At 36.5% G+C, this 121,896-nt stretch overlaps 7 protein-coding genes across 16 annotated transcripts; 3 read left to right on the forward strand and 4 right to left on the reverse strand.

Annotated features, from left to right (window-relative positions):
* Positions 1-27,009: 27,009 nt before the first annotated feature.
* Positions 27,010-28,163, reverse strand: LOC128856109 (uncharacterized). The gene is made up of 2 exons (XM_054091503.1): positions 28,133-28,163; positions 27,010-28,060 (listed from the first exon to the last, which is right to left on the reverse strand). Exons 1-2 carry the CDS (start codon positions 28,133-28,135, stop codon positions 27,110-27,112), a joined length of 954 nt encoding a protein of 317 aa, XP_053947478.1. The 5' UTR covers positions 28,136-28,163; the 3' UTR covers positions 27,010-27,109.
* Positions 28,164-41,781: 13,618 nt separating this feature from the next.
* LOC128861306 (glycogen [starch] synthase) lies at positions 41,782-51,930 on the forward strand. 7 transcript variants are annotated; one of them, XM_054099375.1, is made up of 9 exons: positions 41,782-42,059; positions 42,216-42,527; positions 48,945-49,371; positions 49,442-49,515; positions 49,583-50,055; positions 50,117-50,519; positions 50,599-51,063; positions 51,121-51,256; positions 51,318-51,930. In XM_054099375.1, the coding sequence occupies exons 3-9, from the start codon at positions 48,945-48,947 to the stop codon at positions 51,407-51,409; spliced, it is 2,070 nt and encodes a 689-aa protein (XP_053955350.1). In that variant the 5' UTR covers positions 41,782-42,059; positions 42,216-42,527; the 3' UTR covers positions 51,410-51,930. The 7 variants fall into 7 exon arrangements, with proteins under 7 accessions (XP_053955350.1, XP_053955374.1, XP_053955334.1 ...); XM_054099399.1 differs by having other exon boundaries at positions 42,252-42,527; XM_054099359.1 differs by having other exon boundaries at positions 42,050-42,141.
* Positions 51,931-52,394: 464 nt separating this feature from the next.
* LOC128861357 (uncharacterized) lies at positions 52,395-54,482 on the reverse strand. The gene is made up of 2 exons (XM_054099451.1): positions 54,380-54,482; positions 52,395-54,256 (listed from the first exon to the last, which is right to left on the reverse strand). The coding sequence occupies exons 1-2, from the start codon at positions 54,392-54,394 to the stop codon at positions 53,087-53,089; spliced, it is 1,185 nt and encodes a 394-aa protein (XP_053955426.1). The 5' UTR covers positions 54,395-54,482; the 3' UTR covers positions 52,395-53,086.
* Positions 54,483-54,518: 36 nt separating this feature from the next.
* LOC128861363 (uncharacterized) lies at positions 54,519-55,991 on the reverse strand. Its single transcript, XM_054099464.1, has 3 exons — positions 55,886-55,991; positions 54,919-55,830; positions 54,519-54,847 (listed from the first exon to the last, which is right to left on the reverse strand). Exons 1-3 carry the CDS (start codon positions 55,929-55,931, stop codon positions 54,648-54,650), a joined length of 1,158 nt encoding a protein of 385 aa, XP_053955439.1. The 5' UTR covers positions 55,932-55,991; the 3' UTR covers positions 54,519-54,647.
* Positions 55,992-58,023: 2,032 nt separating this feature from the next.
* Positions 58,024-60,401, forward strand: LOC128861339 (uncharacterized). 4 transcript variants are annotated; one of them, XM_054099413.1, is made up of 4 exons: positions 58,024-58,269; positions 59,144-59,330; positions 59,383-60,075; positions 60,181-60,401. In XM_054099413.1, the coding sequence occupies exons 1-4, from the start codon at positions 58,177-58,179 to the stop codon at positions 60,396-60,398; spliced, it is 1,191 nt and encodes a 396-aa protein (XP_053955388.1). In that variant the 5' UTR covers positions 58,024-58,176; the 3' UTR covers positions 60,399-60,401. The 4 variants fall into 4 exon arrangements, with proteins under 4 accessions (XP_053955388.1, XP_053955396.1, XP_053955405.1 ...); XM_054099421.1 differs by having other exon boundaries at positions 59,153-59,330; XM_054099430.1 differs by having other exon boundaries at positions 58,027-58,119; positions 59,135-59,330.
* Positions 60,402-60,703: 302 nt separating this feature from the next.
* On the forward strand, positions 60,704-119,981 carry LOC128861298 (uncharacterized). Its single transcript, XM_054099339.1, has 12 exons — positions 60,704-60,789; positions 112,161-112,622; positions 113,240-113,356; positions 113,418-113,598; positions 113,688-113,939; positions 114,024-114,140; positions 114,247-114,378; positions 114,449-114,708; positions 114,765-114,909; positions 114,975-115,124; positions 116,314-116,491; positions 116,565-119,981. Exons 2-12 carry the CDS (start codon positions 112,177-112,179, stop codon positions 119,501-119,503), a joined length of 4,917 nt encoding a protein of 1,638 aa, XP_053955314.1. The 5' UTR covers positions 60,704-60,789; positions 112,161-112,176; the 3' UTR covers positions 119,504-119,981.
* LOC128861061 (uncharacterized) lies at positions 88,507-89,397 on the reverse strand. Its single transcript, XM_054098954.1, has one exon. The coding sequence runs from the start codon at positions 89,395-89,397 to the stop codon at positions 88,507-88,509; it is 891 nt and encodes a 296-aa protein (XP_053954929.1).
* Positions 119,982-121,896: the final 1,915 nt, after the last annotated feature.

Consider the following 121,896-nt stretch of genomic DNA (forward strand, 5'->3'; position numbering starts at 1 on the left):
GTAGTTACAAAGTTAGAGTTCATGGATTCGCAATAAAATAAAACTTAAGATGGACTGAAATTCAGCATTTTTTCTTTTTAAATACTTTAAATATGAAGAAAGATTGTGGCATGTCCCAAATTTATGGCTAAAAGTATTGTTCGAGCTCCTCACATCGACCAACAGACTTCTTCAATTTTAATAAGTCAAAAAGTAGAGAATATCACTTCAAATAGTTCGATACCTAAAAGTATCTGCCTATAAGAATGTGCACTAAGCCATGAGAAATCAAGAAGTGTACATTTTTATTTGTTTTTAAATTAACAATAAGCAAACAAATGATCACGAGTGTGGCAAAATACTGTATTCTGCGAACATATTTTAAGCAAATAAAAAATAAATAAAACCTAAAAAAATCTAAATATCAGGACGCATTTCAATGCTCATAACAAGGGCCGACAAACTTTGCCACAAGAATAAATAGTGCTTGTTTATGTGATTTGAATAAAGTATTATAAGTGGTGTGCATTCGTTGTAAAAAGTTTTTTCCACAGGTTTTACTTATTGCTACAACGTTTCTTGCTTCTAAACATTAAAGTTTCGATTTTTCTTAACATTTAATTGTCGGTTTTTCTCTAAAATATTTCCTAATTTAAAAAAAAAAAACAAAAAAAAAATCGATCGATTATCATTAAAAAACTGATTTCTCTTGTCCGATTGATTTTAGATGAATCTCCAATGACTTGTCACCACAATTATTAATTTTTTTTTTTTGTTTGAATTTTGCTAAACTCCAGTGAAACATGATGTATTAATCTTATGTTTTTACTTTTGTAAAATAAAGCTAGTCAATGGCAAAAAATTTTATTGAAAATCATAATTTTCGGGCCTCTGATTACCCCTAACCCCTTACTTCACATTCCGGCTATTAAAAAAGAAACAAAAAGCTAGATATTTTTGAACAGCTAAATTCATTACATAGTATCTGTTTTGTTATTTTTATGCTGTCTCTCGAGCTCGGAAATTCGAAGGCTTTAATTATCCGTTAAAGATACCTCTACCAGGAATATGAGTCGTACACAAAATAAAAATAATGCGAACCAAAAACAATAAAAAACGAAAACATTAATAAAAATACTAGAAATATGTAGCGTGAAAACAAATCAAACTAAAATTCCACTTTGTAAAAGTATAGCAGACGTTTCCCGAACCAGGCAGCTTAAATACCCTGATCTCCACATCAGTTTCCTGATTTTTCGACCGTCTGCCCGACTAGCTTCCGTTCATGTTGTAAGCCACTGTGTCTTCCATACTTATATGTACCTCGCTGACCACATCAATAAGTATTTTTCATTATACAAGGATTTGAAAGCGATGTTTTATAGTTGCGCAGAATGGAAATATGTAGGTATGATATTCGATTACGTGCACAGATAATAGCCAATGGCGTTCCAATGTAAAGGCAGTACCAAATTTGCGCTTTACCCGCGCACACATTAACAATGCCAGTGAAGCCCAAAAAGATGATAGATTTTTCATTTAGATATGGCATATTAAAGAAATAGCAGCAGTAGAATGTAGTAGAAAACGAATGTTTTCTTTTTGCTTTTGCTATTTATTATTTACTAGCAACCCGTCCGGCTTCGCACGGTTATAAAATATATACCCTATGACACTTCCTGAAAAAATGATTAAAATCGATCCAGGAGTTTTGGCTTCTTCATTACTGCCCGTGGCCCGCACGCGTTAAATTTGGAGTAAAACAGTTCCCCTTTCATTATAGCATGAAGATTTCCTGCTATCTTTGGAATATCTAAATTCATACCCTACACTTTTACATATTTACTTTTTGCATTATTATATATGTATTTATTTTATTTTTACAACAATTAATATATTACAGAATGTCTTTATATACAACGTTCATAGCTTTCTTGTCATTAGACAATACAAACATGTTTTCTCTAGAGGTTACTCTTGAAAGAGCGACATACAGTTGACCATGTGAAAAACAATCAACGTTCAAATCTAAGCCTGCAACGTTGAAGGTTTGACCCTGAGATTTATTAATGGTCATTGCAAAAATGTCTTTACCGGAAATTGTAAGCGCTTAAATTGGAATGGTAGATCCGATGGTATCAGAGGGATTCGGGGAATCAATACATCTTCTCCGGTACCACATCCTGTGAGTATTGTGCACTCTATTATGAAAGTTGTCAGTGATTTTACCAGCAAACGCGTGTCATTGCAAAGTTTAGGTGGATTTAGGTTTCTTAATAAAATAACAGGACAACCTATTTTCAGCTCCATTTTGTGAGGAAGGAGTCCAGACGGGTTCAAAGAATTTAGAAATTATGTAGGAAAATGAACAGCTTCTTCCAAATCGAGAACAGTATCGACCGAGTAGTATATTTTCGTCGGTGCATCAATCTTTGAAATAATCAAGTTATTTACTTTATCTACTTGTTCGTTGGTTGGTGACAGAATAGCTCTTTCTTTAAACCAAGATATTGTCTTATAACTTATGTTATCAATGTCAGGATATACATTGTTGACTAACTCTTGGATGTTGTTTATCAAAACACAAAGGTTTTCTAGGTTAATCCGTCCCTCTCTTTGTGTTAATTCTCCATTGCCAGCTTTTAGCTGAAGATGACGAAACCCTCATATTAGTTTTAAGCTCTAATTTATTGACATGCGACCGAAGGTGTGATCTTTTTAGCGAAGCACTTATTTTCCTGTATTGCTCTGTTTAGAAACACTACAGACGCTGTTATCATCATCGGTGGCGATTTTCAGCGGCAGCTTGATTGTAGAGTGTGCGGTTCGGCCTCCTTTCAAAAGAGTAGCGGCAATGCCGGATGACGCAACAGCTAACGCAATTTTTCCGGTAAACCTCAATTACTAATTACTGATGTAATATTATATCTTGAAAAATATTATTTTTAATTATATGCTGTAAAGAGCCATATACATAGATCTATATTAAAACAAAAATGTATTTAAGGTATTTAATTGGATAAGGATTAATGCTGTACCTATTTGTTGAAATCGCTTCGAAAATAAGCTATTAGTTGTCGTAAAATGTAAATGACAAAAAATGTTATTGTATGGAATCGATAGCAAACTTAACGCGCTCCGAATCAATTATTCAAACTATTCAAAAACTGTATTTTAATTATGTGCGATTTACTAATATAGAACGTGAAAATAGCGGTTTATTTCGCTGTAAAATTGTATGTGCATGTAATTACATGGAATTCGGTATATACATACATACATATGTACATACGTCCGAAATGAAATAATGCGAGCGATTCGTAAATACATACATACATACGTCACCATACGATGTAATTCAACATTAATGAGGTGTGCTGAGATTATCGCTTAACGCCTGTTGCTTCATTCGGTTGACAGCGAACAAACACACAAACAGCTTTTTTTGGAAAAAGAGCTGCTTTTGTTTAACCCTAGAACACACACCCAGAAAATACCACGTAAACACACACCCGGGATACGTCTGTACCCGGGACCTTATTTTGCGGTTTTTTAATGATTATTCAACCGATTTCTATGATTTTTTTTTTTGAAATGTATATTTTAATATATAACAAATATTTTGTCTTTTGTTTCATTCGAATATTCCTACTGGTTCCAGCGATATGGGCAAATAAAGTCAGGACATGCAACAGTGGATTTTTGTTTTTGTTGTTGTCCTGATAAATGCAAAACAAAATAATATAATTTATAATAATATACTTGTAGAGTAAAAACGAATACACATTTTGGTTTTTATTTCATTGAAATATTCTACCTGGTTCGAAAGATATGTGCAAAAAGGTCGCGCAAGGTATGGGTACGTAGGTATCAAATACACTGGTATAACAAAATACACTGGTATAATTTGTGACGATGACGCTCCCTATGACTTTGACTCAGAAGATGAAGAAGAAATTCAATTCAATGACATTGAAATTGCTGATGACGATGCTGAAGTTTCGCAAAGTGGCGCAGGAGTATTACCTGATTATGCGGACTATGAGGATGATGAAGAAGAAGAAGTAGAAGAAAATAATGAATTACCTGCTAGTGGCGAAAAATTTGTTGCACGTGATGGTACATGTGGATGAAAGAACCAAATGTAAGTCGTCAGGTACTCAGACAAAATATTATAAGAGAACGTTCTGGACCAGCTAGATGCACTGAAATGTTGTCAATAGAGCAAACATTAAAATGTTTCATGAACGTTGAAATGGCTGATATAATTATGCGCCACACAAATAAGTTAGCAAAAGAAACTTATAATGCTTACAACAATGCGCATCCAAACACAACTCCTAAGTCATGGACGCCTGTGTCAATAACAGAGCTGTATGCATTTTTTGGCATACTTATTATGACTGGTGCGAACCATAGCAATGGAGAACATGTTCGAGATTTATGGAGCGTCAAAAACTATCCTTTATATCGCGCCACAATGGGAGTCAACCGTTTCTGTTCGATATTGCGGTTCCTAAGATTTGACGATAAAAACACTCGTGCAACACGCTTACTAACTGATAAAGCAGCACCGATCAGTGAGTTGTGGACGATGATGAACAATAATCTTGCTGCACATTACAAGCCCAGCTCATGCTTGACGATTGATGAACAATTATTTCCTTACCGTGAACGCACACGGTTTACGCAGTACATACCGTCAAAACCTGCTAAATATGGTGTCAAGGTTTGGTGGATTTGCGATGCCACAAATGCATATCCACTGCATGGACAAATATATACTGGCCAAGCAGAAACTGGTAGGGAAACGAACCAAGGCGAACGAGTGGTGAAGGATTTGTCTGCCAAATACCAAGGAAGTGGCCGAAACATTACAATGGACAATTTTTTTACGACCTTGCCAGTTGCAGAACTGCTTCTCACCTGGAAACTCACGATCGTTGGAACTTTGCGCAAAAACAAATCATATATTCCTCAAGAAATGAAGCAGAACAAAAACAGGACAATTGGTTCAACGACATTTGGCTTCAAAAATAATGTGACAATGTGCTCTTATGTTCCCAAAAAAAATAAAGCAGTAATTTTGCTTTCGACCATGCATAATGATGCTGAAATAGCTGACAGTGGGAAACCTGAAATAATTGAATATTATAATCGTACCAAAGGTGGTGTTGATCGAATGGATCAAATGTTTGCGGAATATCCAACACAAAGACAAACAAAACGATGGCCACTAGCGATGTTCTTCAACATGTTGGACATTACAGCTCTTGCAGCCTACATTGTCTACGATTTGAATAACCCTATGTTGCCTTGGAGAACAAACAACAAGCGTAAGCAGATCCTGCGCAGCTTGGCTGAAGCATTGTGTATGCCCATTATTGAAGCCAGAGCCATAAATCGTCAAGTGACACGAAATTTTTCGACTAAAATTGCTATTGAAGCATATTTCAACCGACCGCTGGAATCAATGGTGTCAACAGCAGCATCAACATCTGCCGCAGCGCGCATGCCAAAACCTGTGTCCGGATCTTGCTATTTATGTTACGCACAAGAGGAAAAACGCCGTAGAAAAACCAGAAAGCTGTGCGCCAAATGTAAGAAGCCAATGTGTCTTGAACATTCGGTCACATCAACAAATTGCTCTATTTGCCATGATTTTCCTTAGATATAAGATGCATTTTTATAATTTTTATAATAAAAGTCAATAATATAATGTGTGAAATGAATATTTTTAATTTTTCAAATAAAAAAATAATATAAAAAATGTTTTTTTTTTATTATTATGAGGATTTTTACTATTGGGGTACAAACGTATCCCGGGTGTGTGTTTACGTATATAATGTGTTTGGAAGGCTGTAGCTCCTGAACCAATGGTCCGATCTGGTTCAAATTTCGAATTTGAACTTAAAACTAAATAATCTTCCTACATCCGAAGTTAGCGGTATAGAGGTATAGCAGTTCAAAAGTTACAACACTTCAAAGTTGAAGTGGATACATTTGTACCCGGGTGTGTGTTCTAGGGTTAAACAATGTTAGTTAAATAACAAATAAATCAATTATTTTTTTTGATGCAGAACGAAAGTAAATATTTCAAAGTTAAACTTCAAGAAAGTTTCATTTTAATTGGTTGATTCGTTATGATTTATGGCCGTGAAAACAAAAAATTATGTTTTTTTGCCACATTTTGACTGATTGCCACGCCCCCTTTATATATTTCTTCACATTATATTGATATAAACCTTCCTCTTCAATCAATCTATCTTTAAAAAAAAACCGCATCAAAATCCGTTGCGTAGTTTTAAAGATTTAAGCATTCAAGGGGACATAGGGACAGAAAAAGCGACTTTGTTTTATAATATGTAGTGATTAATAATTTCAATATTTACATTTTTTTCTGAAACAATTTTTGGTCAGGGCATATTTTGCAAACGAATGGGGAGAAAGAGAAACAGTGTTCGTTGAATCGACGAATATTGCCCATTAAGAGCTAAAAGTGCCAGCCTTACACCATTCTTATTTTGTTGCGAATTTATTTTAGTTCCTGATCGATGAACAAGCAGATCTCGACTTTTGGTATATAGGCTGGAAGTGCTCTCGCAAACGTTTTGGTGCCTTGAATACACCCTAATAGTCCTTTGTGGGCATTGTAGTAGGTTGTGTACAGTTTGAAGACTTTTCCGATCCCATCACAAGCCTTTTTGTCATGTCCTTAACCGGAAAATATGACTAAGTTTATCAGTAAGATGAACTTAACCCTAGAGTACTAACACCATCCCACTCGGTTAACATAGTTTTTATTTCGTGGCACAATTTTTTCTCACTTTGACGAGCGCTTTAAAATTTCGTAGAACTAATCTCAGTTGCAGATATTATTTCGTTGTCAGTGGTCATAGCATTGCATAAAATGTTGTTTTGATATTTGTTTTAATATATGCATATAAATACGTAATTGTGAAGACATTTTTTTAATATTAGTGTTGAGCTGTCAAAATATTTTGACGGGTTGGGTGTGTTGGGATTTAAGCATTATACCATTTGATGAACAACCGTTCGCTAAATAAGGAAATTTTGAGAGATGCATGTAAATGCACAACGTTAAAAACATGTCAGCATTTTTATTTTGATCCTTTATTCGTATTATACTGGATGATGCAATAGTACGTCCTATGGAAACAATAAATATGTAAAAACCGGTAAAATTGGTGGGTGCGTGTAATAACTGCAGTGTTTGATTAAAAAGCTTGGAATAACACACAGGAAGATATAGGTATATTTGCTTTCGCATACCTTATCTGTGTGCCATATACACAAACGTGATATACCGTTACATACCAACTGACTTAAATTAAAAAAAATCATAGGAGTTATATTAATACTAGCATCACCCAGTGGGCTTCGCACCACCATACATAAAATGTTTTTTTTATATCGCAAGAAATTTTTCATATTAAGTTTTTTTTATAGAACTCGTAAAATGTTTAAACAGTTGAATTAGTTGATTTTTTTCATTCAACATACTTTCTAAAGATGTCACAATAGCCTTTTCTGTACTTTTTTAAAATTTGATTGTGGTGGTCACCTATATACAGGTAAGGTGAAAGAGCCGATAAAAACTTGTAATTAAACTTTGATTCTTTAATTTCCATTTCAATTTTTTACGCTAAATAAATTATGCTAAAGTAAATAAAGTTAAAAATGTTTTTCCAGTTCCTTGAATGCTCCAGTTTTTATTATATTTTCGCCCAAAATTAATATTAACATAATACACTTACAACCACAACCGTACAACAGAAACGCTCATAAGCGGCTGTGTATTTGTTATTGTTTTTCCCATACAGGCATTTCGTATGAGAGGAAACCATTACTCACATAAAATATCATAACTCAGGAACGGCTTTACCGATTTCAATCAAACTTCACACAAACCACCTCCTTAAAGATAGAAAAGAACTCTAAAATTTTTGTGTCAATCGGTTCTGCGGTTCTTGAGTTATAAGATTACCAAGGAAATGTAATATATAACGACAACTTGAAATAACCCAGGATCAGCAGTGTGGTTAAGAATTTCAGCTGATATAAGGCTTTCGATTTGATCCGGAGTTATTTTATGTACCAGCCAATTAGTTTATGTGCGTGCGGCAATCCCCTTTTCTGCCATTCGATGGAGTACATATGGCAACGCACCTCCCCAAATACATATAATTTCACAATTAAATCCATAAGTGCTTTACATTTTTGCCGAAATGGATACTCATGTGGTTCAAACACATCCTAGGGTTATCCAGGTCCACGTTTTGGTCTATATCTCGAGACCCTAGTTACGGAGGGGCATTAAAAATACTCTATACTATAAAATCATCAGCAGCTTCCATTTCCTACCCATATTGTACAAACACATCCTAGGGTTATCCAGGTCCACGTTTTGGTCTATATCTCGAGACCCTAGTTACGGAGGGGCATTAAAAATACTCTATACTATAGAATCATCAGCAGCTTCCATTTGCTACCCATATTGTACAAACACATCCTAGGGTTACCCGGGTCCACGTTTTGGATTATATCTCGAGACCCTAGTCACGGAACGGTATGAAAAATACTCTATACTATAGAAATCATCAACAGCTTCCATTTGCTACCCATATTGTACAAACACATCCTAGGGTTACCCGGGTTCACGGTTTGGCCTATTTCTCGAGACCCTGGTATCCGATTCTTAAAATTTTAAAACACAAACCATCTACTGAATAGTCCAAACAAAGCCTAAAAATTTGGTTTGGATAGGTGAGCCCGTTCTTGAGTTATAAGATTACCAAGGAAATGTAACTTCTTTTTATATAATATATATAGATAATGAATTTGGGTTAATGGTTGTATATAACAATACATTGAAATTCTAATAAATGATTAGTAAAACTACAAAGTACACTACACATACCTAAAAGCAAACATCAAACTTTAAAACACTCTCATGACGCGCTTTATGTTGCCTTATATGCCGTCATACCATAAAAAGCAACCCTTGTGACAAATCTCATTCCTATGCTCATTTTAACTTGACGCGTGCGAAATAATAAACAGATTTCCAAGTTATCAAAAAACCCGCGTAAAATCTTATTATTTTTATGATTCACGGTTCACATCGACTACACATTTCCTTGACGTGAGCTACTGAATGAGACAACCGATCGAAAATACTGCACACACTACTTCCATTTTTCAAGCACTCCCATTCTTTGCTTGCTGCTTTCAATTTCGGCTGCTTTACATTTTAAAATTACACTCATTTCCGTACGTATGTACATTTCCTTCCGACTTGCCGTATCTTTTATGCTGTCGTTGACATATGTTGCACACACATACACAAAAGCGGCATAAAAAATCACTCCTCCTTAAGGTCGACTATACTTATACTATGCAACTAACCCCACGCGCCCATTGACCAAACACAATTTTCACACCTCCTCTATATTTTTCATCCACACATTCATCAGTCACCAAAATCACCTGAATAAAATAAATGTATAAGTACACAGATTCAAATAAACCTGTAAAAGCTCCTCAAAATTGCAAGGCAGGGACCTAAATTAAATTTGGATATTGCACAAATTACTGGCAATCAATTATCCTTGCGCGGGACTTCACTTTGTTATGCAGCGTGCGCTGCTTGCTTTACTTTGTTAGCTTTTCACAATACTAAGCAACAACCCTGACTCTTGCTGTAGGCACCAGCGGCAGTCAGTGGCGAAATTTTATATAAACCACATGAAGTCTATGGAGGAGAAAGTAATAATGTTGCTTTATGATTGGCAAATGATTAATTTTACGAACTTCCCAGCATCGTATTATGTATAACTATCATCGCCAGTGCTACAAGTATTTCACTTGGCCTCACCATTGTTGCTACTCAGTACCGCTTCACTTTCTATTCGCCTTCTTATGACCCATGATAACAACTCGATCAAGGAATGGGCGGTATTTCATTCGGCAATTCAATAATACCTGCACAGTTTAAAAATATATTTTTGTAGGGCCGTCGATTGGGAAAGTAATTTGCTTAGAAGAACAAGAAATATGCCGCCTAGTTAAATTATATGTATATAACTTATGCCCTGACCGACAGGGGCTTCAAAAAAATTAAAGATGCGGCGAACCAACTGTTCACCGATAACATTAAAAACACGATTTTAATTAGTCACTTATTAATTTATTCCGCGTTCATTGCGGTTCCGATTCTGGCTGAATCTTACAAAATATTATTCTTACCAACTAACTTCTTAACCTAAGCTAATTCGCCAACGTTGCAGTTCCCACCACTTGCTGGTATTTCGCAATCGTTGGGTTGCGCGTGTTGGCCAATGTGCTGGGCTTGCAATTCCCAAACATTGGATATTGTAATTGATCGCTTGCGCGTGAGTTATGGTTTCTATAGACTCCCCAGTTATGGTTTCCGTCTATTTTTTGAAACCTCGAGTTGCGGCCATAACCCCTTTTAATATCCTTCCTCTAAATAATAAATACTTTTTATTAAGTTTATGGAAACTTTTATTACAAATTTAGATTACGGAGTTTCTGCGACTTTTGCCAGTCGCCCTTCGCGGTTCAGCCACAACTGGCTTTTCTTAGATCTTTAGGTCTTAAATATAGCCTTAGTATATACATATTTAGATTGTAAATATGTGTGTTTGTGATGTTACTCAGCACCATCCAAATAGTCTACTTTTTGTTTAGACTTGCAGCAATTGTTTTACTGTGTCCTCTTATTTCACTCAAGTATGTTTTGCATACTTGAGTGTTGACACCAGTATGTTTGTTATCTGCATATACGTATGACTTCACGTCATTCGTATATGCAATGAGCGAATTATACTTAAGCATATACATATTTATGTATATTTATATTTCTAACTCTAAAGTGCTGAGTGGCATTCCTAAGGTTCATTTTACAATCATACATTTTATTGGAATATGATTGTTTTCTTTTTCACTAATACTCATTTTACAATTAAAATATGGTTCTTTTCTTTTTGATAATTTTATGTGTGGGAGCGGGGCCATTCCACATAACTCCCCCACCGTTAGAGTTAGAACTCTCCTGAGTTCTTTCATTAATAAGTACATTTTGTTTGGGGTTGGTTTCCATTAACATAATTCCCCCTTCATTATAATTCTTTTTATTAACAACTTTTACTTTTATATTCTTCCTTTTCCAATATACAATTATTATAATCAATAAGAGCAATAAACATATTGCTACTGTTACATTCATACCATATGAAACATTTTTATGGTATTTTAATTCTTTAATTTCTTTAATGTTTTCCATATTTTTTTCTTCAATCATTTTAAACTTTAATTCCTGTTCGTAACTTTGGTTTAACATTTTTACTGGGTAGTGGAATTTTTCTGCAAATTCCACTTTATTATTTTCAAACATTTCATTATTTAATTCGATTTACAATTTGTAAACGTAATCAGGAAATTATTTTTTAATACGATATTTCTATTGTCACAATTTTGTTTTAAGATTGTTTCGTATGCATTGACGATCAATATCGTATCGTCATCAATGTTTAATATTTTAGTTTTATTATTTATTTCAAAAGAACAATCATTTTCAAATATACAATTTCTACTTCGTTTTAGATCTTTCAAGGCAATGTCTTTCTTATAACTTAGATTTATTTCATTAATTGTAATTAAATACTCATTTTCTGTTTTTATTTGTAATTTATTTCTGTTCGGTAATGGAGTGATCATCTTTAGATCAGTTATAACATAACTTCTTGGTATCTTTATTGCTATTACAAGTGATTGATTTTTATATGCTAATACTCCCATTTTTGCCATTTTCAATTTGTAAAAATCTATTTGGAAGTGATCAATTTCTTCCTTAGTTAGAATTCCTGGATGGACCATATTGTATTTAGCCGCAGCAATATTGTGCTGTATATCATTGACCCTACTTTCCAAATATCTCAATTTATTTATCAAATTATTGAATAGGATGTGCTCGTAAAAATTTTTGTTCTGTTCATTCATACTTTTTACAAATTCCTTTATTTCCTCCCTATCTTCATTTATTGTTTTTCTAATCAAATCTATACTATCATTAAAATGATTATTTATTGCTATTTGCTTATTAACTGTTTCAATAATATTATGGTCATTTTCTTTCTGTACTTCTAAATATCCTAAAATCTCTTGTCTATCTTCATCATCCATTAACCCGAACAACCAATTATATGTTCTTCCTGCTGCGTTCAATAATCCCCTCCTGTATCTACCGTTCTTTTGGGGTCGAATTGTTCTTATCTTTGCCTTCAATGCCTCAATTTCATTTAGCAAAAACTTCTTTTCTGTCATATTAATGTTTCTGACTTCCTTTCCTAATTCCTCCACAACTTCTAAAATTTCTTGTGGCTGGATAATATGCAATATGGTTGTGGTCTCGTTAACTACTTCCACCTGTCCTATTCGTACAATGGTGTACCCTGCCTCGTCCAGTATCGGGGTCACCTGCAAAAATCCCCTCGCTGATGCCATGCTCACTAGCATGATATAAAATATTATACGCCACATAGTCTGAAAGCAAAATAATAAAAAAAACTTACAAGTGGAAACGGCAATAAAAAAAAAAATTAACCAGTATCTCCATTATGGACTATGATACTAAACCTATCATCATCGTAATTATTTTCTGTGTCCAAATTAGGTATGTTCGCAAATTTTTGTGGTCTTTTTATATTAGATGGATGGACGTTTTGCAATGGATTAATTCGGAAATATGGTTGGTCCTTATGTCTTACTCTTTTGTAATTTTTTATGGGTCCTGATTCTCTGTATTCTGTATACTCTTCTCTATTGCTATTATGTTTTGCTATTATTTTTCTTTTTGTCAAATTAATTCTATCTTGTAATATGGATGGGCCAATGCTATCTTTGGCGAACCTTGGAGAACATTTGATGGTTGAGTGATATCGATCATTATAGTTCGCTATAACGATCTGCATCCTCATTTCCGTTGAAAGACTTGTATCATCAATTCCTGTTAATTTCTCCAACAGGGTTGAGTGAAGTCTCTCAATGTCTGCGTTACCAGTGTGATTATTGGGTTTTGTTAAATGGACCTCAATATTTTCAGTATTTAAATATTGTATCAATTGTTCTGCTCTAAACTCATTATCCATTATTACTTTCTTCGGTTTTCCGAATTTTGCGAACTGTTCTAGCAATATAGTTTTCTTTGACCTCCAATTCCTATCAGTTATTATATATGCTGCTGCAAATTTGGTCAATTTATCTATTGTCGTAACAAACGAATGTTTGTTGAAATGAAATATATCAATATGGATAACTTCGTTTTTATCCGTAGGGGTTTCTGTCAAATTGAACTTAGGTTTTATAGGTTTTCTATCATATTTTATTTGTTGGCATTTTTCACAGTTATTTATTATTAACTGAATATGCTCCCTGAGTTTCGGATAAAATATTTTGTCTTTCAATGTATTAATTGTTTCTGCAATGCCACTGTGCATCGACTCCTTACTGTGATACAAAGAGATTTGTCTATGCAGTTCTTCTTAATGCGATATCTCTGTTGCTCTTTTTGTACATTTTATGAATTCCAGTTTGCTATTACAGGAGAACATGGACATCAACAACAGTTGAATTTTATGATAATCTTGCTCTTCAACTTCAGAAAATATTCCTACCTTACCTTTCCTAATGTGCCTTTCAAATATAGTTCTTAATATGTTTTCACTATTCAGTGGGTCAACCTCGATTATTTTCCTACCATGTGATATCTTAATTTCAGCTTCAGGGCTATATGTTATTATAATTTGCGTCTTATATTTATTAACAATCTCCTCTTTTATAGCAAAGTGCTCCAATAACTCTTCCTCTGCGGAATGTATCGTATCGGACATTTCAAAATTCGATTCTTTATCATTATTTTCGTTTATTTTCGGAGCATTCTCGATTCTACTCAAAAAATCTGCGACCACATTATTTTTTCCTTTCACATATTCTATTTCATAATTATATTCTTGTAATTTTAACAGCCACCTCTGGTGACGTTGTGAAAATTCTTTACCCTTGTATTTATTATTTAAATACACAATTGGGCAGTGGTCAGTGACTATTTTAAATTTATTTCCATATATGTATGGTCTGAAGTATGTGATTGCATAAATAATAGCTAGAAGCTCTTTATCGATGGTAGCATAATTTTGCTCATGCTTGTTAAGAGTTCTAGAAATATAGCATATCGGCTGTCCTTGCTGTGACAGCACTGCGCCAATAGCATAGTCACTTGCATCCGTTGTAATTGAAAATTCTTTATCATACTCTGGATACTTAAGAATCGGATGGGAAGAAATGAGAGCTTTGAGATTTTCAAAACTCGAAATATATTGCGGGTCATTGGGGTTTATTTTACCCCCTTTCTTTAAATATTTAATCATTGGGTACGCTATTTTTGAGTAATCTTTTATGAATTTTCTGTAATACCCTGTGGCTCCTAAAAAGCTTTTTAATTGCCTTTCGGTCCTTGGTACCTTTAAATTCAAAATTACTGCAATTTTCCCTTTGTTAGGTTTTATTCCTTCTTTGGTCAACGTATGACCTAAGAATTGTGTTTCTTTCTTTAAGAAACTGCACTTATCCGCTTGAATTTTTAAATTGTGTTCTTGTAGTTTTGAAAAAATTTTTTCTAAAGAAATCAAATGCTCTTCCAATGAAGTGGAAAATATTAAAATGTCGTCTAAATAAACAACACAAATTTTATTTATGTAGTCTCTCAATATGTCATTCATTAGCCTTTGAAAGGTAGCCGGGGCGTTTTTCAACCCAAATGGCATTCTGACATATTCATACAAACCTAGTGGGGAAACAAAAGCTGTTTTTTCAATATCCTTAGATGCCATTAAAATTTGATGGTAACCTTTTGCAAGATCTATAGTGCTAAAGTACTGTGCTTTGCCCAACTTGTCTAAGATTCCATGAATATTTGGCAAGGGATATTTATCGTCAATGGTTATTTGATTAAGCCTACGATAATCAACCACTAAACGAAACTTTTTATTTCCGGACTTATCTTCTTTTTTCGGAACTATTATAATAGGAGAGCTATACCTACTCCTGCTTTTTTGAATTATACCCTGCTTTTCCAATTCTTTAATTTGCCTGACCGCCTCCTCTTCATGTTTCGGAGGTAACCTATAAATTTTTGAATTTATTTGTTGGTTTGTGATCGTCTTTACTTCATGGACCACTGATTTTGTATTAGTCAGTGTGTCCCCATCTTTAAAAATTAATTTTTTATATTTTTTTAGCAATTTTTCAACTCCTTTACGTTCATCTGATTTTAGATGATCAAGTTGAATATTTTGCAATTTCCCAGACTCCAATGCATAAACCTGCTCTTGGATCGTCTTTGAGAGGAATGGTATTTTTACACCATTAAGGAGTTCAATTTCCTCCTTTTCTATATCAATTACCTTGACATTTTTAAATATAAAGTCATTTCCCAACAACAAATCGTATGGTTTATCAAAATCCATCTTCACCCACTTTATTCTAGCCTTGGCAACATATTGAAACTCTGATGGGCACGGAGAACTAACTCTTTCATTTGTGCCCTTAATATTACCATTTAAGGTACTCACTATTATGTTATTTCCTTTAATAACCGGTAGATTATATTCATCGAAGGTTTTCTTCTTCATAATACTAATTGTAGATCCTGGATCCAGCAAAGTTAAAAAATTTTTATTGAATAACGTCAATGTTATTAGAATTTTATTCTGACCACCCGAGGCTAGTTTGTAAAAAACTCTTCGTTTATGTTTACAGCCTCCCCTTGACTCGCAGCATCGACGTCCATGGATTGAGGCCCATTTGAACGCCTTGTTTGCTGAGATGTATTAAGTCTATTTGGAGTGTTTTGTGGTCGATTGTTTAATTGTTGGCTACCTTGCCTATAATATTGGCCTTGTTCATATACAGGACGGCCATTTACCTGTTGCGAAATACTTTGTCTATTATTTTGTCGTGAAAAATTGGGTGCACGGTAATTGTTTTGAGCAGTGCTATTTTGCGAACGGCTGCTATACCTGCCTGAATTATTGGCTTGCGAATTGTTGCCGTTATTATGCCTAAAATTGGCATTCTGTCTAATATTATTATTATTATAAACAGGGCGAGGATTAAAATTTCCAGACTGTCTGTTTATATTTTTGGATATGAGCATTGGATTCAGGTTTCCAGCATCCAAGCCAATAAAATTGTATATACAAGCCGACATCTGCGGCCATGACACTATGTTTCTTATGGTGCAAGCAAACGTACCTGCCGCCAATTGTTTTATTCTTTGAATGAGCATTCCCGTGAATATCTCCTTCATCGCATCACCATTTTCACTTAAAACACTAAATTCGGTGATATTATCAATTAAATCCCTAGCTTTTTTATTAAGTTCACTTATACTCCCTATTTTTAAATGTGTAATGTCGTTCGTTATCGACATTTGGTCTTTAGTTGACCGAAAATGTTGCTTTAACTTTGTTTTACACTCCTCCCAATTTTCTGGTGGGGTCAGAGAAAGAAAATTTTTTGCTGATCCTGATATCTTAAGATCGAAAACTATTCTATACACTAGGTCCTGTTGCTCTGGGTAGTCCCCCAAAATCCTATCAATTGTTTGAATAAAATAGGGCAACTTCTTTGTGTTGCCTTCAAAAGGATGTAGATATTTTAAGTCTTTCTCCACCTTTTGTCTTAAGGTGGTTCTTTGATATATAGCATTTTGCTGCAATAGTTGCGTTATCGCTACTAAACAAGCCTCCATATTTTGGGCCATTTACTTTTCGAATCAACAAAGGAGTAGAAAAAATATATATTTTATAATTCAATTTTTTTTATTATTATTGATTTGCTTTTACCGAACTGGCATACGTCACATGCCTGATTATTAGTTTTTGCATACTTGCTTCGAGAAAATTTCTTAATTGATTTAACGTGCCCAAGCATTAAGTACGCTTGCTCTATTTTTTTTCTGCACTGGGGCTCTTTCCACAATATTAAACATATTAAACCTGTTTCTATTAGTGCGAAGATTATTGCCCGCAAATCGATTAACCATCCTCCTGAATCTTGTGGCACTAGGATCTACCTCCGTGAGGGTTGGCCATTCAATCATATTCTTATCCTGGCGTAAATTACTGTACGTCATTTTTTTTTTTTTTTTTTTTTTTTTTAACTAATTATAAACCTCTTTAAATTTGACACATTTTCTATATTTTTTTTTTTTTTGTTTCTTTTCCTTTTACTTCGTATTTCTTCTATGTTTCATATTTTCTCTTTACATTAACAATTTTTCACAAAAAAAAAAAATTTTTTTTCACTGTCGTTTTCAAGTATCATAACTTTTCGCAAAATGTTAAAAAATATATGTATCACTAGCTACTTACATAGACTCCTTTCGTCAATGGATGGATCAAAATTTTCAGGATCTCTGCTCTGCTTGGTCTTCACTTATTTGCTGTGGTTTGGTTGATGTTTCCGGAGTGCTCACTGGTACTTGTTGAAATTGTTATTCTGCTGCTGTTATTTTGCTGCTGTTGTTTTGCTGCTGATGTTACTGCTGTTGTTTTGCTGCTGATGTTGCTGCTGTTGTTTTGCTGCTGATGTTGCTTTTGCGTTTGATAGCGATCAAGGAAACAAGCGACCTCTTTGATGACAGAGATATCTGTTGCTGCTGCTTCTTTCACTGCTATTTTATAGTGCAGTTTTTAAATTTTTATGTGTAAATGCTTTCCTTCTTTAAAGATCCCTTAATAAGCAACCACCGTAGCCGAATGGGGTGGTGCCATTCGTATCGCGACTGCGCCAGTTATGGTTTCTATAGACTCCCCAGTTATGGTTTCCGTCTATTTTTTGAAACCTCGAGTTGCGGCCATAACCCCTTCCTCTAAATAATAAATACTTTTTATTAAGTTTATGGAAACTTTTATTGCAAATTTAGATTACGGAGTTTCTGCGACTTTTGCCAGTCGCCCTTCGCGGTTCAGCCACAACTGGCTTTTCTTAGATCTTTAGGTCTTAAATATAGCCTTAGTATATACATATTTAGATTGTAAATATGTGTGTTTGTGATGTTACTCAGCACCATCCAAATAGTCTACTTTTTGTTTAGACTTGCAGCAATTGTTTTACTGTGTCCTCTTATTTCACTCAAGTATGTTTTGCATACTTGAGTGTTGACACCAGTATGTTTGTTATCTGCATATACGTATGACTTCACGTCATTCGTATATGCAATGAGCGGATTATACTTAAGCATATACATATTTATGTATATTTATATTTCTAACTCTAAAGTGCTGAGTGGCATTCCTAGGGTTCATTTTACAATCATAAATTTTATTGGAATATGATTGTTTTCTTTTTCACTAATACTCATTTTACAATTAAAATATGGTTCTTTTCTTTTTGATAATTTTATGTGTGGGAGCGGGGCCATTCCACATAACTCGTGTGTCGCGTCAGCGAAAGTTCTTCTGTGAACTTTAATTGGAGCAATCAACTCACGTGTAGTGCAATGTGATCACAGAGTGCGACATTGGGAAGTATAGTGGTATATGGCAATATAACTTATATAATGGGTGGAGTGGAGGCTGAAACATTAAAAAGTAAGTTTGATTTCAGTAGGTAATTTGGATTTGAACTTAAGCACGTTATAAGAAAGATGACACCAATGAGCCCCTAAATTAAATAAGGAAAAAAATATATTTGATACAAATAATAATAGGAAATTAAAATAAACACTTTTCGAGAGAAATGGTCCGTTGAGGAGGTGCCCAAATAGTACAAAATTAAAATTACTTTTACGTATGAGTTTTTAATAAAAAGTGAAGTAGTATTTAGTTAGTCAAGAAACTATTAATACTAAAATAACAATGATGCTATTAAGCACTTATTTTACATTTCTTACTTGGGAGTTATAAAATAAAGTTAGTTGTTTTCGTGTTGCAAGTTCGTAGCATTATTTTGGCAATCCTATGGGAGGTCAAGGCTTTCCATATAGACTATGCTTCCAGAGTTAGTTCCACGTCTAGTTTCGTCTTCAAAACTGAGAGTGAGAGATTTATGTTCGTCGTACTCATCCTAGGCAAGACGGTGAATGCCTTAGCAATCTCGTTTTATTTATTTAAAAAAATCTTAAATTGCAATTCTCAAACTGCTCCGAAATGTGAAAACAATTAATGTCATTGCGAACGGGCTAGGCAAACTAGCATGGCATCCAGTCTTTCTTGCTCTTTTCTTTAAAATTTTCATTATTTTTTATTCACAATAGTTATTAATTGTCATTTTTCGGAAATGTTGCCATCGAAAATTATGAAAATGAAGTCTAGTTGTCAATCCGCATTAGTTGCAATTTAGCTTTTTTCGAGCGACATAATATCTTCACTTTCTCCCTACGACTGCAAATCTTTTCGGTTTTGATCCAAGTCCCAAAGCCTTGAACATTTTTTTTTACGAATGAGTTTATTAAATCATATTACATCTTATACTGTATGTACTTATTTTATTTTTTGTTAAATGCAGTGTAAAGAGTTTGACCATGCTTTTGTCACTATATTTTTTGATATTTATTGTATTGACATTTTTAGTCACCGTTCTTGTTATAGTTCATATAAGCATAAGCATTAAGATAAAATAAATATTAAGGATATTTATTGCGACACACCTCTAAGTCGTACACCACCGGATATTAAAGAAACTTTATGGTTTTATTAACACAAGGAAACGTGCATAATATCACCGAGCAAGCATTTTTTAATGCATATCAGTGTGCATGCCAAGGTGGCATTATAACCCCGTAACTACAGTTTTTAATCACTACAACAATTAAAATAGCTGGAAACTTACCTGCATGATAGCTCAATAACTATCAGCCGTACCATTGCATTGGTTCACCACCCGACCAATCAATTGACACCATGACACGAACCACAATTATTTAACATTTCATATTCTCTTCCCTTATATGTACATATTATGCTTGTTTGTAATTCGACCTCCCTTTTTTTTAATCCTCTAAAGTATGCAGAAAACAACCGAATATCCAGGCACTAGGCCACACTAAATTCCAAGCTGGTGCAGGTTTTTCGTAGTGTGAGGTACATTTAGGAAATTAGCAGAACATTAAATTACATGATCAACCGTCCGGTAGCGGCTGTTTACATATGTACATACGTAAGTGGCACAACGATAAATTTATGGCAGTCGTTTTAATGGAGGTAGATATCTGCACGAACACATGCATATGTAGGTGTGCCATGCTACTACTAAATGAAAAACTCCTACACTGAATTCTGCTCCTTGTCCTACTAAGTGGACATTCGAGGATAGATTTACTTACAAACGTGCATATCTATATCTTGAATGACTTTATATATACATATATATTTATTTATTTACAAGATCCTTGAGTGTATTGAATCTATTAGGAGCGCAAGATCGCACCCTGCTAATTTGGCGAGAATGGGAATTGGGAATGCTCACGAGCATTTCCACAGGCCACTGCAGACTGCGCAGTCATCTACACATGATCGGGATATATATATATATATATATATAATTGGCGCGTACTCCCTTTTTGGGTGTTCGGCCGAGCTTCTCCTCCTATTTGTGGCGTGCACCTTGATGTTGTTCCACAAATGGAGGAACCTACAGTTTCAAGCCGACTCCGAACGGCAGATATTTTTTATGAGGAGCTTTTTCATGGCAAAAACACACTCGGAGGGGCGACCGCTATTAGAAAAATGTTTTTCTTAATTTTGGTGTTTCACCGAGATTCGAACCTACGTTCTCTCTATGAATTCGGAATGGTAACTAGTCAAACACCAACCCATTCGGTTACGGCAGCCGCGAATAAGAAATACAATTATTAATAACTACTTTACAGAACGTTATTAAACACAAATAAAGCCAACAAAAATTCAAACCATCTTCTCTGGATTTTGTAGGTTCTCCGATAAAAAAAGAGCTAAGAGAGAAAAATACAGGGTCCAACCAACTTCAGACCGCTTGTAAGCAACTGTTGACCGCTTTGCCTTCGGAGTGCGTCCCTCAAAGAAGGTTTATACATAAATATGGAGATATTTGAAAAATTATTTCCATGTCTTTAGGCAATAAATTCATTCTCAGTGGCTTCATCTGCGCACTGGCTTCACAACTATCTTTCGTGGTAATTGAACGTGAAACTCCACGCAATTCTGCACTTCTTATAATGTTGCATGCTTTTCGGATACCTGACGTATGTTTTGTGTATACAGATATGCATGGGTCCAGAACTCGAAGTGTAACCAATTAAAAAGGCCATTCACTTAGTTTGGAAAATTACTTTTATTCAACTCAAAGTAAAACATTTGTGAAAATAATACAAAATTAATCAATTTACTTTTGCTCGATATGACCACCTTTTACCTTGACTATGGCCTTGAAGGCGGTCCAACAACGAATCGCAAGCTTCCCGAATGTGGTTCCTTCAGCGCCTCGAGACTGGTGAATCTTTTAGTCCGGACCTTGACCTACAAAATTCCCCAAAGAGAATAATCCATCGAATTCGCGTCTGGTAAATTTGAGAGCCATTGTGTGGACGTTATGAAGTTCGGTGCCGAGTCCTGTTGAAACGTCCATGGTCTGCCACCGATAATTTTGTCTGCCCACGGCTTCCATTACTGATTTTATTTTTCGCTTTACCCTCGGCAAAATGCTTCCGCGTGCTTGTAAACAATACCACTCTGGACTATCTTATAGCCAGCTATCAGACAGCTGACGCACGGGCATTTATGTATAAACCTTCTTTGAGGGACGCACTCCAAAGGCAAATGTCTTTAGTGTCTACTCTATCGAAAAGCAAAGTAGATCTTTTTCATATATTACATCACATGAAATATGTTAAATCTCTTGCTAGCAAATATTTTATTTGGAACTCGGAAAAATATCTCATCTCTCTATCTCATTTAGGAGTCTATAAGCTTCAAATAAACTTCCCCATTTTACATACATATGTACATATCTAAGATCATAGGAAAGCAAAATAGTAGAGAACAGATTTTTCTTAAACTTTTTAGTTTGGTAACCCGCGGCCTCGCTCGCGTAGGAGTAGTTTTAAGGGATTTAGGATATGTATATAAAAGAATTACAAACAATAATTTCATAGAAAATAATTTTTTATTAATAACCATAATGTGACAATACCCAGCATCCGTTGCTATGCCTCGTTGAATAAAATCAAAATATCAAGCAAAATTAGTTTTATTAATTTTCTATCTCAAACCGTTTTTGAACTTTGCATTTGGGTCAGAGTTGAAGAGCTTATGCGGATTATGAAGCCTAGAGTGTGCTATAAATAGTGGGAAATAGGAAAAACTAAGATTTTTTAGATTAAATTTAAGCAAATATTCGATTATTAGTGACGAATGAGAGTGGTGGCGCGGCCTGGGGCTGTGGAAAGGGTTCCATCATAAAAACATGCCTATAATCTTCATTGGGTGAAAATATGAATGTATAAAAATCTTTACGTCATTTGGTGTTGTCGTTTCGTAGTGATGCGCGGACAACGTACAGACATTCACCTTTATAGTATAGATGTTAATAAAAAAACAAGCAAAAGTAATAATACAATAATGAAAATGTACTGCAATTGATTTTTGCGTTGTAATACGTTCACATATATGTAAGTAGATGATCTACTTTTTCGTGCTCAAGCGCGATTTCCCATACAAAATTTCTCTCCCATAATCGGAGGTTATAAAATAGTCCTAGATAATAACCATACTTTTTGACAAACAGCCCTGTGTTTTCTGTGTAATAGATCATTATTTTTATGCGTGTAAAGAAAAACGTCAAAGTAAAAACTAAATAAATGGATGCCGGCAAAGAAAACAGGAACAAGACATAATTATAATACAATGTTTGTTAGGTATTATTAACTATGCATTCATATAACAGAAAAAAAGCGTGTGTCCATAAACGTGTATCCTCTTATTACTTATTATAAAACGTAATATCGAATTTCGAAACGTTCAGTAAACGTCGTTTACGGATATCCTCCAACTGTTCATTATTAGCAGCCAATTGCGCAATTGTAATTAAACTAACATAAAACACCGAAATATACCACCTAAATAATTTTTATGAAGAAAAAATTTCACAGCAATACAGCTGATTATTAATTTTCCAGTAATCAGAACGGGTAGATTAATTTTGTGGAATTATTGGTAAAAAAAAATCGAAAGAACTCTTCTAGTGATATGGTGCATGTTTTAGGTCAAGACCAGTACAACACAAAACTGTGTTTAGAAAATTCAAAACACCCTAAAATTTTTTTTATTTATTGTTAAAAAACCGATTTATGGTGTTTTTGATGAAGTAAATATACATAACTAGCCCATTTTTCAACCGATTTTTTATTTCAATATGGTCTTGGGTGGGGGAGTGTATGTGCGTTATGAATGTATATAATTCTAAGATTGGACGATTGACGTCCAAAAGAAATTTTCCACTTTTTTTTAATGTGATGGAATTTTTTGGTCACTATTTTCCAATGGGCACCACAAATATATACATATTGTATTTTTAAACTCCAATAAAATATGCTCGAAATAAGTTATTTTTCATCTTCCTACATTGAAAACTGTAAAAGTTACGATTTAAAAAAAAAAAAGCTTTTTCAACATTTTAAAAATCCAGAACCGAGACTGCGAGAGAATACCGCATGACCGATAGTGCTTTACTGCTCATTGTCGCTAATTTTGAAAGACAGCAATAAGTTTACATAACTATGAATACATCTAACATATCAAAACTCATTATAACCCAAGTTTACCTAATCCAAACTGACCAACTGAAGCTTGCATGACAGCAGAACCATTTGCAATTTGCTGGTAAGCATGTATAATTTAATGAAACGTAAGGCAATGAAATTAAGTGTGTTTCAGTGCCGAACGAAAATATGCAAATAAATTCACAGAGCTTGTAAATCTAGTCTATACAAACCAAACAAAAGATAACCTAACCTAATAGAGCCTTACCCTGGCAACAGCTTTCCGAAGGCGAAGCGTTCGGCGAGCATTCGGAACGCATTAGGCGAGCATTCGGGACGTTCGCAGAGCCTTCTCAGATACACCCACACTGGTGGTCACTCGTACGTGAAACAAATGATACGTCTAACAAACGTAGAAGATCAAGTGAACATTGAGATTGTAATTTAAATTTTTGAATTAAAAAAGTAACTTTTAATAAAACATTTAATTCAAAAATGTTTAATTTTTTAAGAGTATTTTATGTTCAAATTAGCCACTCACTACACATAGAAGTGCAATGCAATCGGTTCAATTGTGTTACGTAGGGTTCTATTTAGTGAAGTGAGATTAGGATAAGTTATTCAAAGTTGCGTCGAGTTTGGATAGGTTGGCATTGCAAACTAATCAAAATGACTTCATTTTGCAATGCAGAAAAGCAGCACAATGGGTTCGATTGTCTCACATTGTGTACGGTTGGAATGATTTCGATAACGTTAGGTTAGCTGAGGTTACTACGTCCAAGTAAGTCAGAAAATTGCAGAAGTAAGTCAGCAAAATGCGTTACTTTTTGCATTATTTTTTTTTTTTTTGACGTTATAATATTTTTCTACGGTCTCTGTTCAACTCGAGAATGTTCTGTTTTTATTTTATTTCTACAAAAACGTTCTTGACTTGGAAAATTTATTATCATTTATGATAAAATAATGCTTGCTAGGTTTGGAATGGATATTATGAGTAAATATACTTAGTTATACACGTATTTCGCGAATAATAACGAAGCACCGCATTAAATTTGCAAATATGAAAGTAGTGAACAAAACTTTCAGTTTACTGATTTTTTTGTTTTACAAAAAACCCCGATTTTCGACACATTTCGATCGATTTTTGAAATTGAAGGCTTTTAAAATTCGGAATAGATACAGCTATAAGACTTCCTACTAATAAATAAACTTTTCATTTCAATATTATCGACAACATCTCGTTAAACTCTCAAAAATGAGAAAAATTTACTACAATTTAAGTTTTATTTGAAAAATCAGTGGTTATTTTTGCTTAGCATGAAAAATAGAAGACATACGTCAGAGGGACTAACATTTACCTCATTTCAATATTATCGACAACATCTCGTTAAACTCTCAAAAATAAGAAAAATTGACTACAATTTAAGTTTTGTGTTGAAAAATCAGTGGTTATTTTTGCTTAGCGTGAAAAATAGAGGACATACGTCAGAGGGACTAACATTTACCTCAACAAAACTGTTTCAAGATTGGAAATCGGATAAAATGCAGACGAGCTACGAGTTTTTAAGTGTCGGAAAATACCCAAAATCGGGTTTTTAACGATAAATAAAAAATTTGAGGGTGTTAAACATTTTTTGAACACGGTTCTGCGTCGTGCTCATCATGTCACTTTAAAAGTTCTGATTCACTGTAGCACCGTGTAATTAATGCGTATGTGAACGTACATTTACACATATATTTTATACACATTAATACCATTTCAAAATGCATGATGTAAGATTGTTTATAAATGAAAGTTTAGCAACCACAACGGAAGTTTTAAAATGCAGATATTTCAAAAATTGGAGCCAATCTAAGGCATCAGTTAAGTAAGATAACCTTTGCCCAAATTACCTATCAAACCTTTGCCTAAATTTTTAACTTACACAGTGTTATTTAGGAATGGGATGAATTGAATTTGAATTTGAAAAGGTCGAGCCAAGGAGCACCAGGAGATTTGGTGGCTCCTAAAACCCAAAGCCCATTGTATTTAAAGCTCTGGAAAGGGGGTAGATAGTCAAGGAGGGAGGGAGAAAAGTATCAGAGAAAGAGATAGGAAAGAATAGAGACAGAGATAGAGATAGTTAGTCCTGTGAGAATTTTCCAGATTCTTTGGCAAATCTGTAAATATCCTCTAGTTTTAGAGAACGAATATTACTCATTCTCATGACATCGGAACCCAATACTCGTAGTCGCGCTCTAGCAAAGGCAGGACACTCACAGAGAAAGTGCTCAGTGCTATCCGCCTCCTACAAGCATGACAGGCATACCGGGTCCTCGATGATTCCAATGGTGGTCATATGCTGACCCCATGGGTTGTGTCCCGTAATGATGCCGACCATCAACCGAATGTCTTTCCTTCTAAGTTTTAGTAGAAAGTTTGACAGTTTTCTGTTCGGACTTGTCACAAAACACTTTGCAGTTCTGCAGCGTTCTAGACCGGACCACCGCTCTTTATGTAGATTGCCTACATAATCGTTGATCCAATTCTTGATTCCTGCGGGACTGATTCCGATTATTGGCTCTGGCCCCTGTGGGGGCACCGCTGATCCACGGTTGGCCAATTCGTCGGTAATTTCGTTTCCTTGAACATCGGAGTGTCCCGGAACCCATATAAGTACAAGCCTGTTTTGTCTTGCGACAGAATTAAGCTTCTTCTTACATTCTTGAAAAATCTTTGAGGTTTGCTTCGCGTTCTCCAGGGCCTTCAATGCAGCCTGACTGTCACTGAAGACTCCAATCTGTTTCCCGCTCCATCTCCTCTCGATTATCCATTCGGCTACTTTTAGGATGGCAAAAACTTCTGTTTGGAAAACAGTTGCCATTCCCCCCATAGCATAGTGATACTTATTACTATCGTTTAAGTACCATCCGGCTCCAGACCCTATCTCAGTCTTGGACCCATCGGTAAAGAAAATATCCGTCAAACCTCCCTGCATGCATTCTGGATTGCTCCATTGCTCACGCAATGGAAATCTGACATCAAATTTCCTTCTGAATGAAACTGTGAGTATCAGGTCATCTTTAGGTGCCAAAAACAGTGGATACTGCTCCGACAGCAACTTAAAGATTTCTCTGTCTCCCGAAGTTCCATCTTCGTGCCAGGATAATTTTAAACAAATTAGTAAATAGTTTCAAATAGTCAGTAAATACCGTGTTTATGGTATAATGAATTTATTCACATTTTGTAGTTCATTCGCCTTTTCTTTTATATTATTTTGGCATGCGCAGATGAGAACCTTAAATTGTTTAATGACGATGGCGATAACGATATCGCTTTATAGTCCTGTAGCGGTAACCATCAGATGCTAGACTGTGCGCTGGTGCTGAGGCAGCAACGTCATAGCTCAGATCGTTGTTTTGGACAGGAGCAGAGTAAACAGATGACGGGGCGGAATAAGCACCCACATTTTCGTAAGACGCTGGTGCCGAATAAGTTGGCTCAGGGGCAGAGGCTTGAGGAGGTAGGTAGCCACTTGCAAGTTCGCTAACATCGCGACGACGGCGTTGGCGAAGACGGTACCTTTTCACAGTTTTGTATCGGTATCCATCAGCGGCGACGATGTGTGCTGGCTCTGACGCAGCAGAATCGTAGCTGGCATCATAAACTGGAGTTGGGGCTGTATAAACTGGATTTGGTGCCGAGTAAACTCCTGAGTTTTCGTAAGACACTGGCGCCGAATATGTTGGCTCAGGGGCTGAGGCTTGAGGAGGTAGGTAGCCACTTGCAAGTTCGCTAACATCGCGACGACGGCGTTGGCGAAGACGATAACGTTTCACAGTTTTGTACCGATATCCATCAGCAGCGACGATGTGCGCTGGTTCTGACGCAGCAGCATCGTAGCTGGCATCATAAACTGTACTTGGCGCGGTATAAACTGGAGCTGGCACAGAGTAAGCTCCTGAGTTGTCATAAGGTGATGAAACAGAATATGCTGGTTCGGGCGCGGAAGCTTGAGGTGGCAAGTAGCCACTCGACAATTCATTAACATCTCGGCGGTGTCGCAATCGGAAACGTCGTACAGTCCTATAACGATAACCGTCGTTAGCTAAAGTATTGTACGGTTCACTGTCCAAGAAATTATTCTCGATGACATTGCTTGCAGAAGCGCCATAATTTGCTCCTGGGGGGAGGTATTCTGCAGAAGGAGCTTGCGCGCAGACGCAAGCAAGAATGCTCAAGCCAATGCATATAAGTTTCTGAAATTTTAGCGTCTATAAATATTTATTGCTTTCAATGTCTATAGTATAGTTTTTAAATCTTGGACTTACCATCTTCGCAAAAGTATGATGGTCTAGTGGAGTGAAGCGAATGATACTTCCGATTGGATGGATACGATATTTATACTACTTTCTAATCCATATTTTAATTCAATTGGGTAAAAGTGAACGTTCTCATATCGAGTTATGCAAGTTAAGTTTGCAAGTTTTGCCATATTTTTGCATCCCATTCTTAGCAGTTGGTGAATTTTAGAATCAAAATAAGCAAAGCAATCACTTTAAGGCATAGACATACATATACATATGTACGTATGTATGGGGTTTTGTCATTTAGTAAAAGAGATCGTATTTGTGTCTGCAGTCACCTTTTCGCGTTAGTTATTATGTAAATTGGCGATAACAAAAACGAAATATGTATACTTATAATCATGTAGAGATGTTGGCCCACTATTGGCGACTTATGGACTGGTTAGAGCAAGTGACACACGAAAATAATAACTAAGACTAGCACGTTTAAACATCCATCGCCTACCATGGCGGAAGAGTTTAATTTGTAGTTAATTTATTGTACTTAAATATTGGAGGCAACGGTCATGCCTAAAGAAAATGCACTCACATTTTTAGAAGTTATTCATGTGATTCATTTCGCACGATCTCCTGAACAGTGACGGAAAAGAACATTGACGGAAGATACACTTGTACATACATGGAAGCAATTCATCTACGATAAATGTTTGACTAAATACATTTATATTATAAGCCTTTCGATTATATTGCAAGAAACACTTTCAGTAATTTATAGTGTTTTATTTTCTAAATAAAAAAAATGTTCTAATAAAAAAGTGCCCTCATTATACGGCAACGATATGAAAATGTTGCCACACGCCCTGCGAAAATGTTGCATATTTCATATGCGAAAAGAACAAGAAAAATTCCACCTTTCCACAAATTATAAATATATACAGTCATACGCACCTTATTTGAAACAGATGCGATTTTTTTGTATTTCATAATGATTCATAAGTCAAAACCAAGCTCCAGGCTCCGAGAATATACAAACAAAAGGAATAACAATAGAAACTACCAAACACAAGAAATTATACATACACACACACATTTTCTTGCCACGCGTCATCCGCATAAAAACGCAAAAAAATGCATTTGTTGGCTTTATTATTAATTTGTGCCTTCACAATTTAACACACAGCACTTCGTTTTCATTAGTTACCAAGTCATCCACTAAATCTTTACAAAAATCTGATTTCTTCTCCTTTTGTTTGTAACTGTTTTGGGAAGACGTCACCTTGAGTATTCAATTAGCCTTGGTATGTATATACAATTTGTCAATAATTACTTTTGACATAGAAAATAAATTCATTTTTTCGACTTCATTAGCAACAAATAGCACTCTTTATTTATCTTTGACTACTTTTTGTACTGATTCATATTTATTCACAGGATTTAAAGGGAACTAATAAAAAAAAACTATAAATTCGCTGGAAATACAACTACAACGACACTGTCAATAAACTATTTTGACATTTTGCTTTTTCAATTTCTTTAGAAAGTTTTGCGCGATTAACTTTGATTTTTTTATTAATTCCCTTTAAATGAATCAGTACAAAAAAAGAAGACAAAGATAAATAAAGATATTTTTTACTAATGAAGTCAAAAAACTGAATTTATTTTCCATGTCAAACTGTATATAATATTCGCTCCTTCATTTTAGTTTTTGGAAGTTTTCCGAATATGAATATGTGGCTGCAAATTTGTTGGGACCGAATTTATTTATATGTACGAATATATATGCAAATAAATCGTATATGCTAATAAATCCGGATATGCGCGTGGCTCTTATCAGTTTTTTTTTATTTTTCTAAAGCAGAAATAAGATTTTAGTGACTTCAATACATATACACATGCATTTATGTATGTATGTATGTACATATGTATGTATGCACATGTTTGGGGTTGCAATCAAAATATTGATATCTAAAAAGTTATGTTTCTATTTGTATTTACTGAGTATAGCTTGAGCATTTAACAGGTCGCGTGATTAAGTGATGTCTGACTTGTTCGCAACCATCTATTGAAATTGTTGAGAGGTCGTAGTTATAGACTTTATTTTAAAATATCATTGGTTCAAGTGAATTTTACAATAAATCTTAACAGCCATAATATTTGCATATATGTGTATGTATGTATCTGTATATCTGTATGTATACATATCTAGATATAGCAAAATATATTTTCCATAAAAAATTTAGATGTTTACAAATGTGGTAATAAGAATGACAAACAAAGGAATTATGCAAAACAGGCATCATCTTTATTCGAATATAAATTTTGGCGGATTTGTTATAGATTTTTTATTCCGACTGTTTGCACATAAAGTCTTGTGTGCACTAGAGGATCTAAGGAAGGGGCTTACGAGCATGAGTAGTGCAAAATTCGTTCATCAATATTGAATACTTTAAAATTTAAAAGATTACTACCTATTATAGAATATTCAGCGACAGTATACAGTACGACAGCACTACTGACTAGCGATTTTATTTAATTCAATTAATAGTCTAAAAATACAGTATTTCTTACAGACTATGAAAACAGATTAATGCTAAATAAATTGATCAAAGTTAAATTAAACTTATAATTAACTAGCTTCAATAGTAATGAGTAAAAGAAAAAGAATAAAATTTCGTATAACTTACAGAGGAGGATTATTCATTTTAGTAAGTCAAGAAATACAAATTTTCTTACAGACTACATAGAGTAACTCTGAGTATTTTTATACATAGAGTATTTATATAGAAGTAATTAACAAAATTAAAGCTTAGGAAACTAAATTAACAAAATATACTAGGTAATTATTTAGAACGTACCTCTGTCACTTAACGGAGAGAGACAGCGTGAGTCGTATGATGGTTTGGGGTCTGAGAAATTGAGTGAGTGTAGCGCGAAACGCACAAAAATTTTTTCAACCCTCTCCACTAGATTTATATGAACTGCATGATAAGGTCTCCAAATAAAAGAGGCATAATCTAATTTGGACCGCACAAACGCAGAGTATAAAATCTTAAGGGTATATGGATCAGTGAAGTGCGATGAGTGACGTCTAACAAAAGCGAGCATAGCAAGAGAATTGGAAACGGCATAATTTAGGTGCGTGATAAAATTAAGCTTTGAATCAAAGAAAACCCCTAAATAAGGGGTTAGATAAGGTAGATCTTGCAGCTACAAGGTCATGCTGACGTGGACTAATTAGACGTTTAACACTAAAATATAACTTGTCTTTAACAACGCATTCAAAGAGTTTAGATACAGCAGATAATTTGGAAATTGGTCTGTAATTTACAATATCGCTTTTATTACCGCTTTTGAAAATAGGAGTGACAGCTTCCAATCATCGATAAATATTCCTTCGGCCAAGGATTTGTTAAAAATTAATTTAAGAGGTTGAACCAAAGAGCGACAGTTTTTAAACAAAGTTACGAAAGCCCGTCTACATCCGAATGAGCCGAGTTTTTAATCTTTAACAATCCCTCAATGACATCATCATCTGATAGAACAAGCGAACCAAAGTCAACTGAAGAAGACACTATCCCCAAGAAATTATTGCGAATGGCTGCCAAATGTTCTTCCTGAATATCTTCGTCAGAGACGAAGTTAGATGAAAAGAAATCAGCAAATAAATTCGCTGCATCGCTGACAGAGCAGGCAGTTACGCCCCTATAAAACACAGAATTAGGAATAGAAGAGGCCTTTTTAATCGATTTAATATATCGCCAAAAATTCTTCGGATCACTTTTTATATTAAGCTCAAATTTGTGAATGAATTCCTTATACAAACACTTATTTAAAGTACGAAACTTATTCCTGTGGAGGATAAAAAAATCATAATAGCGGGTTTCGTTAGTTAACTTGAACTTCTTAAAAAACTTATTTCTCAAATTTTTATGATGTTTAAATTCTTTCTTTTCACCAAAAGCTACCAGAAATTCAAAGATCAACAGCTTCTGATGAAAATTCGACTTGCTTGAGGTCATCGAATTTGGTAAGATATGATAATCATGTTGCCCAACCTGAACCAGTCAAAACGGTGCAAACGCAAAAGGCTCACTATTAAGAACCTAATGAACAACGTGACTGAAGCAAGGATAGTAGGAAAGCATAAAGGTGAGCATGTTTTGATTCCGAGAATACCACTGCTTCCAACCAATTTGGCGTTTCAATTCAAACGTATTCAATTTTCGGTTCGCCTAGCATTCGTAATGACGATTATTAAGTAGCGAAGACAATCTTTAGAAGAGTGTGGATCAAATCTAGAGATATTAGTAAGCCATCGGCGATTTGTGATTTCTCTCCGGATAGAAATACCCGAAATATATTATAGTTTATCATCATCCGTTACGATGAAAGCATTAGAAACAGCATTTCATTTTTAAAATAATTAAATTTGAATGAAATAATTTTAATTAAATCAAAATCGCACTGAAATAATGAAAATGAAACAGATACCCAAGATACCCACTGATTCCCATGTATGTATATAGACGTGAACGATGACAAACAGTTTTAAAGATATGAATTAAAGGTCAATCACGTCAGGGTCGTAGGAAATTCAGGTTGAAAACCATGTTTGTCGTCTGTACCTAAGCTGCCAAAAATGTGCAACTATCCTTTAAAAAAAAGTATCGCAATCTTATGCGCATGGGAACTTTTCACATCAAATATATGTACATAAACTTATAGTATTTGAATTTAAAAAAATGAAATATTAAGATTTAGAAAGCATTTAGAACGAAAAAAATAATAAACACAATTTTATTTTTTTTGGTGTTTTGGTTTAAACTTTATTCCATGTTAAGATATTAAAAGCGACAGAAGTCTCGTGCTCCTCTGCGACTGATCCCGGGCAAATTCGGAACAAGCCGCATATTTTGCATAGTGGTTTGATACACATATGCACATGTACTTTTTTCCTTAAAATGTTTATACCTATACATAGAGTGGCTCAATAAAGAATTCGGACATATGTACATACATAGCATGCAGCTTAAAAATCAAAATTTTTGTAAGAGTTAAATATTTTTATTTTTTTATTTTTCTATTGGGTATTCCAGTAGGATTTTAAAAATAGAAATAATAATTATTTACAAATCCATTACCTCATTGCATTCACAACACAGCATTCACAAAATTGCTGTCAAAAAAGAAGTCGGGCATCTGGCATTATTGCGATTGTTAGGCACTTTAAAACGTGGAATCCCACAATTAATGTGCTCTCGCTAGAACAGCGCAAATAAAGAACCAAGCGTAATAAATTAAAATAAAGTTCGTATTTTGTTGAATAAAAGTCCAAATTATAAGCATGAGTAGATAACGTGATAACTGTTTTCGGATGTAGATGTGCAACAAATTAAGAAAAAATCCAAGAACGCTCCTAAGCTCGCAACAAAAGTCGCCCAACACCTTTATACTAACTGCAACTCCGAAAGTATGCGCATAGTGTTGCGAAAGAATTATTATAGTGGAAGAGTTGCACGAAAAAAACCTTTAATCAACGAGATTAACCGACACACGAGAATATAATTCGCAAAGCGTAATGGGGAAAGGATTTCGAGTTCTAGAAGCACGTTTTATTTGCAGATGAAAGCAAGTTTAATATTTAGGTCAGATGAACAATCATATGTGTGGCGAAGACCTAATGAAGAGTTGCTGGAAAAAAACTTACGTCCACTGCTGGTACTTGAAATGTGTTCTTAATTAAAGGCAATATGGGCTACAAACAATACCTAACAATTTTGAAAGAAAATTTGGTCCAAAGGGCTAAAAAGTTGGGAATTAAGGAGAATTTCCAGTACTATCAATACAACGATCCCAAGCATAAGGCACTTACTACTGTCCTAAACTACCTGAAACACCCCCACAATCTCCAGACATCAATGTAATTGAACGTCTGTTCGCTCATTTGGAAAATCAACTGAAAAACCTTGTTATTGAAAACAAGAAAGATCTAGAAGATGCTATTAAAAAAGAGTGGGGGAAAATAGATCCATTAACATGTAAGAAGCTGATCGAATCCATGCCAAGAAAATTGAATGCTGTGAGAAAAAATAAAGGCTTGCCAGCTAAATATTAATTACATATATTGTTTTTTCTCTAATATTATTTGCCTAACTCTACTTTATATAAATGTTCGAGTTCTTGTTTCTTGTTTGTCATGTATTTTGTTAAGTTTTTATGTTAGCATTTTCTATGTACGAATGAGTTGTTTTTAGTAGGCTTGAAGAATGAAAATAAATGTGACACATAAACGCATTAGATTTGTATTTTAATATATTGACGTGATAACGTCTTATAATTCGATTTAACAGGCTGCACGCACGAAAAAATGTGTCGTTACCTTGCTCATTAGTGTTACCTTGCTCATAAGTCGTTACCTTGCTCATTAGTGTTACCTTGCTCATATGTCGTTACCTTGCTCATTGCCGTTACCTTGCTCATTGCATTGAATGAACTGCAAGCGAAAGCGCGGAACGCACGACAAAGCAAACGAACGGCAACGTTCGACATCTTGCTCTCTCCTACTTAAGTGAGCGTATATATGTATGTATATGCGCATATGTACATATATAAATTCACGTATTTGTATTTGCATATGCCTTCTTATTGATTATTTTTATTATATATGAAGGAAAAAATGTATGGTAATATTTACCATATACCTTATAAGATATGTTGTATACTAATATATGTATATAAACATGCATATACATATACAATTTCATGCAATTTTCAAAAAGAACAAATCTATATGTAAAGATGCATAGAAGTCATATAGACATATCAAATATACGAATCTATTTCGTACGCAAGCAAATGTAAGCTAATGTGCTTGAACTGCCAGCGAGAGCGCGGAACGAACGACAAAGAGCACAATCGGCCCCCGCGTTCGGCAACGTTCGACATCTGGCTCTGTCCTACTTGAGTGAGTATATATATGTATGTATATGTATGTATATGCGCATTTGTATATAAATTCACATACTTGTATTTGCATATGCCTTCTTGCTGTGTGCATGGTAATGAACCATTTCTCTGTTGAGAATAGGACGATGATAGAAAAAGTAGGAAATGAAAGGGAGTGTTTCGAGTGTAAAGTGTCTTGAAAAAGGCAAATCGATGATGGTGCCTCTTAGTGTTGTTGACTTATTAACGTCTGATGCGCAATCGAAATTGAAGATATCTTTCATTTTTCAGGTTTGTGTAAATGTAACTTGACCTATTCCATTGCAATTCCATTTACCTCCTCCTCTATATCCATACAAAATATCTATCAAACAAATAAAATTAAAATTTTGTTTTGAAAATTGCAACCATTCCATCAATATTTTCTTATGACGCTGTCACGTTAAACTATCGTCAGTAAACCGACTTTACAGACAACCTCTTTTTTTTTTTTTAATGACACCCATATAACTTGAGTGTCTGAGTTCTTTATTGAGCCACTGTACAGGTATATACACTGTACACTGTATATAAGATTCTTTTTAATTTTGATCCAACGGTTGATTTTTCGAAGACAATGCAGTCAGCGTCTAGCATTCAAGGTGTTTGGTCGTCTCAGGAGCGCTGTCGTTGTGTTATTCAGTTCGGGTTGTTCCGTTATATTTTTCTCTTCTTTGATTAGCTAAAAGCGTTGCGGTATTAATTCCTATTGAAATATAAATCTTAGTTTTATTCCGATTTGGTGAGTTTTATCTTTTCCTAATTGCGAGAATGCCCCCCGGGGCAACTGATAACCGGGAGAATCGCTTTGCTTTGCTCGCAAGCGATACCCCACGCAAGAAAAAGAAATTAAGTAATGGTTCATCACTTAACCTTTTCCCTGAATTACCAAGTGTTACTGTGGCAGATCCTAAGTTTCTGGTATTATCCTGCAGTGATGAAAATAAAAAAATGTCAGACTATTCATGTTTTGCCGTTCATAAGGCAATTCAACTTATAAGTAAAGAGGTGATATCGATCTCCGAACTCAGAGATGGTAACCTTCTGCTACTGGTAAAGGACAAGAAAACAGCACAAAAATTTTTGTCTACCACGCAATTACAAGGGGTGTGTCGTGTCACATTTTCATTTCATTCTTCACTCAACATCACCAAGGGGACAATCTATGCCCCTTATCTTAATAAAGTATCTGATGAAGAAATTGTTAACGAACTCAGCAGCCAAGGTGTAACTTCTATTTATAAATTCAATAAAATGTTCAATGGAAAACTAACTCCCAGTGGTGTTATCTTACTATCTTTTGATTCTTACAAATTACCTACCAAAATTGATGTGTCATGGCATTCTGTAAAAGTTAGGGAGTACATTCCTAATCCCATGCGGTGCAAACTGTGTCAACTGCTTGGTCACACCACAAAATGGTGCAAGAATCAACCAATATGTGTTGGGTGCGCACTACCCCCCCATCAACCAGACGATTGCACTCGTATTATGTGTGCAAACTGTTCGGAACAACAACCTTCATCCTCAAATGAATGTAAAAAATTTAAACAAGCTAAAGACTTCATAGCTATAACAACAAAAAATAAGTGCTCCATGATGGAGGCTAGAAATATCTATCGTACACAAATTACTTAACCCCCACTTAATTCTTCAACATCCTACGCCGCTGTCCTTTCAGTAGCAGAAACTCCAAATGCCACTACGATCCAAAATACCTCTACTCCAAAAACAACATTAAATAAAGAAATAAACCACTTACAATCATCGAATAACAAACAAACAAACTCTCAAAATACTGCATTTTCTTCAGCAGAAACCTCTCGTGCTCATATTGCACAAAGTACCTCTACTTCTAAAACAATTACAAACAAAGACAACAACTACATTAAATCACAGAAATCACAAATCCAAAAGTCTCCAACGATCAAACATCTCTCTATACAAGCAACAACTTAGCTAATCAACAACATAAAGAAGAGAATGCTTCTCTTGCAAATTCAAAAAGCAGTAATGACACCGCCGCCCAGTCGAATATAGATCATTGTAGTTCTAGTTGTTCTTTTAAGAATGCCAAATCTATAACTGACGAAAGCTTCATTAATTGTACATTCTCACCACTTCCATCTATGAGTAGAGTTCTTTCTCTTTCTCAGTTATCTAATATGGCAAATTCTTCTGATGAATGATGCTCAAAATATTAAATTTCCAGTTACAAATAATTCTCTCTATAATTTCATTTTTTACCAATCACTATGTTAACTTTCTTGCAATGGAATATAAACGGCTTTTTTAACAATTACCATGAGCTTCTTCTACTTCTCTCAGATTTTAAACCCGATCTTGTAGCTTTACAAGAAACCCACCTTGCAGTTTCCATTAATCCCTCTCCTCCTTCGCCTTACACTGCCTATTTCCATAACACAAGTAACACGAATAAACACGGGACTGGTATCCTTATTAAAAAAGGTATTTGGCATAAAAGAATCGCTATTCAAACAAATTTAAACATTATTGCTTTTGAAATTAAGACCAATATAACCTTAACGGTGATATCTGTTTATTTTCCACCTGGTAAAGATTTCGATATTGGGGAGTTTAAATCAATTTTGACTTCACTACCTCATCCGCTTATTCTTTGTGGAGATGTCAATGCCTGGAGTCCACTTTGGGGCTCTTCCATACAAAACGAGAGGGGTAAAGCAATTGCGGATCTAATTTTCACTCAAGATTTAATTGTTTTAAACGATAAATCCCCGACACACTTTTCCGCACATAATTCATTCACGCATGTTGATGTTACGATATCCTTCACTAGCATTTACCCACTCCTTTCTTGGAGAATTCTAGATAGTCTCTGTGGTAGTGACCACTATCCAATTGTTTTCCACTTAAATTGTGAAAGGAGAAGTAAGACCGGCCACATACCAAGATTTAAAACCGATAAAGCAGATTGGGCAAAATACAGGTTTCAGTGCCACGAACAAAGTCAAATCCACCCTTTTAGTAGTAATATCAATAAGGAAGCTAGTTCTATTAAAAAGAGTATCCTCAGCGCAGCTACGTCATCCATTCCTCAATCCCGTCCCTACTTTCATAAAAAATGTGTCCCCTGGTGGAGCAAGGATCTTGCCGAGTTACGTACAATAAAGCAAAATGCATGGTATAATTTTAAACGCATACGCTCCAACTAAAACCTTATGTTATATAAGGCAGCAAATGCGAAGTTTAAACTTTTTGCAAAAAGGGCAAAAAAATAATGCTTTATTAGCATCTCTAGCAATATCAATCCGTCGTCCTCTCCAAAACAAATATGGAAAAGTATCAAAAAGCTGTCGGGGTCTTATAGCAATTTTACTGTCCCACAACTTGTTATAAATAACAAGCTCATTTCTTGCCCCAAAGAAATTGGAAATTCTTTCGCTAAACATTGGTCTGAGTACTCAGATAACACAAATTTTTCTCACGACTTTGTTGCACAAAAATCCAGAATTTTAAATGAAATATATTGTGCACCACAAAATCTCACTCGCTCTGGAAGAGAGATTGACAATCCCATCACCATCCAAGAGTTTGATCATTTTGTTAAGCAGGCCAGAGGCTCCACTCCTGGTTATGACCGCATTAGTTACTCCATGCTTAAAAATCTACCTGATTATATTAAGACTAGGTTATTAAAACTATACAACTCCATTTTCACTTCTGGTATCATACCTCAAAGTTGGAAATCTGCTTGTATATCACCTATTCCTAAGCATAACAAATCAGCAGATAAGCCGTCCAACTTTCGCCCGATTTCCTTATTGCCATGCACCAGCAAGATTTTAGAGAAAATAGTTGCTAACCGACTAATGTGGTTTGCGTCCAAACATAAATTTTTAAATCCCAGTCAGGTTGCCTTTAAAAAAGGACATAGCACTGTTGATGCACTTTTATCTTTCGACCATTTCTCTTCATGTGCCCTGTCTAATAAGAAACATATTACAGCACTTTCCCTTGACTTCGAAAAAGCCTTCGATCGCATCGGGATACACATTGTTCTAAGGCAACTAAGGAAATGGGTGGTTGGTCCTAAAACATACAACTTTGTAAGAAGCTTCCTAACAAACCGAAGATTTATGGTTAAGATAAACGGCTGTTTTTCCGACAGATACAACTTAGAAAACGGGATTCCTCAAGGTTCGCCTCTTTCGGTAGTTTTATTTGTTATCGCGTTTGACGAAATAGGTAAAATCATAGATAAGCACAATATTGGACATTGTATTTACGCGAATGATGTTTTAATATTTACTAAACTCGATAATTTAGTGTCGGTTAGAACCATCTTTAACAGAATCCTTGAGGACATTGCTGTATGGTCGTTCGAATCTGGAGCGATTATATCATGCGAAAAATCCAATATCCTACATATTTGTCGGAGGAAGTGCTGTTCGGGTGTAAAACTAAGTCACCATAATATACCTATAAGTAACGTTAGCCATTTAAAAATATTAGGAATTTTCTTTGACTGTAAATACACTTTTAAATTTCATTGCAATTACATTAGAAATAAATTAATTAATCGTCTTAGCATTGTAAAATACTTTTCATCAAAAAAATCCTTTGTACATATTTCTACACTTTGTTACATTGTTAAATCACTACTTTTATCTGTAATTGACTATGCTTTACCAATTTATGGAAGCTGTGCCAAAAGCAACTTAAACCTTCTGTGTGCTCCATATCATGCTGCTGTGCGTAGAAGCCTACGTGCCTTCCCCACTACTCCTATTTGTAACATCTTGGCTGAATCCGGACTTCCTAGTTTAAGTGAGCGGGTGGAATATATGACTGCTGGCCTTATATACAAAGTGTTATCCTGCAATAATGATCACCTCTATAAAATCACAATCAATGCAGCAAATAGAAAATGTTTTCCAAAGAGGCTGTCGGCGTTATATCATCTGTCTGGGCCAGAAAAATGAGTATCCATTTTAAACCTACTCGTCAAATCCGCAGTAAGTGCCCACCGTGGTTTCTTTCGAACTCGTCATTTGTTAATTGCTTTCAAGATTATCGAAAGGAAAACACTTGTGGTCTTATCTACCGACAAATATTCCTTCAGCACAAACGAGAATTAAATCAAAAATCTTTCAAATTCATATTTACCGATGGCTCTAAAACTAACTTCTCAACCTCTTTCGCGGTTATATCTGAGGATCTACAAGTTCTGAGAAAAGGTTTGCTGCACAATCACTGCTCGACATTTAGTAGTGAGATCTTTGCCATATATCAAGCCGCTCTAATAGCCTCCAAAAATAAAGGTAAATTTTGCATTTGTACCGACAGTCAATCTGCCATCGATGCCGCAAGAAATTTTAACAATAACAGTGCTGTAGTAACTCATGTTCGAGATTTACTTGTCAAGCAAACAAACAAAATTAAATTGATGTGGATACCAGGTCACTGCGGAATTAAAGGCAATGAGTTCGCTGATTATGTCGCGAAAAGTGTTTATAAGGAACCGGCTCTGCATTTTGACGTTCTGGAAAAAGCTGACTTAAAACGTCTAATAAAGCAGTACTTACATAACAAGGCTCTATTGAAATGGAATGAGTACTTTCATCATTACGCGACAATTAATCCCTTCAGGGTAATGCCTACCTATCCACCGGAATCTGAACATACAGACATTTTGTTGTTCTCACGACTTCGTTTAGGTCACACGCAGATAACTCACAGTTACTTGTTAAACTCTGGAGATGCATCCTGCTGTTTTTGTGGGTCATCTAGAACATCAGTAAAGCATATCCTAGACGAATGCACCCAGTTTACCAATACCAGGCGAAGGATTTTTGGCACAGCTCTCCCTTCACAACTTCTAGTTAATACAACATTATCAAATGTAAATACTATATCTAACTTTCTTGAACTGTGTAACATAGCTCATTTAATTTAATATACCTATACTTAGAAATATTTTATTTGCTTGTATTACACATATATTCCTTATTTTAAATATAAGACTACCAAATATTGTAATTAATCCTAGTTTATTGTAAAACCAGCTGATGGCCTTGAGCTAGTGCTGTTCTTATTTCCTGCTATTTTCTGTATATTCATATACTTAAAATAAAACATGATTCTGATTCTGATTCGAAGACAATGCCCACGCACTGCCTTGCCGACATATAAGTGCTCCAATCGGTAATTGGTATACATTCCAATTCCGCTAATCTGGCAGTGTAGCAAGGGCGTCATCTAGTGCTCAGTAGCTGGAACAAAAGAACTTTTTAAGAATGAGTTAGCAAAAATGATACATGGACACATACATGTATTTCAACTTTTCGGCAATACATTATTTTTTTAAATTGCTTCATTTAACTCAATATCAGTTTGGATCTTTTATTTATTTTAATGTGATACTCTGATGTAAGTTTACGTGTTAACCGACATTTAATTTTATAATTTTCTATAGAGAACATTGATTTACCCTAGCATTTCTTCGTCGCTTTTAAATGTCTCGGTTACCATTAGGGGAGAAAACCCATAATAGAGATTTTCAGTTCAGTTAAAAACAATCCCGCAATAATGTCCATTTCGAATTTGCATCTTCTTATTTTTTAAGTTCTTTACCTCACTTGCTTTTGATCAAATCTGGCAACTCACGGCTGTGGAAACCGGCTTAGTTGTGATAAGTGTTGTTTTACCACAAGTATTTCACGGTCTAAACAATCAAAGAGTGGATACTTTAGTTGTTTATTTAATACACTTAGTTTTCAAAAGTTTACCAACTTATATAAATTCCTTAAATATACTATTACGTATATAGACATTTATTTACGGAAAACAAAAAACGATCTTTCAAAGTAGAGGAATGTGTACATAAACTCACTGTGGTATTAAGAAAACGTCATCAGCGGTGCTCCGTGGTACAGAGCAAGTACAGAGAAAGAAATTGAGAAAGCAGCATAAAATTTAGAAGAAGGTACAAATTTAGTTCGCTGTGGCTGCTTTTGCAAACAACTCGGTGATAAATAATACGCGGAGATTCGAACAAGTCTTGCCAAGTTCAGTGAATAAATAAATAATACATACAAATCCAAGTATATTAATTATATATTTTTTATAATATTTAACTCAGTGATAACACTTCTAATGTAAAACCTACTCAATAAAGATTCTACAAACGTAGTTCAAAGAAAGATAAAAGAGCGCTGGAGGAAATAAAAGCCAATAACCAATAACTCGAAGTGAGACAGAACACACAGGCGGCTGAAAATTGAACTGAACGCACTACCCCGAGCATTTGCCATTGACCTTTATTTGACATTTATAAAAACGGCAGCAGAACGTTTTGTAGAAAAGCAAGTCTGTGAGCCGCCTGTGGCCATCCATTTGTTCATTGTGGTGTATACGCAGAGCTAAAAGCAGTCAAATTGCAACTTTCGGCCAGGTAAGTGTACACTAGAATAAGACCAAATTATTTCGAAAGAAAATGTGTTCGCCAAAATACAGATGCTAATTAATATTGTTTCTATTAAACATACAAAGTTTAAACGTTGGTGATTGGGTTGTTACACCGTGTCTTTGGGCCGAGTGTGTACATTTGTATCTTCCATATGTATGTATGTACATATGTATCAACGCTTGTGTATATAAAAGACTCCCTCTTAAAGTGTAAAAGAGCAATTTTTAAAAGTACAGAGTAAATTAATTGCTTTGTTCGCGTATTTTTATAGCAAAATATAATCGGGAATGAAATTCCTGTAAATTCGCTCCTAAAAGAGAAGATCGGAAATAGCACAACAATGTACAAATTTCAGTACCTTCACATTTCTATAACAGTTGCCTTTTCGCCATTGGCATTTTACATACAAATACTCCAAATCGTTTAAAAATACATACATACATATAATTAATTGTCCCGTATGATATACCCCCTAACACTAGTTATATTTCATTAATTGAATTGTAATTGATATTTTGTAACTTTTGATCCAAGTTATCTTTTAAAAGGTAATACTAAAAATGATTAGAATTCCGCTATTCGAGCCTTATTCTCCAAAGAAGTTGATTTGCACACACTCTAGTCAGCTGTTCATTCGCTGCCATTTTTGCGCATAAATAAAAAGCACTGTGATAAGTAATTATATTACTCATTTAAAACACCGGGTTGTACAAATATGTTTATGTATATTAGATTGTGCTTCCTAATCGAGCTCTGGGTGATTTGGTTCGAGAACGACCTTAAAGTTCTGTAGATAAAGGAATGAATATTGGTCATCGACGTCAGAGGAATGTTTTGAAAATATTTCGTGTCTACCATCAAATTTAGCATATTTATATATAGAATGTATGTATGTACCATGACGTACTTATGTAGATTAGAGTGGGTGATTTAAAACAATTTTTTTTGTTTGCTGAATCGTGTGATAAGGCTAAGAAAAACTGTAAAAGGAACCATTGGTTTGGAAATGAGTTTAAGCCTGTGCACTTCTAATTAAAAATATTTACTTTTCACAAAATTAATTTCTTTCTATTCCTTACCTGATTTACTCTTTTGCAGAGATTCTGAAATTTATTTTAAATAAACAATCCATTTGTATTTTTTGCAAAGAAGTGTATATGTTTAGGTTAAGTGCCAATGCGAGGAGTTTTATTTTACAACTTATGAAAAAATTTAAGCACTTATGAAAAAAACTAAAACAACATTGACTGTTTATATCAAACATTTTGCGTTCCAATGTATTGTATTTTATGTGAAATATTTGGATAGAAACTTCAGATATACGAGATATCATAAAATAACGCACTTTTTTACGTTTCATCTGTACAAATTTTTAGCTTTTTATTGCTCAAAATTTTTGATAGTTGCTTTGATACAAAAGAAGAGCAACGGGCTAAGCAATTAAAAAATGCAGCAATTTTCTAAAAAATATTTTTATAGAAATGAAATCTATGTATTTTTTGGACGTGTTAGGAATGATACAATATTAGAACAAAAAAATATCTTTTGAAATCCACTTCCTGAAAACAGGGTATTTTTACAATAGGGCTCCACTCATGCCGAAAACAATTGCTCAGGGGCTTATCTAAACTTTAGTGTCCAATGATTTCATTGTCCATAACCGTGAAACTTAGTTGCATTTAACGCTGCACCATGCAGAGCAGCATAAATAAAGTTGGCAGTACCGTTGTTTTCCCACATCACAGCATGTGTCATTCGCAGATGCTCCCTGTTGGGGCGGGATTGATACAATCTATCGGAAATGGTAGAATTTATCGGCATTGCTAATGGTTGGTTTAACGTGTTCAATACAAAGTTTTCAAATTATCAATATATTCCCTCCCAAAAACATTTTAGACAGGATTTGTGTCAGTCAGTGTTGATGTTTTGTTTTTAACCATTTTAAATAAATGCCTTGTGAAATAAAAACAAATCAATCAAAGCAAAGCAATAATGGCCAAAACTTTCAGAACTAAAGCTGAAGTCCAGCAGGGTGAGGAGGCCACATTAATGTTAATCTGCTCTCAGCGATTTTAAAATTATTAACTGGTGTGGTGACGTAACAGGAGACATGACAAAACTGAGATTGTGTTGGTGATGTTCATGTTACTTTTTTGCCCTCTGAACAACGACTGAGCGGTCACAATTTGGCTTCCGAATCCCCTGTGACGTAGAAGCCGAAGTTACTCTCATAACTTTGATTCAGATGGTCAAACCTTTTAATTTGTAATCCTTGCAGGTTAAGTCAAAGTGAATTAAAGGCGGTATCCCAGGCGAAATGAATACTGGGTAAGGGACCTGACGTCAGACTTGTCAAAATTCAGTCCAGTATTTAATTCACCTTGATGCAAATAAACTTTTTTAATCAGGATGACGTAAATGATGTAGTATTTGATTCTAAAATATGTAAATATTATTATGTACACGCGAAACAGAAATTTGCTTATACATACATACATATATGAATGTTTGTGTACATAATCGTTCAAATACTTAATTGTTCATACTAGATTCCTATTTGACCCAGTTATAAAAAATAACTTAAAAAAAACACCAGTCTAACGGTTAGACGCGATAGAAGTGAAACCTTCCGTAAAACAAACTGAGAGAGAATAAGACGAAAGCAGCATTAGGAGCAAGATAATTATAGGTTCATTATAATATTGCTATAAAGTTCATATTTTATTTTCTTCATTTTATTATTATTCATCCTCAATGTTTTCAATTTCAACAAATGATACGAGTGGCTTATGATAGCTAAAATATGATACAAATGCTTTGGTTTCGATGTTGTCAACATGTCTTTGAAATACCGCGTCAATGGTTGTTTTTGATCGTGTTGTCGATTCAGTGCGATTGTTACACATTTTTAAATTGAATGTTGTATTGAGAACGTCAATTAAAGGAACCGCTGTGTCCAATGCAAAATTTACGTTAAAATCGCCACTTAAAATCATTGGAACTTTATTGTAATATTTTCTAAGTATCCGCGATACTTCTGGTGTATACTTTATTAAATTTTCGTGAATGAATTCCGTGATGCTATTTATTGATTTTTTTTCTGTCGATATTCACGACACTTTTCTGCATTATTTTTCGGCATAATTGCGGTAAATATTTAAAAATGAAAATATTTACGAATATAAAAATACACACGCGGTTGCTATTATGAGCGTCCCCAGCAAAACCTGCGTGACCGAAACTCTAACACAATTACATTTTTTTGAATGTTACAAACACATATGCACGCAGGTTTTGCTGGGGCGTGACCGAAACTCTAACACAATTACACATATGCACTCGTATTTGTTTGAAAATCGACTTTTTTTTTTGGTTCTCCGTCACCTTTGGAAAATGTGTAAACAGTAAGCAAACTTTATTCATATATTTTTCCTCATTTTTGCATCAGTAAAATTAAACAAACGCCGTAGCCGAATGGGTTGGTGCGTGACTACTATTCAGAATTCACTGAGAGAACGTCAGTTCGAATCTCGGTGAAAACACCAAAATTAAGGAAAACTATTTTTCTAATAGCGCTCACCCCTCAGCAGGCAATGGCAAAACACCGAGTGTATTTCTGCCATGAAAAAAAGCTCCTCATAAACATATCATAAAATAAAATAACTGTTTAAAAAAAAATTTTTTCTTGTGATTCGAACCAAGGATTTTGGATCGGAAGCTCACATTGCTAGCCGCTCGGCTATCGCGCCATGCTGTCGGCGCTGGCCTAAAAGTTATTTAGTTCGTCGCTACGTGTATATGTAATATTCGTAGCCAAGAGTGTCGCTTTTTTCGTTTCACTTTTTCTCAAATCACTCCCAACGATTCTAAAGAAGTTTTCACTTCAAAAATATATCCACATACATAAGCATATAAAAAGATGTGCAAAATTTTACGAACTGGTTAGCCATTACCATGAAATGCAATATAATAATTATAGAACCTTAGGATAATAATAATAATAATAAATAAAAGCGCTAGGTTATGGGCGCATACTAGCTTTAAAAACTTATGGTTACAAAAACTTAAATGAGTGTCAACTGACTAAGATTTCAATGCTAAAGCATCCGCACCACTCTGTATCACAATAAAGGTTTTAAATTTGCAATTTGCATTTTATTCATGATGTTACCATATAACTTCTCTGGCATTGGAATTCAGTATATACATATGTACATATGTATGTGCATAAATTTTTTTATGTTGATAATGTCATGGGAGTTTCAAAGAAATAAATTAAAGAAATAATCATTTCTTACTCTTATGCTAAATTTAAAGTCTTAGGTTTAATTTAGACTTACTGCTGGTGGAACGCAGAAATAGCAATTCCCACTAATTTCTATGTTCTTTTCTAATATCTTATGTAACTCTTGTTTTGGCGAAGCGCTTATTTCAAAGGGAAATGAGTAACAATGCAAAAGTGCAAGTGCTTCTAAATATAGTACCTATGTACTTATGTATGCACAAGTACAAATATACACATGGTTTAAATTTATATTTGTGAAGGTAGCTGTGCAGCACATTCTTTATAGAAATGTGTACATAAAATCAAGTTATCACACAATTTTAAGAGAGGAAATATACAATATATGGAAATACATTGATCTGATTTTTTTTTATTTAGCTTATAATGTATTCAACATCTGTCAGTATATACAGCTATTGGCAGAGAAATAGCGCACTTCAGCAGAATAACACATAATGATGAATATTTTTTGCTGAATGACATAGTGAAACAGATATTTTTGCACAAATCAATTATTTTATATCTTAATAAACTGATAAATATATGTATAGATACGCAACAATTCAATGTATACAATTGAAAAGAGTTCGAAAAATCGGAATTTACTTCTCATTACTATTATTTTTATTAAGTATTAATTTCCAGAATTTTACGTATTTGCTTCTATTGACATTTGCGAAATCCAAACGTACCTTGTTAGTTTTTTCGACAGTAGCGGTTTTTTCTACACATGCCCCTATAATTTATTTTGATTGAGGTGTCTTAGCACAAGTCTGTTTGATATGTTCAGGCTATATTCCTCATTTATTTCCAGCGTTATCGGTCGAGAGAACTTAAGAGAGGCACGCTTATTTTTCTCAACAATGGCCTTGTCCTGCAGAATTGTAGTATTTCGCTTTCGCGCAGGCGTGCTTTGCACATTCTTTCTCTTCAGCATATTTCTGTCTGTACTAATCCATTTGATTGTAAACCATTTTACGTGAACAACTCATTATTTCCGCAGTTTTTGTTTGTTTTGTACCTTTTTCGAAAATGTCCTAAATAATGTTTTCCTTTTCAAGTGAGCAGTTAGGTCCTCTTCCCAAAAACGACTTTAAAGGTTACAATTGTATGCTTGTTGCAATTATGACAAATACGAATTACGAAATACGAAAATTAACTTGATTATCTTAACTAATAATTTAAATGTTACATTCCTACGCTATTTCGTTTTCCGACGCTATAATATGAATTTCAAAAGGTCATAGCAAAAAGAAACATTAAAAAAGTTAACGGGACCCGATATTAGAGATATTAGAGAGAAGTGATTCACAGCATAAATTTTGCATAAAAATTTATACGAACATCAGTTAATCTTCTAAGAAATAACAATTCGTACGGAGAACACCATAAGTGCGCTATTTCTATGTCCATCATTGTACATATTTTAAGATAAGACAGAAAAAAAATTCTTTCTGCTGTGCTAACTGGTTGGTCAATTAATTACCGAGGTTTTAAAAGATTGGGGTATTCGGGCCGAGTTCAGCAACAGCCGAAACTGATATTCCCTACCGAGAAAATTTCGCAAAATTTACCATATTTTCGAATACTGAATTGTAACTATATACCCCATGCAAATAAGTTGTATTAAGTATTAGGCTACGTCCCCCTGTACAGCCTTGCAAACGTTTGCCCTTTTAATGAACTTCATCATTCACCACGGGACGAGCACATTAAGCGTAGATGCAGTACATATGTAATAATCTGTTATGCTATGCGATCCCCATATACACATATACATATGTATATGCATTTATATATATTCAGATCTAGAATTGAACATAAACGCAATCAGCAAGTGATAGCGACCTCAAAAATGTCTATCGGCCCACAATCCGGCTGCCTTAGTGATAACGTTTTGAAAATCTCTGTTGCTGGCTTGGTGATTAGTAGAATTCATTTGGTATTCATTAGTATTGTAAATCGGAGCAAAATGTTACGAAGACAATTCTCCTTCCGTATAGAAGACCAGGAAAGTTTCTAGAGAGCTAAAATTCCCATTCAAATTAGACCTCCAAAATATTTTATAAAATTTGTATTTAAAAGGATTGATAATTTATTCTAGCTTTCTATTACAGATGAATAGGCGAATTTCTCGGGTTGAGTCCGGTGCGGACTTAAAGGATTATTTTGACCGCGGTGACATTGCGTCGCGCGAGAATCGTTGGAACTTTGAAATAGCATGGGAGGTAGCTAACAAAGTTGGAGGTATCTATACGGTAATACGTTCGAAAGCGTATGTTTCCACTGAAGAGATGGGTGAGCAGCTTTGCTTAATGGGTCCTTACAAAGAGCACTGCGCACGCACGGAAATGGAGGAAATGGAGTTTCCTCGCGGTAATCCACTTCTGGAAGCAGTGAATACTATGCGATCGCGCGGTTACAAAATCCACACAGGACGTTGGTTGGTCGACGGTAACCCACAACTCATACTATTCGACATTGGATCTGGTGCATGGAAACTAGACCAATTCAAATCGGAATTGTGGGAGAAATGTCATATCGGTAAGAGAATTTCAGCATTTTCATGAATTATTACATCAATATATTTCATAAATTTTAATTAATTTTGTAGGCGTACCACATTTAGATGTTGAAACGAACGATGCAATCATATTAGGCTTTATGATTGCTGAATTTCTTGAAGAGGTTTGTTTATATCTATAAGCCTTAAAATATATTTGAATACCTCCTTTTCAATACCCTTTCTTTATAGTTTCGAAACCGTGCTTTGGATTACTCCAGTGCCCATGACTTGCAGACCCCACGCATTGTGGCTCACTTTCACGAATGGCAGGCGGGTGTTGGTTTGATCGCTCTACGAACGAAGCACATAGAAGTCGCCACAGTTTTCACTACCCACGCGACACTTTTGGGTCGTTACCTCTGTGCTGGCAAAACTGACTTCTATAATAACCTGGGCAAGTTTGCTGTAGATGAAGAAGCGGGAAAAAGACAAATTTACCACCGGTATTGTATTGAAAGAGCTGCCACTCATTTGTCTCATGTGTTCACAACAGTATCTGAGATTACGGGCTATGAAGCGGAGCATTTGCTAAAGCGAAAGCCTGATATCATTACACCTAATGGTCTTAATGTGAAAAAGTTTTCTGCCATACATGAATTCCAAAACCTGCACGCAGTTGCAAAGGAAAAGATTAACGAATTCGTTCGAGGACATTTTTATGGGTTAGTTAAATAACTTATCTCAGTTTAATAAAAAAATGTTTAATCATTTATAATTGAATAGACATATGGACTTCGATTTGGATAAGACACTTTACTTTTTTATTGCTGGTCGCTATGAATTTGGAAATAAAGGTGCTGATATCTTCATAGAATCATTGGCTCGGCTCAATGCAATGTTAAAACACGAAAAACCTGATACGACTGTTGTTGCGTTCCTCATTTTTCCTACTAAAGTCAACAATTTTAATGTGGACTCGCTACGTGGGCACGCTGTTATTAAGCAGTTGCGCGATACCATCAATAATGTTCAAAATTCTATGGGGAAACGTATGTTTGACTCGTGTGTGAAAGGCCATATTCCAGGTCCGGACGAATTACTAACAAAGGAGGATTTAGTCAAAATTAAGCGGTGTATGTTTGCTATGCAAAGAGATTCAATGCCGCCAGTAACGACACACAATATAGTGAGACTTTGCTTAAACTTATTATTCCTGCTAATATTGTTTTGTTCACGTTTTTTTTTTTTCGATTTCGTTAATTTAGGTTGACGACTGGAATGATCCTGTTTTAGGCTCTATTCGCCGGTGTAATCTATTCAACTCAGTGCATGATAGAGTGAAAATGGTTTTCCACCCAGAGTTTTTGACATCCACAAATCCGCTATTTGGTATTGATTATGAAGAATTCGTGCGTGGTTGCCATTTAGGAGTATTTCCTTCATATTACGAACCTTGGGGATACACTCCAGCGGAATGTACTGTTATGGGTATTCCCAGTATAACTACAAACTTGTCTGGTTTTGGTTGTTTTATGAACGAACATATATGTGACCCGAAGTCATATGGTATCTATATCGTGGACCGTCGATATATTGGCTTAGAGAACAGTGTCCAGCAGCTTTCTGGCTTTATGATGGAGTTTGCAAGGTTAAACCGACGACAACGTATAATTCAGAGGAACCGAACAGAGCGCCTCAGTGATCTTTTGGATTGGAGAACATTGGGAATTGTAAGTATATACAATATTTTACTAAATGAAGAAACATATTTGTTCCTCTTTTGAAAGTATTACCGCCAAGCTAGAGTTAAGGCACTTCAGGCAGTATATCCAGACTATGTAGACGAGGGGTCTCTTTACAGCTCAAGAAGCACATTGAACTTTTCTAGGCCTTTCAGTGAACCGCCAAGCCCTACGTCTTCCAGTAAGTGTATAATCTGTAAGTGCGTATTCAATTATTTTGATAAATAAAATTATTTTCTCAGGACACACAACACCCGCTCCATCAGTCCATGGTTCTGACGACGAAGATTCTGTAGACGATGAGAAAGAGTTGAAGGAATTAGGAATTAAGTAATGGCGTAAAAATGTTCCTGATAGAGAAATATTGCATTGTTTCAGACAGTAAAATTACAATTTACTCACATATTACTACTGCATACATTGCTAACTATATTAACATTCATTTTTAGTAAGATTTTTAAATGCAGTTATATGGTTAAATGTTATCTAGCAATTAGAGATCTAAATTATTTTATAAATGTTAAATTATTGTAACAATCTGTAATACAACAATACATAGCTGGATAAACTCAATCTCCAACGCACGTGAAAACATACAATTAAATTATTGTAATGGAAGAAAGAAGACTAGGAACAATCTGTAATACAAAAATAGCTGCAAGAACACAATCTAGAACCTACGTACAAATACAATTGTAAAATTCAACTAACTACTTAGAAAACTTGTATATGAAATATAAACCGAAGCAATATACAATAATAATCAAATATTTACTCTTACACTTATCGTAAGCAAAACTGTTTGGCAGGGCATATTTGAAAAATATATAATATTTGGCAAATTTCTAATTAAAATTGAATGCATTGATTTAATTTAATAACTTATGGAAGAGTATCATAACATTGAACATTTGAACAAATACTCAAACAAACAAATTGTTGTGTGATTGATGCTGCTGAAGGGGCATCCTTTGACCAGAAATAAATCCTGGTAGGACCGATTATCGTGGGAAAGAGAACAATATGCTATATATATTTGTTCACATAAATATTGTTTGTAACAACTTACAAGTCTCGAGGTAAATGTGGAAATATACAACTGTAAATACCCTCAACACAACTGTTGATAGGAATCGAAACAACGTTTACAAGATAACTCTAGTGAATCTTGAAAAATGTTAATCTTGGCAAAGAGTAGATTTTTATTCAGAATGGGCGAAATCAGTAAATAACAAACTGATGAAAAATGAAAAGAAAGAAACATAGGGTATCTCACAAGACGCGTCTAGATGTTGTTTTTAAATAAAATATGAAAAAACTTATCTTCTTTCATGTTTCACTGTTTTTATTGAAAATATACGTGAAAAATGACATCATTTAAATGCCCAGCATGAGTACGTCTATAGGATGTCATAAATTAATGAATGTCTATTTGTTGTGGAACGGCGAGATGTCGATGTTGAAGGTTATTCAGCAACACTTTGCGCTACAGCAGAAATATTCTCAACAGAACATTCCTTTTTTGGTCTGCCAGTCCTTTCCCTATCTTTGATAGGACGAGTTTCTTGAAATGTTTGCCCCAACCTCTGAATTGTCGACTCATTCAGACGATTATTTGCACCAAAAAAATGGCGGAGTTTGTGATATGTTGTTCTTAAAGATCGACCATTTTCATAATAAGTTTACATCATTTTAACGCGTTGTTGTATAGTGTAAAATTGTACATGTCTGTACAAATTGTACTTGACAAAAAAACAAAGTTGACGTAAAAAACTGTACCATTTAGGAATTATTCACTACTGACAACTAGGCGTCACTTTAGAAAGACCCTTTACCGATATGTATAAAACAAATGAGCTTGGAAATAAAAACGTTGTTTCTCCGCACATTCCCAAAAAAATGATGTACGCTAACAATGTTATTTAAAATGTTATTGAAAACATGAACATATTGACTTCTGCATATGGGAATATACAGATATGAATATTAAGGGGCCAAAGAATTGCTTTTATTAAAACTTTGGTTTATTCCGATGGCTATAAGATGAACGATAAAATACTGGACGGTTGTGACGACGACGCCTCTCCATGCCATTATAATTTAAATTGTTATCCTCTATATCTTCAGTATTGGGGGTGATTATGCCAGAATCATTTTCATCGCCAAAACGTTGGTGCTCATTTTCTGAAGGCACATCATCCTCCAAACAATCAACTATGGAACCATCAAACAAGCGACACTTCTTTTTCGTAATGCGCCAATCATTTTCCAGCCCATTGGGGCCAAAGTCGTCGAAATTCGTGTTGGTAACATATCCATACATATTGCGGTCCAAACTGGCATAGATATCGGGCTTTTGAAAGCACGGAATGCATTGGGGAGGAATTCCGTTATACAAAATGTAGCCGTACGGTAGGCGGAGGCATCGCAGACATACAACAAATAGTGTTTTGTAGCTACAGGATACAAAAGGCCAAGTTGGTTGATAGTGACAACGCGATGTTTGGTGATTGTCTGAGGGCTCGTAGTTAATACCTGTGAAGCAGTTGGTTTGTTTTCCATTATTACAGTGTCTCTTCGGCTTGGCATGCATTATTCGCGCCTTACATTGCTTCCCACAAACACGAATTCGTTTTTGACGACAGGAAGCGACCGAAGAAGGCTGGCAGCGTTGCGTTGGCCGCACAACAATGCAACAAGCACCATTCTGATTGTAGCCCAGCCCGAAACTGCCACCGGTTGTGGAAGCATTGCTGCTGTCTATGTGAATGTTGTTTTCGTTTATGGCTGTTATATTGCTCATGTTTGTTTCGATAACGTTTCGAATTTCGTTAGTCAGCTTTATAACATTTGTGGAGTTGAGAGGAAAATGAGACTGCAGGCGATAATCGGTATCGTTTACACCTTGCACCACAATATCGTGGTTAAGTAGCAAAGGACATACGGGACACTCTGTTATACACAAATGCGGATCAACTGTCGTCTCACACACGTTGAGGCACTGGTCGCGGTTCGCATGGCATTGTTGGTACTCCTGCAATGTCGGCTGCTGATAAATCTTTTGTTGCGTATGTATCACGATAGGCTGTTCCTTAATTTTGCGCTCACTTGTCAAGGTTTCACGTTCTGCTGACAGCACTTTTTGTGTGACTAGCATCAAGATGTAAGCCAAGAGTATTACCTACGAAAAAGACTATTTTGCTATAATTGGAATATAATAGAACTTGATTAGGCTAGAAAATTCGCATTTTTTTATCACCACATGTTCGGTCACCAGTACAAATTTTTACTCATTGTCTATTACCTTACTGGATAGCATTTCAGATTAATTTGGCCTCGCAATCGTTATTAGAAAATATGTGTTGTGTACACTGCACTGATCGAAAAAATAGCTAACAGTGCCTTCACTCGACTCCCCAATGAATACAAAATAACTTTATAGTATTAATCTTATCATACCTAGATTACAAGTTGGCCTGTTATTTTTTTATTCGGCGAAGTAATAACCCACATCACCACTTGGCGCTTTCGCAATAACATTATGTTAAATTTATTTTAATTCCAAATAACAATTAGTAGATTTTGAGTTCCGCAGAGCACCAGTAGTCGAGACATCCATCCTCGGCCTGGCATCCAGGTCCTCCTGAGGCAATTGAGCAAAAATCTTGTTGGTCGTAGAAAGAGCATGCACGTGCTAAACACGTTGTACGGTAGCAATAAGAAGAACATGTTTTTCGGTATCCGACAGAGCATCCCGAACAATCATAGGGGTCTATAAGATCCAGAGCATTAGACATTTAATTTTGAATAACTCGAAAATAACCATGCATCCAAGTCACTCGCCTGCACTATCACTGCAGTTTTTTAGCTGACGACAATATTCGAAGCCATTTCCTGGTGGCATTACCAGGTACGTATCAACCTGGCGTGGTCGCGATGGCTTTAAGTAAATTGTCGGCGCTATGCAAAATGCTCCGCAGCGTACGTAGCGCCGACTATAGCATTTCCAACGACCTCTAATATTGTCCTTTCGACAAATTCGAGGTGTGAATACATTGCAGCACTTGGCTGTCGCAGGCACAGTATTGTTACTACAGTTGGATATATCATCACTGGAGGGAGTCCGTAAGTTATCTGCGGATGTTAACTGAAAAGCGTTGTTGAATGTAAAGTTGTTAACATTGTTAATTATAACGCCGTTATCTGAGTGGTTGAGATACACATGCACCGAGTTATGGAACTCCAAGGAATGAGTTACTGGTCCTGGAGGTTCACATTTTATGCCGGTCCAGACAGTGCCTGCAGGACACACCATTTGTATGCACCGTTTGTTTTGAAAAATTCCCTTGCCACAATACATGAGGCGACAAACTCCACCAACTTCAATGGTACCAGCTGGACAATTTTTAAGATGGGAGGGTGGTAATATATTCTCTTTTGTGGGTGTTGATGGTGTGGTATCTGTTTGAGGTTGTGGTGTATGATTGGATAATTGTGTTGTCGTGGATCCTGTTGACACGTTTGTAGAGACTGGATAGCATGGCGGGATGGTGGGTACAATGGCGAAACTAGGATATAGAGGTAAACATTTCATCTGGGGTGCGCATATCATCGGAGGACAGCGTGCCACCTTGGCTTCTTCTAGTATCTTTGGAACAATCGTCAGCGAGACCTTACAACAATCACACGGTAGCCAACCTACACAACTTTCGATGCAATGACGAGTACAACATTTTCCATTGGCTAAAATTTCCCCTGTAAACTCAATCACTATAAATCCACTTAACTTTAAAGACTTTCACACTTTTACCTTCACCACATGAACCTTGAACATTTGGAAAGCACATCCCATTCATGAGAATAAAATTTTCCGGACATGAAGTCACCTGAGGCACGCAAGACCCATTGAAGTCGTTAAACCCCCTGAGGACAGATCTGTAGTTAATGAAAATCTTATAAGATTTCCCAGTTCTAACAAATTGGACCCAAATCAAAAACTCTTACAACTGAAACGACGCCAAGAATATGTCCAAACACGATTGAAATAATTACGGAAATCCTTAGTGATTGAGAAGTGGACATAGTGCTGGTCAGAACTTATGGCACAAACATTCAATTTGTAACTGGCACGCTTCCTTAGTACCCTATAATACGGATCTGTGATCGACGTATAATCGCATCGAGTTGAGAGGCCTTGAACCTCAAGCTCTGATTGAGAGCCAGAAAATTTTGTATCTCCATAATTATATTCATATGTAAAGGGTGATCAGATTGGAGGTACTTTTGCCAATAGAGATTTTTGGGCAGATCACGTGTGACTACTGTCAAACAAAGACTTACGCCTCAACAACGTTTACGAATCGTACGATTGTATTACGATAATCGACGCTCTGTGAAAAGTGTTCATCGCGCGCTCAGGCCAAGTTATGGGGTTCAGCGAAGATGACCATTTTTGGCTCAATGGCTTCGTATTTAGGCTGAAGAGCAACCCGAATTCATTCAAGAACAGTCATTACATCCATTGAAAACAGTTTGGTGCGGCCTATGGACTGGAGGAATCATCGGCCCACATTTCTTCAAAGAAGATGCTGGCGCCAATGTAACATTGAATGGCGAACGCTATTGCGCCATGACAAACGATCTTTTGATCCCGAAAATTGTAGCCCGTGATCTCCACAAAATTTGGTTTCAACAAGACGGCGCTACTTGCCATCCATTCCCGTGAAATAACGGATTTACTGCGTCATCGTTTCGGTGAGCGATTTATCTCTCGTCTCGGACCAGCGAGTCATTCAAAATTGGTGATTATGAAAAGCCGTGTCACGACGCAGTTGCGGCCAACATTTAAAAGGGATTGTCTTTAAAAAATAAATGTCATTAATGGTTGTACACAAAAACATTAAAGATTACCTAATCAATTTGAATTTTCATTGTTTTATTTCAATTTAAAATCCGATACCTCTAAACTGATCACTCTTTACATACGAACTTCTACACATACATAGTATAGTTTAGGCGCTGTACCAACAAATATACGCATACTATTAAAAGGCGATCGGCCAATCAGAATACTCGTACATTCACACATATTGCAGTTATCAAAAACTATCAGCTTCGCGAACACAACTTATACATATTATTACAAAAAGGATTTTTCAATAGGGACATAACAATATTTTAATGTAAATAAAACACAGAATAACTGTGATATTTTTTCCAATTTAAAAATGTAATTCGATATCGTTCTCAGGCAAACGCGAGCACGTTTGCACTAGTTGAACCATTGGAGTTAATTTTCCATACATATCGGCCGATATCACATGCCTTATTGTTCCTGAGCTCCTTTAATCTTGTTGGCGTGTTGGCGTGAACCAATGGCTTAAGATAACTCATAAAAAGAAATCCAAGAGGTTACCATTCAACTAAGCCATTGCCGAGATTAAACGATTGGCAAACTTCCTTTCAGTAAATCAATTGCTTGATAAACTACGTGGTGTGGGGCAAACCGCATAACATTGGTGTCACATCCAATTGTGGTCAAATATATTTTTTCAATATGGCGCGAAACCAATTTCATTGACCACTTACAGGTGCTATATTTCAGTACTTCTCGAATATTGATTTAAGTCCAAAAATTGGATTAAGAACTCTTATAGTTTCTATCACCGACTCGTTTGTGAACTATTTTAATCTCATATTTTATTTTTGGCCTGTTTTTGTAAGTAGTCTTTACGAATATTGTTCATTGGCTAAACAATAAATAAATAAAAATAAAAGCTTAAGGGCTCATTTGTATATAAAGTAAATACGAAATGTTTATGCCCCTATTGAAAGCCCCATAATATACTTGTACAATCAGTTAGATTTCGTCTGAGCTTTAGTTGCCGTTTCTATTCTCAATATTCTCGAGTTTCGATGATAACGAAATGTCCCACTTTAAACCAATAAATACTCGGACAGTTTGTATAATATTTCAGATAGTGACAGAACGTGCCAGCTTGAATTCAAAGACACATTGAATACATAGGACCCGGACAATTCATAGTGAGAAAGAGTTTTGTACAGACTTTTGGAAATCCTAACAAGGAACTTTATAAAGAAATGACTTTGAGGAATCGAACCGTAGTCCTTTTATACCTGTTGGTTGTGCACTCCGGCAACAAAGTGGGCCATGCCAATAATAATCACACATTGGTATGTGAACAACAAAAGAATAGAATTTAAACTCTTTTAGTAAAAATGGAAGGGCAGATAAGCAGTATCCGTTTTTATGTTGTACATAAACAGCAAACATTTTTTTGTTGTACATAAGACAAGGTAGTACTTGTGTGTACGTACAAGAGATTAAAAAGTGGGGTAACTTAACTGAAATAAACAAACAAACACATTTAAAGTGGCATCATTATTTGTATCGCCTCTATATAGCTACTTCATGTCTGAAGTGGAATATTTTTGTTGTTCCTATTTGACCAAATATTAAATATATGTACTGTTGCTTGTTTTTCGGTCCCTAAAGTTCGATTAGCCATGTTTTGCATAGTTTGACTGCGATTATATAATGTGCCCTTCAAGTAAGTTCTTTTAATTAAAATATGTAAATTGTATTAGTCATTATTGCTATTTTTTATACTGGAGCAATTGGAAATTCTATAGAAGGCGATGTGCAGTGTGGATTTTCTGATTGAAGCTCCTAGAATATAACCGCAATACATCTTATTAGGATCAATTTATTTCTTAATTACTGTGGTTAACCTGCTTCTTCAATATCAATTTCACATATGCGGATAAATGTTCACGGACAAGTGTTCGCAACCGGGAAAAAGTACTTTCCAACATTTTTCCAGTTTGACAAGTTTGCTGGAAGCGCTTTATTTGTAAAACTTAGCTTCACCAACTGCTGCGATTTTATTACACTGTACATCTTGAATCTGCCCATAAATCTGCAACTGGCGGTATTTATACTTTTACCACACGATATGATTTTTCACGACTTCCTTAGCAAAGTTCCATATATTAATGTTGATTTTCTTCAATAAACAAAACACCCTCGTTTTTATAGTATTTATAGTATTCTCAGATAAATGTTTATGGACGCAGTGTGGTGTACGTTAATGGTCAGTGCCGCAACACGTGCGAAGGAGGATATATAGATGAGAACAACGCGTGTGTGCCGTACGTTCTTCAACATTGTCCTGCTGGATATTTTTTAATGAATGGACTATGTTATATTCAAAATTCAAACAACTGTTTAACAGGTTTTTCAAACTAAGAAATGCTTTGATGTTTTCACCGAACTTGTCATTTTAGGGTATTATTTTTCTAGTGGGATTTGCTACCCCACTGTACCGCCTCCATGCGAGCATTTCAGGATGGATCCTTCATTTGAGATAAAGCTTCAACCAAAACCAACAACGGAGAGATCGGACCCAACCCCAAATCCAATAACACGTTGTCCCTTAGGCTCAGTATTGACAGACAATGAATGTCGCAAAATACTATGTCCGATGGGTGAATACTACCAAGGTCAATGCTTGCAACCTGTATGTCCCAAAGGAACAGTTTGGCACAAACAGCGTTGCCAAGAGCCGGGTTATATTACCACGATTCTTGATATCGAAAATGTATTCATCAATGAAGCTCGTGATAGGCCTGGCATAATAGCTCAGGAGAATATAAACAGCTATGTTACACAAAAGCCAGCACTTTCTGTCTCAACGACTACGTCTAAAATCATTAAACGGATTACAACGACACCACCACCGCAATCAACGAATTCTCCGCAAGGTATTTGTTGCACGATTCTTACACCACGTATTTGTAAGTTATACGGCAAAAGGTGGGTTTGCTTCAACCACCAATTAAAGCGATGCGATGCGAAGTTATGTTCACACCCCAAGATCTATCTCCGGGTGCTGGAGCCAATATATGATCCACCAATTTTAGTAATGCCACCAAATCCACCACTGGAGGTCTGCTCAACATTCGAATGCGATAATACAAGTAAATATTCTTGAATGCACAGTATGGTGACATTTTGTAGGCAAACAAATAATTTTTTCGTATGCACACATTACATGCATTCATAAATATTTTTCGCATTTGTAGGTATACTCGACTGCTCTGGATGCAAAAGTAACCGCCGCGAAAAATGTTCCCCTTACTGCTATCATTACCAGTGTCCCAACAGCCAATGTACTTTCGTGGACCTAAAGGAATACTGTATAAAGTATCCTCGTGAATTTGGATGTGTCAGAAGAGATGGATGCCTATGGGATTGGTGTACACAAGAAATAGTTCAAAATAAGTTTGATTTTTTTAACTAATTAATTTAGTGTGGTTACTTTTAATTTCAAGTTTCTACAGTAGATTAGAACACAACCCAACAATTTGGTACAGCCCCAAAAAAGCTTAAGCTTAAGCAAAAGAGCTTTTTATTGTAGAAACTATCCAGCAACGAACTTCATAAATAAAGCTGACAACATCATGCGCTCTTCAATCTATCTCCATACGTACGTTACATACACACATGCAACCATTATACCGAAAGTTAGTGCTTATTTTTGTGGAGAGGTCTCCATTCTAGCGCAAACTTTGGAGCTGCTCGGCAATGCTGAATACTTGCGAGCTTGTGGGCATCAGAAACAGTTCAAACGCGAGAGTGGTTTAGTAAAGACATGGGCCTCAACAATCGGCGGATAATTTAGAAGAAATCAAGTAAATAAAAAATTAAAAAACAGAAAAGTGTATACAAATAAAACTGAATCTTTGTGTATTTGGGTGTGGGTCTGTGTGTGCGTGTATTTGTGGTCGTTCGGGCAATACATGTTTAAGGTGTACCCACTAAATATGGATACTTGACGCGCTCTCGTCCCCCTCCAGTAAACGAAACTCAACGAACTCGGTTAAAAATCGCAAAATACACTGCACCTATATATTCAAGATACGTATGTATACATACATATATATGTGTGTAGATTGTCGGGAAGAGTGTGCGATGCAGTCGACTGCGGAACCTTTGATTGTGTAGCACGAGGTGAATGGGGCAGACGAGTGTAAATAAACGATAAAGCGGCAGCAAACCATTATTAAATGCTTATTCCTGCTATTTGTTTATGCAATTTGATTTAATTCCATTGTAGAAGTAAAAAAGACTCGGAGTATAACGATGACGGAACCGATGTGATACACAATGATGGAACGGTAGCGTCGTTGGTCACATCTGCGACGAATATGATGAATGTTAAAGTGTTGTGGCGGGCGCGGTTGAGATTTTGTGTTCATCGTTTTCGATTAGTGGTGTCTCATTCATGTCATGAATGAAACTATCTTAAGTGCAATAGTGTAATCGTTAACAAACCAGCAACCAAGTTACGTTGACGCTGCACGAAAGCATATTGTAGTCTTGGATAGGACACACATACGAGTATTTATATATAGATCTGGATTGTTGAATACGCCCTGATTGTGCTTTGTTTTGATGTATACAGTGGCTGATATGTGCACATATGTATGCACATGTGTATGCAAACTTCTAGGGGAGCAACAGCTAACTGCTGATAGGAGGTAGTTCTATTTCGGGTTGTATTGGGATTATCGATGTTGCTAGAATTTATGAACTCGAATGGGATTCAATCTCGTGCTTCTTTATTGTATACATATATGGATACATTGTCAACACATGTGTATGAAGATTTTTTTTTTCACTCAGATACATATATTCCACAATCCCCATCTGTACCTACAGTTTAAGGAAGTTTGTAACGCGAAATAGTTTCCCTGCCACAAAAAGAAAACAAAAAACGGGAAAATACCCATCACCTACCCCGTATGTTTTAAAAAAATGGGTGTAAGGGGGGTAGAGGGGGTATTCTACTTTCTAAAAGTGAAAACCTCACTTGTCGGCGGCTTATAGTTTTTAAGTTATTTGATTTCAAAATTTGTAAAATTGACCAAGAATCCTCCTATTTTGGTTATTACAACCAGCCGAAGTGCTGCCAGACATCGCATAAATAAACAATTTTATATACGTCTATTCATATATATACAGTGGTACATTTTCGTTTAAACGCATTGCATTTTTTTCGTTTACTTTAGAACTGTTTTAAGATTACAACAATAACAACAACAAATATTCTTCCAAACTATTCGTTAAGGTAACAGTAAACCATCGTTGCATTTGTTTCTTATCTATTGCTTTTTGTTGTAAAATAACGGGTCTCTATTTAAAATTGTGCTTAAAAATGCTACATATTCAAAACGCATTTTATTATTTCAATTTATTTCTAATTCTTACATAAATTAGTTATTAATATTTTATTCTTATTATTATTAATATTTTATTATTATAACTAGCATTACCCCGTGGGCTTCGCACCACCATACATAAAATGTTTTTTTTATATCGCAAAAAATTTTTCATATTAAGTTTTCTTTATAGAACTTGTAAAATTTTTAAACTGTTGAATTAGTTGATTTTTTTATTCAACATACTTTCTAAAGATGTCACAATAGCCTTTTCTGTACTTTTTTAAAATTTGATTGTATTGGTCACCTATATACAGGTAAGGTGAAAGAGCCGATAAAAACTTGTAATTAAACTTTGATTCTTTAATATCCATTTTAATTTTTTACGTTAAATAAATTATGCTAAAATAAATAAAGTTAAAAATGTTTTCCCAGTTAATCCTTTAGCATTTAATTTTTTATTATATTTTCGTCCAAAATGTCTTGCAATTCAATAAAAAATTTATTGCTAAAAAGATTTGATTTTTGAACACAATAACTTACAAAATAAAATGAAATAATTTTTATTTTTATTTCGGAAAAAGAAAATCAACGTTTAATTTAATTCAATTGTATACACAACATTTTTTGTTTTATTTTGGGGTGCATAAATAAACAAATTTTTTGGCGCTCCATTTCTCGAACATGCAACGTACAGTTGGCCGTGGGAAAAGCAAGTTTCCTCTAAATGAACTTGTTTACGGTCATAGCAAAAGATAGCCGAACAGGAAATTGAAGACGTTTAAATTCGAATGGCATGTCCGTTGGTATTAATGGGATGCGTGGTATTGGTACAATTTCACCTTTTGCTTTGCCAGTGAGAATTGTTGCTTGAATTAAATTAGGCATCAATTTCTTCACTGAAAGTCTCGTTCCATTACAAAGTTTCGGTGCATTAAGATTTCGGAGAAGTATAATCGATGAACCAACTTTCAAATTCAAATTATGCGGTGGCATGCCTGGTGGTTCCAAAGAATTTAAAAACTCGACCGGATAATTGACTGCGTCTTCATTATTCATAGCAGTATCAATGGATTTATATGTTACCGAATCACCTGGCAATTTTTCCTGGATGTGGAAATTTATTTCATTGACATTGATATTTTTTGGTGCTAAAATTGCACGTTCTCGTAACCAATCATGGTTATTATAATTTTGAACAATATTTGGGAAAACGCGATCAATGAGTTCTTGTTTTGATGATACAATTATGCAAAAATTATTCGGTAACATGATAAACCCATTTTGATCACTTGCAATTTTTCCATCGCCAATCTTCAGCAATTGCTTTGAAAACTCACGTGCTGATGAATCATTTTGAAGACGCAATTATTTAAAAATCATATTTAAACAAAAATAAAATGTGTATGTACCAGTTGTTGGATTTATCATTGGTATGTTGATATGATAGCCATCGTCCCCTCTCCAAAACAAAATGGGGTATTGCAATGCATCATAACAGCGATGGAGTTCTGAAATACGTTGTAATTGCTCATTTCTACGATACAAAACAATATCTCGTGGCTGAAACTGTTCACCAACCACAACAATAGCTACTTCGTCAATCGTTGGTACATTGAATCGTCTGGCGTGCTTCCAATTGGTGTTTTATCGGCTTTTATTATGATTTTGTGGCCATCGGTGGGCATCAGATCGAGTGCCACTTTGAACAATTTCACCAATTCATTGTGTTGATGGAACATTGTTTGCAATTCATTCACGATTGATCTTCTCGTATTCGTCGAAATTGCACAGCGCTGATCTAATTCACGATTCTCATCACCAATAAAATATATGTATTTGCAAAAATTGATGGTCACCATCTGGGAATGGTAGCAAAGACCCAGCTCTATGGTATATTTGACCTTGAATCTGTAAAGTTCGAGAAATATATGTAGATAATGGATCTGAATTTTTAAAAACATTTTAACTGGTTGTAGTACATAAGAATGCAATCTCTTAACCTGAAGGCGAGTACCCAATTGGTCTATATCTGGAGTCCTTAGTTACCCAGCGAAAAGAAAAGTCCTCTTTCATTAGCATTTATCAACAATTTACAATGGATACTCATGTAGTTCAAACACATCCTAGGGTTATTCAGGTCCACGTTTTGGTCTATATCTCGAGACCCTAGTTACGGAGGGGCATTAAAAATACTCTATACTATAGCAATCATCAACAGCTCCCATTTGCTATCCATATTGTACGAACACATCCTTAAGTTATCGGGGTCCACATTTTGACCGATATCTCGAGACCCTAGTCACGGAGCGGCATCAAAAATACTCTATACTATAGAATCATCAGCAGCTTCCATTTGCTACCCATATTGTACAAACACATCCTAGGGTTACCCGGGTTCACGTTTTGGCCTATTTCTCGAGACCCTGGTATCCGATTCTTAAAATTTCAAAACACAAACCAACTACTGAATAGTCCAAACAAAGCCTAAAAATTTGGTTTGGATAGGTGAGCCCGTTCTTGAGTTATAAGATTACCAAGGAAATGTAACTTCTTTTTATATATATAGATTATTATTAATATTTAGTTGTGCCGCCTTTCGCTGCTACGACATCAAATAATCGATTTGGCATTGATTGCACCAAACTTTGCCGAAGGGATCTGTCCACATCCTCCCATGCTTCTTTTATTGCTAATTTCAACTCTAAAACTGTTTTGTAAGTTTTTCCTTGGGCTTTTTGACCGTAAATTTTCCTCGACATCCATCCCCAGAGATTTTCTATTGGGTTCAAATCGGGACTACAAGCGGGCCACCCCAACAGGTCAATTTTATGCTCCTTAAGCCAATTTCGAGACTCCCTTGACACATGGATGGAAGTGTTGTCTTGCTGAAAAATGCTGTCTTCGTCCATTTTTTCATCTAAAAATGTGATGAGGGCATCTTCTAACATATCGGTGTACGTTACGTAACACAACTTTCCTCCATTCCGTAGTCCAATGAATGTGTTTATGGGCAAATTCCAAACGAGCTTTTTTATGATGTTCCTTTAACATTGGCTTAGACTTTGGTTTTTTCCATTTTATATTTTCATCACTTCGTAAAATGTGCGAAATGTGTTTTGCCGTTACAGGAAGACCCTATTTATTTTTTATTTGTGTGCAATTCAAAAAATTTTTCGTAGCCTCATACTTTATTTTGTTTTTGTCACGCTGTGACAATTTTGTGTTGCCTTTGGTTGCTTTCTTTATTCCATAATTGTCTGCTTTCTTTAAGAAAGCACGCACAACTCCTTCCGATCTTCCAATTTTTCGTCCAATTTCACGATTGGAATAGCCCTCCTCATGGTAAACACTGACCAATACCCGTTCCTCATCATTTAAGTATTTTGCTTTAGGCATTTTAGAAAATCTGAAGAAATTAGGTTAAAAAATTTAATTTAACTAAGAAATTTGAATGAATGTGTAAAAAAATTATAAGAATTTACCAAAATATTCAGTTACAAACAATATTCACAAGTTAATCACTTTTAACTTCACTACTGCACTCTTTAACAAACTATGCGTTTATATGAATATGTAGCATTTTTAAGCACAATTTTAAATAGAGACCCGTTATTTTACAACAAGAAGCAATAGATAAGAAACAAATGCAACTTAACGAACAGTTTGGAAGAATATTTGTTGTTGTTATTGTTGTAATCTTAAAACAGTTCTAAAGTAAACGAAAAAACTGCAATGCGTTTAAACGAAAATGTACCACTGTATATATATATAGGTATATTTATGGATATATGTATATATGTATATATTTATATTTATATACATATATATATAATATTAATGCTTGATTTTCAGTAAAGTATGTTTGATTGTATGCATTTTGAGTTTACAGATTTGTATTTGGTGGGTGTATTTAGATTTGTAATCAAACAAAAAAAAAGTTATTTATTAATATTTCATACATATACCTATATGTTGTATTTGAAAAAATATCATATATTAATATTTGATATATATATATATTTATACATATATTTTATTTCAAACAAAAATACGTCATAAATATTTAATATAAAAAAAAATAGCGCCGCAGGCGAAAATTTGGAATAAAAAATTTTTAATTCCAAATTTTCACTATATTATGAATATATGATATATATATATATACACATATATATTTTATAAAAAAAAATAGCGCCGCAGGCGAAAATGTGGAATAAAAAATCGCGCGATTTTTTATTCCAAATTTTCACTATTTTATGAATATATGACATATGTTCTTTTTTATATATTAAATATCTATATATAAAAAAGAATAATTAAAAAATTTTGCGTAAAACTTTTTTCTGCGTAGGCGGCCTTTGGCCGCACTTAAAAAAAATAACCCTTAATAGTCCAACACCGTCTTCGCTGCACACAGGAGTTTTCGTGAAGCTGAACTGTATTTCGAAAATCATATCGATATTGTATTTAAATATATATATGAACTCAAAATATGCGCCTTAGAGGTTGTAAACCCCCATTCCCTCATTATTCTAACAAAAAAGAATGTGTGGAAATTATGTTCCTATGCAGTGCCGGATTAACACAAAATGCCGCCCTGTGCACCATGAAGAATGCCGCCCTAATTTTTTAAATTTGTGTGTGCGTATTTGTATTGTAGTACAGAAAATCGTCGTTACACAATAAACAGGTGTAACAAAACAAATTTTGGGTAGTTTTATCCATCAATTAACAGACTATAGAATAATATTTGATATATTTCAACCTTTATTGTTGAGCAAAATTTTTATTGTTTAATTATAAATTAAGTGCCAAGAAAGTGTAATAAATAGCATAAAATATAGTAGTGCATCTTAAAAAATAGAATCCAATTGAAACTATAGAACAGCATACTTGCTTAAACATATTATCAATCTTTATTAGATGAGCAAAAAAGAGGAATGATTGCTTTTATGAGATCAAGTTTTGACACATCACCTTAAATGCGAATACGTCTGACTTTTCGTACTGCAAACTGATGTATTAAATTGTCACAATTCAAGCGTTCAAGTAAATCAGACTCAATGCACAGTAGAGCCAGACTATTCAGACGGTTTTCAGACTTGTTGAACGCAAATGATTTTTTACTCTATTCAGACATGAAAATGAACATTCTGCACTGCAGTTTGTTGACGCTAATGTGTTAAATATTCGATATGCTATCTCCACATTTGGAACTTCAGTATATAACTCGTTCGTCCGCAGAAGAATCAGAAGATCAGATGGCTAGTTACGTTCTATTTTTCGTTCAGAACAGTACGCGTGAAAATGAATCATTTCGTCAGTGAATGAAATCTCAAGGTCTGAAGCATAAGCTTTTCTCAAATATTCCGATCTTTCACGAAGCTCTTTGAAATTCAAACCTCCAAAATTTGTAATCACTGAAAATTTCTCGTATAACCTTTCATACACATGTGGGCAAAAAGTAAGGTGAATTTGGTTGTAAAATGAAAAATCTTTATTTATAATCCCCTCTCGATGAAATACACTTATGCCAAGGATTTTTCCAATCACCGAAACATGCCAAATAGTACATTTCCGGTATAGCCATCAGCACCTTCTTCGATTCAGCTTTTATCTCCTCAATCGACTCGAAACACATTCCCCGGAGTGGTCTCTTGAGTTTTGGGAATAGCCAGAAATCACACGGAGCCAAATCAGGCAAATACGGTGGTTGCGGAACGATATGCGTGGAATTTTTGGCGAAATGGTCACGAAGAACGAGTGCAGTGTGAGACGGTGCATTATCGTGATGCAAAAACCAAGAGTTGTTGACCCATAATTCTGGTCTTTTTAGACGAATTGCTTCACATAAACGACGCATAACGCTCAAATAATATTCCTTATTAACAGTTTGGCCAGATGGAAGGAATTCATAGTGCACCACACCACGAAAATCGAAAAAAACTGTCATCATGACCTTTATTTTTGAACGACTTTGACGTGATCTTTTCGGTCTGGCCTCGGCTTTAGCACGATATTCGCTTTATTGGTCGGTTGTTTCAGGGTCGACAGCATAAATCGATGGTCGTCCGGAGCGCCCCAAGTCTCGACCCTCTTTGAAGTCTTTGTACCACTTATAAACATTTTTCTGCGACATGGTCGAATCACCAAAAGCCTTCTGCAACATGCTAAACGTTTCCGCAGCCGAAATTTCATTCCGCAAACAAAATTTGATGGCACTTCTCTGCTCAATCAAATCAGACATTGTAAAAATCGAAAAATGCACTCTTGGTCGTTTGGTAAACACAAGCGTAAATATATTACTGATAATGACATTCGCATGAAAGTTGGCCCAGATGTTACTAACAGTGCTGCCAACTTATGAAAAAAATAGCTAGAGCGAAATTTTAATCCCGCGAAGTTTGACAAATAAATTCACCTTACTTTTTGCCCTCTTTGCCCTGCTTGGCTTGTCTTTCTCAATTCTGAATCAACGTTGTCTAGTATGATATTGAAGGTATTTACTCGAAAATTATCGCTTCCTGTCAATTGAACTTCCCCATCTCTTGATTCGTCAGCTTGTAACTTTCTTCTTCTTTTTCTCGAAACAGTCGTCTGATATTCTTGACTCTCTGACATGTCCAACGCTTCTTTTTCATAAACTTCAAATTGCATTCTTGTATCTGCTACTACTTTTATTAGTCCACGATAGTCATTAACTACATTAGTAATGTTGATTTCAACTTTCTGTAATCTTTTACTAACCGCGTGGAGTCGTGATAGTAAAAAATGCCAAAGAATGTGCATGAATGTTATCTCAAGTCTCTCTAATTGAATCCTCAGTACTCTAGCTTTTTGTCTCTTTATAGCATTCTCAGTTACATCTTGCGCCACATTTGCGCTAACCGGACTCTCTCCAACTTCGAAATATTTTTGTTATTGCGAATAAAATCAATTTGTATGCCCTAGAGAAGTCAATGAATAAAATCGCTCCTATGCCTGGCGGGTATTGTGGGCCACGTACTATATAACAATAGATAACGATTATTTCTGTGTGCACGATTAATTAACGTTCAGAAATAAACTTTTCTATTCTTACAATTATTTCTCGCATAGATGAATGTCTAAACTTTCACTAACTGTTAGAAACTAATCCGAGATCAGCTTCTTATTTTCTCCATAAGCGTTTTCCCTAAGGTGGCCCCTAATATCCGCCGCTCCTCGAGTATAATTTTTTTTTTTTTTTCAATATTCTTCTCCTAGTTTTGCCGCCCTTCTAGAATCTGCCGCCCTGTGCGCAGGCACCGTTGGCACTTAGTGTAAATCCGCCACTGTTCCTATGTTGCTTCGTTTTCAATCGCATTCCATTTTCTTTTTGTTTGCTTCTGGCAGCACTCCATTCAGCCATGCTTTTCAGTTATTGTTAATTTCGCTGGCGCGCCAAGAGTTTGCAAGTTATAAATGCAATTTAAATTGTTAATTTATGGTATATATAAATAAAAAGTGTTAGAAACGTGTGTGTATGTTAATGTAGTTTAAATAATTATTCAAATAAATGTGATAAGTGCACTTATTGTATCAAAATTTGGTGAAGGTAAAAGACAAATTTTTTCAACAAATAACTTAAAAACTATTATTAACTGAATAGTGTTGGTGCTAGTTTTCACAAAATAAGCACGAAATCAACATCTCCTGTGAATTTCATTGGAAAATTCGTAATATTTCTCTCAAAAAAAGAGAGGGCGCAGTGCATGGAGTCGGAGCCCAAAAAACAATACTATATTGTTTTCCAATTTTACGTGTATGGCTTAACATAATGGAACTCAGATTTTTGAATTATACTCGTGCAAGTATTTCTTTATGCTAGGCTCTTTGGGCAGGGCAATTTAGTGCCGCTGTATAACTCATAAGTTCAGGCATAAAAATAATACCAAATAATACGCAAACTTATGAATACTACGATTGATTGATGATGAGAAACCAAGTCATCCACTGAGAGTATTATATCCAGGAAACATCGAAACATCGTAAAAAGATTGTCCGGCATAATTATTGAATTGAAACTCGGGTGTTCGTAAGCTCAATACAAAAGAAATTGGCATATGGTAATTTCGGCACGACGATACACCAACTCTTTTAAATTTTTGAATTTGAAATTGAAAAGGTCGAGCCAAGGAGCACCAGGAGATTTGGGGGCTCCTAAAACACTCAAGCTAAAGAGCCCATTGTATTTAAAGCTCTGGAAAGGGGGTAGATAGTTAAGGAGGGAGGGAGAAAAGTATCAGAGAAAGAAATAGAAAAGAATAGAGACAGAGATAGAGATAGTTAGTCCAGTGAGAATTTTCCAGATTCTTTGGCAAATCTGTAAATATCCTCTAGTTTTAGAGAACGAATATTACTCATTCTCATGACATCGGAACCCAATACTCGTAGTCGTGCTCTAGCAAAGGCAGGACACTCACAGAGAAAGTGCTCAGTGCTATCCGCTTCCTCCAAGCATGACCATCGCTCTTTATGTAGATTGCCTACATAATCGCTGATCCAATTCTTGATTCCTGCGGGACTGATTCCGATTATTGGCTCTGGCCTCTGTGGGGGCACCGCTGATCCACGGTTGGCCAATTCGTCGGCAATTTCGTTTCCTTGAACATCGGAGTGTCCCGGAACCCATATAAGTACAAGCCTGTTTTGTCTTGCGACAGAATTAAGCTTCTTCTTACATTCTTGAACAATCTTTGAGGTTTGCTTCGCGTTCTCCAGGGCCTTCAATGCAGCCTGACTGTCACTGAAGACTCCAATCTGTTTCCCGCTCCATCTCCTCTCGATTATCCATTCGGCTACTTTTAGGATAGCAAAAACTTCTGTTTGGAAAACAGTTGCCATTCCCCCCATAGCATAGTGATACTTATTACTATCGTTTAAGTACCATCCGGCTCCAGACCCTATTTCAGTCTTGGACCCATCGGTAAAGAAAATATCCGTCAAACCTCCCTGCATGCATTCTGGATTGCTCCATTGCTCACGCAATGGAAATCTGACATCAAATTTCCTTCCAAATGAAACGGTGGGTATCAGGTCATCCTTAGGTGCCAAAAACAGTGGATACTGCTCCGACAGCAACTTAAAGATTTCTCTGTGTCCCGAAGTTCCATCTTCGTGCCAGAAACCATATTTATGGAGTCTACACATTGCTTTTATTGCTTCCTGTTGTATCTTAAGATCCAGGGGGAGCAAATCAAGCATAGCATTCAGGCCATCACCAGAGGTTGTACTCATGGCACCCGTGATGCATAAACATACACTTCTTTGCAGCCTGTATAGTTCCCGGATTGTGGACTTAACCATGCTCCGTCGCCACCAGACCACAGAAGCGTAAGTGATGATTGGTCTGATAAGTGCTGTGTATATCCATAGGACAGCAGGTTTCAGACCCCAATTTTTGCCAAAGGCTCTACGGCATTGCTGAAAGATCTTCAATGCACGATTCACCTTCAGTGAAACGTGTGTCTCCCAAGTCAGTTTCTTATCCGAGATTACTCCTAGATATTTAACTTCGTTGGAAAGACCAAGTGTCACACCTTTCAGTGTTGGAAGACTGAGTCCATTAAATTTCCGTTTTCTCGTAAACAAGACTATGGTTGTTTTGTTCGGGTTAACGGAAAGACCTTGTCTCATGCACCAGTCATCGATTTTGTCAAGAATCCTCTGCACTTTCGTGCAAAGCCTTCAATCTTGCTAACAAGATCGTGTAAGGCTGATTCACATGATTTTCCGCTCTGGTAAGCGTGTTGATTTCTACTAAGTGGACTTCTCGGCAATACCCTCACTCGAATATGTTTCTCCACCACTCGTTCCAGACTTTTCAAACTGAACGATGTCAAACTGATTGATCTAAAACTTTTTGCTAGGAATAGTCATCTTTTCCTGGTTTCGGAATAAATACTACTCTTACGCGTCGAAATTGGGATGGTATATAACCAAATGCAAGACAGGCTGTGAAGATCCTTTTCAGGGCCTCAATCAGCCTGTCTCCTCCTTTTTTAAGCATTGCTGGATATATTCCGCCAGGTCCAGGGGACTTAAAGTTCTCAAAGGAAGATAAGGAAAACCTTATCGATTCCCTTGTCACTATCCGACTAGCAATATATCAGCTGTACCTAGAGGTTCCACCGTTGCTACCGTTGTTGTTCATGCCACTCTCATCTTCAGAGAGAGTTCTACTACCCGGAAAATGGGTTTCGAGTAAAGCATTAAACGTTTCCGATTTGGAAATGGTGTATGAACCATCAGGTTTTCGAATGGAATCCAGCCTTACTGAGCGGTCTAAATGAAGGACCTTACAAAGTCTCGCTGTTTACCTGATTTCTTCGACGTTACTGCAGAAATTTCTATAGGATTCAAGTTTTGGCTTTCCGTACTTTTTTCTTATATTCTCTCTGTGTAAGTCGATGATTAGCCCAGTCGTCTTCTGTTTTGGTCTTCACGGCCTTATTAAGAAGTTTCCTGGACCGTACACGAAGCTTCGACAGTTCAGGGTTCCACCAAGGAACCGCTTTCCCCTGTCTGCTTTGCCTGAGTGGGCACAGTTCCTCAAAGCAATTGATTAAAGTACCTTCTAATTTCTTAGTAGCATCTTCAATCATTTCTGCTGATTTGAGTTTGTTCAGGTTTGGTAGTCGCTCTGTTACAAGCTCACCACACCTGTCCCAGTCCACATTTCGAGGATTCCTACCGGAAGGTATTGATATTGTGTCAATTCCCAGTCGGAATTCGATAAGACGATGATCAGAAAGAGAGTCCTCTTCCAAAATTCGCCATCGGTTGATTTGATTTCCAACTGACCTATTGGTAAGTGTTAAATCAATCACCTCTTGTCTCCTTCTGGTCACAAAAGTTGGTTTGTTACCAGTGTTTTGAATGACCAAATCGGATGACAGGATAAAATCCAGTAACTTGAGACCTCTGGGGTTGCATTTGCTGCTTCCCCACACAATGTTCTGTGAATTTGCATCACAGCCCACTATTAGCCCCAGATTATTGGATTCTGCGTACTTGACCACTTCTCTTAGCTCCCTCGAAGGAGGTGGCTGTAAAGAGTCGTAGGGTAGGTAGGCCGAAACTAAGGTAGCTTTGACACTGTTCCCACTTTTCAAGTACTTTATTTTTGCAGCAACGATATCTCCGGAGCATAGCTATTTTAACATCGTGTGTTCGATCAACCTCGGCATGATAATACATGCTCGCGGTCTCACATTCCCTTCACAATGAAGTATTTGTCCCCACGACATAGCACCTAGACCACAGATACGCTTGCGACATACCCATGGTTCTTTTATAAGTATTATGTGTGGGTTTGTTTGCAGTTTTGCATGCCTACGGCACAAGAGAGCCGTAGACGCTTTGCTATGCTGCAGATTTATTTGTGTAAATATAACTTCAGTCATGAGACTGAGTATATTTACGCTTTGTCCACCACCTTATCCTGAACACGGAAGTGGACTCGCCCCAGATGTAGGTGAGGACGGCACCAGTACTTCGACTTAAGAACCTTGAGGGACCCAAGATCGATACCCAGTACCAGGTGGGAACCCGCCTCCGAAGTGGTAGCGGATTTCTGCCTGATGCACGAGTATACTCTGCAGAGAGTCGTGTCAAGATCCTTATTCTGAACACGGATGCGTTTCAGGAGTTCTGCTGAATTACAGGAAGGACCCGGAATCCAGACACTCGCTCGTACCAGCCTTTCTTTGCTACTCTCAACAAGAATAAACTTGCTGTTTTCGCAGGCTGGAATCTTTGCTATCGCTTTTTCTAGCTATTCTCGGGAAAAAGCATTGGAACAGTGCACCTTTACGATGCCGTCCACCACGCTTTTCGCCTCGAAAGTCGGCGCGTCTTTCGACTCACCGATAGCTTTCCAAAGATAGCTGTCAAGATAGTCTTGTTGCCTTTTGGACAGGAGACCATCTTGTTTGTCGGTATGTATCTCCACCGTCATTGCCTTTGCTGCCATTCTCGCGAATGATTCGCCAGACGTTGACGGAAGAGTGTCATTCGACATTTGAGGTCCCTTAGCCTCTGCCTTGCCAGGCAAAGGTTTGTCTGCCTTGGATTGGGTCGAGGATGCAGGCATTTCCGAATTCCGTCTCTCTACTTTCCTCTTCTTTGCCTTTCTCCGCTTCCCGGTTGTTGGTACAGACCCCGTTTCGTTTCCGGAAGAGCGCAGCGCTACAGAGGAATCCTCTGTTCTGCCACGCTTTCCCGTTTCCGTTACAGGTGTCGAAGTTGACGGAGGTTGAGTCCTTGCCTTAGCTAGTGCTTCGGCTAGCCTCGCCTTCTGTCTTCTTCGTTTGATCTGCCTTGCGGTTAGACCAACACCTGCGTTCGACTCTCCAATAACTTCAGTCTTTTTACCGGTACTTACCTGATTCACACCAGGTTTAACCGTTGTCAAAGACTTACTCGGTACCAGAGATCCGTCTGAGTCTACTGAGAGATTGTCCGCCATCTCCACATCCTCCACAAGAATTGTTCAGTTGCTTCAGATCGTTTCGACGACGGTATATCGCTCACACTCACTCGGCTCTCCATTGGCATAGCCAATGTGCCATGTTTCACCACTAGTAGTGCGCTTCCTCCGGAACCCTGGGTGTCAGTTCCGGTCATAGGGGAATGTGGGGTTCGGGCCTGCACATCCGATGGCCGAGCCGTCGATTGCTCGACGGGAGGATTTCCCGAAAGTGGGTAACCTCGTGCAGAGAGATCCTTGGTTAGCCTCTACATTGCGATGAAATGCATTTTATACCTCCTGCCAGGTTGTCGGTACGGTACTCTCCACATAGTACTTGGGTGGCCACCAATTCCGCCGTTCCGCGGATGAGTGGATACCCAATTCCTATATGGAGCTGCCCTCTTAGTTCGTGGTAAGTTAATCTCCATAGCATGGGGTTAACTCGCCACTTAAACCTCATCCCCGCGGCAAGGAGACCGACATGAAGAGGGACCAACTCTTTGGTCAAGAGCTGTGAGTGTATTTCTGACAAAGAATACTAAATTATTTCGTTGCGGCGTTCTCACCCAATTTGGCACCTTGCGACTATTATCTGTGCTCGAAACTCTATTCGGCGATGAGAGGAAAACGATATGAGCCGCTTAAAGCCATTCAAGCTACTGTGACCACCATCGTAAACAACATTCCTAAAAAGACATAACTAGTTTTGTTAGATAACTTGGAAAGGCGTGCAAAATTTTGTATTGAATCAGTACCTTATCGGTTAATACAAATTAGAAATTAATTTTTAAATCTTCTTTTATGCCAAACCACATTTATGCTACGGTCAAGCATATAATCGGTGTGTTTTTATATTAAAAATTATGAAAACTACATGTACAAAAACTTCTGTGAATTAGATCTGCCAAAAATACTTTTTATTTCACACCAATGTTATATTTATTATTTCATTTTAATTTTACACACTTTGAAAATGGTGGAAACCCTTAAACGAGTAATTTCTGCAAGAAACTTAAGAAGAAGAACACTATCTTAACCAAGGTAAATTCATATAAGGTGATGTTCCTAACGTAGCTGATTTGTTTTTTGGTTGTGATTATGTGCTTTAAATGTCAAACTTTTTCTTGTTGTTTTGTTTGTTCATTTATATTTTGATTGAAATATGGACATTCAAACTACCAAATTGCAACAACAAGCGGACATTCACTCAACAAGTGGACGCCTCCCACAGTCGGATATAAATATGAATTTTGTTTTTGTACTACAGCAATCACCTTATAAGAATTCTGGGGATTCTGGTGTTCCCGTGGCGCCGCAATCTTATGGCAGATTTTTACAGAACTCGACGAAAGAAAACGAAATGACGGAGTAAAATTTTTTGATATCTCGCTTAGTTTTCGAGATATTGAATAAAAAAAAGGATGGAATTTAGAATAATGTATATTGGGCAATTTTTTAATGAAACTTGGTGGAGATGTTAGTGAGGTGTTAAGGAACACTCTTTATAACACCAAACTATTCTGGAAATAATAATTTCATAATTACTTGCCTTCAAAATGCCCTTTGGAACTTCACTATAATTTGCCACATTACACTATACATTTTTTAACACTTCACTAAAATTCACGAAATATACACTCACACGCGTGTTTTTACTTATTTTTATCCTTATATTCGAATTATTATTTTTTAAATAAAATGCAAATGCATTTGTCCATACAGTCACTTTCCAATTTTTTAAAGCGAATAAGAAGAAGATTGGAATGACAACAGTATGGTGTTGCCGGATGCCTGCAAATGAAACAAAAATATGAACAAAAATTAAGTATTTAAGTTTAGTGTTAATGTTGGGGATGGGGGTTATTGTTCCTCCTTACTACATACATGCATATGATGTTTTAATTTTGGGTCAATGGTTTTAACACGGAAAGGAGTTCTACGCAAAAATACGGTGGATTGCGTAGCCGGAGTTGGACTGATGAGGGTTATTTTTTTGAAGTGCGACCAAAGCCCGCCCACGCGATAAGGAGTTATACGCAAAAATACTGCGTTAATTAATTTAATTTAATTTTGATTACTTTATTATTTTTTGTGATACGCTTAATATCATTGTTTTTAAGTTTAAACGAGTTGTATTTTTTTATTCTCGAAAACTAAACGAGATATCGAAAAATTGTACTCCTATATTTTGTCTAATCTCGGCGATTTCTATCGAAACTGAAGAAAAAATTATTATTATTATTTTTTTTATTTAATATCTCGAAAACTAAGCGAGATATAAAAAAAAATTTACTCCTTCATTTCGTTTTCTTTTGTCGAGTTCGATAAGAATCCGCCATTAAATTGCGGCGCCACGGAAACAGCAGTATTGCCAGAATTCCCCTTGATCTTAACATAAAACTTTATCTTCATATGAAACTTTCGAAACTAACGTTTCCGAGCGACCAATGAATATTTATATATATATATATATATATATATATATATATGCTATAAATAAATACATACGAAAGAAAACTGGTGAACAAATAAACAATGTCTATCAAAACTATATTAAGAAAAGAACAGAAATACGTAAACATCAGAAATTTATAAATACAACTAATTCTCTTTATTGAACGAATTTTTCACAAGAATTTGATTTAGTACAAAAAAAATTATTTTTTACACGAATTGTTTTTTAACACGATTTTCAATATTTTATGGATCTTGAATATAATAAAGCAAATATATGTATGTAGTGAGATTTGTCGACACATGTACGAAGCGTTTAAATTAGTCCCAGGAAAAGCCTCTGATACTCCTAAGATTTTGCTCTCGCCATTTAATAAATTATTTCTTATAATATATTTAATGAATCAAAATGTGCAGCACGAAATAAATTCTGAAGTGAACCCAAAAAAGACTTTTTTATTATTATTCTCACCTAATTCTCTTTTTCCACTTTTAGAATAAATTTTTGTAACACTTTTCTATATGTTATTCTACATACATATGCGTTATTCAAACCGTGTGTGTTTCGCGTTTGTATTTGCTTCTCATTCAGAGTTGGTGCCAACAGAACTTCATTCTAGAGAGATTTTGGAACATATTCAGGCACGCTAATAACGACCATTGTAAAAATCCCGCGCATTAACATCATGTTTCTGGTATTTATGAATTCTCATGAAATCTGACGCGCTCTTTTCCCAGACTGCACATATATGTACATGACACCTGCTCATTTAAAATATTTATATGACCAATTTTGAAAGGCCATAATTTACTCAAATTTCTATCAGGCCTCTTTAAAATGTTCCACTTGTTGTTCTTTGTAACGTAGTTATAGACTTAAAAGCAATGATACCATGCTTCCGTTTTGCACACGTTTTCCAACAATTTTTTTAAAAACGTGTTTAAGTCCTAAAAATTGCTGTTGTCATTGTGAGCACATTGGTATATATACATATGTTCATATGTACATACGATGTCTACGTCTATGTAGAATTCGTTACGGGCAAAATAAAGAATACCATAATGCGTTAGTGTGCACGGGTCCACAATTCAAATAAAATATATATAAAGCAACTCGATAATTTTAAGGAATTTTAATATTCGAGTAAGCATTGCGTTTTTAGAAATTACTCAGTAAATTCTCTGCCGTCAAACCAACGTATTCTGAACTATGTTGGTAAAGGTTAGGTTGTCCACTATGGGGCACACTAAGGGTCATAGAGCATTGTGATGCACCGTGCCGAACTTTCTTACTACCAATAGTAACAGGCGGCCGCCGTAGCTGAATGGGTTGGTGCGTGATTACCGTTCGGAATTCAGAGAGAACGTAGGTTCGAATCTCGGTGAAACAACAAAATGAAAAAAAGTTGTTTCTAATAGCGATCGCCCCAATGGCCCCCAATAACGACCGCAATGGCAAACCTCCGAGTGTATTTCTGCCATGACAAAGCCCTTCATAAAAAATATCTGCTGTTTGGAGCCGGCTTTAAACTGTAGGTCCCTCCATTTGTGGAACAACATCAAGACGCACACCACAAATAGGAGATGGAGCTATATAACCTAACAAATGTAGGTTTTTTTAACATAGCGATGTCAATTGTCGGCCTATACATCAGCATTTTACCATTTAACGAACTAGTCAACTCAAGAGAAACCAGAGTTATATTGTATAATCCTCATTTCATCCTAATTCGTCTGTTTGCAATTTTAGTTACTTAGTTCGAGAGTGAGTGAGTATGGCTTCTTCCATCAAATACCTGCTCACGAAATATCTCCAGAATGTTTGCCGAGTAGTTAGCTTTTTACTTCAGGATAATCTAGCAAAGGGCAGTGGTGGGAATATAAGCATTTACAGTGCACTCGCGGTAACTCGAATAGCCGCTAAGTCGAACGACGTGCTAACTCGAACACATTTTTTCCCCTATTGACTTCTTTGTAACTCGAACAATAAAAAAGCGCTATAACTCGAACAAAAAAACAAATTTATTTGTACACACATTCTTTTCAAACATGTACATTTTGTATATAGATACATATGTAATAGTATATGTATATAAATTATATGTATACTAGTGTATTGTCCATATGAATATTTCGGCGTTAATATCCCGTTAGTTTTCTGGGAACAACATCTTGCATTGACCAAATTGCTTTAAATTTGTCATTTGTAGTATATCAGTGCACGTGAGTAATGGATCGTAAAAGGTTGAAGTGTTTAACATTAAAAGAGAGGGCTGAAGTCCTTAACAAAATTAAACGTGGACGTAGTGTTACTTCTCTAGCGAAGGAATATGGGGTAGCCAAGTCCACCATAAGTCTTATAAAAAAGAAAGATAAGGCAATTTATGGCTTGCACTAACGCTACCGGCAACCATAAGCTTAAACTTCTCGTTATTGACAAAGCAAGAAATCCTCGTGTTTTCAAAAATTTTAACTGTCCGGTGGAGTACAAAAATTCCAAATCAGCCTGGATGACTTCGGCGATTTTCAAAGACTGGTTTCATAATTCGTTCGTGCCGCAGGTAAAATCCAGATTCATTAAAACAATTTTTTTAACCAAGTTAAATGACTTTAATATTTAGGTAAGAAAAAATTTGAAAGATGGGGACTACCTGAGAAGGCTCTTCTTCTAATTGATAATGCCCCATCACATCCCAACGAAATCGAATTAAAGTCCGAGGATGGTTTAATTTTAACTATGTTTATGCCGCCGAATGTGACACCATTGATCCAGCCAATGGACCAAAATGTAATTCGTATAACGAAACTATACTACAGAAATTTTCTACTGGCTTCCATTTTCAACAATCGATCGAAAAATCGATATCGATGACTGTTTTTTTAACATAGCACACTCAATTGATAAGTCGAACAAATTCGATAAATCGAACAGCGCCTGTTTTAATTAGTTCGAGTTATCGCGAGTGCACTGTATATATTTGTGCATACTAATGTATGTAATATCTGCGATACACGGTTCTGAATTCCAATAAAACTAATGTGTTAATAAGCATCGCAGCCAATCGACGCCAATAACGAAATAACGATACCATTGTCACAAGAATAATTGAATTCAGCCCAGTGACGGTGCCGAGTAACAACTTGTGAGTTAAATACACATAAGTATTGTGCATACATATGTAATTATATGTGTATATGAATGTGGGCACACTCTGTAGCAAAGTATTTGAGTTGAATGGTTATTTTTATTGATTGAATCTTAAGCCGCCTGGGCGACAAAAATTAAGATGCCGCACCCGGTCTTGAACGATTCGTGAAAACGTCATATAACGCTAAGGGAGTTAGTTGAATTTTATAAAGTCCACCGCATGACTACTCGCCGAACTGATATGACCAGCTTTACCATATATTCAAAAATAGCCAAAAAATAAATCGCCGCCTGGCTATCAAAATTCTGTGACAAATTTTTCAATGCATACGACGGGAACAAATTCGCAGAAAAAAGTTCTGGTATTTTTTCTTTTGTTCGTATGCATTGTCTACTCATAAATTATACTCAGTTTCGTGGCAAATTTCGCTTGTTAACAATGGAGTGAGGAGCTAAGGAAAATCACATTGAAGTGATTGCATTACATAAGAGTGGTAAAAGTGCAAGTGAGATTTACGAATTGCCGAAAAAACTTAATATATCGAAAATGTTTGTTTACCGCACGATCAATCGTTTTTGCCAAACGACTGAAGTGACAGACAGAAAAAGAAGTGGTCTTCCTCCCGTAGTTCGAACCAGTGCAGCCATAAAAGCCGGTAGAGAACGAATTCGCGGAAGTCCCCTTAGAAAGTAGGAAATCATGTCCTGTGAAATGAATGTATCGACCAGATCCATATCGAGACTAATTAGAGATGATCTCTACATCTAGCACTCAACTGGTCATCTTTTGACAACACGCTTGAACAAAATTAGATTCGACAGATGCAAGCAGCTTATTCTTTTCACAGATGAGAAAATTTTCGCTGTTGAAGAAGTTTTTAAAAGACGAAACGACAAAATCTATGTATGCTATTGTAAAACTTCTAAAGACGTAAAATATATTGTGCCAAGGCTTCAGCGAGGGCACCCCCAGCCTCCGTAATGGTTTGGTGCGGAGTGTCTTGTGAAGGCGTTACATCTTTTCATTTTTGCGAAAAAGGGATTAAGACCGGGGCAAAAGTATACCAGAGGGATGTCTTAGAAGGCGTAGTGAAGTAGTAGATTCCGCTCCAGCCCAAAAGAGAAAACCACACGGAAGTGGCTAAAAAACAATATTTCTGGGCTCATAGCCGAAGAAGATTGACCGTCTGGAAGTCCAGATCTGAGTCCATCGAAGACCTCAGAATTTTGGATAGTTTCAAACAATCTTTGGCTCGAGCTCGTGTGTGCTGCAATAGCTGAATAGCCTAATCGTTAGAAGGTTTGTGTAAAAGCAAATGACGGACATATCGAATGAAAATTAAATTTTTGTTCTTTAATATTAACATGATTAATTAAATATATAATATATTTACATGATTCATTAAAAAAGTATTATAGTTTCATATCTCGAACGGACTCAACTTGTAACAGAACCTATGGAAGGGCTAAGTATATATATATATATATATATAATTGGCGCTTACATTCTTTATTGGGTGTTTGGCCGAGCTTCTTCTCTTATTTGTGGTGTGCGTCTTAATGTTATTCCACAAATAGAGCCACCTACAACTTTAAGCCGCATCCGAAAGGCAAATGGTATTTTATGAGCAACTTTTTCATAGCAGAAATACACTCAGGGGTTTGCCACTGCCTGCCGAGGGGCAACCGCTATTAGAAACTAACTTTTTCTATCAATAGGTGTTTCGTGCACGGAGTGCATTAATTTCCATGAATAGAATTGAGCGCATTCAAAAAATATTTCTTAAGCAGGCATTCCGTTCCCCAGGATTTGAGACCCTTCTTCCATCTTATAATTTTCGGCTAAAGCTAATTAATTTATAACCTCTAGAAAAAAGAAGGTCAGTTAATGGTATCGACTGCCCAGTTCGACTTGGATAAGCCTTAATGTTCCGCAAAGAAATCTTAGCAATTTTTGCCACTTTTATGGGGAAACTATAAGACTAAATTTTCTACTGCTGCACTATTCACGCACTTTGAGACTATAATTCACTATCCAATTCCAGCCTGCTTGATTTCGCTATGACTATCCCATTTCGATAAAATGACCTCAATTATTACTTTTAAATTTCCGCATCCAATTTCAGTAGCATACATACATTTTATTTACGATATCATTAAATGAGCCCGGAAAATAATAGATCCAACTTAACCACAAATTCAACCGACTCTGCCCACCATTTACTTGGCACACCCCTATGCTACTTTAAGTTACTTTCGAACTCAACCAATTGATGTCGCCTTTCTACTATATGAAAAGAGAAAAAGGGAATTATCGGTATCTTCTTGGTAGAACGATAGCCAAAACACTCAACGTGCGAATATAAGAATTTCGAGCAAATATTTATTTGGAAGTATGTATTAAATACTTATAAATTAGTTGATATGTCTACATGCAAACATAAATAGTTACACCAAACATTTCCCAACTGTAAAATATTGATTTCATTAAATGCGAGTGAGCCCACTGGCGTAGGTGTTGGGATGTTTACAGTGACGTTGACTAAAGCTGTCTAGGCGAGGCTAACATACATATGTAAGTATGGGCTACAGGATTTGGCTTGGTTTGTTAGTTGTGATGTTTGCGCCATCTTTAGCAATGACGCAAAGGCTATGCAGAAACATTTTCAGCTGTGGCATGAAAAATTGGGTATTTTTAACACCCGCAGGTTAAATGACAGACTGGCGAGTTGGGTAACAAAAACATACGATTTGCAACGGCTGATACACCAAAACGGACGCTTCAAGAAAGAAAGGCTATACAGCGTTTGAATATTTTAAAACTTATTTTAAGATATTGACTATTCTAAAAATATGATGTATTTAGTTGAGTTCTCTCCCTCTGATTTTCATAACTTCCCGATTGAATCTCCATTCAGCAATATTTAAAGAAATATTTATCACTTGTACTTTTTCGAATAAGAGTTGGACGTGGTTATTGACCGATTTCACCTATTTTCAATACCAACCTACGGCAGTTAATAATACCTCCATATGTGCGGTGGCCGCCGTAGCCGAATGGGTTGGTGCGTGACTGCCATTCGAATTTCGGAGAGATACAAAACGAGGAAAAAGTTGTCTCTAATAGCGGTCGCCCCTCGGCAGGCAATGACAAACCTCCGAGTGTATTTCTGCCATAAAAAATATCTGCCGTTCGGAATCGGCTTAAAACTGCAAGTCCCTCCATTTGTGGAACAACATCAAGACGCACACCACAAATTGGCTCGGCCAAACCCCCAAAAAGGGTGTAAGCGCCAATTATATATACATATATATGTATATATATATACGAGCATATAATATGTGCACTAAGTTTCATTTAAATGTTAAATTTTTCCTCAAGTTATTGCGCGCACGCACGACGGATATATTTATAAGGCTATATCGACTCCTCCCATCATTATGAGCATTTTTATATTTATGTATGTTTACATCCATCTCGATTCCTTCATGCTGTAGTAGCCTTGCTTATAATACGGTCACATATAAGTAGATTATCTAATTTTTCGAGCTTAACACCCAATCCTTAATTAAAAAGCGAAATTGCCCATACAAATTTTCTCTCCAGAAATCTGAGATTATAAAATAATCTTCGACTATTACCATACTTTTTTACATACGACCCTGTATTTTCTGTGTTGTAGATAATTATTTTTACGAGTGTAAAAAGAAACGTCAAACTAAAAACTAAATACAATGGACGCCGGCAAAGAAAATAAGTTTGTAGACATACATAATTGTAATAAAATTGTTGATAGGTATTATTAATTATGCATTCATATAATAGAAAAAATTGTATTTCCATACACGCTTTGTCCATTTATTACTTATTATAAAATGTAATATCGAAATTCGCATGCGTTTACGGATTTCCTCCAACTGTTTATTACTAGTAGCCAATTGCGCAATTAAATTAGCTATTCCTTCTTCTTGTCTTTTCTTCATATCATTAGTAATAGTTAGACAAACCAAAAACACCGAAATATTCACCAAAATAATTTCTATGAAGAAAAACCTTTCAGAACAGTATTGACAGCTGATTGACAATTTTGCAGGTAATCTGCCATATGTGAACGGGTAGATTAATTTTGAGGATTTATTGCTAATATAGTTAGTTCATATGTCAACGTACTTTTAGCTTCTTTCATTTTATTGACATGCTTTCTAATTGGTTTTTTTTTCTTAAATTCTTGACGAGCTTGTGACACTTATGAACGATGAACAAAAATGAGCTGAACAAGGCTTATCCTCACAAAATGCCAAAAAATAATAGTTTGAGAAAAGAAAACGATAATTTCATAGGTCTGGCGCAGGGCGTGATGAATGCGCCATTATTACGAGAAAAGAAAACACGCTCTTATTTGATCATTACCATTCATACATTCATTGTACATACATATATTGTACATACCTGTAATTACAAACATTCACCGCTTGTATGTTTCCCATTTTTAACAATTTTCTTAACTGATCATCTGTTTGATGTGTCACGTGTCAGCCGTTTGAAAATTATTCAGCCATTCTCAATGGTTGTTTTGTAAACATTTTTGGATTTTTCCAATGAATATTTTTATTTATTATTATAGGCAAATTTTATGTGTATGTACAAGCAAATATTTATTACACAATCAAATATTAATAAATGATAGAAATGTCTCTTTTAGCTGCGAACGATAAATAGCACCAACCAAACAACCAACTGCTATCGAATACAATCAAATTTCCACTAACTCTATCAACCTGCACGAACGCGAGGAACAAAAATACTAAAGCAACGTATACACGCTGCCTTTTTATATCAACACGTTGTACAGTGCGTACATGCAATTACAGGCAATGCCCCACATCACTCCCCCACCAGTGATCAACCGATCACGATACAAAAGAAACGAAGCGCTGTGGTCTTACAATCTGTCTGCCAGCGCGAGTGGTTTTGGTGGCCATTGGATGTGTGGCATCCCCATTCTTATTACTAATAGATTGTTTTTCGTAACTTAAATCTAATGGCTGTACATTTTGCTTATGAGTAATTGTTGGTTGAGCCTCTTGATTTCTATTAATACTAGGAGGTAAATTTTGGTTAATAAAATTTGAGTATAAGCATGCAGCTTTGACTCTATCTGTGGTTACCGTCACCGATCTGCCTCGAATGTCAATGTCAAGGGTCTTATCCCCACGTTTAATGATTTTGTAAGGCCCGTCATAGGGACGTTTTAACGATTTGCGAACTGAATCGTCGCGTAAGAAAACGTGAGTGCAGTTGGCAAGCTCACTCTGAATGTAGCCTTTAATATTGGCATGGTTGGACGACGCGATCGGACGTAACTGCTTAATGGTACTCCTCAATCCGCTCACGAATTCGTTCGAATACTCAGGTTTTGGAATACTCAAAAAAATCACCGGGGAGACGCAAGGTTGTACCGTAAACGAGCTCGGCCGGCGAGGCGTTTAAATCTGGTTTGTGTGAAGCGCGGAGGCCAAGCATAATGAGAGGAAGTGAATTGAACCAACTGGCATCGATTTTGCACATGATCGCAGCTTTAAGCGTGCGGTGAAAACGGTCGATCATGCCATTCGCTTGTGGATGATACGCAGTCGTGTGATTGTGTTTGAATCCAAGAATTTTTGATAATTCCCTGAACAAAGCGGATTCAAACTGCCTACCTTGATCCGTCGTGATAACGTGAGAGATCCATCCGTTTAAGAGGGCATTTGCGACAGCCTCCGCCGACATATCCTGCAGTGGAACGGCCGTGGGCCATCGGGAGAATCTGTCAATGCAAGTGAGACAATAACGGAAACCATTTGAGACCGGCAGAGGACCAATCAAATCGATGTTGACATGGTGAAATCTACCGTCAGGAATTTCAAACTCAGCAAGAGTTGCTCGATTATGTAGAGAAATTTTACTTTTTTGGCAATCGAGACATTGACTTGTCCAACGCGTAGCGTCTTTTTTCATGTCTGGCCAGAAATAGCGTTCTGTGATAAGCTTGCTGGTAGCATGTTTGCCGGGATGACAAACATTATGTACCAGATTGAAAATTTGTTTTCGTAAAGCTTGTGGAATGAAAGGGCGAACCCTCTCCTGGGAAATGTCGCAAAATAGGGGTAACTCGGAATCATGAATTGTGATTTTGTGAAGCTTGATATGAGCGTTGGAATCTGGACTCAACAATGATGTCAGCTCCTCATCATTGCTTTGCAACTGAGCGATATCACGATGGCCAATTTCGCTTTTGGAAATGGAATCGATTCTTGATAGAGCGTCTGCCACAACGTTATCTTTGACCGATATGTACCGGATGTCTGTGCAATATTGGCCAATCAAGTCAAGATGTCTTAACTATCTGGGCGAAGCTTTTTCCGGTTTTTGCTTGAAAGCAAACGTAATGGACTTGTGGTCGGTGAGAATGATGCATTCACGACCCTCCATCATGTATCTATTATGCTTGACAGCCAAGTAGATTGCCAATAATTCACGATCGTAGGTACTGTATTTCTTTTGGGTCTCAGACATTCGTTTGGGAAAAAAACTTAGGGGTTGTAAATCATTACCCACTCGCTGTTGTAAAACTGCACCAACCGGAAAATTGCTGGCATCAACATTTAAAATCAGTTGGGCATTCGGCAAAGGTGGCCTTAGCCAGATCAGACTTGCATTGTTCAAACGCCTGGGACGCCTCTTCAGTCCAGATCAGTGGCGTTCTGTCTTTTTTTGTATTACCGACAATGAGAGATTGTAGTTTACCCTGCGTGTAAGCAGCGTTAGCCAAAAAACGACGATAATAATTGAGGAGTGCCAAGAAACGGCGCAACTCATGAGCTACTGTCGGCTTTTTGAACTGACAAATGGCCTCGGTTTGGCTTTAGGAGGGCGACACCATCTGCCGTAATCGTGTGGCCGAGAAAAATTATTTCGGGCTGGCCGAGGGTGCATTTGGCGAGATTAATCTTCAAATTTTGAGCGCTTAATCTCTCGAAAACTATGCGAAGATGCTTCCGGTGTTCGGTTTCGTTAACCGAAGCCACGCAAATATCGTCTATGTAGACGAAAACGAAATCCAAATTCATGAACAGCTTGTTCATGAACCTTTGGAATGTTTGAGAATCATTTCTGAGACCGAATGTCATGACGTTAAATTCATATAGGCCAAATGGGGTGATTATGGGTATGGTTTTTTCCTTGTCAGCCCTTTCAATTGGAATTTGGTTGTAAGCACTAACCAAATCAATGATCGAGAAAATTTTGCATCCAGCAAACTTTTGTGTAAAGTCATGGATATGAGGCAAGGGATAGCGATCTGGTACTGTAATGGCATTGAGACGCCGATAGTCACCGCAGAATCGCCAGCGCCCATCTTTTTTGGGAACCATGTGTAATGGACTTGCCCATGCACTTTTGCTTGGACTGCAGATGCCAGCATTGAGCATGGCTTCGAATTCAGTTTTGGCAATTTTAAGTCGCTCCGGGTTGAGACGACGTGCTGCCGAAAATATGGGCAGACCCGTGGTAATGATTTGATGAGTAATGTCATGAGATGGGACTAAATCCGTATTGCTAAAAATCGGTGGAAGCGTCAGAGCCTTGAATTCGCTAATGAGATCAGCCATATTGTTATTCCCGACATTGATGGTGGATAAACGTTCATATGGAGTCATAATGGAATGCATTTAACCACCAGTTGGGTTTTTTCGTCAATAATTTTGCGCTTTTTAACATCAATAATGAGACCGTAGTAATGTAAAAAATCTATGCCGATGATTGGCTTATCTACATCGGCAATTATGAATGGCCACGTGAAATTGCGCCTGAGGCCAATGTTCAGGCTAAGCTGATGTCGGCCGAAAGTCTTAATGGGAGTACCGTTTGCGGCAAATAAACGATATGAGGACGGGCCGGCCGATTTGTTACCGAAAATACGAGGTAGAATTGAGATATCGGAGCCAGTGTCAATGAGAAAATTCCTGCAGGTGTTTTTGTCCGTAATGAACAATCGACGACTGGTCATGACTTCCGCTTCGTCTGTCGTCCCTAAGGAAGCGGCTTTTAGTTTTCCGGCCTTTTATCGTTAAATTTGCACGGGGGAACACATTTGAGTGTTGCGCCACCGAACTTGTAGTGGTATCGGCAAAACGGTTTGGCATTACCGTTGTCGCCGGAGCTTGAACGTGCATTCTGGTTGTTGCCACTTCGTGATCGTGACCGTGAACGATCACCGGGGGTGGTCAACTGGGTTGCCAAATTAGCAACTGACTGTGTCAAAGCTTTAATATTGTTGAGGATTTCCTCAAATTGTTCATTTTTATGTGGTGTACTGGCACCAGCTTTCACTGCCATGACTTGTGAGGATGTGGATCCAACAAAGTCCATGATCGTATCGGCGCGTTTGGCGCATATGTCTAAATCTTCATCACCAATTATTAAGCAAGCTCGAAGTGTAACAGGCAATCTTTCAATCCACCAGCTTTTTAAAATTGTTTCCGAAACTGAGCTTCCGGCCAGGTCACGCATGTGGCGCAAAAGCTGAGATGGTTTACGGTCACCAAGCTCAACGTCATTAAGTAACTTTCGAATTTTTTTCGATTCGGAGTTCGCGAATTCCGCGATAACTCTATTTTTGAGACACTCGTATTTGTCCGTTTCGGGAGGATTGCGAAGAAAATCACTGACCAGTTCGAGAATTTGCGCGTCTAATGCGCCGACCACGTGGTCGTATTTTGTATCATCGCGAGAAATGTTAGCGCGTCGAAAAGACGTCTCTATTTGAATGAAAAATATATGAGGGCTACTTTTCAAGAAAACGGGTGGCTTAACCGCAATATGACTACTTTGTAAAGGTTGATCGGTGAAGGTACTCACATTTTCGCGAAATTCTTGTTGTAGTTGCCGTTGAGAGGCTCCTGATGAGGTTCCAGGTGTGCAGTCTCCTTGGATCATTCTGGTAAATATTGATTGTAGGTTCCCTTGAATGGCTTCCAAAACCTCGATTGGTATTTGCTCTCTTGGTCGAAGTTAAGGTTTCTCGTTGTTTGATGATATTCTCATTCGAAAAAATATTGCACCCAAAATGTTGTATTTGCGCGTTGAATTACGTTTTAAAGTTGCATTAATAGTTCAATTGTTTGTATGGTTGAATAGAATTGTGAGTTAAATGCGGAAGGTAATTCCTACCAACCGCGTTGCATCAATAAAAACTCCTTTTAAATGTTTGCGTTAAATTTCGTCGTTAAGTTCCGAAGTTTGGTGTAGTACCACAAGCGTTGGTTACACGTGGTGGAATGTGCGGTTATGTTAGTATGCCGGTGCAGGTGAAATTTAGGTTATGGTCGATGCACGCTCGCCGTATTAGAAATGTCCACAATTTTCTCGGAAAACACTTTTTTATGAAAATGTTCTTTGTTCGGGGTCACCAATTTGGATTTTTCCAATGAATATTTTTATTTATTATTATAGGCAAATTTTAAGTGTATGTACAGGCAAATATTTATTACACAATCAAATATTAATAAATGATAGAAATGTCTCTTTTAGCTGCGAACGATAAATAGCACCAACCAAACAACCAACTGCTATCGAATACAATCAAACTTCCACTAACTCTATCAACCTGCACCAGAGAACCTGCACGAACGCGAGGAACAAAAATACTAAAGCAACATATACACGCTGCCTTTTTGTATCAACACGTTGTACAGTGCGTACATGCAATTACAGGCATGCCCCACACATTATATTCCTTTGTCGTAGTGCGTTTTTGTTTTGGACATAATACTAGTATATGTTTTACTGTTGAATACTTGTTCGCTAAATACATATGTATGTATGTATGTATGTGTGTATATAAGTACAATGTATTGTGATAATTTGCGAAAATTTTCTAGTTCAATACTAATATAAAATGCAAAGTGCGCTAGTGACTAGTGGTGGCAAACTATCGATGGCACTATCGATAGTATCGATGGGGTACCACTATCGTTACTATCGATGGTCCTTAACTATCGAAAAAATACTATCGAAGTTTTTTACTTTATCCAGCTGTGAAAATTTACCATCACTATTCTTTGTTTGGCGCGTTAGTTATTTTCACTTTTACTTGTAATATTATTTTTGCTTAAAAGAAATTTTCAAAATGGACAAGTTTATAACAATAAACGGAAAAGGTAATAATCTATTTGGTGAAAATATATCTATTAAGCCGTGTGAAGATTGATTTTATTACTTTTAATAGGAGCAAAAGAAAATGCAGTCGAATGCGTGTGTTCTTCGGAAAGCGAAGAAGAACGTGGTGGCAAAAAAGCACGTATTAAAATATCTTCAGTGAGTGAATTCTTAATTCTTATATAACACATTTAACTATTTTATATTTGCAAAGGTATGGAAATATTTTAATAAGTCGGATGACAAAAAACTGGCAAAATGTGTTAGATGTGCTCGTGAGTACAAGACTAGTGGCAACACTACAAATTTAAGAGACCACTTAAAAAGGATGCATCCAAATATTGAAAAAGACGAAGATGAGTTTTCAACAACTTCGTCAAGCTGTCGCACAAGTTCTCGGTCAGTGAGTTCTTTTTTTAAAAGGGCTATAGAATATGATAGCTCTTCTCAAAGAAAAGCTGACATTGACGTTGCACTAGCAAGTTTGATTGGTGAAGGAATGCAACCATTTAATCTAGTTGAGGATACTAGTTTCCGCAACTTCGTCAAAGTCTTGGATCCCAGATATGTGTTGCCGTCCAAAAATACATTGAAAAATGTTTTTGTGAAGAATATGTATGACGAAAAAAAAATCAAACTTCAAGAACATTTGAATGCAGTTGAGCATGTGGCAATCACTACGGATCTTTGGACGTCTGCCGCAAATGAAGCATTTATAACATTGACATGTCATTTTATCGAAGAATCGTTTGTGTTGAAGAATGCTGTACTGCAAACAAAAAAATTAAATGACGTTTTGAACCACAATGCACAAAACATTGCAAATACAGTTTCTGATGTGCTAAAAAAGTGGAACATTTTTAATAAGGTTATCTGCATCGTTACTGACAACGCAAAATCAATGTTAAACGCATGTGATATATTGAAAATTGCACACTTACCTTGCGTTGCACATACTTTAAATCTCGCTGTGCACGACGCTTTGATGCTGAAGGCGGAGGATGGATATTTGAAGCCTATTATAACAAAATGTAAAAATATTGTACACTTTTTCAAATGCAGTTCTATTGCGACTGAAAAATTGAAAGAAGCGCAAAATACACCAACACCATTGAAATTGATTCAGGATATGCCCACAAGATGGAACAGCACATATAATATGCTAGAGAGATTGTTAACTTTACACGATGCTGCCGCTATTGTTCTTTTAGCATAGGTAAAGCTCCTCCACCTCTTTCTGCTGATGAAAAAAATTGTGTACGCGAAATAGAAAATCTGCTTCGTCCTTTCAATGAAGCTACAAAAACTTGCTGTGGGAACAATGTCACCTTGTCTTTGATAATACCCATTGTGTATGGCCTGTATCAAAGGATGTATGAAATTAAATGCCAAATAGAAACAATTGAAGCCATAACTCTATGCGAAAACTTAATTGAAGGACTGAGAAAGCGAATGCTTCAATATGAAACACGAACTGCTCCACGATTGGGGTCACTTCTCGACCCTCGGTTCAAGCGTGAAGGATTTATTTCTAGCAGCAACGCAGAACAAGCAACCATTCGCTTAGATAATGAAGTTATGAGTCTTCTCGAAAATGAACCGCTATCTTCAACTAATAATGCACCACCAAAAAGTGTTTCTCTTTTCGCATTTATAGAGAAGCAAAATGCGGAGAAAATAAAGTCGAAGAAAGCGGATGCCATCATTCTCAGGTGTCAATATTTAGAAAGAGAAAATACGGCAGAAGATTCAAATCCTTTAGATTTTTGGAAGGTAAACTAAAATTGGAAGGTAAACGTGCTTGGCGACTTCAACGCCAGGGTGGGCAAGGAGGGAATTTTTGGTCCCACAGTCGGAAAATTCAGCCTGCACAACGAAACATCCGGTAACGGACAGAGGCTGATCGACTTCGCCGGGGCCCGAAACATGGTAGTCTGCAGCACCAGATTCCAGCATAAGAAGATTCACCAAGCTACCTGGCTGTCTCCAGATCGAAAAACGCGAAACCAGATCGATCATGTTGTGATAGATGGAAGACACGCTTCTAGTGTATTAGATGTACGTACGATCCGAGGACCCAACATCGACTCGGATCATTACCTTGTTGCAGCCAAACTGCGCACACGCCTCTGTGCAGCAAAAAACGTACATCTACCTACGCAAAGAATGTTCGACACCGAAAAGCTGCAATCACAACAGACAGCCAGAAGATTCGCCACTCGACTCTCACTCCTGCTCTCGGAGAGCACTGCCCAACACACCGGCATGCATGAGCAATGGAGCAACATTTCTCGTTCCCTACGTACCGCCGCCGAAGAAGAAATCGGATTCCGGCGAGCCCGAAAAAACAATTGGTACGACGAGGAATGTCATGCTGCCGCCGAAAGAAAAGATGCCGCCTATAGAGCCACGCTGCGATCGGGCGCAACGCGAGCCATGTGGGATCGCTACAGAGAGCTAAAAAAGGAAGAGAGACGTATTATCCGACAGAAGAAACGAGAGGCCGAAATACGTGAGTGCGAGGAGCTTGAGATGCTGGCCAATAGGAACAACGCCCGAAAATTTTACCAGAAAGTTCGGCGGCTTACAGAAGGTTTTAAGACCGGGGCGTTGTCCTGTAAGAACAAAGACGGCGATCTGGTGACTGACGTACAGAGCAATCTTAAATTATGGAGGGAACACTTCTCGAACCTGTTAAACGGTGACAGCTGCGCATGTCATAGAGAATGTGAAGATCCCGATACCCCAATCGTTGACGACGGAATTGTCGTTCCGTTACCCGACCATGACGAGGTGAGAATAGCAATATCACGGCTAAAGAACAACAAAGCCGCGGGCGCCGACGGACTGCCGGCTGAGCTATTCAAACATGGCGGCGAGGAGCTGGTAAGGTGCATGCATCAGCTCCTATGCAGAATATGGTCGGATGAAAGCATGCCTGCCGATTGGAATTTAAGTGTGCTCTGCCCAATCCATAAGAAGGGCGATCCTGCAATTTGTGCCAATTACCGCGGGATTAGTCTTCTAAATATCGCCTATAAGGTTCTAGCGAGCGTATTGTGTGAAAGGCTGAAGCCCACCGTCAACCAACTGATTGGACCTTATCAGTGTGGCTTCAGACCTGGAAAGTCTACCATCGACGAAATATTCACAATACGCCAAATCTTGGAAAAGACCCATGAAAGGAGAATCGACACACACCATCTTTTCGTCGACTTCAAAGCTGCATTCGACAGTACGGAAAGGAGTTACCTGTATGCCGCTATGTCTGAATTTGGTATCCCCGCAAAACTAATACGGCTATGTAAGATGACGTTGCTCAACACCAGCAGCGCCGTCAGAATTGGGAAGGACCTCTCCGAGCCGTTTGATACCAAACGAGGTTTCAGACAGGGTGACTCGCTGTCGTGTGACTTCTTTAACCTGATGTTGGAGAGCATCGTACGAGCCGCAGAACTTAATCGCTCAGGCACAATATTTTATAAGAGCGTACAATTGCTGGCGTATGCCGATGATATTGACATCATCGGCCTTAACAACCGCGCTGTTAGTTCTGCCTTCTCCAAACTGGATAAAGAGGCAAAGCGAATGGGTTTGGTGGTGAACGAGGACAAAACGAAGTACCTCCTGTCTTCAAACAAACAGTCGGCGCACTCGCGTATCGGCACCCACGTCACTGTTGACAGTTATAATTTTGAGGTCGTAAAAGACTTCGTGTATTTAGGAACCAGCATTAACACCGATAACAATGTCAGCCTTGAAATCCAACGTAGAATCTCGCTTGCCAACAAGTGCTACTTTGGACTAAGTAGGCAATTGAGCAGTAAAGTCCTCTCTCGACGAACAAAATTAACACTCTACAAGACTCTCATCATGCCCGTCCTAACGTATGGCGCAGAAGCTTGGACGATGACAACATCCGATGAAGCGACGCTTGGAGTGTTCGAGAGAAAGATTCTGCGTAAGATTTTTGGACCTTTGCACGTTGGCAACGGCGAATATCGCAGACGATGGAACGATGAGCTGTATGAGCTTTACGACGACATAGGCATAGCGCAGCGAATAAAGATCCAGCGGCTTCGTTGGCTGGGTCATGTCGTCCGAATGGATACAAACGCTCCGGCTTTGAAAGTATTCGATGCGGTACCAGCTGGTGGTAGCAGAGGAAGAGGAAGGCCTCCTCTGCGTTGGAAAGATCAGGTGGAGAAGGACTTGGCTTCACTTGGTGTGTCCAATTGGCGCCGGTTAGCACGAGAAAGAAACGACTGGCGCGCTTTGTTAATCTCGGCCAAAATCGCGTAAGCGGTTATCGCGCCAATTAAGAAGAAGAAACTAAAATTATGAATTAAAAAAAAAATAATATGTATAATGAATTTTTTTTATTTGTAGGTAATTGAAAATGATTTTTTTCCTTTAAAGAAGTTGGCTTCAAAATATTCATGTATACCGGCCACATCAACTGAATCGGAAAGAGTTTTCAGTAAGGCCGGTTTAGTTATAACTGAAAAAAGGAGCCGCATAAAAGAAAAAAATGCAGATATGCTAATTTTTTTAAATAAAAATACTTGGATTAATTAAATTTTTGTAAATGTTTTTTTCTGTACTCTACATTTAATTTTTATTGAACGCAATCGATACTATTGAAAGTCTATCGGCACTATCGATGGTGAGAAAAAATACTATCGTTCACTATCGATAGTGACTAAAATACTATCGCCCACTATCGATGGTGCCGACTATCGATAGTTTGCCACCACTACTAGTGACTAGACCAGTGGTCGCCAACCCGTCGATCGCGAGCTACCGGTAGCTCGCAAAGGCAATTCTGGTAGCTCGCGCTGCTCACGTTGCAAAAAATCCAAAAGTCTGAAAATCATACCAGTATGAGCAAATTTCAGAAATTTTCATAATAAATAGATAAACAGCGGCAACACTGCGGTAAGCGATTTCGCGCCGACAAACACGACGCGAAGTCGCGTCTCCGTTCTAGGATCGGCAGGAACCGATTAGCGTGTTCGAGAATTTTTTGGCTTTATATATACGCAATGCACGTCGACATTGCGTTCAGTTTAATACTGAACGGCATTATCAACGTTCTGCGTGCAGCGGTTGGGTTAGAGTTCGAAACATTATGGCAAGCAGTAGTAAGAAGGCAAGGAAATATTGAGAGGCATCATAAAACTGTACATTCGAATTTTGAGAAGGCATTCCCGTTAAATTCTGCCACCAGAAAAGAAAAACTGAAACATTTAAAAATCCAGTTAATTGGACAACAGTCAATATTTTTGAAAACAATCGGCAAAAATAAGGCTGCAACTGAAGCATCTTATCGTGTTTCTCAGATAATTGCACAAAAGAAAATACCATATGAAGACGGGGAAATCATAAAACAAGCATTTCTGGAAGCTGCAGATTCTTTATTCGCCAACTTTAGAAATAAAGACGAAATAGTGTCTGCTATAAAATGTATGCAACTTTCTGCTAATACAGTGATGAGGCGAGTAGAAGTAATGAGCAATGATATTTTTTTACAGTTAAGAAGTGACTTAGATAACTGTATTTATTTTTCACTGCAACTGGATGAATCAACAGATGTAGTTGACACCTCACAGATGGCCATATTTGTCAGGATGGTTTTTAGTGATTTTACAATTAAAGAAGATCTTTTCAAGTTTATTCCACTCAAAGGACATACTACTGGGCTAGAGCTGTTTTCTCATTTAAAAAATCTCATCTCTTCTGAGAAAATTCCAATATCAAAAATGGTAGGCCTGACAACTGACGGTGCTCGAGCTATGGTGGGTTGTGATAAGGGGCTCGTGGCGCTATGTCATAAGGATGAAAGTTTTCCACAATTTCTTAGTTACCACTGTATTATACATCAGCAAGCATTATGTGGAAATTTTCTAAACTTGAACAACGTTATGAAACTGGTGGTGAAAATTGTGAACAAGATTATAGCTCAAGCGTTACAAAGAAGATTATTTAAAACCTTGGCTGATGAAATTGACTGTCAATACGGAGAGCTACTTCTTCACTCTGAAGTGCAATGGTTAGGCAGAGGACGAGTACTCAAACGTTTCAATGATGTCCTGCCTGCTATACTCCAATTTTTCAAAGAACGCGATGAACCGATTCCTGAACTGGAAAATTCGACTTGGCTCAGAGATTTTTGTTTTCTTGTGGACATTACAGAGAAATTAAATGAGCTTAACTTGCAGCTTCAAGGCAGGGATAAAGAATTAGCGGAAATGATTTCTGATATAAAAGCATTTATTACAAAACTTGAATTTTGGGAACAAAACCTAAAAAACCGTGATACTAAGCATTTTCCTATTCTTTCCGAAAAGATATCCAAAAAACTATTAAATCCCTATGACAGTAAATATTATATGGAAATTGTTTCTAACTTTAAGGAAAACTTCAAAAATCGTTTCAAGGATTTCAGCAAAATTGCTTTAGTGACGCAATTTGTTGTTTCACCCTTCATGGACATTGATATACAACATTTTGCAACTTGTGTTATGAACAACTTTGACGAAGACATTGCTGTGACAGAAATGGAACTGATTGCTTTTCAAAGTGACTTGACTTTAAAATCTTTAGGTTCAAATACAAAATGTATATGGACTTTAGTAAGTAAAGATAAGTATTCAGTTTTATGTCGTGTTGCGTTGAAAGTGAAAGCGTTATTCAGTTCAACTTATTTGTGTGAATCTTCTTTTTCCAATATGAAATTTATTAAAAATAAATACCGCAATCGTCTTACAGATATACATTTGGATAACTGTATTCGAATGACTGTATCAAATTATATTGCAAATATTAAAAAATGTACTATTACTGTTTTGTTGTTTTTTTAAGTCGCTTGTGATTTGCCATTATGACTGCAAAAAATTTTGTTACGATTGATAGGTGTGAACATGGATGTAGTTATGCATAAGTATAAGCACTATAAGTCATAAGTTTATTATATATAGAACGTATATTACTAAAATAAATACATGTATTGTATGTCGAATATAACTGTGTATTATTTAATTTATGTTGGCTTGTGCAAGTAGCTCGCTATTTATTTCAAAATCTTGAAAGTAGCTCAACTCATTGAAAAGGTTGGGGACCACTGGACTAGACCTTCATCAGTTCTAAGAGAGTCAATAATCAAAAAGTACCCAGAATTTCTCATTTAAACGAGCCTAGAAACATTGTCAAAATAACAAATCTGCAAATCTTTTAGATGTTTCTTTAGATGTGACCTTTGAGCAAACTTATTGTACATCCGAAAGCAAGCGCTGCGTTAGTTTTACTTTAAGTAATTATTTTATTGTTATGTAAGCTTTTATAAAATAAAAGTAAGCAACAATTTATCATATAGCGTGATCGTAATACGTACATATTTACAAATGAAACGTATGTATGTATATGCCTCCATGTACATACATATATGTATGTACGTATATGCATGTATGTAAATACATACATAATAATATGTATATGTGTATAAGCACGTAAGCTTGATTTCGCAAACTTGAAACGTAGAGTATGTGGTTGCGCGTCCGTTATGAAATATCAAAATATTGTACACAGCGACGATGAAGATATTGCAAAAATGTTTGAACAGTTTTTTAAATCGAATTATTCTACTAACCCTCCCATAAACTTCCACATCTATCTATTCCAATTGATTCTAATTAATTTAGTTAATGCTCCAGTCACATGTGCTGAATTCCTTAACCAACCTTTAACGAATTTGTTCGTTTCGTCACTTGAGCAAGGAATTTTTTCTTTAGCATGAAGAGTTGCCTTTTATAAAATCGAATGTAGGCCATCTATTGAAAACTACTTGGGCGTTGTTCCCGACAAGGGCTTTGTAAAGTTCTGACACATAGCGCTGAATCCGGGAAAGTTGTCTAAAATCAGTAGTTGTGCGGCAAATATCGATGTTGTACGTGATATGATTGAGCAAGATCGTCATGTCACATACCGTGAGATAGAAAAATTCTTGGGCATTAATATGACGAGAATCAATAAGATTTTGTATGATCACTTTGTGGCGAGAAAAGCGTTAGATCTGACCCATTTTAGAAAACGCACTGAACAAAATGCTTCGCAAAGTGGTTCAAACAAATGCATAAGCATATTGATCATCATGGATATTATTAAAAAAAACAATAAAATTTTTTCTTTTCACCAATGCATTGGAACATTGCAATGTTCCTTTTCCAATTTTAGGGCCAAAAATATTAATAACAACCGTCGTATATGCTGATTACAGTAAAGCATTTACCAAAGTGTGTCACTCATTGCTCGTTTATAAACTCGATCTTCTTGGTTTTCACTTGTGGAATAACATCAAGACGCACACCACAAATAGGAGGAAGAGCTTAGCCAAGAACCCAATAAAAGGTGTAAGAGCCAAATATACTTATATATATGTATATGTAATAATACCACGTGCTCAAAGATATGTAAGTTGCCATATGGAAATTATTCAAACGTAAAATTGATAGTATTTTGGTTGATAAGAGTGGATCATTTGTTGAAACTGTGTAATTGCAATGCGAACTGAAACTATACAGTGCCAAAATAATCAGCCTTTGTACACAAAAATTAATAATTAGGGGAAGTTAATCTAACAAGGAAGATTAAAGAGAGAAAATAGTTATTTGTCAGCCAAAGTCTACAATTACGTCATCTTACCAACTGATTTTGTCAAATTCATTGAAAATCGAGTAGCGGTATGAGGTGCATAAGTATACAGTAAGGTGCAAAAATGGAACATAAATAACATAAGTTATGTACTTCTAGTATGTACTTCTAGAGTCGTTAAAAGCACACTAGTTCGATACTAATGGTTTTTCCTAAAGGGTCAGACAAACGAATTTTTCATATAGAAATACATATGTATATGCATGCATACTATTTAAATATACACATATGTACATGCAATATATACATATGTAGATGTATTTGAATCAGAAATTTCTGTGAATATAATTTACGTATTCCGACAACATCATATTCTGAAAACCGTCACAGCACTGCGCCGAACTTCTAATATAAATTATGTGTATATATGTATGTGCATACAATTGTGTATGTATGTACATAGCCGCAGACAATGCGCAACAAATTTTAATTTTGTTGATTTTTTACACATAACTGTTTGTGTAGAGTTTTCAAAAGTTGTTTCTTAGCGTTTTTGTGGGCGTTCATTTTCGACGTTTTTCTGTATATGTGTGTATGTACACATGTACATACATATACATATGTAATAATTAAGTACACGGAATAACAAGAAGAGGTGTTGGCCTTCAACTCTGCTTCCAAAAAGCTTCCATTTGTCTGCCTTCTGCTTAGCGAAATCTAAATGCGTGTGCCCATGAAATAACTAACGCAAGCAAACATAATGCGTATGTATAGTTTATGTATCCATGTAGGCACATGCATACATATACTTATAAATATAGATGTAAGCAAGAGATATTTGCGTCGGAGCAATACCTCTTGCTTTAATAACTTAGTACCCTAGTGACGCTAATATCGGCACATTTCGATTTCGGCCATGTACATACATATCTACTATGAAGGTACGTATGTATGTATGTACGAATTGAAGAATTCGTTTAAAAAATATGGCACGCTTGCCGACCGTCATTTAAGTGTGTACTGACTTGTCTATAGCGGAATATCATATTACTGAAAAAGGGATATTTACATTATACCAAACAGGATATACACACATACATACATATTTACATATTCATCCCAAATAACTCTAGATGAAGGGATATTTACAAACTGTTATGTACATACTTAGATATCTATGATTTTAAAGCCACGATGTGCAGAATGCAGAGGTGTGGCTAACATCAGACCATTAACCAGCTCTGAGTGACTTTGAAGAAATCAGCTGATTTTCTGACGCACCCGGGGTTTTGACAGCAATTCGCTTACGAAAGAACTGAGATTGTCTTGGCTATACGAGTATAGGAAAAATCAACACATCATTCATTCATTATACTCGCTCGTTGCCGTCTGAACAACGACTGATTGGACGAGTGCGAATACGTCTCAAACGATCCGGCAGAATTCTGCTGCCGAGCTCCCAGTGTCCCGATGGATCTCTACAATGGGCGTGGCAACTGAAGTTACTCTCACAATTTTGCTTCGGATGGTCAAGCCTGGTAACCAATCCTTCTTTCAAAGCCCCTCTCGCTAGACGAAACAGAGCTACTACTTACGGCTGTGTAAAATCAAGCGACAGTAGAATTTTGTACGATAAGCTTAATAAGTTAATTGTTGCTGACCCCGGGTTGTATGTAAGAAAAAACACCACCAAAAAATTCGAATTAAGGCACCAGTTTCTTTTTATACTCATATTGAATTGTGTATTTATTTAAATATTTTATTTTTTAAAATATCTGATTCCCACCATCAATCTTTTGGCTAATATTTTTTTCTGCTATAGAAGTGTTGTTAAGTTTTTACAAAGAAAATGTTGGAATAAAAAGATTAATTGCAACTCAAAGAGTCGTTGGTGTGGGCAATGCGGACAAAGTTGCTCAATTTATACAAGTCTCACATTATTCAGTGTGGGACAATAGGATAGTGTGGAGCTCTGTTTTATATCCATTTTGAAACTAGATATGTAGGTTGCATTGATTGTTTCTGTCATTCACCATTGGCGACAACCATTCCGAATGCCACTGCTCACGTCAGATTTGATTAGACACTTGAGTACTATAAGTAACGTGTAATAGCGCAGCTTTTTTGACGCTTCACAATATTCGCACCTAATTAACTGTTTTCCAGCAGTCTAACCTTTTTAACTGATTTCATGATACAAGTAAGAAAGTGTAGGTACTCGTACACTTTCAATGAGCTTAGTTATGAGTCGTACAGGGCCGCCTCGATTTTCAATGCAAAAATATTCAAAATTTTTCAAGGATTCCCAAACAGCCCAATTTATACCAATTTCTTTACATCATATTGTCATTAGCCGTCATTTCATTGATAAACATCTATAAAAAATTTGTGCAAAACTATCAGTTCATATGGTTTCTTTAAAACATAATCATCTGGCATACCTCTTATAAGGGTTTACTAAACGATTTTTGATCAGAAATCTTAATTTCGGCAAGAAATAAAGTTAATAAAGTATTTTATTTTATATTTCAAATAAATAAAATAAAAATATTTAATATTTATAGCAATCATTTGCGTATTTTAAACTGAAACCGTCAGACCGCACGATTTTGTTGACAAATCCACTTGTTTTAATTCATATTTCCAAATTTTTTTTGTAATACCCTCACCTGCATTTGGCTTTAAAACCGAACTTTTATCCGCATGTTCACATCCGTTGCATCGGAAGGAAAATTTGTAGATGACTAAAACGTGCGTTTGTTGCCACACATTTTAGACTAGGCTATGGTGGGTTTTGAGAGGAATTATATCCAAGCAATAATTTTCTTGATATGGAGTGGATACGTCTTCCTATGGTATCGATAAGGTCAGTAACTACTCCTCTACTGATTTTTTTCACCAGGCTAAGATGCAGACAGCTTTGTTCTCACTTTATATAAACACCTGAGGAGAAATGTACCATCGCCAGATATTATTTTACGAAACTATTATACACCTAACTATTTTTCTATTCCGTATATTTTCATTTCCCTCTCCTTTCAATTGTATGTATAGGATTTTTCAATAAGAGCGGGTAGATGTTGAAATGGAATAAAATGGCGTTTCCTGTGTGGCACGTAGCGCCGTCCTGCTGTAACCACATGTCGTCTAGGTCCATATGGTTCAATATGGGCCATAAGAAATTGGAAGGGCCACCACGTCTACCGAAAAATGAGCGCAATGCGCGCAACGTTTGCGTTAATGAACACTCATTTTGATAATAAAGTTTTATCATTTGAACGTGCTGTTCAATCGTGTAACTTGCCATGATGATTTGGCATAAGCAACTGAATAATAAACAAAAGATTTGACAGATGTCACCAAAACAAAATGGCTGCCACAGGACGCCAAAATCGACCAGCGCCAATTGAAAAACAGAACGATTATTTTCATAAAAAATTTGCACGATTTGCAATCGTTGCTCAAGTGTGTAGCGTTCCATGATGAAATATATACTAATGAAGTTTACAAATGACAAGCGAAAAATAAAAAATATTGCGTCGTTCGCCCTCCCTATCGGAAAAAAGTTGAAGCGCACCTATTAAAAAGCCCTATACATACATATAATAGTACCATGAAAGCCGGTTATTCCTTCCCGGCAAAAATTTTTGTATGTAATCCAAAACTGCTTCTTTGAAAAAACAGTAATTTCGTTTGCATCAAAATAAATAAGACATTGACATATTTATTCCAGATTCGAACAAAACTAAACGAAACATCCAAATTGATCGCTTGCACTTTTTAAATAAATTCTGCAGATCGGACAATGTCGGAATGTTCCTCATGTTTCTTGCGTTTGCAAGAGATTCTTATGCTTCCCATTCCGGACGCACTTAAGAAAATTAGAGATTTCTAAATCGGTGTGGTTTGCACATATAAGCGACGACGACTGCAAGTCTCTTCACTTCTTGAGTTAAGTTGCAGCCCTTCATGTCTTATATGAAAAAGAGCAAAAAAAAAAGTAATGGTTTCGGAAAGTTATAGCCACATATATATGCATGTCCTCAACTACCGTATGCACCCTGCATATACATATGTATGTACCACTTTAAGTTTACCGTATAATTCTTTTATACTTCATTTTGTTTGAAGATGGAAAATAAACTTATAATCGTGCAATTATAGTCCGGCCTTAGAGACCTTAATTAGCAAAGATAAAGTGCATTTTATTTCTATTACTGTCGTATAAAATGAATCTACTGGTTAACAGTCCGATTAAATGCAACCTTCACAATTACTTAGCTGTTATGGAAGAAGGCCAAAGTAACCCGGTAATTAATTGAGGACGCAATTGGTCGTAAATAGTAAGCATTTGGCAGAAATCCGAAAATCTTATTAATTATTTTGACGTGATAACGTCTTATAATTAGTTTTAGCCGGCTGCACGCACGAAAAAATGTGTCGTTATCTTGCTCATTCGTCATTATCTTGCTCAATCGTCGTTATCTTGCTCATTCGTCGTTATCTTGCTCATGCGGTGTTACCTTGCTTGAACTGCAAGCGAAAGCGCGGAACGATCGACAAAGAGCACAATCGGCCCCCGCATTCGGCAACGTTCGACATCTGGCTCTCTCCTACTTGAATGAGCATATATATGTATGTATATGCGTATATGTATATAAATTCACATATGTATTTGTATTTGCATATGCCTTCTTCCTGTGTGCATGCATGGTAATGAACCATTTCTCTGTTGAGAATAGGACGATGATAGGAAAAGTAGGAAATGAAAGAGGGTGTTTTGAGTGTAATGTGTCTTGAAAAAGGCAAATCGAGGATGTTGCCTCTTCGTGTTGTTGACTTATTAACGTCTGATGCACAATCGAAATTGAACATATCTTTCATGAATTTGATAAATGTTTCGTCATTTTTTACGTTTGTGTAAATGTAACTTGATCAATTCCAATTCTCTATATCCATACAAAATATCTATCAAACAAATACAATTAAAATTTTCTTTTGAAAATTGCAACCATTACATCAGTATTTTCTTGTGACGTTGTCAAGTTAAACTATCGTCAGTAAACCGACTTTACAGACAACCTCTTTTTTTAAATACAATATCTTTATTTTATTATAAATATCTTTACTAGCCTGTTTACCTTGTCGGCGGTCCATTGTTGTCTACTTTTTTTGTTGATGATTCTCCTTTACTTCACAACAAATAATTGGGTTTAACGTCTTAATTCGGAATTATCTCAGGAATTAAGTGCAACTAATCCACATCAAATACTACACTTACACTTAATCCCCATCATGTAAGGCAATTTTCGATGGCAACACTTCTAAACAAGGCCAATTAAAATGAATGAAAAATAATGAAACTTATAAAGAGAAGCACAAGAAAGACTGAAAGCAATCATTGCAGCATTAATATTTTGAAACAATGTGATGAGCACAACAGCGGCATTTAATTTACAGCATGAATATATAATATGAATTGGAGCCCTATAAATTATATAATATCAAATTTACAATTTTTCAGATTTCCCGTTCTCTTTCCTGAGATAGTATGGCTGCAATGCTAGTTAGCACTAACACGTTCGAAATTACATTAAATGTTTTAATATTTCGGGGCAGTTTGAGAAATAGCAATTAAGATTTTTTTAAATAAATAATTATTTTTTGGTATAATGCTAGCTAACGTATTTTTTGATAACATGCGCCAGTTGGAAACACAAGGTGAAGCCAAGTCCTTCTCCAACTGATGTTTACAACGCAGAAAATGTCTGCCTCTTGCTCTGCTACCACCAGCTGGTACCGCATCAGAGCTGGAGCGTTTGTATCGATTCGAACGACATGACCCAGCCATCGTAGCCGCTGGATCTTTATTCGCTGCGCTATGTCGTCGTAAAGCTCATACAGCTTATTGTTCCATCGCTTACGATACTCGCTAACGTGCAAAAGTCTTCCGCATAATCTTTTTCTCAAGCACTCCAACGAACGCCTGATCGGATATTGTCATCGTCTACGCGTCTGCGCCATACGATAGGACAGCCATGGTGTCAGCGTTATATAGTGTTAGTTTTATTCCTCGAGAGAGGGAGGGGTTCCGTATGCAGAAGTTCATGGAAGTGGGAAAGTCCCTCATTGCCATTCACTTGGAAGCGGCCAGCGCGATTCTTCTACATAAGGTCCAAGCAGCTCACAACGTCCAAGAATAAAACAATGACTTGCTGACTTCAAACGTGGTCGTAGAGACATCGATGATGCACAACGCAGTGGACATCCAAATAAGGCGGTAACACTAGAAAATAAAAAAAAAAATCTAAAAACTCCACAAAATCGTTTTGAATACTCGAAAAGTGAAGCTGCGTGAGTTAGCTGACATCGTGAAGATATCAAAAGAAGGTGTTGGCTCTATTCAAAGTGGGTGCTGCGTTTGCTCATTGTTTTGTTTCATCAAGACAATGCACCGTGTCATGCTCCCACATTCACCGTATTTGACAGATTTGGCTCCCAGCGACTACTGACTGTTTGCACACCTAAAATAATTGCTTGCCAGTAAGAAATTTCGCTCGAATGAAGAAACTCGCTGAAACTGAGGCCTAACTTTCAACCCTTGTGTTAGTAGTAAAAGTCGACACTAAAAATATAATATTGCCCTGCGAAATGTTGCATATTTCGTTTTAGAAAAGAACAAGAAAAATTGAATAATTGCACAAATAATATAATTAAACTATTCACTTGAATTTTGTTGTAACAATCAAAGTTTCCCATTGCTATCATATTTTAACTAACTTGTAAAATAAATAGTAGAAAAAATAAAAAATGTGGTTACTTCTAAGCCACGGCCAAAGTAATTACACAAATAATTTTAGCTACTTTCCAAGCGGGATATCTCAGGAGGTATCACTTAACATTTTTAGCGGCTACGCAGTAATTTATTGCCATTCCTCGCACTTTGAGTATTTACTAATTAACCTGGATATGATTGAAACTTGGTGCTGAGCGAATGGACTATCGGCAAACCCCACCTAAACTGGTATTGTCATCTTTACCAGAAGGAGGAAACTTGATGGACTCGTTCTGCCTAAGCTAAAAGGAGTCACAATCCAGCTATCCAAAGAAATCAAATATCTTGAAGTAATCCTCGACAGTAAACTTCTTTGGAAGTCACTCGTTAAACCAAAAACATCCAAAGCACTGACAGCCTTCTGGCACTGCAAAGGTGTCTTTGGGAAAACGTGGGGTCTTTCTCCTAGCAAGGTCTTATGGATCTACATGGCTATGGTTAGACCTATTATCACCTATGCATCAGTGGTCTGGATGAGTAGACTCTCTCTCTCTCGTGGGAGTCAGGAGGACCTTATCGAGACTACAACGCACTGTGGCCATCTGCTGCACCAGAGCTTTTCTGACTACTTCAGGCCCGGCATTAGATGCTCTGATTGGTTTGCCACCACATTATGCTTTCATCCAAGGAGAGGCCTTGAAGGCCATCTGCAGGCTGAAACAAAATTGGAACTGGTACGGCCCCTGTCCGGCATTGGAAAACAGAGAAGGCATGGACCATCCAACGATTCTCTCCATGCCCCTTGACTCCATGCCATCAAGAGTCGTACTTGAGGCTCAGTTGTGGTCAAACTCTGAAAATGAGCCCGGCAAACACTGTTTTCGCATTTTCACGGATGGCTCCAGGACCGAGCATGGCTCCGGCTCTGGGGTCTACGTGGAATCCAACAGGGTAAAACTGCACTTTGCTCTTGGAATGCATGCATCTGTGTTTCAAGCGGAGGTGTATGCAGTTCAAGAGCGATGATTATGTTGTGTCGATGGAGAGACTGATCTATATGTGTCTGCAGCGACAGCCAAGCTGCGCTCATGGCCTTAGACAGCCCCCCAACCACATCAGGGGTGGTCGAGTCCTTTAAATCTAGAACTATGTCACGGGACACTTGGATATCGTGGGTAACGAGACCTCTGACTCCTTAACTAAGATGGGCTCTGGGGCCAGCTTCTTTGGCCCAGAGCCCGTTTTGCCACTCCCTTCTGCGGCCATCAAAGCCACGGTTAGCAAATGGGTTACTACAACCCACAAGCGAGCTTAGCAGGCTGAGAGAGGCAGAAGGGAGTGCAGACAGCTGGTTGGACTGATGACGGGCCACTTTCTGTGGGCGAAGCACATGGAAAGGGTGGGCATCTCAAACAGTGTACTCTGCCCAGCTTGTGAAGAGGAGGATGAAACGGCGGACCACTTCCTGTGAGTCTGCCCCGCCTCGCTGTTTATGGAATGAATGCCTCTTTTAGAAGGACGCTCAATTTAAAGCTGATTCTTCTTCCTTAGTCTTTGATTTCTCTTACTCTAAGATTAATTTTAAGAAGTTACTTTTAAGACTCTTGTCATAAAGTCTTCGTTTTTATCTATCTTATAGTCTGTAAGGGTCTTATTTGTTGATTAAATAAATAAGTATATACTCTTTTTTGGGTGTTTGTCCGAGCTCATCCTCCACTTTGAAGTGCAATATCTCGATGTTTTGCCTCCACCGAACGGCAACGGCGAAGTTTTGCCATTGCCGGTCGAGGTGCAACCTTCTGAATTACGGTCGGTATATTCAAAGTAAGTATGTAACTCTAAAACTACTTTCTTTAATGTTTATTCCATGATTATCAGTTAGCGTTGCTTCAGACGTAGTCTTCAGTGTTATGTTTTCTACTTATCCACGCGAAGTTCTTGGTGCAAAACCGTATGATGGTAATACCTTTGATATTTACAATAAATATATTTTTAATATACAAAAGTGTGTAAACTGTATCGTGTTTACTACTTTTTTGACTAATCTAGAAAGTTATAGATAAAATAAATGTAAATTCATACATATTCGAATGCATACATACATATGTATGTACTTATGCGGATGTATGTATGTGTACTAATATAATTCGTGCTAATTTGTTATTATTTGATTTTTTCCGGTGTGTTTCTTAATTTTGTAGCGAGGGTTTGGCTGTTTTAAACATCATCGTTCAATACCTTTTAGAGTGTTTGGCTGTTGGCCAAAATCCGATACCAAATTCCGATTACCAAGTCTAAACACGTTGCTTACTTATATGAATGACACTTTGAAAATCACGTTCAATCAAACCAAATAAAATATGAACGTTTTCTTTTTTAGCTCCGAGGTACTTGATTCATTACGTTTTCATTTTTAATTTTACTACATTTGCATTCGATTTAGATGTGTAAATATCGCACACATATGCGCATGTGTGTGTATGTATGTATACATACATAAATGCAAAATTATTAGTGCTAACGAAATATTTACACGGTCTTCTTACATATACACATACATACATATAATACATATGTACGTATGTATACAGGTAAGCCCATCAATGAGTAGGAAATGGAGTGTGCAAAATGAATTGTTACCAACTTCAAAAGGCTCATATTAACATATGTATGTATGTATGTAAATACGAATGATCTTATATTCAATAATCATTATTTATTACACCACGTAACAGTAGATCAAAAGTAAAGTAAAATGCATACATATATGTATACAAGGTGAAAACCTACACTTACACTTGACTAGGCCCACAATATGTTCAAGCGCGCCTGCCAAATTACATTTTTACATATTAGTGTTATTGCCGAGCAAATGTTGCTCAGAATTAATATACTAACAGTAAGATGCGTCTTTTGTTTGTCGAGTGTCTACAAATGAGCACATTTCATGTACATACATATGTACTTCTATTTTGTTCCAAATTTGTGTATATTTTTATTTGAACTCATTTCAACAAAAGTACAAAGAAATTGGCAGATATTCTTTTCTAGCACCTTTAGAGATGGTTTGTTATTAATTTTTGCTTCTTTAGTTCTGTACGTACTGCATATGTATATGTTTATGTATATGTACGTATGTACATTCAAAAATGCCTCTTAGTTGACCAACACGTATTTTGTATAGCATTCAGGGCATTTTGTAGTACATATGTACATTTAATTTTTAGTTGTTATTTTACTTTTTCCCCACTTTCATCATATTCTTGGCCGATACTTGTACGCTTGCAATCCCACACAAAAATAGTATTGCATATAATTACATACATACATACACCCTATGGTGGCGAGTATACGAGTAATAATTAAAAAGCATAGAATGCTCAGTTGGCACAATTCAGCTCGAAATGTTGTCATGCTTTTGGAGCGCTCTACTTACCAATCGCAAAGCTTTGGCGAACTGGAATACAATCACTGATTGAAATCATATATGTATGTATGTATGTATATATATATATATATATATATATATATGCATGAGGGTGCTTCTCCAAAAATCCGAGCATATATTAATAATAGAAATCTTAAAGAGTCTATATCAATATGTTTATAAATATATTTTATCAACAGAATAAAAATAATGAGATTTTTGAAAATACTTTCAAACCGGTTCAGCTCTCGTAAATTTTGATATTTTTTCCAAAATAGTTGGACAGAATTTCATAATTGCGGAGAGTGATGCACCTTAATGTACATACATATACATGTATGTATGTAAATATTTAGGTAAAAATATCTGGCTTTAGTCGCGATTGGAAATGTGCTAAGTATGGAATCTTCTATGCAGCAATAATTGTAGCGAGCCTTCTTTGCCACTGGCCTTTTGATGAGATAGACGGACAAACGTCACTTCATATTCACACTGTAGTGGACAAGAAACAACTTTGAGTGTTCTAGTTCTGTGGCATATTCGAACTGCACACATGCATATGAATGTGCATACAAATGTGCACACGTGAGCGAGTAGGTTTTTATACATTTGACAATTTTGGGAGCATAGAACTTGGTCGTCCCACTTACTCCTAATGGGACTCCAGACTATTGGTCTTATAGGACGTAACCGGAAAAATACCATTATAGATACTTACGTTTCGCTAACGCAAATATTTAATATATAAATGAAGATATTGATAGTGGGTTTAAAAAACTTCGCCGCTACTACGGACAGTGGCTCACAGCCAAAATGATACAGCAATCACGTGTGGCAATGTTAAGCTAAAATCTAGCAAAAATCCCCAACCATTTTTGTTTTGCCAACTTTATTTAATTTCATACTTATGTATTTCGGAGAAAAAAAATGTACATACATATATTATCCATTCGTGACAAGAGCAAACACGGATATACATACATACATATGTATGTATGTACATATGTAGTAACAGCCAAAATGATGCGTATGCGTTTTCCGTTAGTTGCGACAAAGCAAATCCGCGTAGCACATTCGAACACGGTGGAGGACAAGTAATGGGGATGCATGCCATCTGAAGGAACCCGAACCGAAACTTGCGGGAACATTTTAGCTCTTATGCGTATAACGACCCAAAGCATAAATCGGCGTTGGTACAAAATTTGTTTATTCGAATTGGCCGCCTGTGTAATCGCCAGACTTGAATGTCATTGATAACCTGTGGTTCCCAAAAAAATATATTTAAAAACATGAAATTCGAGACCAACCTGAACTTAAAAAGGTGTTAAAAGAGGAATAGCAAACAATTTCTAATGAAAATACTAAAAAGGAATAGATTCCAATTACTATAATACTTAAAAGTAATGCATTTTGACTGTAAGTTATCTTGTTGGCTTGTGTTATGTTTTTTTTTGCTCTTCAATATACAAAATGATTTGTGTCATGTTTTAAATAAAAACATGTGTTACCATCTGGCTTATCAATTTCGTCAAAAATTTGCTTTATTTTCCGTTAATCTTTTTATTCCATATTACTTAGATCCATAGCCACACCTTCTAGGTGAGCAAACGTTCATCTCGCGCGTACTGCACACTGGCAGAGGGTGGACTATGGTGTTTCATCGCCCGTCTCACAAAAACGACGGATGTTTGACTCTACTAACCCTCGTTTACTGAAATGTTAGAGAAAGGAATGCATCTTTATCCAGATTTAAGAGCCTACTTGACGCTCCTCTGACAATGTATTTATCACTGAGGTAGGCAGTCCTGGACTTTCCATCCACGTATAAATTACGTGTTCTCCATTTTTTCTTTTATGTGGCCTTTAGGGAGATCTGTAAGGAGTCTGGTCCATGGAATTTTGTGTAACGCTTAATTTCGCTGGGCAATCCAACATTTCGCTACCGTCATTACCTCCTTGGTATCGTGCAGAATAAACCTATGGGTTAGTTGATTGGTTAAAGGGGTGATTTATCCAGAATCCAACTAGGAATCCAACATCTTCACTACCAACTTGTTTAACAGTTATTTACAGCATGCCTATATCCATTCTGTGTGGTTTCAGAACCTTCTTTGGTTGATGACGTCTAAGTCAGACAGTTGTTCGAGACTCGAACAGTGGGTTGCCAAGGATTGATATTCTCTCCTTCCATAAGGCAGGGTATTCACGGAGAAAATAAAAAACTGTTCCCATTTTCTCTGGTTGTTTACAACTGTGCCAGAGTGTGTTATGCGGGATGCCCATTTTGCCTGATTGCTCCCCGATAAACCAGAAGCCAGTTATCGCCGCCGTAACTCTGCAGGCATCCCTTCGTTTCAGGTTTGTCTGTATTGACGTTTGTTTGTGGTTATGCTTGTGGTCAGCTTTGTTCCACCACTTAAGAGGTTGTTGCAACTGAATCCAGTCCCTGGATTGCTTGACTATCCGAAAGAAAATCAATATTGCACTTAAAAGGGAAGTCTGCGACTATAAATCTACAAGATTCCCCTATTTCCAGTACTTCCACCTGGAAGACACTGCAAGTGTTGGTTACTCAAATATATCCAAGCTACTAGGATTCACTTTATAGAAATGGAATGATATAGGTATTTTTTAAAATCTTCCTAAAGCAATGATTTCTTCATCCGTTCACATATCTTAAACTAATTGCAGCGAATGATCTTCAACGATGTTATTGCCTTCGGGGCGCTCAAACAGCGATGTTCATCCTATACAAACCACACAAAAGCCGCAACTCTTAACAAGAATATCATCACCACAATTGACTATCAAGGTCACAAATAAATTGGAAAGCGTTTACACAACAACCGCGGAAGGAGCAAATAGTACTGAGCTAGCAACATCAAAAGCAGTGAAAACTGAAACGGGCGCACTTTCCTTATCGCCCGGTAGTCAAAGTGAGAATGCGACCAATTGCAGTGTACATCCCGCCGACATTCCCGGTTTCCCACCCTTGTTAGGCAGTACGGCTGTAGCGACGGCGGCAGCTGTGTCAGTTTTGGGCAGTGCCGGAAATTGGGAAGAAATCGATCGACATTTGAAAACACTGCAGGAAAAGCTAAAAAATGACTGGACTGTGCACGTGGCCAAAGAGGGACGACTATATTATTGCAAGTAAGAGTGTGTGTACATATAAACGTAAATACTTATTTGGTACTTTTAAATATATTTCTTATTTCATGTGTGTATAATTTTGTATCTGTTGCGAAGAATTAAATTTTTATAAAAAAAATGTAACATGGTAAAATACTAAATGTAAAATATCATTAAAATTAATTGTAAAGCAGAAAAGAGTTCATAACTTAATGCCACGAATGGTTGAGTCACGGAAATAAAAATTAAAATAGTTGTCACAAATATCCGGAGGGAAGATGTATGGGGCAGCTCAATGCACCATAAATATACAATTAAGTGCAAAGGCTATTTGATGCGCTGTGAACTATAGAAGCAAATTATGCTCAACTACATTAACTAATTTTGTGATTGGCTGCACATGAATGGACTCATTCGAAGCAAACTGAATTGCAACTATAGTAAAATTGCTGCCTCAAGAGGAAGTGATGTCCACTTCATTAGGCTCAGAATTTTTACTTATGCTTCGAAAATTGTCTATATAGCATAAAAAAGGTGTAATTAAAATTAATTATGCTTAGCTGAGAAAAATATTTGTTTTATCTGCTGATTAAGTCAAATCAATTTTTGAAGCTTACGATTTTATTTGTTTATGCTAGTCATGTAACACAGACATCCGGTTGGTTGCCATCCTCTGAAGATTGGAGCATAAACGAGCAGCTCCCATATGGTTGGGAAAGAGCTGTAGACTCGAAAGGGCGAACATACTATATTAAGTGAGTAAACGAAATAAGACAATTTTTACTGTAATTGCTATATTTTCCGTATTTTCTGAAGTCATTTAAATAAAACATCAACCTATGAGGCACCTGAAAGTATTCGGTGGGGCGAAAATCCACCAGAGCCAAGGATGGTTATTCTTCAGCGCAGTCCTACCCTAGGCTTCGGGTTTGTTGCTGGCAGTGAACGACCAGTGATAGTGCGTTTCGTCACGGATGGTGGACCTAGCATGAACAAGGTAACCACAGATCCTCTTACTACTTCTCTTTATAAATATGTCAACGTTGAAGGATAATCAACACTTCTTTTAAAACTGTTTGAAAAAAGCTTCAACCAGGAGACCACATTCTCGTCGTAAACGGAGAGGACGTAAAAGAGGCTCCTCGTGATCATGTTATTCAGCTAGTACGAGCGTGTGAATCCCAAGTGACTTTAATGGTGTGTCAACCGGCGCATAATTTAGCACCCGGCCGTAAATCTACACTCCTCTCAGCGGGGAAGCGTGCGAAATTACGGACGCGGCCAAGTCGAGTACGCTTTGCCGAGAGCGTCTGTGTTAATGGATCTCCATTGTTTCCAGTAAGATGACTATAAGAAATTTTTTTTTAATTAGTTACGACACCCAAGACAACACATAATGAGTAATTTTTATTATATTTCCAGGCATCTGCATTCTCTTTGGGCGACATTTGTGTGCCGCCTATGGCAAATGTGCTCAAAGTATTCCTGGAAAATGGCCAAACAAAGTCATTCAAGTATGATGCGACGACCTCTGTACAGGTATTTACTTGTAATATTCTAAATGAAAATATGTATTGTACCCACATACAATACACATACTTATGTAGCAGTAACAATGAAATATTCGAAAATTGTTTACTTGAAGGATGTGGTAGGCTCCCTTCTGGACAAGCTGTGCCTCTCCACAGGCGAAATATTTAGCCTCGTACTGGAGCATGTGAAAAGTTTGAAGCGGAATAAACTCACACTACTCGATCCTGAGGAATCACTGGCCCGCGTAAATACATTTTATTCACATTTCTTACCGACCTTGTTTTTTGGATGTTTCTATTTCGGCGTGATTGCAGATCGCTGCGCGCCCCGGTGCCCATAAGCTGCGATGCCTATTTCGGATAACTTTTGTGCCAATATCTGCTGCGGGTTTGGCTCAGAAGGATTTGAATGCACTGGATTATTTGTACATGCAGTGCTGTAATGATGTTACTCAAGAACGTTTTGCTCCAGAACTTCAGCCAGAAGTCGCATTGAGACTAGCCGCATTGCATATGCATCAACACGCATTGGCCAATAACGTTTCACCAACAAAATTGACTGTGAAGGTTGTCGAGTAAGTTGTGTACATATATAATCAATAGATATACATATAAAACTAAACATTTTTAGACGTGAATTTGGCTTGGAAAGATTTGTGCCCATATCTCTATTCGAAGGAATGAAACGAAAAGAGCTTAGACGCTTGATATCCCACTTTTTAAAATTGAATGCGGAGATGACAGGCTCTTCAACCAAAGTTTTAACACAGCTCCAGGTGAAACATCTGCTGGCATGCACATTCCGTCCAAGTTAAAATTCGTTTAAATATTTTATTTTTAGGCAAAATTACACTACTTAGACATTATTGCAAGCTTGCCAAGTTACGGCGCTAAATGCTTTAGTACAAACCAAAGAGAAGGTGTCGAGCGTGTTCTGCTTCTTAGCCCACGATTTGGCTTAAGCCAAATATCCAGCATAAGAAATTCGGTGGTAAGTATTTAGAATTTCTAATATGTTTGTTCGTTAATTAATTATTGCTCAGTGAATATTTTTGACGTATTTTCTAAATTGTTTTAGCTTTGAAAATAGTACTTTAGGCATTGCATTATCTAGTAATAATATTACAATACAATACGTAGAGCCATTTTAGAAAACTGAGCATGGAAAATAAACTTGCTAATTATATTATATTATATTTTTGGTGTAAAACCAAAGAAGACGAAAAAATTTATCGAAACGGAGGAAAACGGAAACACTACTTTTAGCTTATAAGTTTAACAGCGGAAAATCCGCTAATACAACGCAATAAATATTAAAATATAAACTAATTAAAAAGGGTCAATTAATAAATACAAGTTACGTAAAATTATGTATTTTCAAAAGAAATAAAACCCAATGTGCATAATTCATAACTGTTTGCCTTGATTTTATACTACCAATGCTTGTTTCTCACTTTCCTAATATCAAAATCGAAACTGATTATGCAAATTCATTCTTCATCAGATTCATCGGATTTTAAGCCTTACTCCATTTAAAAGGGAGGTAGTCCAAAACGTGATTTTGGTACAAAACAAATGCAAATTAACATCCGGTATAATTGCTTAAGGTTTGTTTGGGTAGATTGGGTAAATATTATTCACCAGCGACATTCTGACGTATTATAAGTTTTGTTCATGAAGCAAATAGTTTGTAACAATTGTTACAATTTATCACGTTTTGGTGTACCCAAAACACTTGCAAAGTAGAGGAAAGTGAGAGAGCAAAATGACATGTTTACATTAGAAATGAAAAGTGGAATACATAAGCGAAATAAGAAGAAAGTCAAATTCAAAAAAGCTGGGCATAGTGTGTTATCCAGACACCTTCCGGAGAGTACAAAGTGTATTTACTTACTTCTTCCAAATCTAAAGTCTTTATATTTACTTTTTTAAAGCTAAATAAAATTCTCTGATTTGCTTCAATGACAACTAAAAGCTATCTTCGCAAACACAGCGCTAATCTCAAAATTTAAATCCATTAAACAATGTAGAACGCGGAATAGGCAAATATAATATTTTATGCATGTACATATGTGTAAATATATGTACATATGTAGTATACATCTTCCTGGGCAATAACTGAAATTCATACATAGGTATTGTACTATATATCCAAATAACCATATTTTCATTCCACACAGCCTCAGCCCATATCCGCTATTGAGGACTTTAGTCATGTCGTTGTCAGCAGGGACGATGACGTGACATGCAATGTAGCGATTTTTATGCAAGGAGATAAGGTTGTAAGATTTTCGATGGAGGACCGCGATGCATGCGAATTCTCACTAGTTTTGGCCGGGTATCATCGTTTGCTAACAGGTATGATTTTCTAAGCACGAAATTTTTGTATATATCAATTTAATCCATTTTTGAATTTATTTATTTACATTAGGAAAGAAGCTCCAAGTAGAACGAGAAAGGGAACAATATAACGAAGACAATGCACCGTCGTATTTAGCACAACACACTGTGCTCCCGGCAACTTGGAGTTATTTATTGCCATTTCACAATAGAGCACATAGCATAAATTTCCTTATGGCTCCTCCCTATCATCCAATAAAGAAAAATTTAACTTTCTCAGCAATCGAAAATCAGGAGTTGGGTGGACCCATTGATGCCAGCAACAACCATTGCGATCGCAATATGAACTCTTCAAACGTTGCCGATAGTAACCAAAAACCAAATAATATGCCATTTGTTAGTAATGCTGCAATGGATCTGGATATTCATAGTGTTATGGCGACGGAATTACTAGAGGAAGCGAAGGACTCCGGTATGAGCGACAGCAGTGGCGGTGGTAGCAATTATTGTGAGCGATCGAACTGCTCGAACACAAATGCTTTTATTGAGGCTAAAAATAAGGAGGTGCTAAGGCGCGTTCACGAAATGCAAAAGATGGTGGAAAGCTCTGAACAATATTTAAATGAGCAGGGTGAGTTGGTTCCAGAGTACGCTGCTCGGCATAAGTCCGCTGTTAATTGCAACTTTTATGGTAGCATAAATTCTTGGCAAAATGAGTTGTTGAACCCGGAGCAAAACTCAAATAAAACAGGAGCTGCTATTGAGTTCGATAGCGATTGTGATAGCATTAACAGTAGTAAAGTGTCATCAACAGAGGATACCCCGCAGCCAGGAGCGCTTAAACATAGCGATTCCTTAGTACTTTTGGCAGAAGCGATAAACCAAGACTTAAATGGTATTACCCAGAGTTTGAACTCTATCGGTGGTAACCATCAGGATTTAACAATAAACATTTCAAGTATCAGTGCAGCTTGTAGTCCACGTCCAGAGCGAAAATTTAATAATTTCGGGCAATTATTAAGCAACCTGCAAGCAAATACCGATTTTTCCCAAAGCGAAAGTGATTCTGAATCGGTTAACTCTCCGACAAATTCGCCCACAGCTCGTCGACCAATAAAATTGTGTTCTAGTGAAAGAAGAAACAGCCATAAACAGAATTTAGCATATCGTAGCAGTTTTGGCTTACACAGTCCCGACGGCAGCAATTTCGGTCCGGATACCAAAGACTATAATTTGAAAGAGTACTTGAAGCAACTGAAAGAGATAAGCAATGTTGGAGATGAAAATCACGATACAGATGTAGCTGCAAAACAACTCTCGGAAATATATGGTTTTGAAATACGTGGAGACACTTTTATTGAAACTGATGCCGACTTAATAGATTTACGCGCCATACCACCTCCACGTACTCCTGATGAATTAGATTCGATTTCCTTACTAAATGCAGCACCACAGGGATTTGATGATGGATCCAAAAGGATAGCAATGGCCGATGTTGACGGCGATCTGGATAAATTTTTAGCGAAGGTGGTTGTTGCGCCGCCGACTCAGAGGGCAACGCCAGCAAAAGAATTAACACCAGAAGAGATAATGTCCTTTATTATTCCACCACCCCCTAGCCTAGAGGAATTTGAAAACTCCAAGCAGAATAAGAGTGTGCCACAAGAACCAATTGAAAATCTTTACAGCAATTCTGTATTAGAAAAAAGAGAATTGTTTACAAAATCTTCCAAACGAGTTGATACAAACAGACCTCTGAAGCAGGGCAAATTAAGAGATATTAATATGGGTGGAGGAGGACATGTTATCGAGTATGCAACAGTTGAACGCAAAGGCAAGTTCTCATGTTGTCCAAAATCTGCAAAGGAAGGGAGTGCTGAAAATGTACCAGAATCTACGGAAATTGGCCTGAAGTTACCACCACGTTCGAAATCTGTAGATAAACCACCCGTGCGACCACCTAAAAGTGCAGAGTTAATTCAACGATTTTCCCCAAAGAAACAGCAAAGCACAACTGATTTCATACAACAACCAGAACAAAACTTTTCGAGACCAGAAGCAGCATCACTAGGGGAGAAACCACCCACACTACCGCCAAGAGTTTGTACTTCGAGTCGCGTTGAGGAAACTAGTTCCACTCCATCGGTGAGTGAAGCCCCGCAAAAACCACCATTGCCACCAATAGCCAACCGTCCCACTCCAAGAAATACGTCAGTTAATATAACCAATTCCATCAATGGAAATATTTCACCAGTTCCGACACTTACACCATTACGGGTTCTTCCTAGCTCAAACCCCTCCAGCAAATTACATGAGCATTGCCCTAGTATCCCAACATCCAATGGCCATCAAAGATCCAGCAGCGATTATCCCTCGGCCTATCTTCATAATCCAGCAACTGATAAACGTCCTCCACTCTCTTTGCTATGTTCCCCACAAATGGCACGAAAAATGCAAAATCCTGGACCTGTCGCCGTACCATTGAATCCTAACATATCACACAAATTCAGTGAAAAATATATTATAAAAAACGGACACGTTATTGACAGCGAGGCATTATTGGCCAAAACCGACATAGCAATGGCAGGACTATTAGTGAGACTGGATCAAGTAGCCGCACAGTGTTCAGCAGCGCAACTTGCTGGTGGTGGCACTAGTATCGACGAGGACAAATTCCAGCGGGCGCGAAATGAACTGACCGAGCAAACGTTAGTGTTGGTGACTGCCTCAAAGTTTTTAGTGGTAGCCATGTCAGACATGACTTTATCAACGTTGCCAGAACACCTTACATCATGCCTAACAGCGATCCGACGTATCACTGAACTCACACAAGACATGACGCGCCACACCTCGTCACCTCTACAAACTCGAAACATTGTGCTGAAAGTGCATGATGTGGCATCCAGCTTCAGAGAATTAGTAGGCGTGCAAATTGGTCCGCTGGGCGCCGGACAACTTGCGCTACAGGCTGAGTGCTTGGCGAACGTATTAGCCACATTACTAAGGAGCTTACGGGTATTCTCACCGTGAACTCGTACATAAATAAATAAGCACACATGAATCCTCACATCTAAAATTGTTAAACTCCCAATGGGAAAGATGTAATGTATTACATTTTTCATTTATGAAACCATATCCATATGAAAACTGTCATAAGAAAACGACCAACCCAAAGCAGGCTTGCATGAAAGTCACAATGTAACGAAGGACAATGCTTGCATGACTTTTTCCCAAGCGATGCACTTTGAATTGGTGCCCTACACCTTAAATTTTTATATTCATATATGTAGGTATGAGCCTACGTTTCATACTTGAAATCTCGAATACATCAGAAGAAAAGGATAATATTCCGAATAATTTTGACTTCCTAGGCTACAACAATTTATTTAATCTATCTACTGAGCCCGTACAATAACTACACACATATACTTATATACATATTTCCGATATATCGAAGTCATAAACGTTTTGAAAATACATTAGCTATAAAATATGCACTTTAGATCAACTATTGAACTTGCTCTTTTTGCTACTCGTTTACAGGTACAAAATCTCGTCTGACTAGATTTAAAGCAGTTATTCTCGAATATTCAATCACATGTTATTATATAGGTATATAACTTACGAAAGTAATGCAATACGTGCATAGTAAAGCGTGTTAATACGATAGGCGTGTCCTCATTTGTATCGAATTCCAACCGATAAAATGAGGGTTTTCGAATCAACATACACAATTATTAAAATTTTTTTAATCGTTTTTCTTTTTTTGCATTCATAGGTTCGTAAATATCTATACATATAGTATACACGGTGTATATCTACAAAACCATAATTCAACTTCCTATGTCCATAGCTCCTTATTTGAGTGTGTTTAAGCCCTACTAACAATATTCAATTCAAATTTCTATCAGCAACGCATTTTTCTCCTAGTTGTGCCGTGGTAAATGCCCTCAATTTGCAATGACAATTTAAAAAAACTATGAACCAGGTGAAACTCTTACAAGTCAAAATGTGCGGCTTATTCACCAACCGTAGCTCTCTCTGATTGCGACTTCTTTTCATCGATAGCGTAAATTGACGAAAATACCTGATGAAAAATGGCTCGATGGCAGGTTTCACCCACGAATTTCATGAAAAATGGAGACATTTTGCATCTAGCACCATCTGTACCTCAAATTACTAAAGGCTCCGGTTTCATAGATATGCACCTGGGAAGCCAAAAAAAATATATATGTATCAAACTCGTTAAACGCATTATTCTTTTGCAATACTTCTGCAATTGTTTACCCAAATTTATTCTACTTTCTTGCGAGTAAAGAAGTTATCCGGACGGTGTATTACAGATTAATTTTTAATAATACATATTTTGAGTGCAGTTTACGTTTAAACTTTTCAATACTGGCGTAGTTGGAATATTTGCTAGAAATCTGCATTGGTACAATTGCGTTTTTCATCAGTAATATGTCTCTTATATTGATTCCAATCACGAAAGTAGTTCAAAAATCTGATATTTCGATTCACTTTAATTCTATAGAAATTATTTTCATTTATCGTATTAGCTCTGTTAGCTCAGCAGTTTAATATACTCAAGTAATATGGCTTCAATACAGCTGCCGCCGCAAGGCTACAAGCAGTAATTTTTACAAATTAAGAATATGCACACACGCATATGTATAGTATGCTATGCATTCCTGTATACTCAAATATGTAAGTTCAGATGATGAAATATTAGTAACATTTAACTAAAAAGAAAACGGGGGAATATTATAGTTAACATTAGGAAACAAGATATGTACATATGTATGCGCATTTCCACCGTCAAAAATATCCCTTTCATGAACAATATACATATGTACGTATGTATATACATATTGCCGGATGGCGCGCAATAATATTTATTTTATATATCCATCTTGGATATAATATTAGAATACATATTTCATGAGCGGGTCAATATGTACATAAATATATAAGTATTGACCAAACAATAATCAAAACTTTAACTTGTGATATCTAATTTTTGTGTATTTATTGGAATGTAGGATTTAAATTCAATGGCAATAAAATGTTTACACGGTTAGAACAAAACCCCGCAAGAGCACATTTTTTGACATTTTCTTAAGTAATGATGTATTAAGTGTATACTGACATACATACATTTCTTTAAATGTATTTACATTAATACAAGAAAGAATAGGCTACCAACGTTAAGTTCGTGGTAAAACTATGTAACATAAGATTCATACGTATATAGCTTTTTAATCTAAGTTTGTTGATTCGTTTTAAAATTTGTATTTAACAATTGTGTTTAATAAAATTAGAACTGCATACATTAGTTAGATTGTAAATAGGTAAAAGTACATAAATACGTACATATGTACAAAAAAATATAAATAAAATTTAAAAATCGATTCTACTCCCCA

This window comes from Anastrepha ludens, chromosome 2, assembly GCF_028408465.1.
Source record: "Anastrepha ludens isolate Willacy chromosome 2, idAnaLude1.1, whole genome shotgun sequence".
NCBI lineage: Eukaryota > Metazoa > Arthropoda > Insecta > Diptera > Tephritidae > Anastrepha > Anastrepha ludens.

Bases quoted from the DNA above. Each gene is read 5' to 3' on its own strand.
- LOC128861306 (XM_054099375.1), top strand. From the start codon at position 48,945: ATGAATAGGCGAATTTCTCGGGTTGAGTCCGGTGCGGACTTAAAGGAT. The intron at 49,516-49,582 runs GTTTGTTTATAT...CTTTCTTTATAG, and splicing joins TTGCTGAATTTCTTGAAGAG to TTTCGAAACCGTGCTTTGGA. The intron at 51,064-51,120 runs GTAAGTATATAC...CTCTTTTGAAAG, and splicing joins ATTGGAGAACATTGGGAATT to TATTACCGCCAAGCTAGAGT.
- LOC128861298 (XM_054099339.1), top strand. From the start codon at position 112,177: ATGTTATTGCCTTCGGGGCGCTCAAACAGCGATGTTCATCCTATACAA. The intron at 113,940-114,023 runs GTAAGATGACTA...TTATATTTCCAG, and splicing joins ATGGATCTCCATTGTTTCCA to GCATCTGCATTCTCTTTGGG. The intron at 116,492-116,564 runs GTATGATTTTCT...TATTTACATTAG, and splicing joins GTATCATCGTTTGCTAACAG to GAAAGAAGCTCCAAGTAGAA.
- LOC128861061 (XM_054098954.1), bottom strand. From the start codon at position 89,397: ATGATCCAAGGAGACTGCACACCTGGAACCTCATCAGGAGCCTCTCAA.
- LOC128861363 (XM_054099464.1), bottom strand. From the start codon at position 55,931: ATGAATGGGATGTGCTTTCCAAATGTTCAAGGTTCATGTGGTGAAG. The intron at 55,831-55,885 runs GTAAAAGTGTGA...TTGAGTTTACAG, and splicing joins TCAAGGTTCATGTGGTGAAG to GGGAAATTTTAGCCAATGGA. The intron at 54,848-54,918 runs GCGAGTGACTTG...TGGATCTTATAG, and splicing joins AAACTGCAGTGATAGTGCAG to ACCCCTATGATTGTTCGGGA.
- LOC128861339 (XM_054099413.1), top strand. From the start codon at position 58,177: ATGACTTTGAGGAATCGAACCGTAGTCCTTTTATACCTGTTGGTTGTG. The intron at 59,331-59,382 runs GTTTTTCAAACT...TTGTCATTTTAG, and splicing joins TTCAAACAACTGTTTAACAG to GGTATTATTTTTCTAGTGGG. The intron at 60,076-60,180 runs GTAAATATTCTT...TCGCATTTGTAG, and splicing joins ATTCGAATGCGATAATACAA to GTATACTCGACTGCTCTGGA.